The sequence below is a fragment of the Salvelinus namaycush genome, unplaced genomic scaffold (assembly GCF_016432855.1).
Source record: "Salvelinus namaycush isolate Seneca unplaced genomic scaffold, SaNama_1.0 Scaffold20, whole genome shotgun sequence".
Taxonomy (NCBI): domain Eukaryota; kingdom Metazoa; phylum Chordata; class Actinopteri; order Salmoniformes; family Salmonidae; genus Salvelinus; species Salvelinus namaycush.
This window is the reverse complement of record NW_024058786.1, coordinates 15,784-159,962: the sequence shown is the minus strand read 5'-3', so window position 1 is coordinate 159,962 and position 144,179 is coordinate 15,784. Positions and strand designations below refer to the sequence as shown.

General features: G+C 43.5%; 5 protein-coding genes across 9 annotated transcripts in view; 1 reads left to right on the top strand and 4 right to left on the bottom strand.

Moving 5' to 3' along the window:
• The window catches only part of pxk (PX domain containing serine/threonine kinase), a 61,462-nt gene extending 17,004 nt beyond the window's left edge, over positions 1 to 44,458 (bottom strand). The window contains exons 1-10 of the mRNA XM_038983911.1: positions 44,155 to 44,458; positions 38,399 to 38,449; positions 38,126 to 38,173; positions 36,289 to 36,475; positions 31,967 to 32,044; positions 21,873 to 21,946; positions 18,700 to 18,774; positions 6,975 to 7,079; positions 441 to 542; positions 1 to 6 (exon numbers count right to left, since the gene is read on the bottom strand). The exon at positions 1 to 6 is cut by the window's left edge and continues 156 nt beyond it. Of these exons, the coding sequence (XP_038839839.1) occupies positions 1 to 6; positions 441 to 542; positions 6,975 to 7,079; positions 18,700 to 18,774; positions 21,873 to 21,946; positions 31,967 to 32,044; positions 36,289 to 36,475; positions 38,126 to 38,173; positions 38,399 to 38,449; positions 44,155 to 44,256 (828 nt within the window). The 5' untranslated portion in view covers positions 44,257 to 44,458. The remainder of the gene's footprint in view (positions 7 to 440; positions 543 to 6,974; positions 7,080 to 18,699; positions 18,775 to 21,872; positions 21,947 to 31,966; positions 32,045 to 36,288; positions 36,476 to 38,125; positions 38,174 to 38,398; positions 38,450 to 44,154) is intronic.
• A 587-nt stretch (positions 44,459 to 45,045) lies between these two features.
• LOC120037984 (hydroxyacyl-thioester dehydratase type 2, mitochondrial-like) lies at positions 45,046 to 46,300 on the bottom strand. Its single transcript, XM_038983931.1, has 2 exons — positions 45,734 to 46,300; positions 45,046 to 45,692 (listed from the first exon to the last, which is right to left on the bottom strand). Exon 1 carries the CDS (start codon positions 46,282 to 46,284, stop codon positions 45,751 to 45,753), a length of 534 nt encoding a protein of 177 aa, XP_038839859.1. The 5' UTR covers positions 46,285 to 46,300; the 3' UTR covers positions 45,046 to 45,692; positions 45,734 to 45,750.
• A 3-nt stretch (positions 46,301 to 46,303) lies between these two features.
• On the bottom strand, positions 46,304 to 62,272 carry rpp14 (ribonuclease P/MRP 14 subunit). Its single transcript, XM_038983933.1, has 6 exons — positions 62,131 to 62,272; positions 61,710 to 61,831; positions 61,294 to 61,378; positions 54,980 to 55,056; positions 46,520 to 46,598; positions 46,304 to 46,421 (listed from the first exon to the last, which is right to left on the bottom strand). The coding sequence occupies exons 2-6, from the start codon at positions 61,799 to 61,801 to the stop codon at positions 46,365 to 46,367; spliced, it is 390 nt and encodes a 129-aa protein (XP_038839861.1). The 5' UTR covers positions 61,802 to 61,831; positions 62,131 to 62,272; the 3' UTR covers positions 46,304 to 46,364.
• A 5,893-nt stretch (positions 62,273 to 68,165) lies between these two features.
• On the bottom strand, positions 68,166 to 103,451 carry LOC120037971 (monoacylglycerol lipase ABHD6-like). Of its 5 annotated transcripts, none has more exons than XR_005474917.1 (10): positions 103,196 to 103,390; positions 99,729 to 99,861; positions 91,422 to 91,581; positions 88,374 to 88,487; positions 78,118 to 78,250; positions 72,110 to 72,279; positions 71,654 to 71,708; positions 71,142 to 71,242; positions 69,276 to 70,230; positions 68,166 to 69,242 (listed from the first exon to the last, which is right to left on the bottom strand). XR_005474917.1 is itself a non-coding variant. In XM_038983915.1 (9 exons), the coding sequence occupies exons 2-9, from the start codon at positions 99,845 to 99,847 to the stop codon at positions 70,048 to 70,050; spliced, it is 1,035 nt and encodes a 344-aa protein (XP_038839843.1). In that variant the 5' UTR covers positions 99,848 to 99,861; positions 103,329 to 103,451; the 3' UTR covers positions 68,166 to 70,047. The 5 variants fall into 5 exon arrangements, 3 of the variants coding, with proteins under 3 accessions (XP_038839843.1, XP_038839841.1, XP_038839840.1); XR_005474918.1 differs by having other exon boundaries at positions 68,166 to 69,282; positions 69,592 to 70,230; XM_038983915.1 differs by having other exon boundaries at positions 68,166 to 70,230; positions 103,329 to 103,451.
• Positions 103,452 to 118,698: 15,247 nt separating this feature from the next.
• Positions 118,699 to 134,212, top strand: LOC120037977 (deoxyribonuclease gamma-like). Its single transcript, XM_038983921.1, has 8 exons — positions 118,699 to 119,044; positions 122,258 to 122,346; positions 124,135 to 124,227; positions 128,140 to 128,252; positions 128,486 to 128,598; positions 131,411 to 131,568; positions 131,852 to 131,948; positions 133,002 to 134,212. Exons 1-8 carry the CDS (start codon positions 118,880 to 118,882, stop codon positions 133,068 to 133,070), a joined length of 897 nt encoding a protein of 298 aa, XP_038839849.1. The 5' UTR covers positions 118,699 to 118,879; the 3' UTR covers positions 133,071 to 134,212.
• Positions 134,213 to 144,179: the final 9,967 nt, after the last annotated feature.

Sequence of the window (144,179 nt, the reverse complement as noted above, 5' to 3'; positions counted from 1 at the left end):
CAGAACCTGACGGGAAAGAAACAGGACAAGAGTTTAGGATGGTATCACTCTGAACAATGACATGTAGCAAAATCAAGTGACTGGACTGCCATTGAATGAAATAGGAATTAAGGACCGTGGCTTTAACAGTGACATGTAGTGTGACAAATGACATTCAATAGCTGCAGGGGGTGATAATCTGGAGTCTGATCCAGAGGGTGATGCCCCCGATCCTGGGGGTGAGGAACATGGCCTTGAGCTGTGTGTGTGTGTGTGTGTGTGTGTGTGTGTGTGTGTGTGTGTGTGATGTCCCAGGGGTGGTTGAGGAAATAAGACACTGAAAAGACCCCATTTTTACAAAATATTAGTGTTCATTCTTTCTGCGCGTGTTTAATCTCCAGAATCGGTCTTCCATATGTCTTTGATCTGCTGCAGCTCCAGTCCACTGTGTGTGTGTGTACCTCCAGAATCTGTCGTCCGTACGTCCTGATCTGCTGCAGCTCCAGTCCCTGGATCTTCTTCGGGTTGCAGTGCTTCCTCATGAAGGCCTCTTTAGGCTTCACCTACAATCAGAAAGGAAAGCTTCAATTGAAAATGAACGAACATGAGAAGTGTAAAAAAAAAAAAAAAAAAAAAAAAAAAAAAACTTAGCAAAGGTTACATGGTTTTAACCCTTTACACTCCTACCCGTATACAGGTTGAAAATGGCAGATCTGGACACGCATAAACACCTAAATAGGAACGTAGTGGCTGTACAGTAACACGTGAGGTCAGTGGCTGTACAGTAACACGCTATACATGAGGTCAGAGGTCAGTGGCTGTACAGTAACACGCTATACATGAGGTCAGAGGTCAGTGGCTGTAAAGTAACACGCTATACATGAGGTCAGAGGTCAGAGGCTGTACAGTAACACGCTATACATGAGGTCAGAGGTCAGTGGCTATACAGTAACACGCTATACATGAGGTCAGAGGTCAGGCTCTGTATGGGTTTTGACTGACTGACGATCTGAATTTGAGCACTGCGCATCACAAGAAGATCCCCCCCCACATCCCTCCTGCTGATTGACAACACAACATTAGCAAGAAGTTGCCCAGAGTGAAGGACATGCTGTACATTAAAAGAGGACTCCATGTATTTTGAAAGATGAGATGCTGAGGATAATAATAAATACAGCTTTGACATCACATAAACAAGCTAAACACCTGTGAGTCCAAAATGTGCACTTCACACATTTACCCTTTTATAAAATGAATGTAATTTACAGTGTCAACGTTTATGATCACTGTGTTTGATTGTACAGTTAACAAATCAAATGTTATTTGTCACGTTGGTTAAACAACAGGTGTGGACTAACAGTGAAATGCTGACTGACAGGCCCTTAACGCAGAGAGAAACAATATAATAGAAAAGTAAAACCCGTAATAATACAAATACAACGAGTAACAATAACATGGCTGTATACACCGAGTACCAGTACTGAGTCAATGATAACATGGCTGTATACACAGAGTACCAGTACTGAGTCAATGATAACATGGCTGTATACACCGAGTACCAGTACTGAGTCAATGATAACATGGCTGTATACACCGAGTACCAGTACTGAGTCAATGATAACATGGCTGTATACACCGAGTACCAGTACTGAGTCAATGATAACATGGCTAACCAGGCTGCGTATGTATATCCCCTCACATGCAGTCCTGAGACAAAATGAGTGTTAAAAAAGGAATTAACAGTCCATTTAAACATGGCATCTGTGAGTTCATTTGACTCTGGGGAAATAAAAGGGCTTCATTGCCAAAATCGAGGTATCCCTTTAAGATGGGTTCAAGCCTTCAGGGGAGAAATGAGCTCCCATTCTTTAGGTTTACTGTGCCAGCTGCTTCCAGTTGTGTGCCAATGTTTCTATTTCATTGATTATACTACATTTCACCATGAGTTGGAAAATTAAGGTAAATAATATGCTAATATCTTAAGCGTTATATTCATCAGTCAGCTAATATCAGTTTCATCCTATTTCAATTAGATTAGCAGTCAAGTATACTTGATCAGAGAGAGCGGTGGGGAGGAGAGGGAGGGCCGGAGGGGTGTGTCGAGAGAGCGGTGCAGCTAGCTGAAGTGAGTGAGGAGAGCAGCGCCAGCGTCATGACAACTGATGTGAGAACAATGAACTAACGGCACTAGCTAGCTACATAGGCTACTTCTCCATGTGGTAACTCCTCTCTGCACCATGACAGGCGATGTGAAAATAAATAAATATAAACGGATATCTCCGTTCATCCAGGGTTTTTGGTTGGGGGTATGTCCGGATTGTTCTTGTGGGTACAACATCAGCATAGTCAACTTACACAAAGCTCTGACACACACACACTTACCCCACCAGACATGCTACCAGGGGTCTTTTCACAGTCCCCAAATCCAGAATAAAGAAAGCGTACAGTATTTTAGAGCCATTATTGCTCAAATGAAAAGCAAACCTGTTATTTATTTTTTTTACTGATAAAGCAACACCTCACATCTATTTGACCTAGATAGTTTGTATCAATATGTAGGCTACGTGTGCCTTTTTTTAAATACATTGATGTAGCTCTGTCCTTGAGCTGTTCTTGTCTATAAACGTTCTGTATTATATCATGTTTCATGTGGAACCCCAGGAAGATTAGCTGCTGCTTTCACAACAGCTAATGGGGATCCTAATAAAATAACCAAAAATCAACACATTTCCTAAAGCCTGTGACCGATGTACTGTATATTCTTCAACGTTGATGGGTCCTGGAGGATGAATCTTTGAACATAAATTAATATTCTAAAAAAAGTCCTGCAGCATTGAGTCTGCCTCCTCAATTTCATTGTGAAAGCCTAACACTAAAATCGTATTAGCTAGTCGTGTTGGCAATAGAACAAGCTTTTAAATGGCGCCCACCTGACCCAGATTGATATTTATAACGGACTGATTTTGGATTGCGTAAACAACTATAGTAATTGTGTGATGGCGGGGATGCAGGGTTGTGTTCCAAACTAAACAACAACAGTAATTGTGTGATGGCGGGGATACAGGGTTGTGTTCCAAACTAAACAACAACAGTAATTGTGTGATGGCGGGGATACAGGGTTGTGTTCCAAACTAAACAACAACAGTAATTGTGTGATGGCTGGGATACAGGGTTGTGTTCCAAACTAAACAACAACAGTAATTGTGTGATGGCGGGGATACAGGGTTGTGTTCCAAACTAAACAACAACAGTAATTGTGTGATGGCTGGGATACAGGGTTGTGTTCCAAACTAAACAACAACAGTAATTGTGTGATGGCTGGGATACAGGGTTGTGTTCCAAACTAAACAACTACAGTAATTGTGTGATGGCGGGGATACAGGGTTGTGTTCCAAACTAAACAACAACAGTAATTGTGTGATGGCGGGGATACAGGGTTGTGTTCCAAACTAAACAACAACAGTAATTGTGTGATGGCTGGGATACAGGGTTGTGTTCCAAACTAAACAACAACAGTAATTGTGTGATGGCGGGGATACAGGGTTGTGTTCCAAACTAAACAACAACAGTAATTGTGTGATGGCGGGGATACAGGGTTGTGTTCCAAACTAAACAACTACCAGTGTGCTGGCTGGGACTAAACAACTACCAGTGTGCTGGCTGGGATACAGGGTTGTGTTCCAAACTAAACAACTACCAGTGTGCTGGCTGGGACTAAACAACTACCAGTGTGCTGGCTGGGATACAGGGTTGTGTTCCAAACTAAACAACTACCAGTGTGCTGGCTGGGACTAAACAACTACCAGTGTGCTGGCTGGGATACAGGGTTGAGTTCCAAACTAAACAACTACCAGTGTGCTGGCTGGGACTAAACAACTACCAGTGTGCTGGCTGGGATACAGGGTTGAGTTCCAAACTAAACAACTACCAGTGTGCTGGCTGGGACTAAACAACTACCAGTGTGCTGGCTGGGATACAGGGTTGTGTTCCAAACTAAACAACTACCAGTGTGCTGGCTGGGATACAGGGTTGAGTTCCAAACTAAACAACTACCAGTGTGCTGGCTGGGATACAGGGTTGAGTTCCAAACTAAACAACTACCAGTGTGCTGGCTGGGATACAGGGTTGAGTTCCAAACTAAACAACTACCAGTGTGCTGGCTGGGATACAGGGTTGAGTTCCAAACTAAACAACTACCAGTGTGCTGGCTGGGATACAGGGTTGAGTTCCAAACTAAACAACTACAGTAATTGTGTGATGGCGGGGATACAGGGTTGTGTTCCAAACTAAACAACTACCAGTGTGCTGGCTGGGATACAGGGTTGTGTTCCAAACTAAACAACTACCAGTGTGCTGGCTGGGACTAAACAACTACCAGTGTGCTGGCTGGGACTAAACAACTACCAGTGTGCTGGCTGGGATACAGGGTTGTGTTCCAAACTAAACAACTACAGTAATTGTGTGATGGCGGGGATACAGGGTTGTGTTCCAAACTAAACAACAACAGTAATTGTGTGATGGCGGGGATACAGGGTTGTGTTCCAAACTAAACAACAACAGTAATTGTGTGATGGCGGGGATACAGGGTTGTGTTCCAAACTAAACAACTACCAGTGTGCTGGCTGGGACTAAACAACTACCAGTGTGCTGGCTGGGATACAGGGTTGAGTTCCAAACTAAACAACTACCAGTGTGCTGGCTGGGATACAGGGTTGAGTTCCAAACTAAACAACTACAGTAATTGTGTGATGGCGGGGATACAGGGTTGTGTTCCAAACTAAACAACAACAGTAATTGTGTGATGGCGAGGATACAGGGATGTGTTCCAAACTAAACAACAACAGTAATTGTGTGATGGCTGGGATACAGGGATGTGTTCCAAACTAAACAACAACCAGTGTGCTGGCTGGGATACAGGGTTGTGTTCCAAACTAAACAACTACCAGTGTGCTGGCTGGGATACAGGGTTGTGTTCCAAACTAAACAACTACCAGTGTGCTGGCTGGGATACAGGGTTGTGTTCCAAACTAAACAACTACCAGTGTGCTGGCTGGGACTAAACAACTACCAGTGTGCTGGCTGGGACTAAACAACTACCAGTGTGCTGGCTGGGATACAGGGTTGTGTTCCAAACTAAACAACTACCAGTGTGCTGGCTGGGATACAGGGTTGTGTTCCAAACTAAACAACTACCAGTGTGCTGGCTGGGATACAGGGTTGTGTTCCAAACTAAACAACTACCAGTGTGCTGGCTGGGACTAAACAACTACCAGTGTGCTGGCTGGGACTAAACAACTACCAGTGTGCTGGCTGGGATACAGGGTTGTGTTCCAAACTAAACAACTACCAGTGTGCTGGCTGGGATACAGGGTTGTGTTCCAAACTAAACAACTACCAGTGTGCTGGCTGGGATACAGGGTTGAGTTCCAAACTAAACAACTACCAGTGTGCCTGCTCTAGTTCCTCAACGACACAGCTAGGAAAGCTAAAAAAAGCTTCTTACGTTACTGAATGTATCCGGAGTATTTTCAGATTTCGTTATCAACAAACGCAGCGAAAAGTACAGTAAATGTAAAAATGCAGTGTAATGTTTGGATTCAGTCTTGTGTCAGGTGAACTGGTGTGTCCTCACCTTTAGTCTAATCACGTTCCCATAATATCCAAATTGTTCCCGTTCAATTGCTACCATGGTTATGATTTTCATATTTCTTCTGTGTATGACCATGGTGCTGCTGGTGCTGAACCCGAGAGCAGCACCGTGGTCAGATCAACCCGAGAGCAGCACCGTGGTCAGATCAACCCGAGAGCAGCACCGTGGTCAGATCAACCCGAGAGCAGCACCGTGGTCAGGTCAACCCGAGAGCAGCACCGTGGTCAGATCAACCCGAGAGCAGCACCGTGGTCAGATCAACCCGAGAGCAGCACCGTGGTCAGATCAACCCGAGAGCAGCACCGTGGTCAGATCAACCCGAGAGCAGCACCGTGGTCAGATCAACCCGAGAGCAGCACCGTGGTCAGATCAACCCGAGAGCAGCACCGTGGTCAGATCAACCCGAGAGCAGCACCGTGGTCAGATCAACCCGAGAGCAGCACCGTGGTCAGATCAACCCGAGAGCAGCACCGTGGTCAGATCAACCCGAGAGCAGCACCGTGGTCAGATCAACCCGAGAGCAGCACCGTGGTCAGATCAACCCGAGAGCAGCACCGTGGTCAGATCAACCTGAGAGCAGCACCGTGGTCAGATCAACCTGAGAGCAGCACCGTGGTCAGGTCAACCTGAGAGCAGCACCGTGGTCAGGTCAACCTGAGAGCAGCACCGTGGTCAGGTCAACCTGAGAGCAGCACCGTGGTCAGGTCAACCTGAGAGCAGCACCGTGGTCAGGTCAACCTGAGAGCAGCACCGTGGTCAGGTCAACCTGAGAGCAGCACCGTGGTCAGATCAACCTGAGAGCAGGACCGTGGTCAGATCAACCTGAGAGCAGCACCATGGTCAGATCAACCTAAGAGCAGGACCATGGTCAGATCAACCTAAGAGCAGGACCATGGTCATGTTCAGTAAGCACGAAACAGGGAGGTATTAGTTGAATTTGTCCAATAATAAACGCTTTTTTTTGTTTTGTTGTCATGATGTGTCCTAATGAACACAACCCAGTCGAGATGATATGTTTACCTTACATACGAGATCCTTCAGAGTGCCTTTAACCTTACATACGAGATCCTTCAGAGTGCCTTTTACCTTACCTTACATACGAGATCCTTCAGAGTGCCTTTAACCTTACATACGAGATCCCTCAGTGCGTTTTACCTTACATATGAGATCCCGCAGAGTTCCTTAAACCTTACCTTACATATGAGATCCCGCAGAGTTCCTTTAACCTTACCTTACATATGAGATCCCCCAGAGTGCCTTTTACCTTACCTTACATATGAGATCCCGCAGAGTTCCTTTAACCTTACCTTACATATGAGATCCCCCAGAGTGCCTTTTACCTTACCTTACATATGAGATCCCGCAGAGTTCCTTTTTCGTTAAACATCCTGATGACCAGAGCAGACAACTCACTGGTGTTGGCAAACGTCACCGGGTAGATGTACGGATTCTGGAGAGGAAAAACAACATAACTCACTCAGGCATTCTGTCTGCCTCGGTTCGACAACATAAATAACTCAGCCATTCTGTCTGCCTCGGTTCGACAACATAAATAACTCAGCCATTCTGTCTGCCTCGGTTCGACAACATAACTCAGCCATTCTGTCTGCCTCGGTTCGACAACATAAATAACTCAGCCATTCTGTCTGCCTCGGTTCGACAACATAACTCACTCAGCCATTCTGTCTGCCTCGGTTCGACAACATAAATAACTCAGCCATTCTGTCTGCCTCAATTTGGAGAGAGTCTGCATCCCAAATGACTGACACCCTATATACAGTCCCAAATTATTGACACCCTTGATAAAGAGGAGCAAAAATAACTGATAAAATGAATAATTCAAATACTGAGCTATAATGTATGCTCCCCCCCCAAAAAAATTTGGAATATTATTTAATAAACTAAATCTCTGTCTGAGAAATGTTAACAAGTAATCTTTTTTTCCTCTCAAAAAGACAAAATTGGCACCCCTAAAAATTCTTATAAATAAAGTAGTTGAAATTGTAGTATTTGGTCCCATATTCCAGGCACGGAATGACTATAACAAGCTCGTGATTCTAGAAACACGTTGGATGCATTTGCAGTTTCAGATTATCTTATGGAATGGTAATAAATGTAGTGTGTCATTTTGACATTTGTGTTTTTTTGTAAATAAGAATAGAATTTCTTTCCAAAAAACGTCTACGTTAAATGTGGATACTACCATGATTATGAATAATCCTGAATGAGTCGTGAATAATGACGAGTGAGAAAGTTAGGAGGGTCAAAGATCACGCTAACCTCCCATGTTATGGTAAAACTGCAAATTTATCCAACACGTTTCTAGAATCACCAGGAATAATGGAACCAAATACTACCTTCTACTTTATTTATAAGAATCTTTAGCGATGCAAATCATTTGACACCTATTTTTAACAAAATAATATTACTTGAACAAAATCTCCTTCTGAGCAATTATATTAGTATAAAATAATGCAATTACCCCATTTTCTGGGAGCATACAATATAGCTCAGTGTTTCAATTATTACATTTTATACAGTCATTTTGCTCATCTTAGCTCCCGAGTGGCGCAACGGTCTAAGGCACTGTGCATCTTAGTGCAAGAGGCGTCACTACAGCCCCTGGTTCGAATCCAGGCTGTATCACATCCGGCCGTGATTGGGAGTCCCGTAGGGCGGCGCACAATTGGCCCAGCGTCGTCCGGGTTTTGCCGGGGTAGGACCGTCATTGTAAATAAGAATTTGTTCTTAACTGACTTGCCAATTTAAAAACATGTAATTAAAATCTTTATCAAGGTTGTCAATAATTTGGGACCCCACTGTATTGCAGTACATTTAACCAATAAGGTGCCATTGGGAACGAAGGCAGAAACTTGCACATTGAAGTATTAAACCCGAGTTAGCGTATTAATTGGCAATGACTCCTGTTAACTAGGAGAGCGTGAACGGAGCGTATTAATTGGCAATGACTCCTGTTAACTAGGAGAGCGTGAACGGAGGGGAAAATAGATGTTCAGCTGACTAAACTCATGCTTAGCGTGGATAAATGTAACTGTGTTCTGTTGTGCTACAGACAGAGACACCGTCCTACACGCCAACCTATTTTCAACATAGGGCTTTGGCCAAAAGTAGGGCACTATATAGGGAATAGGGTTGCGTTAAGGACGCAGCCGGAGAGAGACGGAACACATTTTGTATCTGCACTGCGTTCAGCTCAGGCAGTCATGCCCTTTTCCCAACACTATTTCTCTTACGTTTACCCAAATGGCTCCCTATTCCCTATATAGTGCACTACTTTTCACCAGGGCCCCATAGGCAATAGGGTGCTATTTAGGATGCTCCCTTAGGCTACAACCTATTGCTCCGGGAACTACAGAGAGAGAGGGCTTGAGAAAGGGTACAGGAGGGGAAAAAGTCAGGAGTATGAGGGGGTCACGTTTCTACATGTAATGTGTATATAGAAGTATGAGAAGGGGAAAGTACATGATTTTCTTCTGGTCAGGTAGTTAGATAGAAATGTAATCTAGCCCACATCAACTACAGTCCCATAGTCTGACCCCACACTAGGTATTAAAACATGTAATGGGAATATTTAAGATTAATACATTCATATTTAATTAGGAGTAAGTAACCATACATTTGACAGTGAACGTTATGGAATGTTGTAGGGGTTGATGGTCACTACATTTGACAGTGAACGTTATGGAATGTTGTAGGGGTTGATGGTCACTACATTTGACAGTGAACGTTATGGAATGTTGTAGGGGTTGATGGTCACTACATTTCACAGTGAACGTTATGGAATGTTGTAGGGGTTGATGTCACTACATTTCACAGTGAACGTTATGGAATGTTGTAGGGGTTGATGGTCACTACATTTCACAGTGAACGTTATGGAATGTTGTAGGGGTTGATGGTCACTACATTTCACAGTGAACGTTATGGAATGTTGTAGGGGTTGATGGTCACTACATTTCACAGTGAACGTTATGGAATGTTGTAGGGGTTGATGGTCACTACATTTCACAGTGAACGTTATGGAATGTTGTAGGGGTTGATGGTCACTACATTTCACAGTGAACGTTATGGAATGTTGTAGGGGTTGATGGTCACTACATTTCACAGTGAACGTTATGGAATGTTGTAGGGGTTGATGGTCACTACATTTCACAGTGAACGTTATGGAATGTTGTAGGGGTTGATGGTCACTACATTTCACAGTGAACGTTATGGAATGTTGTAGGGGTTGATGGTCACTACATTTCACAGTGAACGTTATGGAATGTTGTAGGGGTTGATGGTCACTACATTTCACAGTGAACGTTATGGAATGTTGTAGGGGTTGATGGTCACTACATTTCACAGTGAACGTTATGGAATGTTGTAGGGGTTGATGGTCACTACATTTCACAGTGAACGTTATGGAATGTTGTAGGGGTTGATGGTCACTACATTTCACAGTGAACGTTATGGAATGTTGTAGGGGTTGATGGTCACTACATTTCACAGTGAACGTTATGGAATGTTGTAGGGGTTGATGGTCACTACATTTCACAGTGAACGTTATGGAATGTTGTAGGGGTTGATGGTCACTACATTTCACAGTGAACGTTATGGAATGTTGTAGGGGTTGATGGTCACTACATTTCACAGTGAACGTTATGGAATGTTGTAGGGGTTGATGGTCACTACATTTCACAGTGAACGTTATGGAATGTTGTAGGGGTTGATGGTCACTACATTTCACAGTGAACGTTATGGAATGTTGTAGGGGTTGATGGTCACTACATTTCACAGTGAACGTTATGGAATGTTGTAGGGGTTGATGGTCACTACATTTCACAGTGAACGTTATGGAATGTTGTAGGGGTTGATGGTCACTACATTTCACAGTGAACGTTATGGAATGTTGTAGGGGTTGATGGTCACTACATTTCACAGTGAACGTTATGGAATGTTGTAGGGGTTGATGGTCACTACATTTCACAGTGAACGTTATGGAATGTTGTAGGGGTTGATGGTGACTACATTTCACAGTGAATGTTATGGAATGTTGTAGGGGTTGATGGTGACTACATTTCACAGTGAATGTTATGGAATGTTGTAGGGGTTGATGGTGACTACATTTCACAGTGAATGTTATGGAATGTTGTAGGGGTTGATGGTCACTACATTTCACAGTGAATGTTATGGAATGTTGTAGGGGTTGATGGTCACTACATTTCACAGTGAATGTTATGGAATGTTGTAGGGGTTGATGGTCACTACATTTCACAGTGAATGTTATGGAATGTTGTAGGGGTTGATGGTCACTACATTTCACAGTGAATGTTATGGAATGTTGTAGGGGTTGATGGTCACTACATTTCACAGTGAATGTTATGGAATGTTGTAGGGGTTGATGGTCACTACATTTCACAGTGAATGTTATGGAATGTTGTAGGGGTTGATGGTCACTACATTTCACAGTGAATGTTATGGAATGTTGTAGGGGTTGATGGTCACTACATTTCACAGTGAATGTTATGGAATGTTGTAGGGGTTGATGGTCACTACATTTCACAGTGAATGTTATGGAATGTTGTAGGGGTTGATGGTCACTACATTTCACAGTGAATGTTATGGAATGTTGTAGGGGTTGATGGTCACTACATTTCACAGTGAATGTTATGGAATGTTGTAGGGGTTGATGGTCACTACATTTCACAGTGAATGTTATGGAATGTTGTAGGGGTTGATGGTCACTACATTTCACAGTGAATGTTATGGAATGTTGTAGGGGTTGATGGTCACTACATTTCACAGTGAATGTTATGGAATGTTGTAGGGGTTGATGGTCACTACATTTCACAGTGAATGTTATGGAATGTTGTAGGGGTTGATGGTCACTACATTTCACAGTGAATGTTATGGAATGTTGTAGGGGTTGATGGTCACTACATTTCACAGTGAATGTTATGGAATGTTGTAGGGGTTGATGGTCACTACATTTCACAGTGAATGTTATGGAATGTTGTAGGGGTTGATGGTCACTACATTTCACAGTGAATGTTATGGAATGTTGTAGGGGTTGATGGTCACTACATTTCACAGTGAATGTTATGGAATGTTGTAGGGGTTGATGGTCACTACATTTCACAGTGAATGTTATGGAATGTTGTAGGGGTTGATGGTCACTACATTTCACAGTGAATGTTATGGAATGTTGTAGGGGTTGATGGTCACTACATTTCACAGTGAATGTTATGGAATGTTGTAGGGGTTGATGGTCACTACATTTCACAGTGAATGTTATGGAATGTTGTAGGGGTTGATGGTCACTACATTTCACAGTGAATGTTATGGAATGTTGTAGGGGTTGATGGTCACTACATTTCACAGTGAATGTTATGGAATGTTGTAGGGGTTGATGGTCACTACATTTCACAGTGAATGTTATGGAATGTTGTAGGGGTTGATGGTCACTACATTTCACAGTGAATGTTATGGAATGTTGTAGGGGTTGATGGTCACTACATTTCACAGTGAATGTTATGGAATGTTGTAGGGGTTGATGGTCACTACATTTCACAGTGAATGTTATGGAATGTTGTAGGGGTTGATGGTCACTACATTTCACAGTGAATGTTATGGAATGTTGTAGGGGTTGATGGTCACTACATTTCACAGTGAATGTTATGGAATGTTGTAGGGGTTGATGGTCACTACATTTCACAGTGAATGTTATGGAATGTTGTAGGGGTTGATGGTCACTACATTTCACAGTGAATGTTATGGAATGTTGTAGGGGTTGATGGTCACTACATTTCACAGTGAATGTTATGGAATGTTGTAGGGGTTGATGGTCACTACATTTCACAGTGAATGTTATGGAATGTTGTAGGGGTTGATGGTCACTACATTTCACAGTGAATGTTATGGAATGTTGTAGGGGTTGATGGTCACTACATTTCACAGTGAATGTTATGGAATGTTGTAGGGGTTGATGGTCACTACATTTCACAGTGAATGTTATGGAATGTTGTAGGGGTTGATGGTCACTACATTTCACAGTGAATGTTATGGAATGTTATAGGGGTTGATGGTCACTACATTTCACAGTGAATGTTATGGAATGGTGTAGGGGTTGATGGTCACTACATTTCATAGTGAATGTTATGGAATGTTGTAGGGGTTGATGGTCACTACATTTCACAGTGAATGTTATGGAATGTTGTAGGGGTTGATGGTCACTACATTTCACAGTGAATGTTATGGAATGTTGTAGGGGTTGATGGTCACTACATTTCACAGTGAATGTTATGGAATGTTGTAGGGGTTGATGGTCACTACATTTCACAGTGAATGTTATGGAATGTTGTAGGGGTTGATGGTCACTACATTTCACAGTGAATGTTATGGAATGTTGTAGGGGTTGATGGTCACTACATTTCACAGTGAATGTTATGGAATGTTCTTATGCGTGTTGATAGTGGTTGACGGCAGAGTGGACACTTCATGGTATTGTATTATGCGTTTACAGAAAATGTTTGATTAGGATATAAAAGGGCCTGCTGTTAGAAAGTTAGACTTTTCTCTCTGTGACTACAAATGTATGATCTTACGCCCTACTCGGAGGGGGATACGTTTTGCTGGGGGAGCTCAGGTAATGTAATTATGTGCACGAGCACAAATCCTCACATCTGTAATTTTAGCCCCGTGTTAGTCCTTTTTACATGGCAGGAAGGTTATTATCCCAGCCATAAAAACATACATTTTTTCAGAAAACTCCAAGGTCCTTTGATAATACTTCTCCCGTGTGAATCGTCAGGGGGCAAGTAGGCAGTCAGGGGGCAGGTAGTTGATTCCCGGCAGTCAGGGGGCAGGTAGTTGATTCCCGGCAGTCAGGGGGCAGGTAGTTGATTCCCGGCAGTCAGGGGGCAGGTAGTTGATTCCCGGCAGTCAGGGGGCAGGTAGTTGATTCCCGGCAGTCAGGGGGCAGGTAGGCAGTCAGGGGGCAGGTAGCTGATTCTGGCAGTCAGGGGGCAGGTAGGCAGTCAGGGGGCAGGTAGGCAGTCAGGGGGCAGGTAGGCAGTCAGGGGGCAGGTAGGCAGTCAGGGGGCAGGTAGGCAGTCAGGGGGCAGGTAGGCAGTCAGGGGGCAGGTAGGCAGTCAAGGGGCAGGTAGTTGATTCTGGCAGTCAGGGGGCAGGTAGGCAGTCAGGTGGCAGGTAGTTGATTCTGGCAGTCAGGGGGCAGGTAGGCAGTCAGGGGGCAGGTAGGCAGTCAGGGGGCAGGTAGTTGATTCTGGCAGTCAGGGGGCAGGTAGGCAGTCAGGGGGCAGGTAGTTGATTCTGGCAGTCAGGGGGCAGGTAGGCAGTCAGGGGGCAGGTAGTTGATTCTGGCAGTCAGGGGGCAGGTAGGCAGTCAGGGGGCAGGTAGTTGATTCTGGCAGTCAGGGGGCAGGTAGGCAGTCAAGGGGCAGGTAGGCAGTCAAGGGGCAGGTAGGCAGTCAAGGGGCAGGTAGTTGATTCTGGCAGTCAGGGGGCAGGTAGGCAGACAGGGGGCAGGTAGGCAGTCAGGGGGCAGGTAGGCAGTCAGGGGGCAGGTAGGCAGTCAGGGGGCAGGTAGTTGATTCTGGCAGTCAGGTGGCAGGTAGGCAGTCAGGGGGCAGGTAGTTGATTCTGGCAGTCAGGGGGCAGGTAGGCAGTCAGGGGGCAGGTAGTTGATTCCCGGCAGTCAGGGGGCAGGTAGTTGATTCCCGGCAGTCAGGGGGCAGGTAGTTGATTCCCGGCAGTCAGGGGGCAGGTAGTTGATTCCCGGCAGTCAGGGGGCAGGTAGTTGATTCCCGGCAGTCAGGGGGCAGGTAGTTGATTCCCGGCAGTCAGGGGGCAGGTAGTTGATTCCCGGCAGTCAGGGGGCAGGTAGTTGATTCCCGGCAGTCAGGGGGCAGGTAGTTGATTCCCGGCAGTGAGGGGGCAGGTAGGCAGTCAGGGGGCAGGTAGCTGATTCTGGCAGTCAGGGTGCAGGTAGCTTATTCTGGCAGTCAGGGGGCAGGTAGTTTATTCTGGCAGGTCAGGGGGCAGGTAGTTTATTCTGGCAGGTCAGGGGGCAGGTAGTTTATTTCTGCGGTCAGGGGGCAGGTAGGCAGTCAGGGGGCAGGTAGGCAGTCAGGGGGCAGGTAGGCAGTCAGGGGGCAGGTAGGCAGTCAGGGGGCAGGTAGGCAGTCAGGGGGCAGGTAGGCAGTCAGGGGGCAGGTAGGCAGTCAGGTAGCTTATTCTGGCAGTCAAGGGGCAGGTAGTTGATTCTGGCAGTCAGGGGGCAGGTAGTTGATTCTGGCAGTCAGGGGGCAGGTAGCTTATTCTGGCAGTCAAGGGGCAGGTAGCTTATTCTGGCAGTCAAGGGGCAGGTAGGCAGTCAGGGGGCAGGTAGTTGATTCTGGCAGTCAAGGGGCAGGTAGCTTATTCTGGCAGTCAAGGGGCAGGTAGGCAGTCAGGGGGCAGGTAGCTTATTCTGGCAGTCAAGGGGCAGGTAGGCAGTCAGGGGGCAGGTAGCTTATTCTGGCAGTCAAGGGGCAGGTAGTTGATTCTGGCAGTCAGGGGGCAGGTAGCTGATTCTGGCAGTCAAGGGGCAGGTAGCTTATTCTGGCAGTCAAGGGGCAGGTAGTTGATTCTGGCAGTCAGGGGGCAGGTAGCTTATTCTGGCAGTCAAGGGGCAGGTAGTTGATTCTGGCAGTCAGGGGGCAGGTAGCTGATTCTGGCAGTCAAGGGGCAGGTAGCTTATTCTGGCAGTCAAGGGGCAGGTAGGCAGTCAGGTGGCAGGTAGTTGATTCTGGCAGACAGGGGGCCGGTAGGCAGTCAAGGGGCAGGTAGTTGATTCTGGCAGTCAGGTGGCAGGTAGCTTATTCTGGCAGTCAGGGGGCAGGTAGTTGATTCTGGCAGTCAGGGGGCAGGTAGTTGATTCTGGCAGTCAGGGGGCAGGTAGGCAGTCAGGGGGCAGGTAGTTGATTCTGGCAGTCAGGGGGCAGGTAGGCAGTCAAGGGGCAGGTAGTTGATTCTGGCAGTCAGGGGGCAGGTAGGCAGACAGGGGGCAGGTAGGCAGTCAGGTGGCAGGTAGTTGATTCTGGCAGTCAGGGGGCAGGTAGGCAGTCAGGGGGCAGGTAGGCAGTCAGGGGGCAGGTAGTTGATTCTGGCAGTCAGGGGGCAGGTAGGCAGTCAGGTGGCAGGTAGTTGATTCCCGGCAGTCAGGGGGCAGGTAGTTGATTCCCGGCAGTCAGGGGGCAGGTAGTTGATTCCCGGCAGTCAGGGGGCAGGTAGTTGATTCCCGGCAGTCAGGGGGCAGGTAGTTGATTCCCGGCAGTCAGGGGCAGGTAGTTGATTCCCGGCAGTCAGGGGGCAGGTAGTTGATTCCCGGCAGTCAGGGGGCAGGTAGTTGATTCCCGGCAGTCAGGGGGCAGGTAGTTGATTCCCGGCAGTCAGGGGGCAGGTAGTTGATTCCCGGCAGTCAGGGGGCAGGTAGTTGATTCCCGGCAGTGAGGGGGCAGGTAGTTGATTCCCGGCAGTGAGGGGGCAGGTAGTTGATTCCCGGCAGTGAGGGGGCAGGTAGGCAGTCAGGGGGCAGGTAGCTGATTCTGGCAGTCAGGGGGCAGGTAGGCAGTCAAGGGGCAGGTAGGCAGACAGGGGGCAGGTAGGCAGTCAGGGGGCAGGTAGTTGATTCTGGCAGTCAGGGGGCAGGTAGGCAGACAGGGGGCAGGTAGGCAGACAGGGGGCAGGTAGGCAGACAGGGGGCAGGTAGGCAGTCAGGGGGCAGGTAGTTGATTCTGGCAGTCAGGGGGCAGGATGGCAGACAGGGGGCAGGTAGGCAGTCAGGGGGCAGGTAGCTTATTCTGGCAGTCAAGGGGCAGGTAGCTTATTCTGGCAGTCAAGGGGCAGGTAGTTGATTCTGGCAGACAGGGGGCAGGATGGCAGACAGGGGGCAGGTAGGCAGTCAGGGGGCAGGTAGGCAGTCAGGGGGCAGGTAGCTTATTCTGGCAGTCAAGGGGCAGGTAGGCAGTCAGGTGGCAGGTAGTTGATTCTGGCAGACAGGGGGCAGGTAGGCAGTCAGGGGGCAGGTAGTTGATTCTGGCAGTCAGGGGGCAGGTAGTTGATTCTGGCAGTCAGGGGGCAGGTAGTTGATTCTGGCAGTCAGGGGGCAGGTAGGCAGTCAGGTGGCAGGTAGTTGATTCTGGCAGTCAGGGGGCAGGTAGGCAGTCAGGGGGCAGGTAGGCAGTCAGGGGGCAGGTAGTTGATTCTGGCAGTCAGGGGGCAGGTAGGCAGTCAGGGGGCAGGTAGTTGATTCTGGCAGTCAGGGGGCAGGTAGGCAGTCAAGGGGCAGGTAGTTGATTCTGGCAGACAGGGGGCAGGTAGGCAGTCAGGGGGCAGGTAGTTGATTCTGGCAGTCAGGGGGCAGGTAGGCAGACAGGGGGCAGGTAGTTGATTCTGGCAGACAGGGGGCAGGTAGGCAGTCAGGGGGCAGGTAGTTGATTCTGGCAGTCAGGGGGCAGGTAGTTGATTCTGGCAGTCAGGGGGCAGGTAGTTGATTCTGGCAGTCAGGGGGCAGGTAGGCAGTCAGGTGGCAGGTAGTTGATTCTGGCAGTCAGGGGGCAGGTAGGCAGTCAGGGGGCAGGTAGGCAGTCAGGGGGCAGGTAGTTGATTCTGGCAGTCAGGGGGCAGGTAGGCAGTCAGGGGGCAGGTAGTTGATTCTGGCAGTCAGGGGGCAGGTAGGCAGTCAAGGGGCAGGTAGTTGATTCTGGCAGACAGGGGGCAGGTAGGCAGTCAGGGGGCAGGTAGTTGATTCTGGCAGTCAGGGGGCAGGTAGGCAGACAGGGGGCAGGTAGTTGATTCTGGCAGTCAGGGGGCAGGTAGGCAGTCAGGTGGCAGGTAGTTGATTCTGGCAGTCAGGGGGCAGGTAGGCAGTCAGGTGGCAGGTAGTTGATTCTGGCAGTCAGGGGGCAGGTAGGCAGTCAAGGGGCAGGTAGGCAGACAGGGGGCAGGTAGGCAGACAGGGGGCAGGTAGGCAGACAGGGGGCAGGTAGGCAGACAGGGGGCAGGTAGGCAGTCAGGGGGCAGGTAGGCAGACAGGGGGCAGGTAGGCAGACAGGGGGCAGGTAGTTGATTCTGGCAGTCAGGGGGCAGGATGGCAGACAGGGGGCAGGTAGGCAGTCAGGGGGCAGGTAGCTTATTCTGGCAGTCAAGGGGCAGGTAGCTTATTCTGGCAGTCAAGGGGCAGGTAGTTGATTCTGGCAGACAGGGGGCAGGATGGCAGACAGGGGGCAGGTAGGCAGTCAGGGGGCAGGTAGGCAGTCAGGGGGCAGGTAGCTGATTCTGGCAGTCAAGGGGCAGGTAGCTTATTCTGGCAGTCAAGGGGCAGGTAGGCAGTCAGGTGGCAGGTAGTTGATTCTGGCAGACAGGGGGCAGGTAGGCAGTCAAGGGGCAGGTAGTTGATTCTGGCAGTCAGGGGGCAGGTAGTTGATTCTGGCAGTCAAGGGGCAGGTAGGCAGACAGGGGGCAGGTAGGCAGTCAGGGGGCAGGTAGTTGATTCTGGCAGTCAGGGGGCAGGTAGGCAGACAGGGGGCAGGTAGTTGATTCTGGCAGTCAGGGGGCAGGTAGGCAGTCAGGTGGCAGGTAGTTGATTCTGGCAGTCAGGGGGCAGGTAGGCAGTCAGGTGGCAGGTAGTTGATTCTGGCAGTCAGGGGGCAGGTAGGCAGTCAAGGGGCAGGTAGGCAGACAGGCAGTCAGGGGGCAGGTAGTTGATTCTGGCAGTCAGGGGGCAGGTAGGCAGACAGGGGGCAGGTAGGCAGTCAGGGGGCAGGTAGGCAGTCAAGGGGCAGGTACTTGATTCTGGCAGTCAGGGGGCAGGTAGTTGATTCTGGCAGTCAGGGGGCAGGTAGGCAGACAGGGGGCAGGTAGGCAGACAGGGGGCAGGTAGTGTGCGGTGAGGCCTCTTTTCAGAGAATATTCACACAGACAGCATTGGTAGGAGCTAGATGATACATACCGACAGTGGGTAGAAGAAATCTGCTAACCACAAATCTATTTTCAAAGAGTATACGTACAGTGAGGCTGGGTAGGAGCTTCATGGTCGACTGAAGATCTTTGTCTGACAGGAATTTATCTGGACCAAAGTCAACCTGTACAACAACAAAACCACAAACTTACTAGAAACACATACTTTACCAGCCCAAAACCTTCAGGTCATAGGAACACAATACAGGATAGAATTAGTTTACAACTATAAAATGCAGATACCAAACGACAATTGTCTGGTCGCTAGCAAGTGAAAACCAGTCAGCGCCTGGCTCAAGACTAGTTGTACCTACAGTATAAAACAGCTTTTGATTCTACCTCTCTGTACCTTCACATTGTAAAGCAGATATAAGATGACAATAAAGTTCTAAAATAATTTATTCAAAGTACCAACAGCAACAGTAGACAGCAACAGTAGACAGCAACAGCAACAGCAGACAGCAACAGCAGACAGCAACAGTAGACAGCAACAGTAGACAGCAACAGTAGACAGCAACAGCAGACAGCAACAGTAGACAGCAACAGTAGACAGCAACAGCAAAAGTAGACAGCAACAGTAGACAGCAACAGTAGACAGCAACAGCAAAAGTAGACAGCAACAGTAGACAGCAACAGCAGACAGCAACAGTAGACAGCAACAGCAGACAGCAACAGTAGACAGCAACAGCAAAAGTAGACAGCAACAGTAGACAGCAACAGTAGACAGCAACAGCAAAAGTAGACAGCAACAGTAGACAGCAACAGCAGACAGCAACAGTAGACAGCAACAGCAGACAGCAACAGCAGACAGCAACAGTAGACAGCAACAGCAAAAGTAGACAGCAACAGTAGACAGCAACAGCAACAGTAGACAGCAACAGCAGACAGCAACAGTAGACAGCAACAGTAGACAGCAACAGTAGACAGCAACAGCAGACAGCAACAGTAGACAGCAACAGTAGACAGCAACAGTAGACAGCAACAGTAGACAGCAACAGTAGACAGCAACAGTAGACAGCAACAGTAGACAGCAACAGTAGACAGCAACAGTAGACAGCAACAGCAGACAGCAACAGCAGACAGCAACAGCAGACAGCAACAGTAGACAGCAACAGTAGACAGCAACAGCAGACAGCAACAGCAGACAGCAACAGCAGACAGCAACAGCAGACAGCAACAGTAGACAGCAACAGTAGACAGCAACAGTAGACAGCAACAGTAGACAGCAACAGTAGACAGCAACAGTAGACAGCAACAGTAGACAGCAACAGTAGACAGCAACAGTAGACAGCAACAGTAGACAGCAACAGCAGACAGCAACAGCAGACAGCAACAGTAGACAGCAACAGCAACAGTAGACAGCAACAGCAGACAGCAACAGCAGACAGCAACAGTAGACAGCAACAGTAGACAGCAACAGTAGACAGCAACAGTAGACAGCAACAGTAGACAGCAACAGTAGACAGCAACAGTAGACAGCAACAGTAGACAGCAACAATAGACAGCAACAATAGACAGCAACAATAGACAGCAACAATAGACAGCAACAATAGACAGCAACAATAGACAGCAACAGTAGACAGCAACAGTAGACAGCAACAATAGACAGCAACAATAGACAGCAACAGTAGACAGCAACAATAGACAGCAACAGTAGACAGCAACAGTAGACAGCAACAGTAAACAGCAACAGCAGACAGCAAAAGCAAACAGCAACAGTAGACAGCAACAGCAGACAGCAACAGTAAACAGCAACAGTAAACAGCAAAAGCAAACAGCAAAAGCAAACAGCAAAAGCAAACAGCAAAAGCGGACAGTAGACAGCAACAGTAGACAGCAACAGTAGACAGCAACAGTAGACAGCAACAGTAGACAGCAACAGTAGACAGCAAAAGCAAACAGCAACAGTAGACAGCAACAGCAGACAGCAACAGTAGACAGCAACAGTAGACAGCAAAAGCAAACAGCAACAGTAGACAGCAGACAGCAGACAGCAACAGTAGACAGCAACAGTAGACAGCAACAGTAGACAGCAACAGCAGACAGCAGACAGCAACAGTAGACAGCAACAGTAAACAGCAAAAGCAAACAGCAAAAGCAAACAGCAAAAGCAAACAGCAAAAGCGGACAGTAGACAGCAACAGTAGACAGCAACAGTAGACAGCAACAGTAGACAGCAAAAGCAAACAGCAACAGTAGACAGCAACAGCAGACAGCAACAGTAGACAGCAACAGTAGACAGCAACAGTAGACAGCAACAGTAGACAGCAAAAGCAAACAGCAACAGCAGACAGCAACAGTAGACAGCAACAGTAGACAGCAACAGTAGACAGCAACAGTAGACAGCAACAGCAGACAGCAACAGCAACAGTAGACAGCAACAGCAGACAGCAACAGCAGACAGCAACAGCAGACAGCAACAGTAGACAGCAACAGTAAACAGCAACAGCAGACAGCAACAGTAGACAGCAACAGTGGACAGCAACAGCAACAGTAGACAGCAACAGTAGACAGCAACAGTAGACAGCAACAGTAAACAGCAACAGTAAACAGCAACAGTAGACAGCAAAAGCAAACAGCAACAGTAGACAGCAACAGCAGACAGCAACAGTAGACAGCAACAGCAGACAGCAACAGCAGACAGCAACAGCAGACAGCAACAGTAAACAGCAGACAGCAGACAGCAACAGTAGACAGCAACAGTAGACAGCAACAGCAGACAGCAACAGCAGACAGCAACAGTAGACAGCAACAGTAGACAGCAACAGTAGACAGCAAAAGCAAACAGCAACAGTAGACAGCAACAGTAGACAGCAAACAGCAGACAGCAGACAGCAGACAGCAACAGTAGACAGCAACAGTAAACAGCAACAGCAGACAGCAACAGTAGACAGCAACAGTGGACAGCAACAGCAACAGTAGACAGCAACAGTAGACAGCAACAGTAAACAGCAACAGTAAACAGCAAAAGCAAACAGCAACAGTAGACAGCAACAGCAGACAGCAACAGTAGACAGCAACAGTAGACAGCAACAGCAGACAGCAGACAGCAACAGTAGACAGCAGACAGCAACAGTAGACAGCAACAGCAGACAGCAGACAGCAGACAGCAGACAGCAACAGCAGACAGCAACAGTAGACAGCAACAGTAGACAGCAACAGTAGACAGCAACAGCAGACAGCAACAGCAAACAGCAACAGTAGACAGCAACAGTAAACTTACCCAACTCAACACTTGACGTTCCTTGGGTTGTTCTTTGTTTTTGATTAAGAAATATTTCTTCCGTATCCTCCACCCTGAAAGGTTATAAAAACATGTTCATTTTAATATCACATTTTCCTGATTAACAGTCCACTTACAGCTTAATCGGAGTCACAATGGTAAGTTCACGGTCAACAGAGCTGGTGCGTAACCAATCAATTTAGAGGGGAAAGGGGGATACCTAGTTGTACAACTGAATGCATTCTACTGAAATGTGTCTTCCGCATTGAACCCCCAACCCCTCTGAATCAGAGAGGTGCGGGGAGCTGCCTTAAATCGACATCCACGTCATCGGGCGCCCGGGGATTTAGTCCACTTAATTATGAAATCAATTCACCTCGCTTTATTTACAAAAACACTTCAAGGCTATCTGAGTTATGAAAAGCACTTCAAGGCTATCTGAGTTATGAAAACACTTGAAAGTGTTCTGCCCATACTAATAATAAGCATCAGGTGTGTCATTCCCATAGAGCAGTAACGAGAGATTAACACGTTCCCCTTTTTTCCTCCTGAAGCAGCGGAGAGAACGGTCACAACAGACATGTGACACAGCATTATAATCAGACTGTAATAACATGACACAGCATTATAATCAGGCTGTAATAACATGACACAGCAGGTGTTTTATATTTCCTGCCACTTTCATAAATCACTCCTGATATAAGAAAACTGAGGCTTCGTATAATCTTTAATTCTATAAAATCGCTACAATGTTATTATACAGCTTTAATAGGATAACATAGGATAGCACGACAGACACAGCATTATAATCAGGCTGTAATGACACGACAGGCATAGCATTATAATCCGGCTGTAATGACACAGACATAGCATTATAATCAGGCTGTAATAACATGACACAGCATTATAATCAGACTGTAATAACATGACATGACACGGCATTATAATCAGACTGTAATAACACGACAGACACAGCATTATAATCAGGCTGTAATAACACGACAGACACAGCATTATAATCAGGCTGTAATAACATGACATGACAGATGTTCCAAGATGGCATAGTAGTTCAGACGTCTTTTTTTGTCCTCGTATTGTCGTGTCCTGTATACATATATATTTACACCTTTCTTCGCATATCTTTATATATTTTATTATCCAAGAACTCAACTACAAAAGCTTTCCTGCAACCCGCCTCACCAATTACAAAAAAAAGTATTATTTACCTCAAATCTGAAAATCCACAGTGGTAGCTAGCCAGAGGCTAACCAGAAGCCGGCCGAAACTAGCCAGAAGCTAGCCGGAAGCTACCCAGAAGCTAACTAGAAGCTAGCCAGTAGCTGATCTGAAGCTGCCCAGAAGTTAGCCGGTTGGCTGGCTAGCGTTGGTGTTTCAGCTGCCCACGTTGTGGTCTTCAGCTATTCCTTCAGCTCGATAATCTATCGACACTTTTGTGCAACGCGACTCGGACCGGAGCATACCGGGCCTATTTTTCTCAGTGTCCCCGGATTTCAGCCGCAGGCTCTGGACGTTTGCACCTTGATTTCGCAGCTAGCTAGCTGCAAACCGTGTGACTATTGGCTTACGTCGATCCCGGAGCAAACTTAAATTATTCCGAAGCTAGCCAGCTGAGGAGTTCCATCAGCCATTCCTGTCACCTATCCGGACCCGTTTTTTTTGTTATTGTTGTTGCTGCAGATGCCTTCGGGCCTTCACGACTGACTGCCGACATTATCTGCCCGAGGGAGTTATCCAACTGGCACCTCCGTCGCAACGTTACCTGAATGCTCATCTGGGGCCCGCTAATCGTTAGCTGTCTTATCGGCTGCTATCTGAATAAGTATATCGGACAATTTTTCTTGGGTCACTATATCTATTTTGCCAATTGGATTGATCCCCTCTACTACACGGAACCCCACTAATCTACCGACGGAAACGCACGAGGTGTCTAAAAAAATAAAATAAATAGACTTCCATCCTATGCTATCTTACTACCGATAGCCATCTACCCGGCCAGCTGTCTGGATCGCCGTGACCCCAACCAACCTCTACTCACTGGACCCTTATGATCACTCGATTAAGCATGCCTCTCCTTAATGTAAATATGCCTTGTCCATTGCTGTTCTGTTTAGTGTTTATTGGCTTATTTCACTGTAGAGCCTCTAGCCCTGTTCACTATACCATATCCAACCTTTCAGTTCCACCACCCACATATGCGATGACATCACCTGGTTTCAATGATGTTTCTAGAGACAATATCTCTCTCATCATCACTCAATACCTAGGTTTACCTCCACTGTATTCACATCCTGCCATACCTTTGTCTGTACATTATTCCTTGAAGCTATTTTATCGCCCCCAGAAACTTCCTTTTACTCTCTGTTCTAGACGTTCTAGACGACCAATTCTCATAGCTTTTAGCCGTACCCTTATCCTACTCCTCCTCTGTTCCTCTGGTGATGTAGAGGTGAACCCAGGCCCTGCAGTACCTAGCTCCACTCCTATTCCCCAGGCGCTCTCTTTTGATGACTTCTGTAACCTTAATAGCCTTGGTTTCATGCATGTTAACATTAGAAGCCTCCTCCCTAAGTTTGTTTTGTTCACTGCTTTAGCACACTCTGCCAACCCGGATGTTTTAGCCGTGTCTGAATCCTGGCTTAGGAAGACCACCAAAAATTCTGACATTTTCATCCCTAATTACAACATTTTCAGACAAGATAGAACGGCCAAAGGGGGCGGTGTTGCAATCTACTGCAAAGATTGCCTGCAGAGTTCTGTTTTACTATCCAGGTCTGTTCCCAAACAATTTGAACTTCTACTTTTAAAAATCCACCTCTCTAAAAACAAGTCTCTCACCGTTGCCGCCTGCTATAGACCACCCTCTGCCCCCAGCTGTGCTCTGGACACCATATGTGAACTGATTGCCCCCCATCTATCTTCAGAGCTCGTGCTGCTAGGCGACCTAAATTGGAACATGCTTAACACCCCAGCCATCCTACAATCTAAGCTTGATGCCCTCAATCTCACACAAATTATCAATGAACCTACCAGGTACCACCCCAATTCCGTAAACACGGGTACCCTCATAGATATCATCCTAACCAACTTGCCCTCCAAATACACCTCTGCTGTTTTCAACCAAGATCTCAGCGATCACTGCCTCATTGCCTGCATCCGTAATGGGTCAGCGGTCAAACGACCTCCACTCATCACTGTCAAACGCTCCCTGAAACACTTCAGCGAGCAGGCCTTTCTAATCGACCTGGCCGAGGTATCCTGGAAGGATATTGATCTCATCCCGTCAGTAGAGGATGCCTGGATATTTTTTTTAAATGCCTTCCTCACCATCTTGAATAAGCATGCCCCATTCAAGAAATTTAGAACCAGGAACAGATATAGCCCTTGGTTCTCTCCTGACCTGACTGCCCTTAACCAACAGAAAAACATCCTATGGCGTTCTGCATTAGCATCGAACAGCCCCCGTGATATGCAACTTTTCAGGGAAGCTAGGAACCAATATACACAGGCAGTTAGAAAAGCCAAGGCTAGCTTTTTCAAGCAGAAATTTGCTTCCTGCAACACAAACTCAAAAAAGTTCTGGGACACTGTAAAGTCCATGGAGAATAAGAACACCTCCTCCCAGCTTCCAACTGCACTGAAGATAGGAAACACTGTCACCACCGACAAATCCACTATAATTGAGAATTTCAATAAGCATTTTTCTACGGCTGGTCATGCTTTCCACCTGGCTACCCCTACCCCGGTCAACAGCACTGCACCCCCCACAGCAACTCGCCCAAGCCTTCCCCATTTCTCTTTCTCCCAAATACAGTCAGCTGATGTTCTGAAAGAGCTGCAAAATCTGGACCCTTACAAATCAGCCGGGCTAGATAATCTGGACCCTTTCTTTCTAAAACTATCTGCTGAAATTGTTGCCACCCCTATTACTAGCCTTTTCAACCTCTCTTTCGTGTCGTCTGAGATTCCCAAAGATTGGAAAGCAGCTGCGGTTATCCCCCTCTTCAAAGGGGGGGACACTCTTAACCCAAACAGCTACAGACCCATATCTATCCTACCCTGCCTTTCTAAGGTCTTCGAAAGCCAAGTTAACAAACAGATTACCGACCATTTCGAATCCCACCATACCTTCTCCGCTATGCAATCTGGTTTCAGAGCTGGTCATGGGTGCACCTCAGCCACGCTCAAGGTCATAAACGATATCTTAACCGCCATCGATAGGAAACAATACTGTGCAGCCGTATTCATTGACCTGGCCAAGGCTTTTGACTCTGTCAATCACCACATCCTCATCGGCAGACTCGACAGCCTTGGTTTCTCTAATGATTGCCTCGCCTGGTTCACCAACTACTTCTCTGATCGAGTTCAGTGTGTCAAATCGGAGGGTCTGTTGTCCGGGCCTCTGGCAGTCTCTATGGGTGCCACAGGGTTCAATTCTTGGACCGACTCTCTTCTCTGTATACATCAATGATGTCGCTCTTGCTGCTGGTGAGTCTCTGATCCACCTCTACGCAGACGACACTATTCTGTATACTTCTGTCCCTTCTTTTGACACTGTGTTAACAACCCTCCAGGCGAGCTTCAATGCCATACAACTCTCCTTCCGTGGCCTCCAATTGCTCTTAAATACAAGTAAAACTAAATGCATGCTCTTCAACCGATCGCTGCCTGCACCTGCCCGCCTGTCCAACATCACTACTCTGGACGGCTTTGACTTAGAATATGTGGACAACTACAAATACCTAGGTGTCTGGTTAGACTGTAAACTCTCCTTCCAGACTCACATCAAACATCTCCAATCCAAAGTTAAATCTAGAATTGGCTTCCTATTCCGCAACAAAGCATCCTTCACTCATGCTGCCAAACATACCCTTGTAAAACTGACCATCCTACCAATCCTCGACTTCGGTGATGTCATTTACAAAATAGCCTCCAATACCCTACTCAATAAATTGGATGCAGTCTATCACAGTGCCATCCGTTTTGTCACCAAAGCCCCATATACTACCCACCACTGCGACCTGTACACTCTCGTTGGCTGGCCCTCGCTTCATACTCGTCGCCAAACCCACTGGCTCCAGGTCATCTACAAGACCCTGCTAGGTAAAGTCCCCCCTTATCTCAGCTCGCTGGTCACCATAGCAGCACCTACCTGTAGCACGCGCTCCAGCAGGTATATCTCTCTGGTCACCCCCAAAACCAATTCTTCCTTTGGCCGCCTCTCCTTCCAGTTCTCTACTGCCAATGACTGGAACGAACTACAAAAATCTCTGAAACTGGAAACACATCTCCCTCACTAGCTTTAAGCACCAGCTGTCAGAGCAGCTCACAGATTACTGCACCTGTACATAGCCTATCTATAATTTAGCCCAAACAACTACCTCTTTACCTACTGTATTCATTTATTTATTTTTGCTCCTTTGCACCCCATTATTTCTATCTCTACTTTGCACTTTCTTCCACTGCAAACCAACCATTCCAGTGTTTTTTTTACTTGCTATATTGTATTTACTTCGCCACCATGGCCTTTTTATATTTTTATTTATTTTTATATATATTTTGTTTGCCTTCACCTCCCTTATCTCACCTCACTTGCTCACATTGTATATAGACTTATTTTTTCACTGTATTATTGACTGTATGTTTGTTCTACTCCATGTGTAACTATGTGTTGTTGTATGTATCGAACTGCTTTGCTTTATCTTGGCCAGGTCGCAATTGTAAATGAGAATGTGTTCTCAATTTGCCTACCTGGTTAAATAAAGGTGAAATAAAATAAATAAAATAAAAATTATAATCAGGCTGTAATAACACGACAGACACGGCATTATAATCAGGCTGTAATAACACGACAGACACGGCATTATAATCAGGCTGTAATAACACGACAGACACGGCATAATAATCAGGCTGTAATAACACGACAGACACGGCATTATAATCAGGCTGTAATAACACGACAGACACGGCATAATAATCAGGCTGTAATAACACGACAGACACGGCATTATAATCAGGCTGTAATGACACGACAGACACGGCATTATAATCCGGCTGTAATGACACGACAGACACGGCATTATAATCCGGCTGTAATGACACGACAGACACGGCATTATAATCCGGCTGTAATGACACGACAGACACGGCATTATAATCCGGCTGTAATGACACGACAGACACGGCATTATAATCCGGCTGTAATGACACGACAGACACGGCATTATAATCCGGCTGTAATGACACGACAGACACGGCATTATAATCCGGCTGTAATGACACGACAGACACGGCATTATAATCCGGCTGTAATGACACGACAGACACGGCATTATAATCCGGCTGTAATGACACGACAGACACGGCATTATAATCCGGCTGTAATGACACGACAGACACGGCATTATAATCCGGCTGTAATGACACGACAGACACGGCATTATAATCCGGCTGTAATGACACGACAGACACGGCATTATAATCCGGCTGTAATGACACGACAGACACGGCATTATAATCCGGCTGTAATGACACGACAGACACGGCATTATAATCCGGCTGTAATGACACGACAGACACGGCATTATAATCCGGCTGTAATGACACGACAGACACGGCATTATAATCCGGCTGTAATGACACGACAGACACGGCATTATAATCCGGCTGTAATGACACGACAGACACGGCATTATAATCCGGCTGTAATGACACGACAGACACGGCATTATAATCCGGCTGTAATGACACGACAGACACGGCATTATAATCCGGCTGTAATGACACGACACGGCATTATAATCCGGCTGTAATGACACGACACGGCATTATAATCCGGCTGTAATGACACGACACGGCATTATAATCCGGCTGTAATGACACGACACGGCATTATAATCCGGCTGTAATGACACGACACGGCATTATAATCCGGCTGTAATGACACGACACGGCATTATAATCCGGCTGTAATGACACGACACAGCATTATAATCCGGCTGTAATAACACGACACAGCATTATAATCCGGCTGTAATAACACGACACAGCATTATAATCCGGCTGTAATAACACGACACAGCATTATAATCCGGCTGTAATAACACGACACAGCATTATAATCCGGCTGTAATAACACGACACAGCATTATAATCCGGCTGTAATAACACGACACAGCATTATAATCCGGCTGTAATAACACGACACAGCATTATAATCCGGCTGTAATAACACGACACAGCATTATAATCCGGCTGTAATAACACGACACAGCATTATAATCCGGCTGTAATAACACGACACAGCATTATAATCAGGCTGTAATAACACGACACAGCATTATAATCAGGCTGTAATAACACGACACAGCATTATAATCAGGCTGTAATAACACGACACAGCATTATAATCAGGCTGTAATAACACGACACAGCATTATAATCAGGCTGTAATAACACGACACAGCATTATAATCAGGCTGTAATAACACGACACAGCATTATAATCAGGCTGTAATAACACGACACAGCATTATAATCAGGCTGTAATAACACGACACAGCATTATAATCAGGCTGTAATAACACGACACAGCATTATAATCAGGCTGTAATAACACGACACAGCATTATAATCAGGCTGTAATAACACGACACAGCATTATAATCAGGCTGTAATAACACGACGCAGCATTATAATCAGGCTGTAATAACACGACACAGCATTATAATCAGGCTGTAATAACACGACACAGCATTATAATCAGGCTGTAATAACACGACACAGCATTATAATCAGGCTGTAATAACATGAGACACAGCATTATATTCAGGCTGTAATAACATGAGACACAGCATTATATTCAGGCTGTAATAACATGACAGACACAGCATTATAATCAGGCTGTAATAACACGACACAGCATTATAATCAGGCTGTAATAACACGACACAGCATTATAATCAGGCTGTAATAACATGACACAGCATTATAATCAGGCTGTAATGACATGACACAGCATTATAATCAGGCTGTAATAACATGACACAGCATTATAATCAGGCTGTAATAACATGACACAGCATTATAATCAGGCTGTAATAACATGACACAGCATTATAATCAGGCTGTAATAACATGACACAGCATTATAATCAGGCTGTAATAACATGACACAGCATTATAATCAGGCTGTAATAACATGACACAGCATTATAATCAGGCTGTAATAACATGACAGACACAGCATTATAATCAGACTAATGTCTTTTTCATGTTATTACAGCCGTACTATAATGCTATTATATTGTATCATGTTATTACAGCCATATTATAATGCTATCATGTCTGTATTATTAAGTTATTACAACGTTAATTAGTGCTATTTTTCTTGACTTGGCCAAAGCTTTTGATACGGTAGACTGTTCCATTCTTGTGGGAATTCTAAGGAGTATTGGTGTCTCTGAGGGGTCTTTGGCCTGGTTTGCTAACTACCTCTCTCAAAGAGTGCAGTGTATAAAGTCAGAACATCTGCCGTCTCAGCCACTGCCTGCCACCAAGGGAGTACCCCAAGGCTCAATCCTAGGCCCCACGCTCTTCTCAATTTACATCAACATAGCTCAGGCAGCAGGAATCTCGCTCATCCATTTATATGCAGATAATACAGTCTCATACTCGAGTGGCTAGATGTTCTTTACCATTCTGCCATCAGGTTTGCCACCAATGCTCCTTATAGGACACATCACTGCACTCTATACTCCTCTGTAAACTGGTCATCTCTGTATACCCGTCGCAAGACCCACTGGTTGATGCTTATTTATAAAAACCCTCTTAGGCCTCACTCCCCCCATCTGAGATATCTACTGCAGCCCTCATCCTCCACATACAACATCCATTCTGCCAGTCACATTCTGTTAAAGGTCCCCAAAGCACACACATCCCTGGGTCCCTCCTCTTTTCAGTTAGCTGCAGCTAGCGACTGGAACGAGCTGCAACAAACACTCAAACTGGATGGTTTTATCTCAATCTCTTCATTCAAAGACTTAATCATGGACACACTTACTGACAGTTGTGGCTGCTTTGTGTGATGTAATGTTGTCTCTACCTTCTTGCCCTTTGTGCTGTTGTCTGTGCCCAATAATGTTGCTACCATGCTGTGTTGTCATGTGGTGTTGCTACCATGCTGTGTTGTCATGTGGTGTTGCTACCATGCTGTGTTGTCATGTGGTGTTGCTACCATGCTGTGTTGTCATGTGGTGTTGCTACCATGCTGTGTTGTCATGTGGTGTTGCTACCATGCTGTGTTGTCATGTGGTGTTGCTACCATGCTGTGTTGTCATGTGGTGTTGCTACCATGCTGTGTTGTCATGTGGTGTTGCTACCATGCTGTGTTGTCATGTGGTGTTGCTACCATGCTGTGTTGTCATGTGGTGTTGCTACCATGCTGTGTTGTCATGTGGTGTTGCTACCATGCTGTGTTGTCATGTGGTGTTGCTACCATGCTGTGTTGTCATGTGGTGTTGCTACCATGCTGTGTTGTCATGTGGTGTTGCTACCATGCTGTGTTGTCATGTGGTGTTGCTACCATGCTGTGTTGTCATGTGGTGTTGCTACCATGCTGTGTTGTCATGTGGTGTTGCTACCATGCTGTGTTGTCATGTGGTGTTGCTACCATGCTGTGTTGTCATGTGGTGTTGCTACCATGCTGTGTTGTCATGTGGTGTTGCTACCATGCTGTGTTGTCATGTGGTGTTGCTACCATGCTGTGTTGTCATGTGGTGTTGCTACCATGCTGTGTTGTCATGTGGTGTTGCTACCATGCTGTGTTGTCATGTGGTGTTGCTACCATGCTGTGTTGTCATGTGGTGTTGCTACCATGCTGTGTTGTCTTAGGTCTCTATATGTAGTGTCGCTCGTCGTGATGTGTGTTTTGTCCTATTTTAAATTTGTTTGCAAGTCCCCGTCTCCGCAGGAGGCCTTTTCCTTTTGGCTATCCGTCATTCTAAATAAGGATTTGTTCTTAACTGACTTGCCTAGTTAAATAAAAAGGTTAAATAAAATAAATCATTAAAACTTACCAATGTCTTTCAAAGGCTCCACCACCTCCCACTTAGGATCCGACCTGAAGAACATGGACACCTGCTGTAAGGCAATTTCTGTAGAGGAGGAGAGATGATGCTCAGTGTAACTACCTTCCATAGACACAACAATGACCTAATTTATCAACTCAAAATATACACTACCGTTCAAAGGTTTGGGGTCACTTAGAAATGTCCTTGTTTTTGAAAGAAAGGTAATTTTTTCTCTCCATTAAAATAACATAATTTACCAGAAGTACAGTGTAGACATTGTTAATGTTGTAAATGACTATTGTAGCTGGAAATGGCAGATTTGTTATTGAATATCTACATAGGCGTACAGAGGCCCATTATCATGGCACGTTGTGTCAGCTCAGCCTTTCTTAAGGTATGGGTCGCTGACCTGTTAATGGTGGGTCGCGACGTGTCAGTGTAAATGTATAATTATTTAATTAATTACTGGAATTGATTTGGCCAAGTGCATCTGTGCGCTCTGCTTAGCAGCGGTCTCGGTCTCTGCTTTAGCAGCGGTCTCGGTCTCTGCTTTAGCAGCGGTCTCGGTCTCTGCTTTAGCAGCTGTGTGAGTGGGAGAGGGAGATGCCCGTGTGCTCAGCGGTTTACCGGATCTTTTTTTCTGCAGTTTTCTTGAAGCTCACTCCGCTACACACGATGCAGCGCTGTGGTTCAACAGCAGATGATGCGCTGTCCGCCACTGACTTGTCATTCCCACTCGCCATCACTCACCGCTGTCATCTAATGGACTCATGCTAGCCACAAATTCTGACTGAGCTCAATTGTTTTGAAACGCATATTCAGCGATTAGTTTCTCTCTCTTTCATACAAACTTATAACGAGGAGTGCCCACAATGTGTTTTGTGCTTAGTAATGAGTCTCTCATAACGAACAAATTAATAAAAGGCCACGTCCTGAACAAAACATCTACAGCATGACGGTAAAGCCAGGAAGTTCTTTCAGAACGGGGCAGGATGCTTCAGGAAACAGTGCTTCGACAGTGGAAACATAAGTCAACTAGCAAGGCATTGTTGTCATTTTATAAACAGGTGATGATAAGCAGAAATAAGGAAGTACCAACTACTAACTACTATGAGAGTTAGATGTGAAATTCTCTTTCAAACAATCCCATGGCCTTGTACACAGCTAATAGCTAACATTCGCCAAAGCAAGCTAGCTACTGATAGTGCAGCCCTAAGTAACAGTACAGATGAAGATGAACAATTATCAGGCCTACTGTACATATTACTGTAGAAATTATTGTTGAAAACTAGTCTAGGTTGGAACTGTTGCTGTTAAAATACAATAATAATGGTTATTCTTAACTGGAATAAACGTATTGAAGCAAAATGCTTTTTTGAGGTAAACCCACTCTCACAGTTCTGGGTTGTTCCATCTACAACAGGAAGTGGTCTCCTGCCTGACTGAGAACCCACTCACACAGTTCTGGGTTGATCATCTACAACAGGAAGTGGTCTCCTGTCTGACTGAGAATCCACTCACACAGTTCTGGGTTGATCATCTACAACAGGAAGTGGTCTCCTGCCTGACTGAGAACCCACTCACACAGTTCTGGGTTGTTCCATCTACAACAGGAAGTGGTCTCCTGCCTGACTGAGAACCCACTCACACAGTTCTGGGTTGATCATCTACAACAGGAAGTGGTCTCCTGCCTGACTGAGAACCCACTCTCACAGTTCTGGGTTGTTCATCTACAACAGGAAGTGGTCTCCTGTCTGACTGAGAACCCACTCTCACAGTTCTGGGTTGATCATCTACAACAGGAAGTGGTCTCCTGCCTGACTGAGAATCCACTCTCACAGTTCTGGGTTGTTCATCTACAACAGGAAGTGGTCTCCTGTCTGACTGAGAACCCACTCACACAGTTCTGGGTTGCTCATCTACAACAGGAAGTGGTCTCCTGCCTGACTGAGAAAGCAGTAGATGTTCTGGTCCAGTTTGGCACCACATATCTATGTGAGTCAGGGTTCTCAACTCTGACAAACTTTAAAAAACAAGGTACAGAAACAGTTGTTTCAAGGCTGAGCATCACCTCAGTGTTACAATGTCAAAAACGGAGCCCAGAATAGACATGCTCTCATTAGGACTGTGTGTGTGTGTGTTTTCTGGTCTACATCTGTGTGATGTGATCAATTAGTTTATTCCAGTTCAGAATTTTTTTAAATTATTATTATTTCAACAATAACTTCTACAGTGAGATGTACAGTAGGCCTGATCGCTTCTACAGTGAGATATACAGTAGGCCTGATCGCTTCTACAGTGAGATGTACAGTAGGCCTGATCGCTTCTACAGTGAGATGTACAGTAGGCCTGATCGTTTCTACAGTGAGATGTACAGTAGGCCTGATCGTTTCTACAGTGAGATGTACAGTAGGCCTGATCGTTTCTACAGTGAGATGTACAGTAGGCCTGATCATTTCTACAGTGAGATGTACAGTAGGCCTGATCATTTCTACAGTGAGATGTACAGTAGACCTGATCATTTCTACAGTGAGATGTACAGTAGACCTGATCATTTCTACAGTGAGATGTACAGTAGGCCTGATCATTTCTACAGTGAGATGTACAGTAGGCCTGATCATTTCTACAGTGAGATGTACAGTAGGCCTGATCGTTTCTACAGTGAGATGTACAGTAGGCCTGATCGTTTCTACAGTGAGATGTACAGTAGGCCTGATCGTTTCTACAGTGAGATGTACAGTAGGCCTGATCGTTTCTACAGTGAGATGTACAGTAGGCCTGATCGTTTCTACAGTGAGATGTACAGTAGGCCTGATCATTTCTACAGTGAGATGTACAGTAGGCCTGATCATTTCTACAGTGAGATATACAGTAGGCCTGATCATTTCTACAGTGAGATGTAGAGTAGGCCTGATCATTTCTACAGTAAGATATACAGTAGGCCTGATCATTTCTACAGTAAGATATACAGTAGGTCTGATCATTTCTACAGTAAGATATACAGTAGGTCTGATCATTTCTACAGTAAGATGTACAGTAGGCCTGATCATTTTTCATCTGTACGGTTACTTAGTGGTGCACTATCAAAAAGCCTGTGTGTGTGTTCTGTTACTCATCTGTGTGATGTCATCAATCTGTTTATTCCAGTTCAGAATGAACATTATTTATTGTATTTTAACAGCAACAGTCCCAACCTAGACAGATATGTAAGTGTTTTTAAATGGGGGAAAACAGACACGAATAGATATTTAATTTCATTGTTATTTGTTTTTGTCTATATTGCATTTATTTTAGGCATACGGGCAATGAAATGTACAGATATTTATGTATAGTTGCATATTTTCCTCAGTTTGGGTCCCAGGAAAACAGAATATCTCATTTGAGTCCGAGGCTGAAAAAGTTTTAGAACCCCTGTGTTAACTAATCCAAGTTGATCATTTTAAAAGGCTAATTGATCATTAGAAAACCATTTTGCAATTATGTTAGCACAGCTGAAAACTGTTGTTCTGATTAAAGAAGCAATACATTTAGCCTTCTTTAGACTAGTTGAGTATCTGGAGCATCAGCATTTGTGGGTTCGATTACAGGCTCAAAATGGCCAGAAACAAAGTACTTTCTTCTGAAACTCGTCAGTCTATTCTTGTTCTGAGAAATTAAGGCTATTCCATGCGAGAAATTGCCAAGAAACTGAAGATCATATACAACACTGTGTACTACTCCCTTCACAGAACAGCACAAACTGGCTCTAACCAGAATAGAAAGAGGAGTGGGAGGCTCCGGTGCACAACTGAGCAAGAGGACAAGTACATTAGAGTGTCTAGTTTGAGAAACAGATGACTCACAAGTCCTCAACTGGCAGCTTCATTAAATAGTACGCACAAAACACCAGTCTCAACGTCAACAGTGAAGAGGCGACTCCGGGATGCTGGCCTTCTAGGCAGAGTTCCTCTGTCCAGTGTCTGTGTTCTTTTGCCCATCTTACTCTTTTCTTTTCATTGGCCAGTCTGAGATATGGCTTTTTCTTTGCAACTCTGCTTAGAAGGCCAGCATCCTGGAGTCGCCTCTTCAATGTTGACATTGAGACGAATGTTTGCGGGTACTATTAATATGAATTACCATATTCTAAAATGTGATTTCTGTTATTCTGAGCACCGTGGGTGGACGCCCTAATCAGGTTACGCACCCAATGGATATGGGTCCGGTACATTTCTCAAATGTCCGGTCAATTTAAATACTGCCGGCCTGATGTTCAACACCAAATTTTCCTAACTGAAACCCTGTATCACACCCATGTTAGACACGCCCCTCAACCCTAAGAGTTCACACACCTGTGTAGTTGGCAGAGTAGTTGTTGGTGTCGAGGAACTTCTTGACCAGTTGGCAGGTGGCTAGGATGTGATGCTGGGTAATAAAGTCTAGGTAGACCTGTAGTCCTCTCTGTCTCTCTGCTATGAACTCTCTGTCCATGTTACCTAGCAACTTCTTAGGTGGTAGAGGCAGGCTGACGCCAGAGACCTGCGGGATGAGGTTGGATAGAGGGATGGGGGGGTAGCAAGAGGGAGAGAAAGAAAGATGGGGAGAGAGCGAATGAGTGGGAGAGAGAGAGAGAGCGAGAGAGAATGAGTGGGAGAGAGAGAGCGAGAGAGAATGAGATAGAGAGATAAAGAGAGAAAGAACGAGTTGACACATAGGAATGTAGGGTTCACAGAATGAATAATGGTCAGGAAATGAGCTTGTAAAACCTCAGCAGAAACCTCAGCTTCCTTTTAACGACGGCTTCTCAAAAATGTGTAATGACCACCAAAGAATAGTCAGTATGAACACATCACGTTCATAAAAACAGTGTGCATCCCAAATGGCAGCCCATTCCCATAGGGTGCTGGTCCAAAGTAGTGAGCTATGTAGGGAATAGGGTGCTGGTCCAATGTAGTGAGCTATGTAGGGAATAGGGTGCTGGTCCAATGTAGTGAGCTATGTAGGGAATAGGGTGCTTGGTTCAATGTAGTGAGCTATGTAGGGAATAGGGTGCTTGGTCCAATGTAGTGAGCTATGTAGGGAATAGGGTGCTGGTCCAAAGTAGTGAGCTATGTAGTGAATAGGGTGCTGGTCCAATGTAGTGAGCTATGTAGGGAATAGGGTGCTTGGTTCAATGTAGTGAGCTATGTAGTGAATAGGGTGCTGGTCCAATGTAGTGAGCTATGTAGGGAATAGGGTGCTTGGTCCAATGTAGTGAGCTATGTAGGGAATAGGGTGCTGGTCCAAAGTAGTGAGCTATGTAGGGAATAGGGTGCTTGGTTCAATGTAGTGAGCTATGTAGTGAATAGGGTGCTTGGTTCAATGTAGTGAGCTATGTAGTGAATAGGGTGCTGGTCCAATGTAGTGAGCTATGTAGGGAATAGGGTGCTGGTCCAATGTAGTGAGCTATGTAGGGAATAGGGTGCTTGGTCCAATGTAGTGAGCTATGTAGGGAATAGGGTGCTTGGTCCAATGTAGTGAGCTATGTAGGGAATAGGGTGCTTGGTCCAATGTAGTGAGCTATGTAGGGAATAGGGTGCTGGTCCAATGTAGTGAGCTATGTAGGGAATAGGGTGCTTGGTCCAATGTAGTGAGCTATGTAGGGAATAGGGTGCTTGGTCCAATGTAGTGAGCTATGTAGGGAATAGGGTGCTTGGTCCAATGTAGTGAGCTATGTAGGGAATAGGGTGCTGGTCCAATGTAGTGAGCTATGTAGGGAATAGGGTGCTTGGTCCAATGTAGTGAGCTATGTAGGGAATAGGGTGCTTGGTCCAATGTAGTGAGCTATGTAGGGAATAGGGTGCTTGGTCCAATGTAGTGAGCTATGTAGGGAACAGGGTGCTTGGTCCAATGTAGTGAGCTATGTAGGGAATAGGGTGCTTGGTCCAATGTAGTGAGCTATGTAGGGAATAGGGTGCTTGGTCCAATGTAGTGAGCTATGTAGGGAATAGGGTGCTTGGTCCAAAGTAGTGAGCTATGTAGGGAATAGGGTGCTTGGTCCAATGTAGTGAGCTATGTAGGGAATAGGGTGCTTGGTCCAAAGTAGTGAGCTATGTAGTGAATAGGGTGCCATTTGGGACACAGATAGATGTGGTGCGGGAAAAGGCACTTGTGACCTCTTTGTACCGGTGAAAGTCAAGCCGCACTTACCAACAAACTGCTATTCAGCATATCAAAGTCGCTGTATCGCTTTATGACCTGCAACAATAAGAAACAGGTTGCATTGTGGGGAAAAAACAACCAAAGGCTTCTTTCTTGAGGTCTGAGAGAGCTCAGTTAAAAAACAACATAAAAATAGATTTCTAATCTTATTTACAGTACAACATGAAAATGTGTTATGTTGAAGAACAAAAAAGTCTAATTGAGGCAGATAGTTGAGGTAAGGTTTAGGTTTAAGTAGGCTAAACATAGATTCTTATTTACCTGCCAACTGTTTTCTGTACACACACCCCTCTGTACTCGGATTATGTATTCCTGGACAGGAAATGAAAAAGGGACAGGAAATGATTACTTGTGATGTGACTTATCATAGCTATTCATCTCATATGTAGAGCCTAGATTATATATACAGTTTAAATTGGAAGTATACATACACCTTAGCCAAATACATTTAAAAACTCAGTTTTTCACAATTCCTGACATTTAATCCTAGTAAGAATTCCCTGTTTTAGGTAGTGAAATGTCAAAATAATAGTAGAGAGAATGATTTATTTCAGCTTTTATTTCTTTCATCACATTCCCAGTGGGTCAGAAGTTTGCATACACTCAATTAGTAATTGGTAGCATTGCCTTTAAATTGTTTAACTTGGGTCAAATGTTTTGGGTAGCCTTCCACAAGCTTCCCACAAAGTTGGGTGAATTCTGGCCCATTCCTCCTGACAGAGCTGGTGTAACTGAGTCAGGTTTGTAGGCCTCCTTGCTTGCACACACTTTTCCAGTTCTGCCCAAAACAATTCTAAGGGATTGAGGTCAGGGCTTTGTTATGGCCACTCCAATACCTTGACTTGGTTGTCCTTAAGGCATTTTGCCACAACTTTGGAAGTATGCTTGGGGTCATTGTCTATTTGGAAGACCCATTTGCGACCAAGCTTTAACTTCCTGACTGATGTCTTGAGATGTTGCTTCAATATATCCAAATAATTTTCCTCCTCATGATGCCATCTATTTTGTTAAGTGCACCAGTCCCTTCTGCAGCAAAGCACCCCCACAACATGATGCTGCCACCCCTGTGCTTCACGGTTGGGATGGTGTTCTTCGGCTTGCAAGCGTCCCCCTTTTTCCTCCAAACATAACGATGGTCATTATGGCCAAACAGCTCTATTTTTGTTTCATCAGACCAGAGGACATTTCTCCAAAAAGTACAATCTTTGTCTCCATGTGCAGTTGCAAACCGTAGTCTGGCTTTTTTATGGAGGTTTTGGAACAGTGGCTTCTTCCTTGCTGAGCGGCCTTTCAGGTTATGTCGATATAGGACTCGTTTTACTGTGGATATAGATACTTTTGTATCCGTTTCCTCCAGCATCTTCACAAGGTCCGTTGCTGTTGTTCTGGGATTGATTTGCACTTTTCGCCCTGAAGTACGTTCATCCTGAGCGGTATGACGGCTGCGTGGTCCCATGGCGTTTATACTTGCGTACTATTGTTTGTACAGATGAACGTGGTACCTTAAGGCGTTTGGAAATTGCTCCCAAGGATGAACCAGACTTGTGGAGGTCAGCAATTTATTTTCTGAGGTCTTGGCTGATTTCTTTTGATTTTCCCATGATGTCAAGCAAAGAGGCACTGAGTTTGAAGGTCGGCCTTCACATACATCCACAGGTACACCTCCAATTGACTCAAATTATGTCAATTAGCCTATCAGAAGCTTCTAAAGCCATGACATTATTTTGTGGAATTTTCCAAGCTGTTTAAAGGCACAGTCAACGTAGTGTATGTAAACCTCTGACCCACTGGAATTGTGAAACAGTGAATTATAAGGGAAATAATCTGACTGTAAACAATTGTTGGAAAAATTACTTCTGTCATGCACAAAGTAGATGTCCTAATCGACTTGCCAAAACTATAGTTTGTTAAAACATTTGTGGAGTGGTTGAAAAACGAGTTTAATGACTCCAACCTAAGTGTATGTAAACTTCCGACTTCAACTGTATATACATATATACACAGAGCTCCAACAGTACTGGGACTGTGTTACACGTGTTGTGTTTTGGCGCTGTACGCCAGCTCAAATCTCATACCCCCAAGACATGCTAACCTCTGACCATTACAATAACAGGGGAGGTTAGCATTTTATATCATACCCCCAAGGACATGCTAACCTCTCACCATTACAATAACAGGGGAGGTTAGCATTTTATATCATATCCCCAAGACATGCTAACCTCTCACCATAACAATAACAAGGGAGGTTAGTATTTTATATCATACCCCCAAGACATGCTAACCTCTCACCATTACAATAACAGGGGAGGTTAGCATTTTATATCATATCCCCAAGACATGCTAACCTCTCACCATAACAATAACAAGGGAGGTTAGTATTTTATATCATACCCCCAAGACATGCTAACCTCTCACCATTACAATAACAGGGGAGGTTAGCATTTTATATCATACCCCCAAGACATGCTAACCTCTCACCATTACAATAACAGGGGAGGTTAGCATTTTATATCATACCCCCAAGACATGCTAACCTCTCACCATTACAATAACAGGGGAGGTTAGCATTTTATATCATATCCCCAAGACATGCTAACCTCTCACCATTACCAATAACAGGGGAGGTTAGCATTTTATATCATACCCCCAAGACATGCTAACCTCTCACCATTACAATAACAGGGGAGGTTAGCATTTTATATCATATCCCCAAGACATGCTAACCCCTCACCATTACAATAACAGAGGAGGTTAGCATGTTATATCATATCCCCAAGACATGCTAACCTCTCATCATTACAATAACAGGGGAGGTTAGCATTTTATACCATACCACCAATACATTCTAACCTCTCACCATTACAATAACAGGGGAGGTTAGCATTTTATATCATACCCCAAGACATGCTAACCTCTCACCATTACAATAACAGGGGAGGTTAGCATTTTATATCATACCCCAAGACATGCTAACCTCTCACCATTACAATAACAGAGGAGGTTAGCATTTTATATCATATCCCATGTAGACATTTTACAAAACATATTCTATTCTCATTAACAATAAAAGTGAATCCAAAATGACACAATAGATAATTTACCATTCATTTATATTGTGCACAAAATAATCTAAAACAAAACCAAAACAAACAGCAAATTCATCCATAAAGTTTATAGAGTCACAAGCTTGATCTAGTCAGTCCTTCACTAAAAGCTTGATCTAGTCAGTCCTTCACTAAAAGCTTGATCTAGTCAGTCCTTCACTAAAAGCTTGATCTAGTCAGTCCTTCACTAAATTCTCCTCCTGGAGACAAAGGCTGACTGAACTGATGACCTACTTTTCTAGAAGATTATTATTAGAAATTATTATTGATAAGGCCTACTTTCTCCTAGCCTGGATCCATCATGGAATTATTATTGATAAGGCCTACTTTCTCCTAGCCTGGATCCATCATGAAATTATTATTGATAAGGCCTACTTTCTCCTAGCCTGGATCCATCATGAAATTATTATGAATATTTTTCACTTCATCAAACTTCATTACGAAACGGATTGTGTTAGGATCCAGGCTAACTTCCCCTGCCTTATGTGAGGCATGGTTTACTAAGATCAACTTGCTGTCGTCTCCTTGTCATGCCCGTCTCATGTGCTTCCTCCGTGATGAAGTTACTCCCACACTCAAAAACACAGAAGACAGGGATAAAAGGAGACGACATAGAACAAGAAATACAAGAAGGGGTAAAGCCCCCTCGGGAACATGGCAAGACTGTTCTAGTAGTTCTAATTCTATAGGAGAGGACACAGTGGTCAGCAATCCTTCATCCTTCTCGACAACGTTTTCACTCCCGTCACAATGTTCTATGATAACATGTATGTTTCACTGTATATTTAGTTAACCAGGGATATATTCATCGAGCAGTAGGCGTGCTGATCTAAGATCAGTGTTGCCTTTCAGATCATAACGAAGAAGATTACATGGAGAGGGGAGACCTGATCCTAGATCAGCACTTCTACTCTGATACCTAGTATTCAAATAGCGTTTCCCCCAAATCATTCACAACAGCTGAACACTAACACTATAGGCCTGAGAGGGTAGTACTGTGGACACGGCTCAAAATGGCACCCTATTCCCTATGTAGTGCACTACTTTTGACCAGATCCCCGGACAAAAGTAGGGTACTATATAGGGTACAGGGTGTCATTTGGGACACAACTAAGGTCTGACAGGGTGACATGGTAGTACAGTAGCTGGAATAACACAAGCCAAGGGTCCAAAAGGTCTGGTTTAAACCTCACCAGGATAATCCACTGCAGGCCACTTAAACACCACTGAGCCTAAGCTATATGCCACTCACATAAACATTATTGTTCAATGTGCTATAAAGGTGATACATTCAGGCTGGCAGCAAACTGTGGTACATCCCAGTTGTAAACAACTACACCCGAGTGTGTAATGAAGTCTCTATTGACCTTCAATTCACATCAGATACGTCAGGCCATAGAGGGCACCTATCTGCCTGTTTAAAAAAAATATAAAAAAAGAACGTAAAAATACTATTCTGTAATAATACCAGCCACCTAGCAGTTTCATGAAGTTGGCTTTAGCTAGGCCCAGATAGGTTTCCAATAAACTAAGTTAGAGTAGCTAGCTTGTCTAACTATATTAGCTGGCATGCCTGCTGGCAAGGTTGGTAGACTTTAGAAAAGCAAGCAATAACTAGGATGTACTGAATAAGACTCACATTCCTTTCAATCTTTTATCCAGATTTTAACAGAGAAGCATAGTTTTTTTGTACCCAGATTTTAGCAGAGACGCAGAGAAACAGTTTATTCTACCCAGATTTTAGCAGAGATGAAGATAACGTTTATTTTATCCAGATTTTAGTTTTTTTTTTTTTTTTTAAATACACCAGTCAGGACAGAGACAGCTCAAGAGCAGAGGAGGCTGGTGGGAGGGGCTATAGGACAGGCTCATATTAAATAGAACGGTGTCAAACGTGGTTTCCATATGTTTGACACGTTCCATTACAACCATTGCAATGCGGCCGTCCTCCTATAGCTCCTCCCACCAGCCTCCTCTGCTCATTTGGTACACTAAGATAAGCAGAAAAAGATTAAACAATGATTATGGCTCTAGGTTGGTCTTTGAAAAATGCTAAATAAAAATGCTATCCACAAGTTAATCTGATTGTGGAAAAGTAGATAAAGGGCCTCATTAGCAATAAACCCTAAGTACCCAGCCATTCTCACGTACTTCGTGGCCAAAAAGATATTTGGGGTGCACGACGGCCCTGATTCAAATCCATATTATCTAGTTAGCCATGTAGGCTACCTTAAGTTATCATTTCATCCTGACTTTACCCAACACAATTGTATCATCAATATGTGGCATTTTGTCTACCAGTAACGTTAGTTACACAGTTTGGCAGTGTTTATTGTGAAAGACTTAACAATGACTGTATATAGGAAGGCTCTCAACCAGCTCTGGGAATGACACACGAACATTCCCCAACCAACCATCAACGGTCACAGACTATTTTAGCAAAAGGCCCCATAAGCGATACATTGCATTTTAGTTAGGGTCTAGCTAACAGCTGTCATTGTTAAGACAGGAACAAAATAGTTGTTTAGTGAGTTAAACGTTTGCTCGTTTTACTCTGTTTGGTTGTTAAAACGGTAACCGATTTCCGTAATGAATACACCCCTGAGTTAAACTAACTACAGTAGCTAGCTAAATAGTTAGCAGCTGGGTTAACTATCCAGCTGACTGTCAAAATGTCAACACGCGAGTCAATGGCAGCCGTTTTACAACGAACTGGTTGATAAACACTTTCCAACACGTCATTACACAAGCAGTAAACAACCGTTAACGTTTGAGACCAGCAACGACACTGGTTTATAGAAGCGGTCTGACACCATAAATAACTGTTTGTTAACCTTCACCGTGATAAATTAGCTAGCTAACGTTAGCTAACTACTTCCTCGGCTTGTCCCTGCCTGGTCGAACCAGACTCACCGTGTGCGATTGTAGATTTTGGCTGGCCTCGATCAGAGCTGTAAGGGCCACCGTATCATCCAATAGCACCCTTCCCGGGGACTGCTTCTCCAAAAACGCCATCCCGGCGCCCGATCAGTAACGAACCCAACGATAAAACACCTTCGGGTGTGAAACCAACGCAGATGGACGTGAAGTCAAGCTAGCCGACTAGCTAGCTGAGTATTTAGTCAGAAATGAGGACAGGAAGGGTTGACACTTGACAGAATAGATTCCGATCCTACGCTTGCTTACAACTGCACTGGGGTCAGACAGATTTCCTGTTTAGATTAAAACAAGACTGAGCCAACGCGAGATGTGAATAGGAAAAACCTACCTCAATACAAGGATGAGAAGATTGAAAAACTGCAAAAATACGAGCAGTTGTTCGATCTTCTCAGTGTAACAGTTGGGATAACAGGACCATTTGGAGTAAAACACATTTCTCAACCCATATACTATCTTGCATCGACTCAGCTGTTTTATCTGTCTGACCCCAGTGCAACTGTAAACTAGTGTAGGAATCTATTCTGGCAAGGTTGACACAGGCTGGCTGTGTCATCAGACCAAGTTCAGTACTGTTAATGGTGCTCGTAACTAATACATAGCTGCCTGCAGGTACCCGCCCCCAGTCCAGGGGTGGAGACAGCCAGATGGTCGGTTTGTTTTATTTCACAAGACAGGTTTGGCCATACATTTGGTAATCTGATTAGGAAAGACATTTCGAGTAAGTACAACAATTGGGTTTGAAACATCTATGAAGTATATGTCCATGTGTGATTATTAACTATGATTGTGTTTATATTTATCACTAAAGAAACAATGTTTATATTTATCACTAAAGAAACAATACAACATGCATAGTAGGCAGCCTTGAAAATGCTTAGATTCAATTTATTTGTAACTCAAATATGCCTACATACATTGATCTAGGTCTTTATTATGTCACTTATTTACAAAACAGCTAAGAAGGATCTTTGATCAAACAAAAGTAGCCTCAAATTCAATAAATCATCATTTAACCAAAGAACATTGTGCACAATTATTTGTAATACAAGAGCACCAGACCATATAACAGTTATTTGAAAAATTATGAGCAAAACAAGGATCATTCCAGTGCCACTGATTTAGCAGGCATTTGTCAGAAGATGCTTTGGAGGTAGTCCCACAACAGACACTACCTCTGAGCTGTTCCTAGAGGGATGTGAGACTCAAGCCATACAAACTTAAAAAGGATCTCCAAAAGCCAGTTAAACAAAAGTACAGGTTTACCACAACATATTTTAAATCCCTGCCGCCACAACCAAAATCTCACGTTAGCTCAAGTCTGTCATGTCAAGAGAGACTACAATATATCCACCAACTAGCTTCAAATGAAGTCCGTTTGTGCAAAACATTTCCACTCCTTCTCTGTTTGGCATGACAAGGAGTAGAATGTTAGCACAAACAGACTGGATTTGAAGGCTACAAAATATTCCCTCCAACTGTTATCATCATCATCGCGCCCTTGGTTGCTGATCCTCTGGCATCATGACCATCATCGCGCCCTTGGTTGCTGATCCTCTGGCATCATGATCATCATCGCGCCCTTGGTTGCTGATCTTCTGGCATCATGATCATGACCTCCCCCTCCATGACCACTTTATCTTTGGCAGAGCAGGTCACTGCGATGAAGGCGAACGACATCTTGATCTTCTTCACCTCGGCTTCAGCCAGCACCTCCTCCCCGATGTACAGCGGCGCCGGGAACCTGATCTCCTGGTACAGGAAGATACAGCCGCTCCCCGGCAACTTGGTCCCCAGAATGGCCGAGATCAGTCCGTTTATCAGCACGCCGTGGACGATGGGCTTCTCGAACGACGTGGTCTTGGCATAGGTCGGGTCCAGGTGAATGGGGTTGACGTCCCCGGTGAGCTCGGCGAAGACCGCCACGTCCCTGGCGCTGAAGGTCTTGGTGAGAGAGGCCCGCTCCCCGACATGGAGGTGACGTGACTGGGGTAATGTAACCAACGGCAGGGGGCCCCTGGCCCTTTGAATGCAGTTAAGGGCTGCATAGTTGAAATTAGAGCACAAATGTTGTTTACTAAAGACATTTCTGAAAATGAAGTTCATTCTAGGTATTGTTTTGTCTTCAGTGTTATGGGTCACTGTGTTGACTCAAGAACCAACACCTCTGCTCAGTGCACCTCTGCTCAGTCCAGCTCCAGCTCACGACTATTCCCAGACAGAGTTAACAGGAAAGGTGACACCTAGGAGAGGGGGGGGGGGAGAGTTTAGTTTTGATACAGATGTTTACATTACACAGCAGGGTTGGTCAATTCGAATTAATAGGCAGTCAGTAGTTTACCTGAGTAACTCTGAAAAAGCACAGTTCCTCCTGATAGGATCCCAACAGTGTCAGGGCACTCCACAACTTCACCAGCCCACTGAAAGAAACAAACAGACCCAGTCACATCCACTAAAGAAGGAATCTCAACCCTGTTCCTGGAGAGCTACCCTCATGTAGGTTAACTCCAACCCTGTTCCTGGAGAGAGACCCTCCTGTAGGTAAACTCCAACCCTGTTCCTGGAGAGCTACCCTCCTATAGGTTAACTCCAACCCTGTTCCTGAAGAGCTACCCTCCTATAGGTTAACTCCAACCCTGTTCCTGAAGAGCTACCCTCCTATAGGTTAACTCCAACCCTGTTCCTGGAGAGCTACCCTCATGTAGGTTAACTCCAACCCTGTTGCTGAAGCTACCCTCCTATAGGTTAACTCCAACCCTGTTCCTGGAGAGCTACCCTCATGTAGGTTAACTCCAACCCTGTTCCTGAAGCTACCCTCCTATAGGTTAACTCCAACCCTGTTCCTGGAGAGCTACCCTCCTATAGGTTAACTCCAACCATGCTCCCGAAGAGCTATCCTCCTATAGGTTAACTCCAACCCTGTTCCCGAAGAGCTATCCTCCTATAGGTTAACTCCAACCCTGTTCCTGGAGAGCTACCCTCCTATAGGTTAACTCCAACCCTGTTCCTGGAGAGCTAATCTCCTATAGGTTAACTCCAACCCTGTTCCTGGAGAGCTGCCCTCCTATAGGTTAACTCCAACCCTGTTCCTGAAGAGCTAATCTCCTATAGGTTAACTCCAACCCTGTTCCTGGAGAGCTACCCTCCTATAGGTTAACTCCAACCCTGTTCCTGAAGAGCTACCCTCCTATAGGTTAACTCCAACCCTGTTCCTGGAGATACCCTCCTATAGGTTAACGCCAACCCTGTTCCTGGAGAGCTACCCTCCTATAGGTTAACTCCAACCCTGTTCCTGGAGAGCTACCCTCCTATAGGTTAACTCCAACCCTGTTCCTGGAGAGCTACCCTCCTATAGGTTAACTCCAACCCTGTTCCTGGAGAGATACCCTCCTATAGGTTAACTCCAACCCTGTTCCTGGAGAGCTACCCTCCTATAGGTTAACTCCAACCCTGTTCCTGAAGAGCTACCCTCCTATAGGTTAACTCCAACCCTGTTCCTGAAGAGCTACCCTCCTATAGGTTAACTCCAACCCTGTTCCTGGAGAGCTACCCTCCTATAGGTTAACTCCAACCCTGTTCCTGGAGAGCTGCCCTCCTATAGGTTAACCCCAACCCTGTTCCTGAAGAGCTACCCTCCTATAGGTTAACTCCAACCCCGTTCCTGGAGATACCCTCCTATAGGTTAACGCCAACCCTGTTCCTGGAGAGCTACCCTCCTATAGGTTAACTCCAACCCTGTTCCTGGAGAGCTACCCTCCTATAGGTTAACTCCAACCCTGTTCCTGGAGAGCTACCCTCCTATAGGTTAACTCCAACCCTGTTCCTGAAGAGCTACCCTCCTATAGGTTAACTCCAACCCTGTTCCTGAAGAGCTACCCTCCTATAGGTTAACTCCAACCCTGTTCCTGGAGAGCTACCCTCCTATAGGTTAACTCCAACCCTGTTCCTGGAGAGCTGCCCTCCTATAGGTTAACTCCAACCCTGTTCCTGGAGAGCTACCCTCCTATAGGTTAACTCCAACCCCGTTCCTGGAGATACCCTCCTATAGGTTAACGCCAACCCTGTTCCTGGAGAGCTACCCTCCTATAGGTTAACTCCAACCCTGTTCCTGGAGAGCTACCCTCCTATAGGTTAACTCCAACCCTGTTCCTGGAGAGCTACCCTCCTATAGGTTAACTCCAACCCTGTTCCTGGAGAGATACCCTCCTATAGGTTAACTCCAACCCTGTTCCTGGAGAGCTACCCTCCTATAGGTTAACTCCAACCCTGTTCCTGAAGAGCTACCCTCCTATAGGTTAACTCCAACCCTGTTCCTGAAGAGCTACCCTCCTATAGGTTAACTCCAACCCTGTTCCTGGAGATACCCTCCTATAGGTTAACGCCAACCCTGTTCCTGGAGAGCTACCCTCCTATAGGTTAACTCCAACCCTGTTCCTGGAGAGCTACCCTCCTATAGGTTAACTCCAACCCTGTTCCTGGAGAGCTACCCTCCTATAGGTTAACTCCAACCCTGTTCCTGGAGAGATACCCTCCTATAGGTTAACTCCAACCCTGTTCCCGAAGCTACTCTCCTATAGGTTAACTCCAACCCTGTTCCTGGAGAGATACCCTCCTATAGGTTAACTCCAACCCTGTTCCTGGAGCGCTACCCTCCTATAGGTTAACTCCAACCCTGTTCCTGGAGCGCTACCCTCCTATAGGTTAACTCCAACCCTGTTCCTGGAGCGCTACCCTCCTATAGGTTAACTCCAACCCTGTTCCTGAAGCTACCCTCCTATAGGTTAACCCCAACCCTGTTCCTGAAGTGCTACCCTCCTATAGGTTAACTCCAACCCTGTTCCTGGAGAGCTACCCTCCTATAGGTTAACTCCAACCCTGTTCCTGGAGAGCTACCCTCCTATAGGTTAACTCCAACCCTGTTCCTGGAGAGCTACCCTCATGTAGGTTAACTCCAACCCTGTTCCTGAAGCTACCCTCCTATAGGTTAACTCCAACCCTGTTCCTGGAGATCTACCCTCCTATAGGTTAACTCCAACCCTGTTCCTGGAGAGCTACCCTCCTATAGGTTAACTCCAACCATGCTCCCGAAGAGCTATCATCCTATAGGTTAACTCCAACCCTGTTCCCGAAGAGCTATCCTCCTATAGGTTAACTCCAACCCTGTTCCTGGAGAGCTACCCTCCTATAGGTTAACTCCAACCCTGTTCCTGGAGAGCTAATCTCCTATAGGTTAACTCCAACCCTGTTCCTGGAGAGCTACCCTCCTATAGGTTAACTCCAACCCTGTTCCTGAAGAGCTACCCTCCTATAGGTTAACTCCAACCCTGTTCCTGAAGAGCTACCCTCCTATAGGTTAACTCCAACCCTGTTCCTGGAGAGCTACCCTCCTATAGGTTAACTCCAACCCTGTTCCTGGAGAGCTGCCCTCCTATAGGTTAACTCCAACCCTGTTCCTGAAGAGCTAATCTCCTATAGGTTAACTCCAACCCTGTTCCTGGAGAGCTACCCTCCTATAGGTTAACTCCAACCCTGTTCCTGAAGAGCTACCCTCCTATAGGTTAACTCCAACACTGTTCCTGGAGAGCTGCCCTCCTATAGGTTAACTCCAACCCTGTTCCTGAAGAGCTAATCTCCTATAGGTTAACTCCAACCCTGTTCCTGGAGAGCTACCCTCCTATAGGTTAACTCCAACCCTGTTCCTGAAGAGCTACCCTCCTATAGGTTAACTCCAACCCTGTTCCTGAAGAGCTACCCTCCTATAGGTTAACTCCAACCCTGTTCCTGGAGAGCTACCCTCCTATAGGTTAACTCCAACCCTGTTCCTGGAGAGCTGCCCTCCTATAGGTTAACCCCAACCCTGTTCCTGAAGAGCTACCCTCCTATAGGTTAACTCCAACCCCGTTCCTGGAGATACCCTCCTATAGGTTAACGCCAACCCTGTTCCTGGAGAGCTACCCTCCTATAGGTTAACTCCAACCCTGTTCCTGGAGAGCTACCCTCCTATAGGTTAACTCCAACCCTGTTCCTGGAGAGATACCCTCCTATAGGTTAACTCCAACCCTGTTCCTGGAGAGCTACCCTCCTATAGGTTAACTCCAACCCTGTTCCTGAAGAGCTACCCTCCTATAGGTTAACTCCAACCCTGTTCCTGAAGAGCTACCCTCCTATAGGTTAACTCCAACCCTGTTCCTGGAGAGCTACCCTCCTATAGGTTAACTCCAACCCTGTTCCTGGAGAGCTGCCCTCCTATAGGTTAAACCCAACCCTGTTCCTGAAGAGCTACCCTCCTATAGGTTAACTCCAACCCCGTTCCTGGAGATACCCTCCTATAGGTTAACGCCAACCCTGTTCCTGGAGAGCTACCCTCCTATAGGTTAACTCCAACCCTGTTCCTGGAGAGCTACCCTCCTATAGGTTAACTCCAACCCTGTTCCTGAAGAGCTACCCTCCTATAGGTTAACTCCAACCCTGTTCCTGGAGAGCTACCCTCCTATAGGTTAACTCCAACCCTGTTCCTGGAGAGCTGCCCTCCTATAGGTTAACTCCAACCCTGTTCCTGAAGAGCTAATCTCCTATAGGTTAACTCCAACCCTGTTCCTGGAGAGCTACCCTCCTATAGGTTAACTCCAACCCTGTTCCTGAAGAGCTACCCTCCTATAGGTTAACTCCAACCCTGTTCCTGGAGAGCTGCCCTCCTATAGGTTAACTCCAACCCTGTTCCTGGAGAGCTACCCTCCTATAGGTTAACTCCAACCCTGTTCCTGGAGAGCTGCCCTCCTATAGGTTAACTCCAACCCTGTTCCTGAAGAGCTAATCTCCTATAGGTTAACTCCAACCCTGTTCCTGGAGAGCTACCCTCCTATAGGTTAACTCCAACCCTGTTCCTGAAGAGCTACCCTCCTATAGGTTAACTCCAACACTGTTCCTGGAGAGCTGCCCTCCTATAGGTTAACTCCAACCCTGTTCCTGAAGAGCTAATCTCCTATAGGTTAACTCCAACCCTGTTCCTGGAGAGCTACCCTCTTATAGGTTAACTCCAACCCTGTTCCTGAAGAGCTACCCTCCTATAGGTTAACTCCAACCCTGTTCCTGAAGAGCTACCCTCCTATAGGTTAACTCCAACCCTGTTCCTGGAGAGCTACCCTCCTATAGGTTAACTCCAACCCTGTTCCTGGAGAGCTGCCCTCCTATAGGTTAACCCCAACCCTGTTCCTGAAGAGCTACCCTCCTATAGGTTAACTCCAACCCCGTTCCTGGAGATACCCTCCTATAGGTTAACGCCAACCCTGTTCCTGGAGAGCTACCCTCCTATAGGTTAACTCCAACCCTGTTCCTGGAGAGCTACCCTCCTATAGGTTAACTCCAACCCTGTTCCTGAAGAGCTACCCTCCTATAGGTTAACTCCAACCCTGTTCCTGGAGAGCTACCCTCCTATAGGTTAACTCCAACCCTGTTCCTGAAGAGCTACCCTCCTATAGGTTAACTCCAACCCTGTTCCTGAAGAGCTACCCTCCTATAGGTTAACTCCAACCCTGTTCCTGGAGAGCTACCCTCCTATAGGTTAACTCCAACCCTGTTCCTGGAGAGCTGCCCTCCTATAGGTTAACCCCAACCCTGTTCCTGAAGAGCTACCCTCCTATAGGTTAACTCCAACCCCGTTCCTGGAGATACCCTCCTATAGGTTAACGCCAACCCTGTTCCTGGAGAGCTACCCTCCTATAGGTTAACTCCAACCCTGTTCCTGGAGAGCTACCCTCCTATAGGTTAACTCCAACCCTGTTCCTGGAGAGATACCCTCCTATAGGTTAACTCCAACCCTGTTCCTGGAGAGCTACCCTCCTATAGGTTAACTCCAACCCTGTTCCTGAAGAGCTACCCTCCTATAGGTTAACTCCAACCCTGTTCCTGAAGAGCTACCCTCCTATAGGTTAACTCCAACCCTGTTCCTGGAGAGCTACCCTCCTATAGGTTAACTCCAACCCTGTTCCTGGAGAGCTGCCCTCCTATAGGTTAACCCCAACCCTGTTCCTGAAGAGCTACCCTCCTATAGGTTAACTCCAACCCCGTTCCTGGAGATACCCTCCTATAGGTTAACGCCAACCCTGTTCCTGGAGAGCTACCCTCCTATAGGTTAACTCCAACCCTGTTCCTGGAGAGCTACCCTCCTATAGGTTAACTCCAACCCTGTTCCTGGAGAGCTACCCTCCTATAGGTTAACTCCAACCCTGTTCCTGAAGAGCTACCCTCCTATAGGTTAACTCCAACCCTGTTCCTGGAGAGCTGCCCTCCTATAGGTTAACTCCAACCCTGTTCCTGGAGAGCTACCCTCCTATAGGTTAACTCCAACCCTGTTCCTGGAGAGCTGCCCTCCTATAGGTTAACTCCAACCCTGTTCCTGAAGAGCTAATCTCCTATAGGTTAACTCCAACCCTGTTCCTGGAGAGCTACCCTCCTATAGGTTAACTCCAACCCTGTTCCTGAAGAGCTACCCTCCTATAGGTTAACTCCAACACTGTTCCTGGAGAGCTGCCCTCCTATAGGTTAACTCCAACCCTGTTCCTGAAGAGCTAATCTCCTATAGGTTAACTCCAACCCTGTTCCTGGAGAGCTACCCTCTTATAGGTTAACTCCAACCCTGTTCCTGAAGAGCTACCCTCCTATAGGTTAACTCCAACCCTGTTCCTGAAGAGCTACCCTCCTATAGGTTAACTCCAACCCTGTTCCTGGAGAGCTACCCTCATGTAGGTTAACTCCAACCCTGTTCCTGAAGCTACCCTCCTATAGGTTAACTCCAACCCTGTTCCTGGAGAGCTACCCTCATGTAGGTTAACTCCAACCCTGTTCCTGAAGCTACCCTCCTATAGGTTAACTCCAACCCTGTTCCTGGAGATCTACCCTCCTATAGGTTAACTCCAACCCTGTTCCTGGAGAGCTACCCTCCTATAGGTTAACTCCAACCCTGTTCCTGAAGAGCTACCCTCCTATAGGTTAACTCCAACCCTGTTCCTGGAGAGCTACCCTCCTATAGGTTAACTCCAACCCTGTTCCTGGAGAGCTACCCTCCTATAGGTTAACTCCAACCCTGTTCCTGAAGAGCTACCCTCCTATAGGTTAACTCCAACCCTGTTCCTGGAGCGCTACCCTCCTATAGGTTAACTCCAACCCTGTTCCTGAAGAGCTACCCTCCTATAGGTTAACTCCAACCCTGTTCCTGGAGCGCTACCCTCCTATAGGTTAACTCCAACCCTGTTCCTGAAGAGCTGCCCTCCTATAGGTTAACGCCAACCCTGTTCCTGGAGAGCTACCCTCCTATAGGTTAACTCCAACCCTGTTCCTGAAGAGCTAATCTCCTATAGGTTAACTCCAACCCTGTTCCTGAAGAGCTACCCTCCTATAGGTTAACTCCAACCCTGTTCCTGGAGAGCTACCCTCCTATAGGTTAACTCCAACCCTGTTCCTGGAGAGCTACCCTCCTATAGGTTAACTCCAACCCTGTTCCTGAAGAGCTACCCTCCTATAGGTTAACTCCAACCCTGTTCCTGGAGAGCTACCCTCCTATAGGTTAACTCCAACCCTGTTCCTGGAGAGCTACCCTCCTATAGGTTAACTCCAACCCTGTTCCTGAAGAGCTACCCTCCTATAGGTTAACTCCAACCCTGTTCCTGGAGCGCTACCCTCCTATAGGTTAACTCCAACCCTGTTCCTGAAGAGCTACCCTCCTATAGGTTAACTCCAACCCTGTTCCTGGAGCGCTACCCTCCTATAGGTTAACTCCAACCCTGTTCCTGAAGAGCTGCCCTCCTATAGGTTAACGCCAACCCTGTTCCTGGAGAGCTACCCTCCTATAGGTTAACTCCAACCCTGTTCCTGGAGAGCTACCCTCCTATAGGTTAACTCCAACCCTGTTCCTTGAGAGCTACCCTCCTATAGGTTAACTCCAACCCTGTTCCTGGAGCGCTACCCTCCTATAGGTTAACTCCAACTCTGTTCCTGAAGAGAGACCCTCCTGTAGGTTTTAACTCCTACCCTGTTCCTGAAGAGCTACCCTCCTATAGGTTAACTCCAACCCTGTTCCCGAAGCTACTCTCCTATAGGTTAACTCCAACCCTGTTCCTGGAGAGACCCCCTCCTGTAGGTTTTAACTCCTACCCTGTTCCTGAAGAGCTACCCTCCTATAGGTTAACTCCAACCCTGTTCCCGAAGCTACTCTCCTATAGGTTAACTCCAACCCTGTTCCTGGAGCGCTACCCTCCTATAGGTTGACTCCAACCCTGTTCCTGGAGCGCTACCCTCCTATAGGTTAACTCCAACCCTGTTCCTGAAGAGCTACCCTCCTATAGGTTAACTCCAACCCTGTTCCCGGAGAGCTACCCTCCTATAGGTTAACCCCAACCCTGTTCCTGAAGCTACCCTCCTATAGGTTAACCCCAACCCTGTTCCTGAAGTGCTACCCTCCTATAGGTTAACTCCAACCCTGTTCCTGGAGAGCTACCCTCCTATAGGTTAACTCCAACCCTGTTCCTGGAGAGCTACCCTCCTATAGGTTATTATGATTTATTTGTTGTATTTGACCCTCTTTTTCTCCCCAATTTCGATCTTGTCTCATCGCTGCAACTACGCGACGGGCTCGAGGGAGGCGAAGGTGGAGTCATACATCCTCCTTAACACCCGCCTGCTTAACCCGGAAGCCAGCCGCACCAACGCGTCAGAGGAAACACTGTTCAACTGACTACCGGGGTCAGCCTGCAGAATTTTGCCCAAGACTTGCATGCGGGGGTAAATTGTATGGCCAGTTAGTTACCTGTTGTACACACGGAGCACGCCTGTTAGTGTGCTCTCATCAAACTTCAACAGATCAAAAGGGAAGGCACCTCCAACCTAAAACAGAGGACAGAAGTTGACCAAAAATGTTAAGCGATGTTTTCAGCTCAGACTAAAGGAATTCCAAAATGAGCTTGAATAGAAATAACCCCACCCCCCCCCCCCCCCCAGGCTAATCAACTCGAAATAACCCCACCCCCGGACTAATCAACTAGAAATAACCCCACCCCCGGACTAATCAACTAGAAATAACCCCACCCCCAGACTAATCAACTAGAAATAACCCCACCCCCAGACAAATCAACTAGAAATAACCCCACCCCCGGACTAATCAACTAGAAATAACCTCACCCCCGGGCTAATCAACTAGAAATAACCCCACCCCCGGACTAATCGACTAGAAATAACCCCACCCCCAGACTAATCAACTAGAAATAACCCCACCCCCAGACTAATCAACTAGAAATAACCCCACCCCCAGACTAATCAACTAGAAATAACCCCACCCCCAGACTAATCAACTAGAAATAACCCCACCCCCAGACTAATCAACTAGAAATAACCCCACCCCCAGACTAATCGACTAGAAATAACCCCACCCCCAGACTAATCAACTAGAAATAACCCCACCCCCAGACTAATCAACTAGAAATAACCCCACCCCCAGACTAATCAACTAGAAATAACCCCACCCCCAGACTAATCAACTAGAAATAACCCCACCCCCAGACTAATCAACTAGAAATAACCCCACCCCCCGGGCTAATCAACTAGAAATAACCCCACCCCCAGGCCAATTGCAAACAAGGATTAAGTGTCTAGTGTGAGAGACTGGAATGGGAAATACTTTTACATTAACACCTCTTAAATCAATGGAAACGGAAGATAGCAATAAGTACAAAGTGCTGCTAATAGCAATGTAATATGAAGAATAACCACAATTCCCTTGACGTGAGGAATACAGAGTTATGAGATGCACTCTATACATTATATCTATCAACATTTTGTATATTACAGCTATATCAACAACATTCCGTACATTTACAACCCTCTATACGTTAGAGGTCGACCGCTTAATCGGAATGGCCGATTAATTAGCGGCGATTTCAAGTTTTCATAACAATCGGAAATCGGTCATTTTGTACGCCGATTTTGCCATAAAAAATAAATAAAAATGTACACCTTTATTTAACTAGGCAAGTCAGTTAAGAACACATTCTTATTTTCAATGACTGCCTAGGAACAGTGGGTTAACTGCCTTGTTCAGGGGCAGAACGACAGATTTTTACCATGTCAGCTCAGGGATTCAATCTTGCAACCTTACGGTTAACTAGTCCAACGCTCTAACCACCTGATTACATTGCACTCCACGAGGAGCCTGCCTGTTACGTGAATGCAGTAAGAAGCCAAGGTAAGTTGCTAGCTAGCATTAAACTTATCTTATAAAAAACAATCAATCAATCATAATCACTAGTGATAATGACACATGGTTGATGATATTACTAGTTTATCTAGCGTGTCCTGCGTTGCATATAATCGATGCGGTGCGCATTCGTGAAAAAGGACTGTCGTTGCTCCAACGTGTACCTAACCATAAACATCAATGCCTTTCTTAAAATCAACACACAGAAGTATATATTTTTAAACTTGCATATTTAGCTAAAAGAAATCCAGGTTAGCACATTTGTGGCCTGCTGGAGGTCATTTTGCAGGGCTCTGGCAGTGCTCCTCCTTGCACAAAGGCGGAGGTAGCGGTCCTGCTGCTGGGTTGTTGCCCTCCTACGGCCTCCTCCACGTCTCCTGATGTACTGGCCTGTCTCCTGGTAGCGCCTCCATGCTCTGGACACTACGCTGACAGACACAGCAAACCTTCTTGCCACAGCTCGCATTGATGTGCCATCCTGGATGAGGTGCACTACCTGAGCCACTTGTGTGGGTTGTAGACTCCGTCTCATGCTACCACTAGAGTGAAAGCATCGCCAGCATTCAAAAGTGACCAAAACATCAGCCAGGAAGCATAGGAACTGAGAAGTGGTCTGTGGTCACCACCTGCAGAACCACTCCTTTATTGGGGGTGTCTTGCTAATTGCCTATAATTTCCACCTTTTGTCTATTCCATTTACACCACAGCATGTGAAATTTATTGTCAATCAGTGTTGCTTCCTAAGTGGACCGTTTGATTTCACAGAAGCGTGATTGACTTGGAGTTACATTGTGTTGTTTAAGTGTTCCCTTTATTTTTTTGAGCAGTGTATATATGACAGCGAGTGACTGTGACTGGCACCCGTTGTCGCTCTCTCCTCCCTGCTGCAGCGACCACCACAGAACATCAACAGTGTTTATCGCGCTGTCCGTGTTGCTGAACCTGCTAAATAATTTCTGGCCTTAAAGTTCCGTTACCGAAATCCCTAATGTGTTTAGGAAAAACCTTCCCTATTCCCTCAACCTTTGCTCTCTTTACGTGACACATGTAAGCATGGAATGCATGTGACCAATATGGCCTGACCTATAGCCTATCATAAACTGGTTATAACAAACTCTAAACACCATAATACACGTGACAACTAAATAGATGCAGATGATGTGACAAACAAACTCGAAACGGGGGAACGTTTGATTGCTCAAGCGGTAAAGGGGAAGTCAGATGTTTGTAATAAAAGTGACTAGTTGTGGAACATACTGGAGATGAAGAAAAATGTAAAGGAAGAAGCACTGTCTGCCAAACAGGTGTTAGATTACAACAATGTTTCTATTTGGCACAATGTAAACACTAAATACCAGAGAGTCCATAGTAAGTTTTTTAGGGCGGGGGCGGGGGGGGGGGGGGGGGGGGGAGGGGGGGGGGGGGGGTTTACAGCAAAGACTAAACACAGTCGCATGCATGCAATTGCCGACATGGAACGGTGTATTTATTGTTTACAATAATTATTCAAGGGTCGCTTTGTTATTTTAAAACAAACGCTTGATTGCATTTCAAATCATGAATGACTCGTATGCTGTGTATTATGACACGAACGAATGGTTGACTGATACAGTAGCCTATATAAGTATTGAAATATAGGCCTAATTTACAGTATAAAGATTAAAACAGGATGTGCTCTTCGGGCCTACAGTTCGATGGTGGTTATACAAGGCTGCTATACTAAAGCCCACTAATGATAAAGACATGACTTATTATCATGATCATAATAATAACGAGATCAAGAAAAAGTTTAGAAATATTAATTTTTCAGACAATTTGGAACAGTGTAAACACTAAATAAATTATAATACCAGAGGCTGGTCTAACAGGGAAAAAAAACGTGCAAAACCTTTATTACAGCAAAAGATTAAAAACAGACACATTTGTTAAATTGTTAATCAGATTGTTGTTTTTCCTTGAGGCTTGGTGCTTACGGAATTAGTAGGATATTAAACAAACAGGATCAGTCTTATTTCTGTAGCTAGATATATGTGAATAATTTATAAAGCCTGGCACATTTAACAGTTAGGCGACAGCGATCGCTATCCAACACAGGATTAAGTGCATTTTTGAGAAAATATTTATATATATTTGTTTGTGTTGCACCATTGTTCTTACAGTGCCTTTGGAAAGTATTCAGACTTTTCCCACATGTTGTTACGTTACAGCCTTGTTCTAACATTGATTAAATTAAAAGGATCCTCAGCAATCTATATACAATACCTATAATGACAAAACAGGTTTGACATTTTTTAATTTACATAAGTATTCAGACCCTTTGCGATGAGACTCGAAATTGAGCTCAAGTGCATCCTGTTTCCATTGATCATCCTTGAGATGTTTCTACAACTTGATTGGTGTCCATCTGTGGTCAATTCAATTGATTGGACATGATTTGGAAAGGCACACATCTGTCTATATAAGGTCCCACAGTTGACAATGAATGTCAGAGCAAAAACCAAGACATGAGGTCGAAGGAATTGTCCGTAGAGCTCCGAGACAGGATTGTGTCAAGGCACAGATCTGGTAAAGGGTACCAAAAAAATGTATCCAGCATTGAAGGTCCCCAAGAGCACAGTGGCCTCCATCATTCTTAAATGGAAGAAGTTTGGAACCACCAAGACTCTTCCTAGAGCTGGCCGCCCAGCCAAACTGTGCAATTGGGGGTGAAGGGCCTTGGTCAGGGAGGTGACCAAGAACTTGATGGTCACTCTGACAGAGCTCCAGAGTTCCTCTGTGGAGATGGGAGAACCTTTCAGAAGGACAACCATCTCTGCAGCACTCCACCAATCATGCCTTTGTGGTAGAGTGGCCAGACGGAAGCCACTCCTCAGTAAAAGGCACATGAAAGGCCGCTTGGGGTGAGAAATAAGATTCTCTGGTCTGATGAAACCAAGATTTTACTCCTTGGCCTGAATGCCAAGCATCACACCTGGAGGAAACCTGGCACCATTCCTACGGTGAAGCGTGGTGGTGGCAGCATCATGCTGTGGGGATGCTTTTCAGCTGCAGGGAATGGGAGACTAGTCAGGATTGGGGTAAAGATGAACGGAGCAAATTAGAGAGATCCTTGATGAAAACCTGCTCCAGAGCGCTCAGGACCTCAGACTGGGGTGAAGGTTCACCTTCCAACTGGACAACGACCCTAAGCACATAGCCAAGACAACGCAGGAGTGGCTTCGGGACAAGTCTCTTAATGTCCTTGAGTGGCCCAGCCAGAGCCCGGACTTGAACCTGATCAAACATCTCTGGAGAGTCTTGAAAATAGCTGTGCAGCAACACTCCCCATCCAACCTGACAGAGCTTGAGAGGATCTGCAGAGAAGAATGGGAGAAACTCCCTAAATACAGGTGTGCCAAGCTTGTAGCGTCATACCCACGAAGAATCGATGCTGAAATCGCTGCCAAAGGTGCTTCAACAAAGTACTGAGTAAAGGGTCTAAATACTTATGCAAATGTGATATTTCTAAAAACCTGTTTTTTCTTTGTCATTATGGGGTATTGTGTGAAGATTGAGGAAAAAATAAACGACAACATTTTAGAATAAGGCTGTAACGTAACAAAATGTGGAAAAAGTCAAGGGGTCTGAATACTTTCCGAAGGCACTGTAATGTAATAACCATATAGGCAACAATTTCAGTAGCAAGTGTTAGTGATGAACTGTGCCATCCCCATGGCCTCCACAATGGATCAGTCCACTCACACTGGTGTCCTATACACCATGATTTATATTTTAGCTATATGCTTGACGAAAGAAATATCGGTCGACCAACAGCCTAACGCCCAAACAATCCACCAGTCGACTAAATGGGATCAGCCCTAAAAGAAATGTATAAATTATTTGGATTGAACAGTGTAAAACAATCAGAATGGTGAAAGCCTCATTGAAATCACTTATAATGTATGCATTGCCAGTGTAACGGATGTGAAATGGCTAGCTAGTTAGCGGGTACGCGCTAATAGCGTTTCAATCAGTTACGTCACTTGCTCTGAAACCTAGAAGTAGTGTTGCCCCTTGCTCTGCAAGGGCCGCGGCTTTTGTGGAGCGATGGGTAACGACGCTTCGTGGGTGTCAGTTGTTGATGTGTGCAGAGGGTCCCTGGTTCGCGCCCGAGGTCGGGGCGAGGGGACGTACTAAAGTTATACTGTTACATTGATGCTGTTGACCCGGATCACTGGTTGCTGCGGAAAAGGAGGAGGTTGAAAGGGGGGTGAGTGTAACGGATGTGAAATGGCTAGCTAGTTAGCGGGTACGCGCTAATAGCGTTTCAATCAGTTACGTCACTTGCTCTGAAACCTAGAAGTAGTGTTGCCCCTTGCTCTGCAAGGGCCGCGGCTTTTGTGGAGCGATGGGTAACGACGCTTCGTGGGTGTCAGTTGTTGATGTGTGCAGAGGGTCCCTGGTTCGCGCCCGTGTCGGGGCGAGGGGAAGGTTTAAAGTTATACTGTTACACCAGCCTAGGGTCACAAACTACACAAAGGGTATTTATAACTTTTACATTTAAGTCAATTTAGCAGACACTCTTATCCAGAGCGACTTACATGACCGATTAGGTTTAAGTGCCTTGCTCAAGGGCATATCGGCAGATGTTTTCACTTAGTTTGTCTCCGGGATTCGAACCAGTGACCTTTCTGTTACTGGCCCAACTCTCTTAACCGCTTGGCAACCTGCCCTAGTTATTCAAATACATACAAAAATACAATCAAAACTTTAAAAACAAAAAAAGTAAAATATTGTGATATGAAATTTTGGCCATATTGCCCAGCTCTAATCCATATGGATTTGTTCTGTTTCATTTCAGTTTGGATCCAGCCAGTCTAGCTTCACTTTACCTCTCCATACAGGTCCCTGAGGCCAGAGACGATGAGCTGCTTCAGTTGGGCTGCACTGAGTGTGGCGCTTTCATTCTCCAACACTCTGAAAGGGTTCAAGAGGTCCTGAATTAACAAGTGTTTTCTATGAAGCGTTCAAATCAAATCTTTGTGAATCCATGGAATCCTTACTGCAGGATAAAAATGCACACACAGCACAGAGTAGTTTGAAAGTGAGTTGTGAACACCGATGCACTGTCACCTCACAGTTGTTTGTCTAGTGTGTACTCTACTCAGGGAAAGGAGTTGTTCCTGACCACGTGACCAGATCAGGTAAAACTATAGGGCTTCGGGGGAAAGAGGCAGGAAGTACATTGAAAAATAATCATTTTGCATCAAATGGAAAGAAACTTTGATCAAGTGGTGGTGACACTTACAGGGAGATCCTCATATAGTGGTAAACGGATGTGTTTTTGTACACAAGTCGCTCATAAGTCGCAGGTTCGTCCTTTATGTCTGCGCGCCGCATTCTATTTGGCTACTACAAGCGTCGCGTGTCCTTCAAAACATAAAAACAGCAGCAGTACCGTTAAAACTACTATGGTCTGACAATGTAACGTTAAGTCAGTATTTTAGCCTATAGTATGTCAAGGGTGATATACAAGTTGGCGATTCAATGCATTGCAATGTGTAGGTAATAATGATTGAACGTTATGTACAGTTCGCTGTTGCAGAAACCTGGATCTGATGAGGCTAACGTTAGCTAGCAGCTCAGCTAACTAGCCAGCTACTGAGGATTGAAATGGGCCTAGCTAAATATCTGATGACAGAATCGTTTACTGTACTTTATACACTCACCAACTGCGTCAACGTGTTGCTGCTGAATCCACTTGAACTTTTTTATAAATGTCTGTAATAACAAACTTGCCTGTTGATAAGTGCTTGACCCAACGTGACTGACAAAACGTGCTTGCCCTGAAGCTACGCATGCGCAGAACATGTACATTTTGTAAACAGTGGTAGAATTCCAATTGAACTCCTCCCTCTTAAAACCCATTGGATAAGAAGGTCAGAGGGGCGGGACCTCGGGCTTTCAATTCAAGGGGCTTTATTGGCATGGGAAAAATATGTTAACATTGCCAAAGCAAGTGAAGTAGATAATATACAAAAGTGAATTATACATCCAAGCTTTCTCATCCAATGGATTTTGAGAAGGAGGCGAGGAGAGAGTGTATATAGGACACGAGGTGATCCAATTGAGTTTTTCCCAACGACAACAGAAGCGCCGAGTACTCTTGCTAAAATAAAGTGTCGCCACCTAGCGAAACAATGAGGCATTAACACAAAACAAAGCTTCTTGGTCGCGTACACAGTTTAGCATATGTTATAGCGGGTGCAGCGAAATGCTTATGTTACTAGCTTCTATCAATGCAGTACAATGTCAAACAAATACACACATGATAAAAATGCTAATAAAAAAAGGAATTAAGAAATGTCGGAATTGGCGTTGTTGAATACTCCTTTCTGATTTTTATATAATATATGTTATATGTTATATATTCTAGCGTGTATTATTTCCCTATAACGCACAGTGTATTTGCACGGTAGAATTTAATGGCAATAGTTAATTTGACATGTTTTGTTTGAGATGTTTTTGAAAGCAAAAGTCAAACAGAAAACAATAATGGCATTGTTGAATTCGATTTTCATAATAGCAAGCTAGGTCTGATGGTTTGGTTTGCTAAACATATATAGGAAGTCTGTTTGTTTGGTTACCACGGCAACGACTGTAGCACTCTAAGTAAACTTCCTGGCTATTTCAGTGGATGTTGGAACAGAGATTTCTACCAGCAAATGAACACATTTCTAGTGACAAATGCGTTAAATTACAGCCATGGTACGAAGGGATAATCAACGAGGGGCTCGATGACCTGGTGAGCGATGAACATAAATGTCTACGGTCTCTATGTTTCAGTCATGACGCAAGTGGGACTATGCTGTCAAACCCTACGACATGTTTCTAGTTTGACCAGCTGGGGGGGCTGAAAGCACATGTAGTCCTGCTTTGTGGCATTTCGCGACTAAGGATCTATGTGATACTGATCCTTGTTGTCCTTGTTCGATAGAGCCATTGGACGTCTTTCCGCGATGTTCCTATCATTGCTTAATATATAAGCTGACACAACACAATCCTTTGGGCAAAACTGAAAGTACTGATCACACCACAATGTTTTATTTTTTAATTGAACCTTTATTTAACTAGGTAAGTCAGTTTAAGAACAAATTGTTATTTACAATGACGGCCTACCAAAAGGCCTCCCGCGGGAACGGGGCCTGGGATACAAATATAAATAAATACAATATAAATATAGGACAATTCACACATCACAACAAGAGAGACAACACTTCATAAAGAGAGACCTAAAGCCAACAACATAGCAAGGCAGCAACACATGACAACACAACATGTTAGCAGCACAAAACATGGTTTGAAGTGATTCCTCTCATCAACACGAATTTGAAGATGGACCTTTTTTTTATTAGCTACATGGTGACATTCAACCATTCATGTTGTTTCAACCGGAATATAGCGGAGATGATTCCAAACAAAGTCATGGATTTAGCTAGAAGCTCACAGCTGATTCCAGCATCAAGAGGTCAGATGACAAATACAGTTGCAAGGGTACTAATTTATTTTTCCTGCAAGCTAGCTTGCCAACTTTTGTTATCTACTGAAACCCATATTGTGTATTGCTGGCTGACATACTATCACAGATATTTCACCGGATGTAAAAATGTCAAGCATCCGGTTGGCGTTTCCACTCAATACCAAATATGGTAGTCTTTGATGTTTTTGCAAGTTTTGCCACTTATTTTTAAAAAATCTTTATTTAACTATGCAAGTCAGTTAAGAACAAATTCTTATTTACAATGATGACCTACCCCGGCCAAACACTACCCCGGACGACGCTGGTTCAGTTGTGCTCCGCCCTATGGGAATCCCAATCACGGCCGGTTGTGATACAGTTTGAAATCGACCCAGGGTCTGTAGTGATGCCTCAAGCACTGATATACAGTGCCTTAGACCGCTGAGGCCACTCGGGAGCCCCTTGTACTCCTTCTGTGAATCAACTTTTTTTCACGATAAGAATCATATGTCATCAATAAATACCTTGTTTACTGTAAAATGTTCTGTGATTTTGTTTACTCTGTACCAGCTGACTACTCAATCCACTGTCTCATCAGCCCAGTCAGGGAAGTTATAAACTTGATCTCGACTATAAAAAGCATCTTGACATTATCTCACATTTTTTTAAGACTAACATTTAGTTTTCAACAGTGGAGATTTGTATAAACCTTACTGTCTGTCTCTCTGACATTTGCAACATTGTTTCAATATTCAAATTCCATCTCCAACTGTCCCATAGTAATGAACGTGTCGGGGGAGAGTCGGGACGAGAGAGGCAGGCAGTGTTTCTCAGCCAGTCGAAATCATGAATCAGCTGGCATCATTTTTTATGGAAAGGTGAAACGAAACAAAGTTTAGGGACTGAAAATTCTAAAATTTGGACTCATCAGACCAAAGGACATATTTCCACCGGTCTAATGTCCATTGTTCGTGTTTCTTGGCCCAAGCAAGTCACTTCTTATTATTATTGGTGTCCTTTAGTAGTGGTTTCTTTGCAGCAATTCGACCATGAAGGCCTGATTCACAGTCTCCTCAGAACAGTTGATGTTGAGATGTGTCTGTTACTTGAACTCTGTGAAGCATTTATTTGGGCTGCAATCTGAGGTGCAGTTAACTCTAATGAACGTATCCTCTGCAGCAGATGTAACTCTGGGTCTTCCTTTCCTGTGACGGTCCTCATGAGAGCCAGTATCATCATAGCACTTGATGGTTTTTGCGACAGTACTTGAAGAAACTTTCAAAGTTCTTGAAATGACTGACCTTCATGTCTTGAAGTTATGATGGACTGTCGTTTTTCTTTGCTTATTTGAGCTGTTCTTGTCATAATATGGACTTGGTATTGTACCAAATAGGGCTATGTTTCAAATTCCTGTCCCAGAAACAGTGTCTCCTGTCATGCCGAACTAGCAGCATGCCGGTGTAACAGTCCTCCTTTTCCGCAGCAACCAGTGATCCGGGTCAACAGCATCAATGTAACAGTATAACTTTAGACCGTCCCCTCGCCCCGACACGGGCGTGAACCAGGGACCCTCTGCACACATCAACAACAGACGCCCACGAAGCATCGTTACCCATCACTCCACAAAGGCCGCAGCCCTTGCAGAGCAAGGGGAACCACTACTTCTAGGTTTCAGAGCAAGTGACGTAACCGACTGAAAGGCTGCTAGCGCGCACCACCGCTAACTAGCTAGCCATTTCACATCCGTTACACCGGATAGGGCCTAAAAAAAAATCTGCCATGTTCATGAAAAAGTGCTTTTTAAAAATGTATTTAACAAGGCAAGTCAGTTAATTAAGAACAAATTCTTATTTACAATGATTTTTACCTTGTCAGCTCGGTGATTCGATCTTGCAATCTTTCGGTTCCTGGCCCAACACTCTAACCACTAGGCTACCTGCCGCCCCTACTGTATACCACCCCTAACTTGTCACAGCACAACTGATTGGCTCAAACGCAGGAAATAAATAAATTCCACAAATGAACTTTTAGCAAGGCACACCTGTTAATTGAAATGCATTCCAGGTGACTACCTCATGAAGCTGGTTGAGAAAATGCCAAGAGTGGGCAAAGCTGTCATCAAGGAAAAGGGTGGCTACTTTGAAGAATCTCAAATCTAAAATATATTTTGATTTGTTTAAGACTTTTTGGGTTACTACATGATTCCATATGTGTCATTTCATAGTTTTGATGTCTTCACTATTATTTTACAATGTAGAAAATAGTAAAAAGAAATCAATAAAGAAAAACCTTTGAATGAGTAGGTGTGTCCAAACTTTTGGCCGGTACTGTATATATATTATTTTCGTTTTATTCAGATTTTTCAGGGGGTGCAGCACCCTCAGCACCCCTCCTTTCCCTGGCTACGTAACTATGGCTGTCAAACTATACATTTTTAAAATTGAGTTTATCGCAGGATTTGCTGTGAATAACGATGGATAATCGCAAATTCATAACTTTCTCAAATTGAGCTGTAATTTACAATTTGTTATACTAAAACAATTACAAGAACATTGCCGTTTAGAATTTAGATTTTGTCCAAATAAATTGATAAACTTTCTTTATCCTCAAAGTCAACTTGTTTACAAATCAAATTTTATTTGTCACATTCGCCGAATACAACAGGTGTGAAATGCTGACTTACAAGCCCTTAATCAACATTGCAGTTCAAGAAATAAAGTTAAGAAAATATTTACTAATAAACTAAAGTAAAAAATAAAAAGTAACGCAATAAAATAACATAACAATAACGAGGCCATATACAGGGGATACCAGTACCGAGTCAGGTTTGTTGAGGTAATTTGTACATATAGGTGGGGGAAAAGTGACTACGCATAGATAATAAACAGCGAGTAGCAGCAGTGTAAAAACAAAGGGTGGGGGCTCAATGTAAATTATAAATTGTTCAGCAGTCTTATAGCTTGGGGGTAGAAGCTGTTGAGGAGCCTTTTGGACCTAGACTTGGCACTCCGGTACCGCTTGCCATGCGGTAGCAGAGAGAACAGTCTATGACTTGGGTGACTGGAGTCTTTGACAATTTTAAGGGCCTTCCTCTGACACCGCCTAGTATATAGGTCCTGGATGGCAGGAAGCTTGGCCCCAGTGATGTATTCGGCCGAACGCATTACCCTCTGTAGCACCTTACGGTCGGATGCCGAGCAGTTACCATACCAGGTGGTGATGCAACCGGTCAGGATGCTTTTGATGGTGCAGCTGTAGAACTTTTTGAGGATCTGGGGACCCATGCCATATCTCTTCAGTCTCCTGAGGGGGGGAAAGGTGTTATCGTGCCCTCTTCACAACTGTCTTGGTGTGTTTGGACCATGATAGTTAGTTGGTGATGTGGAAACCAAGGAACTTGAAACTCTCGACCCCGCTCCACTACAGCCCCGTCGATGAGAATGGGGGGCCTGTTTGGCCATCCTTTTCCTGTAGTCTACGATCAGCTCCTTTGTCTTGATCACGTTGAGGGAGATGTCGTTGTCCTGTCATCACACTGCCAGGTCTCTGACCTCCTCCCTGTAGGCCGTCTTATCATTGTTGGTGATCAGGCCTACCACTGTGGTGTCATCAGCAAACTTAATGAGGGTGTTGGAGTCGTGCTTGGCCACGCAACTGTGGGTGAACAGGGAGTACAGGAGAGGACTAAGCACGCACCCGAGGGGCCCCAGTGGTAAGGATCAGCGTGGCAGAAGTGTTGTTGCCTACCTTCACCACCCGGGGTCGGCCCATCAGGAAGTCTAGTACCCAGTTGCACAGGGCGGGGTTCAGGTGTTGAATGCTGAGCTGTTGTAGATGAACAGCATTCTTACATAGTTATTCCTCTTATCCAGGTGGTGTAGGGCAGTGTAATGGAGATTGCTTCATTCGTGGTTCTGTTGGGGCGGTATGCAAATGTAGTGGGTCTAGGATGTCGGGTAAAGTGGCTTCCAAAGCACTTCATGATGACAGTGTAATCAGATGAAAAGAATTGAGCTCGTTCAATCTCATCCAAACCCTGGCCTTCCTAAAGCTGTTGCTTGAAACCTGAAACAAACCCCCAAACCTTTCCTCAAAGCTTTTCCCCCAACCCTTGGGTCAATATCACTAAGCTTTTCTCACCCCATATCAATGCCCAGCCCCAAAACCACTGTAGTTCCAGCCTTTATCAAGCCTCAGCCTCACCCCATGTCAAGGCCCAGCCCCAAAACAAAACAAAGTCCAATGTGATTGGTCCATGAATTTCATGTCAGCATGAGAAAAGAGTTTTATTTTGTGCTTTACGTGAACAAGCAAAAACATTGAGTAGATGGACAATGCATTAACATGTACAAGGATAACAAAAGTGTCACAAATATATTATTTTTTTGTCTCAGTGTAACTTAATGACATGACATCAGCTAAAACGAAACAAAGCAAACTTGAAACAATGCAGGCATTGGCTGTTGTGTCTCATTGCATCGATACTCTATCGTCATGCATCGATACTATCAGGTTATATCACATATAACAGGGTATAGCAGCGCTTGAATAAAAAGTACTAAGTTAATAATAATAATAATATTACAAAAACGTACATCATTGTAGCTCCATTGTTTTAAATAACATTTATTTGATCGTAAAACACAATGACAAATGTTTTCTTCAATATGTTCCTAATGTACAAGGTGTAATATGTTGTCTGTGGTTAATAATAAGACCGTGTACCAACCTTCAACAAGACAAATCAAACTAACAACAACAACAACAACTAGTAGTAGTTTGATTTGAGTTTGCGTCTTCCTTTACTTCCTGTGTTTTCAGTTGGGAACAGTCTCAGACACTACCAACCACAGTCCTTCAGCTGACTCAGAGGTAACACAAACTCAAATTAAGTATAAAATCATGTTTTGGCAAAATCATGTAAGTAAGTTAGTAACACATTGGCAATTAAACAAAGAATATAACATTTTAAATTAAGGTCCTTATAAATCACTAAATAAATGCAATGTCACAATATTGTATCCCAGTATTTTACACAGTCTTCCTTCGCCTTATAATCAAATTCAAGCATGAAACAGCAGCCAGCTGGTTGATGGGCTCATTCCCTGAGGACTAGATTAGAAAAATATTACAAGATTATTTACAGATTATTAGATTTTTTACAGATAAACGCTCACTGTAGGCTGGTTTCCTGGACACAGATTAAACCTAAAACCTAGTACCTTACTGAAACCCTGAATGAAACCCCCTGACTGAAACCTGAAACCTAGTCCCTGACTGAAACCCTGACTGAAACCTAGTCCCTCCTGACTGAAACCCTGACTGAAACCCTGAATGAAACCCCCTGACTGAAACCTGAAACCTAGTCCCTCCTGACTGAAACCCTGACTGAAACCTAGTCCCTCCTGACTGAAACCCTGACTGAAACCTAGTCCCTCCTGACTGAAACCCTGACTGAAACCTAGTCCCTCCTGACTGAAACCCTGACTGAAACCTAGTCCCTCCTGACTGAAACCCTGACTGAAACCTAGTCCCTCCTGACTGAAACCCTGACTGAAACCTAGTCCCTCCTGACTGAAACCCTGACTGAAACCTAGTCCCTCCTGACTGAAACCTAGTCCCTGACTGAAACCTAGTCCCTCCTGACTGAAACATAGTCCCTGACTGAAACCTAGTCCCTCCTGACTGAAACCCTGACTGAAACCTAGTCCCTCCTGACTGAAACCCTGACTGAAACCTAGTCCCTCCTGACTGAAACCCTGACAAACCCTGACTGAAACCTAGTCCCTGACTGAAACCTGCTCCCTGACTGAAACCTGCTCCCCGACTGAAACCTAGTCCCTGACTGAAACCTAGTCCCTGACTGAAACCTGAAACCCTGACTGAAACCTAGTCCCTGACTGAAACCTGAAACCCTGACTGAAACCCTGACTGAAATCTTGTCCAGAATGAAACCTGAACCCTAGTCGCTGACTGGAACCTAGTCCTTGACTGAAACCTCGTCCCTGACTGAAACACATGTTCAATGGAGATCAAACCCCCATTGAAAGTGCTTCTTTGTCTAGGACTAGGTTTAACCTTGTCCGGGAAACGGGCACTATAAAGTCTGAGCTCCAGGTAGTCAGTCTCAGGAGAGTTTCTTGCTGTTGCCAGAGCCAGTGTTGTGTTGGTTATTGATAAAGTCCATGATGAGCTGAGCTGTCTTGCGAGGTCGCTCCATCACCACAGAGTGACCACAGTTGTCCAGCAGGTCCACCTGACAGCCAGAGACGGCCTCCTTCAGCATAGATGATCCAGACACATCCACCACCTGATAGAGGAAGAGAGGAGAGGAGGGAGGGAGTACAATTAAGAGGAACACTCTTGGACCCTTTTCTATCTAGAACCTAAACGGGTTCTTTGGCTGTCCCTATAGGAGAACACTTTGAAGAACCCTTTTTGGTTCCAGGTAGAACCTTTTTGTGTTCCATGTAGAACTTTAAAGGTGGCCTAGTGGTTAGAGCGTTGGGCCAGTAACCGAAAAGTTCCTGGATCGAATCCCCGAGCTGACAAGGTAAAAATCTGTCGTTCTGCCCCTGAACAAGGCAGTTAACCCACTGTTCCCCGGTAGGCCGTCATTGAAAATAAGAATTTGTTCTTAACTGACTTGTCTTGTTAAATAAAGGTTAGATATATTTTTTAAAAGGCTTCTACTTGGAACCAAAAATGGTTCTCCTATGGGGACAGCCAAATAACCCTTTTTTCTATTCTGTTTTATAATTTTAATCATTACAATTATAAAGACAAACAGAAAATAACCTAAAATAGTCACATTATATACAAAACAAAATCCCTTTTTTCTAAGAGTGTACAAGAGTTTATCAGTAGTGTACAAGAGTTTACAAGTAGTGTACAAGAGTTTACAAGTAGTGTACAAGAGTTTAGAAGTAGTGTACAAGAGTTTACAAGAGTTTACAAGTAGTGTACAAGAGTTTACAAGAGTTTACAAGTAGTGTACAAGTAGTGTACAAGAGTTTACAAGTAGTGTACACGAGTTTACAAGTAGTGTACAAGAGTTTACAAGAGTTTACAAGTAGTGTACAAGTAGTGTACAAGAGTTTACAAGTAGTGTATGCACATCCAGTTACTTGCAACTTGCATTACTTGTAATAAAAGAAAGGTACACTGTTGATTGCGTCCACATTGTGCAATGTTACGACCCAACGGTCTTGGAATGCTTACCTGGTCATGCTTCCCCCAGATGACCTGTGTTGGGACTGTGATCAGATGCATGTTCTCATGTAAAGAGTGTCTGGACTTCTCTCCTACGATCTCCATGAACACTGAGGAAAGATAGGAGAATACCTATTCACTGAGGAAAGATAGGAGAATACCTATTCACTGAGGAAAGATAGAATACCTATTTACTGAGGAAAGATAGGAGAATACCTATTCACTGAGGAAAGATAGGAGAATACCTATTCACTGAGGAAAGATAGGAGAATACCTATTCACTGAGGAAAGATAGGAGGATACCTATTCACTGAGCAAAGATAGAAGAATACCTATTCACTGAGGAAAGATAGGAGGATACCTATTCACTGAGCAAAGATAGAAGAATACCTATTCACTTACACATACATATACAATATGCACCACAAAACATTCCACCAGGTGTTATTGACAAGTCTGACAGGATCATTAAATTATTCAATGAATGTTTTTGAAGCAGACATTCAAACCAAGTCCCTCACACTCTCTATAGAAGTCGTTGTTTGGAACTCGAACATCCACCAATCCCTGAAGAATCTGTCAAAAGAAGAATACCGGTTACTGTAAGAAACCATGCAGTAGATTGTCGTTCAAAAAAAATGCCAACAAGTTGAAGAGAAGCTTTTGACTAGTTCTAGTAGTAGTCCTCCAGATTTGTTGTTGTTGTTATTGACTAAATCCTGAAGATGTTGACCAGCCGCCAACAACAACAAAACTAAGACCTGGATTCAATCCGATCAGCAGTAGATCCGCGTGATAGCGCGAATGACATTAAAAGGTTATTTTCGATTGAGCCTGAACGTATGCACCGTTTACCATGAACGTGGTCATCCGCGAACGCGGAAAACAATGCTTTGAAAAGGTCCAATTGCCCGACAAAGTGCGATCAGATTGAATCACGGCCTAAGTAATCCCAACTGAACTGTATCCATGACTACCTGTTGAGGGATCTTGAAGCGTACGAAAGAGCAGAGTTTGAGCATATCCTCCATCTCCTCTGGGGTAGAGGGGATCAGAGGAATGCCCTGGGGATCCAGGCTACCACTCAGTTCCTGGTCCTTCTCCAGTTCCCTCAGACGCTCCACAAACGGACTCTCGTTAGGAAGACCTGAAAAAAGACCACAAATAGAAGATCTAAACTGAACAAAAATATAAACGCAACATCAAATCAGATTGTATTTGTCACATGAGCCGAATACAACAGGTGTAATAGACCTTACAGTGAAATGCTTACTTACAGGCCCTTAACCAACAATGCAGTATTAGGAAAAATAAGTGTTAAAGTATTTACTAAAATAAACTGAAGTTAAAAAAAAAAATTTTTAAATAGAAAATAGAAAAATAACAAATAATTAAAGAGCAGCAGTAAAATAACAATAGCGAGGGTATATTCAGGGGGTACCGGTACAGAGTCAATGTGTAGGGGCACCGGTTAGTCGAGGTAATATGTACATGAAGGTAGGGGTAAAGTGACTATGCATGGATAACAAACAGCGAGTAGCAGCATAGAAGGGGGCGCAATGCAAATAGTCTGGGTAGCCATTTGATTAGCTGTTCAGGAGTCTTATGGCTTGGGGGTAGAAGCTGTTAAGAAGCCTTTTGGACCTAGACTTGGCGCTCCGGTACCGCTTGCCGTGCGGTAGCAGAGAGAACTGTCTATGACTAGGGTGGCTGGAGTCTTAGCAATTTTTAGGGCCTTCCTCTGACACCGTCTGGTATAGAGGTCCTGGATGGCAGGAAGCTTGGCCCCAGTGATGTACTGGGCCGTACGCACTACCCTCTGTAGTGCTTGCGGTTGGAGGCCAAGCAGTTGCCGTACCAGGCGGTGATGCAAACAGTCAGGATGCTCTCGATGGTGCACCTGTAGAACCTTCTGAGGATCTGAGGACCCATGCCAAATCTTTTCAGTCTCCTGAGGAGGAATAGGCTTTGTCGTGAACCTTTCACGACTGTCTTGGTAGGTTTGGACCATGATAGTTCATTAGTGATGTGGACACCAAGGAACTTGAAGCTCTCAACCTGCTCCACTACAGCCCTGTCGATGAGAATTGGGGCGTGCTCGGTCCTCCTTTTCCTGTAGTCCACAATCATCTCCTTTGTCTTGATCACTTTGAGGGAGAGGTTGTTATCCTGGCACCACACTGTGTTGTTACCTTCCCTCACCACCTGGGGGCGGCCCATCAGGAAGTCCAGGATCCAGTTGTAGAGGGAGGTGTTTAGACCCAGGATCCTTAGCTTAGAGATGAGCTTTGAGGGCACTATGTTAGGGGGAGGGATGAGCTCTACAGCAGAGTACAAAAGCCGAAGAACATGCTCACATCCAGGTACTTATCACAGATGCTGGAGTTATAGACAAAACTCATGGAAAACAGAAAGGAAAAAGCCGCACACTGCTGTTCATGCCCCCAGGTGATATTTATTAACGTTTCTACCCGTTAGGTCTTTATCAGGCATCCATATCCCAGGTGGGGGGTGGAAGGTCCTATATACAGGGGCAGTACTCAGTGACATCACTTCCTGAAACGGGTAGGTACATTTTTTTTAAATGTATAACATAGTTTCACAATATTAACATTCAATGTATGAAAATATATGATCATACACAGGGAATGTGATCAATATTTACTCTACTCTGAGTCTCACAACTCAATCGCTGGTTTTCTGCCCCTCCCAAAAGATAGAATTTGTAGATAATTGGCCCTCTTTCTGGGACTCACCCACAAACAGGACCAAGCCTGGCCTGTTGAGGAGTGACGGACTCCATCCTAGCTGGAGGGGTGCTCTCATCTTATCTACCAACATAGACAGGGCTCTAACTCCTCTAGCTCCACAATGAGAGAGGGTGCAGGCCAGACAGCAGGCTGTTAGCCAGCCTGCCAGATTAGTGGAGTCTGCCACTAGCACAGTCAGTGTAGTCAGCTCAGCTATCCCCATTGAGACCGTGTCTGTGCCTCGACCTAGGTTGGGCAAAACTAAACATGGCGGTGTTCGCTTTAACAATCTCACTGGAATAAAGACCTCCTCCATTCCTGTCATTATTGAAAGAGATTGTGATACCTCACATCTCAAAATAGGGCTACTTAATGTTAGATCCCTCACTTCCAAAGCAGTTATAGTCAATGAACTAATCACTGATCATAATCTTGATGTGATTGGCCTGACAAACATGACTTAAGCCTGATGAATTTACTGTGTTAAATGAGGCCTCGCCTCCTGGTTACACTAGTGACCATATCCCCCACACATCCCGCAAAGGAGGAGGTGTTGCTAACATTTACGATAGCAAATTTCAATTTACCCGTTTTGGTCTTTTGTGCTTCTAGTCATTAGATCTATGCAGCCTACTCAATCACTTTTTATAGCTACTGTTTACAGGCCTCCTGGGCCGTATACAGCGTTCCTCACTCAGTTCCTATCGGGACTTGTAGTCATGGCAGATACTATTCTAATTTTTGGTGACTTTAATATTCACATGGAAAAGTCCACAGACCCACTCCAAAAGGCTTTCGGCCCCATCATAAACTGAGTGGGTTTTGTCCAACATGTCTCCGGACCTACTCACTGCCACAGTCATACTCTGGACTTAGTTTTGTCCCGTGGAATAAATATTGTGGATCTTAATGTTTTTCCTCATAATCCTGGACTATCGGACCACCATTTTATTACGTTGGCAACAAATAATCTGCTCAGACCCCAACCAAGGATCATCAAAAGTTGTGCTATAAATTCTCAGACAACCCAAAGATTCCTAGATGCCCTTCCAGACTCCCTCCACCTACCTAATGACGTCAGAGTACAACAATCGGTTAACCATCTAACTGAGGAACTAAATTTAACCTTCCGTAATACCCTAGATGCAGTCGCACCCCTAAAAAACAAAAAACATTTGTCATAATAAACTAGCTCCCTGGTTTACAGAAAATACCCGAGCTCTGAAGCAAGCTTCCAGAAAATTGGAACGGAAATGGCGCCACACCAAACTGGAAGTCTTCCAACTAGCTTGGAAAGACAGTACCGTACAATATCGAAGAGCCCTCACTGCTGCTCGATCATCCGATTTTTCAACTTAATTGAGGAGAATAAGAACAACCCAAAATGTATTTTTGATACCGTTGCAAAGCTAACTAAAAAGCAGCATTCCCCAAGAGAGGATGGCTTTCACTTCAGCAGTGATAAATTCATGAACTTCTTCGACGAAAAGATCATGATCATTAGAAACCAAATTACAGACTCCTCTTTAAATCTGCGTATTTCTCCAAAACTCAGTTGTCTGTACAGAAGTGCCAGGACCTCGGATCAATGGAGACACTCAAGTTTTTTAATCCTGTTTCTCTTCACCCATTCATGGAAATATTCATGGCCTCTAAACCTTCAAGCTGCATACTGGACCCTATTCCAACTAAACTACTGAAAGAGCTGCTTCCTGTGCTCGGCCCTCCTTTGATAAACATAATAAATGTCTCTCTATCCTCCGGATGTGTACCAAACTCACTAAAAGTGGCAGTAATAAAGCCTCTCTTGAAAAAGCCAAACCATGACCCAGAAAATATAAAAAACAAAAAAAATCGGCCTATATCGAATCTCCCATTCCCCTCAAAATTTTAGAAAAAGCTGTTGCGCAGTAACTCACTGCCTTACTGAAGACAAACAATGTATACGAAACGCTTCAGTCTGGTTTTAGTCCCCATCATAGCACTGAGACTGCACTCGTGAAGGTGGTAAATGACCTTTTAACGGCGTCAGACCGAGGCTCTGCATCTGTCCTCGTGCTCCTAGACCTTTGTGCTGCTTTTCACACCATCGATCACTACATTCTTTTGGAGAGATCGGAAATACAAATTGGTTTACATGGACAAGTTCCGGCCTGGTTTAGATCTTATCTGTCAGAAAGATATCCTTTTGTCTCTGTGGATGGATTATCCTCTGACAAATCAATTGTAAGTTTCGGTGTTCCTCAAGGTTCCGTTTTAGGACCACTATTGTTTTCACTATATATTTTACCTCTTGGTGATGTCATTCAGTAACATAATGTTAACTTTCACTGCTATGCGGATGACACACTGTTGTACATTTCAATTAAACATGGTCAAGCCCCAAAATTGCCCTCCCTGAAAGCCTGTGTTTCAGACATAATGAAGTGGATGGCGGCAAATACTTTTACTTTTAAACTCGGACAAAACAGAGATGCTAGTTCTTAGTCCCAAGAAACAAAGAGATCTTCTGTTGGATCTGACAATTAATCTTGATGGTTGTGCAGTCGTCTCAAATAAAACTGTGAAGGACCTCGGCGTTACTCTGGACCCTGATCTCTCTTTTGACGAACATATCAAGACCACTAAGTAACATTGCAAAAATCTGAAACTTTCTGTCCAAAAATGAGGCAGAAAAATGTATCCATGCTTTTGTCACTTCTAGGTTAGACTACTGCAATGCTCTACTTTCCGACTACCCGGATAAAGCAATAAATAAACTTCAGTTAGTGCTAAACACGGCTGCTAGAATCTTAACTAGAACCCAAAATTTTGATCATATTACTCCAGTGTTAGCCTCCCTACACTGGCTTCCTGTTAAGACAAAGGCTGATTTCAAGGTTTTACTGCTAACCTACAAAGCATTACATGGGCTTGCTCCTACCTATCTCTCCGATTTGGTCCTGCCGCACATACCTACACGTACGCTATGGTCACAAGACGCAGGCCTCCTTACTGTCCCTAGAATTTCTAAGCAAACAGCTGGATGCAGGGCTTTCTCCTATAGAGCTCCATTTTTATGGAATGGTCTGCCTATCAATGTGAGAGAAGGCAGACTTTATTGAAGACTCATCTGTTCAGTAGGTTCTATAATTGAGTGTAGTCTGGCCCAGGAGTGTGAAGGTGAACGGAAAGGCTCTGGAGCAATGAACCGCCCTTGCTGTTTCTCTGACCCTATTAGGGGGGCTGAGTCACTGGCTTACTGGTGCTCTTCCATGCCATCCCTAGGAGGGGTGCGTCACTTGAGTGGGTTGAGTCACTGATGTGATCTTCCTGTCCAGGATGGCGCCCCCCTTGGGTTTGTGCCGTGGGGGAGATCTTCATGTGCTATACTCAACCTTGCAAACCCACAGTTTCATCCGCTGTCCGGGTGGCTGGTCTCAGACAATCCCGCAGGTGAAGAAGGCGGATGTGGAGGTCCTGGGTTGGTGTGGTTACACGTGGTCTGCGGTTGTGAAGCCAGTTAGACGCACTGCCAAATTCTCTAAAACGAAGTTGGAGGTGGCTTATGGTAGAGAAATTAACATTAAATTATCTGGCAACAGCTCTGGTGGACATCTCTGCAGTCAGCATGCCAATTGCATGCTCCCTCAAAATTTGAGACATCTGTGGCATTGTGTTGTGTGACAAAACAGCACATTTAGAGTGGCCTTTTATTGTCCCCAACACAAGGTGCATCTGTGTAATGATCATGCTGTTTAATCAGCTTCTTGATATGCCACACCTGTCAGGTGGATGGATTATCTTGGCAAACGATAAATGCTCACTAACAAGGATGTAAACAAATTTGTTCACAACATTTGAGAGAAATCATATTTTTGTACGTATGGAACATTTCTGTGATCTTTTATTTCAGCTCATGAAACATGTTGCGTTTATATTTTTTTATTCAGTGTAAATAAACATCTAAGAAAATGATCCCGAAGGTCTATTGGCATAAGGAGTTCTATAATTCATATTTGGTGCAAGAATTATAACATTACGAATATTTCAACCAGCCCCACAAACCCACCCTTGTTGGAAAGACTTAACACAATTAATCATAGAATAGGATATATATATATATTTTTAAACGTGTTGTTATATGATTGCCAACTCGGCACTTGGTGTCACCTTGCGAGAAAGTATGTCACTATGTACCTTTTATGCAGCAACAGCCATTTTGAAAAGTTACTTTTGAACGTAGACATTTGTACCTGCCGGACAGATGAGGGTGACACTGCAAAGATCGTTGGGGTAACGGGCAGCGTATACTCCGGCAACGTTTCCTCCCATGGATGTGCCCACTAGGTGGAAGGGCCTCTTGGTCAGACGGACACTCTCCACGAACTGGACAGACACAGAGACATGTTGTAATCCAGCATAAAAACATAACAATAGCAGTTCACAGTAGTTATCCAGCCGCTAATGAAGAAATCACTGTTTAAATACAACAGTCAGTATCTGAGAGCTCTATGCCATTTCATTATATACAGTATATATATTTGGGGTGGCAGGCTAGCCTTAGTGGTTAGAGAACGAATCCCCAAGTTGACAAGGTAAAAATCTGTCATTCTTCCCCTGAACAAGGCAGTTAACCTACTGTTCCTAGGCCGTCATTGAAAATAAGATTTTGTTCTTAACTGACTTGCCTAGTTAAATAAAGGTAAAATTAAAAATTAAAAAATAAATATATATATATATATATATATATATATATATATACACACACAGTATAAGATAACATGATCCCCTTTTCCCCAATTTAAAAAAAAAAATCTTTATTTATCAGTATATTTGAATTCAACCATATGATTTATTTTTTTCCGGGGGATAATATTGAAAATGTAACCAAGCTTTTATGGATTTTTTGTCTATTAACAAATAATGCAGAAACGAAGTAAAGTGACAAGACTTTATTTGTATACATGTAAATATTTAGTTAAATAAAAGTGTGTTGGTCTTTTCTAAGATTTTACATGAGATCCAACTCGTATTTACATATAGTTTGAATAAATGAGGCTTTCAGCGATTGATTCAAAGCTTCAATGCTCTTTATGTTCAGCCCTCCATTGTCATGCGTATTATAGATGCATTTCCATTTGACCTTTTCTGGTAAACTGAAAGATCTAAAGATGAAAAGCTTTAAACTGCAGAAATGGGGATGGAAGTGACAAGAAGAGACAGACGAACTGTGAGACAATGAAAGAGACAATGAACGTGTTAATCAACATCACTAACAAAGACAAAGCTTTATCTTTCACTGCAATAGTATTTTGTCAATTTTAGTTAGTTTCAACTAAAAATTCTCCATTCTTTCTGGAATGTACAGTGCATTCTTAAGTATTTAGACCCCTTGACTTTTTCCACATTTTGTTACGTTACAGCCTGCATTCTAAAATGTATTAAATCATTTCCCCCCCTCATCAATCTACATAAAATACCCCACAATGAAAAAGCAAAAACAGGTTTTTAGAAATTCTTGCAAATGTATAAAATAAATTTAAAAAAGGAAATATCACATTTACATTCAGACCCTTTACTCAGTACTTTGTTGAAGCACCTTTGGCAGCGATTTCAGCCTTGAATCTTCTTGGATATGACGCTACAAGCTTGGCACACCTGTATTTGGGGAGTTTCTCCCATTCTTTTCTGCAGATCCTCTCAAGCTCTGTCAGGTTGGATGGGGAGCGTCGCTGCACAGCTATTATCAGGTCTCTCCAGAGATGTTAGATTGGGTTCAAGTCCGGGCCCTGGATGGGCCACTCAAGGACATTCAGAGACTTGTCACGAAGCCACTCCTGCGTTCTCTTGGCTGTGTGGTTAGGGTCGTTGTCCTGTTGGAAGGTGAACCTTCGCCCTAGTCTAAGGTCCTAAGCGCTCTGGAGCAGGTTTTCATCAAGGATCTCTCCGTACTTTGCTCCATTCATCTTTCCTCGATTCTGACTAGCTTCCCAGTCCCTGCCGCTGAATAACATCCCCACAGCATGATGCTGCCACCACCATGCTTCACCTTAGGGATGGTGCCAGATTTCCTCCAGACGTGATGAATGGAATAGAGGCCAGAGAGTTCAATCTTGGCTTCATCAGACCAGAGAATCTTGTTTCTCATGGTCTGAGTCCTTTGGCAAACTCCAAGGGGGCTATCATGTGCCTTTTACTGAGAAGTGGCTTCCGTCTGGCCACTCTACCATAAATGCCTGATTGGTGGAGTGCTGCAGAGATGGTTTGGTACCCTTCCCCAGATCTGACCTCATGGCTTGGTATTTGCTCTGACATGCACTGTCAACTGTGGGACCTTATAAAGACAAATGTGTGCCTTGCCAAATCATGTCCAATCAATTGAATTTACCACAGGTGGACTCCAATCAAGTTGTAGAAACATCTCAAGGACGATCAATGGAAACAGGATGCACCTGAGCTCAATTTCAAGTCTCCTAGCAAAAGGGTCTGAATACTTATGTAAATAAGTTTTTTTTTAAAAGACCTGTTTTCACTTTGTCATTATGTGTTATTGTGTGTATATTGATGTGGGAAAAATATAATTGAATAAATAGAATAAGTGTGTAATGTAACAAAATGTGGGAAAAGTTAAGGGGTCTGAATACTTTCCGAATGCACTGTAGATGCCAATCATGTCCACTGGGCCATTGCTCCACTTAATTGGTACTCAACAGGGCAAAAGATAGTTGGACTTTCTTAGGGAACCCACTCTCAAAATGGGGCATTTCTCATCATTTTCGCCAGGCATAAATGGGACCCATGTTGTCCAAAAAGTTATACTTTTGATTTATCTGTCAATACATTCCCCCCCCCCAAGAGTCTTCATGATCATCCAGGTGCTTTTTGGCAAACTTGAGTCAACCTTTTGGACGAGATGGGTCTCATTATGTCTGGTGAAAACCAAACACTGCATTCCACAGTAAGAACCTCATACCAACGCTCAAGCATGGATGTGGTAGAGTGATGGTTTGGGAATGCTCTGCTGCCTCAGGGCCTGGACGACTTGTCTTAATAGAAGGAACCATGAATTCTGCTGTGTATCAGAGAATTCTACAGGACAATGTCAGACCATCCGTCTGTAAGCTGAATCGCAGCTGGGTCATGCAGCGAGACAACGATCCAAAACACATAATCAAGTCTACATGAAAATGGTTAAAAAAAAATCAAGTTTTAGACCTAATCCTAGGCCTAGTCAAAGTTCAGACCTAATCCAATTTGAGATGTTGTGGTAGGGCCTGAACCGAGCAGTTCATGCTTGAAAACCCACAAATGGCCCCGTTTCTGCACGGAAGAGTGGGCCAAAATTCCTCCACAGCGATGTGAGAGACTGATCATCAACAACAGGAAGTGTTTGGTTGGAGTCATTGCAGCTAAAGGTGGCACAACCAGTTAGTGAGTATAAGGGGGGCAATTACTTTTTCACACTTGGGAATTGGTGCTTTTATATCTTTGTTAAATGAAGTAAAACAAATTTTTTGTTATTTGTAAACTCAGGTTTCCTTTATCTAATATTAGGTTTTGGTTGAAGATCTGATTGGCCAAAAAAATGGCGCCGAAGACCATGCCTGACGTTTTACATTATTTTACCAATTGTGCTGTTTTGTCAATTTTTTTGCGTTTTGTGTAACTTATTTTTTTACTTATTGTGTACATAATGTTGCTGCTACCGTCTCTTATGACAGAAAAAAAAACTTCTGGACATCAAAAAAGCAATTACTCAACACGGACTGGAAGAAAATGTTTCCTTTAACGAGTCCAACGAGAAGGATATCCTACTTTCACTGGAACGGGCCCAGATCCACGCCTTCTGCGTGAAGAAAAGACGCCGGAAAAGGGGACGCAGATCGGGGATTCTTCTGAGAAGCCGGAGGCGAGCGAGTAAACTCCCAATGCCTTCCACTCTCCTTGCTAACGTGCAATTCGTTAGAAAATACAATTGATGACCTATTAAGAGTATCCTAAAATCTGTAACATCTTATGTTTCACCGAGACGTGGCTGAACGAAGAAACGGACAATATAGAGCTGGAGGGATTTTCAATGTACCGGTAGAACAGAGACACTACCTCTGGTAAGACGAGGGGTGGGCGTGTGTGTCTTTTTGTCAATAACAGCTGGTGCGGGATGTCTAATATTAAAGAAGTCTCGAGGTATTGCTCGCCTGAGGTAGAGTACCTTATTATAAGCTGTCGACCACACCATCTGCCAAGAGAGTTCTCATCTGTATTATTCGTAGCTGTCTATTTACCACCACAAAGCGAATCTGGCACTAAGACCGCTCTCAACCAACTCTATAAGGCCATAAGCAAAGAAGAAAATGCTCACCCAGAAGCGGCGCTCCTAGTGGCCGGGGACTTTAATGCAGGCAAACTTAAATCAGTTTTACCAAATTTTTACCAGCATGTCACATGTGCTTTACTCCACGAACAGAGATGCATACAAAGCTCTCCCCGCCCTCCTTACAAGCAAAAACTAAGGCAGGAAGTACCAGTGACTCGCTCAATACGGAAGTGGTCAGATGCTACACTACAGGACTGTTTTGCAGACTGGAATATGTTCCGGGATTCATCCAATTGCATTGAGGAATACACCACCTCAGTCATCGGCTTCATCAACAATTGCATCGATGATGTCGTCCCCATAGTGACTGTACGTTCATATCCCAACCAGAAATCATGGATTACAGGCAACATCCGCATCGAGCTAAAGGCTAGAGCCGCCGCTTTCAGGGAGTGGGAGACTAATCCGGACACTTATAAGAAATCCCGCTATGCCCTCAGATGAACCATCAAACAAGCAAAGCATCAATATAGGATTAAGATTGAATCCTACTACACCGGCTCTGACGCTCGTCGGATGTGGCAGGGCTTTAAAACTATTATGGACTACAAAGGGAAACCCAGACGCAAGCTGCCCAGTGACGTGAGCCTACCAGACGAGCTAAATACCTTTTAGGCTCGCTTTGAGGCACTGAAGCATGCACAAGAGCACAAGCTGTTCTGGATGACTGTGTGATAGCGCTCTTTGGTAGCCGATGTGAACAAAACCTTTAACCTTTACTGCTCCAGCGTTCCGCCAGCGGAACTCCTCCCACATTCCACTGAAAAGGCAGAGCGCGAAATTCAAAATATATTTTTTAGAAATATTTAACTTTCACACATTAACAAGTCCAATACAGCAAATGAAAGGTACACATCTTGTGAATCCAGCCAACATGTCCGATTTTTAAAATGTTTTACAGCGAAAACAGCACGTATATTTATGTTAGCTCACCACCAAATACAAAAAAGGACAGACATTTTTCACAGCACAGGTAGCATGCACAAAGCCAACCTAACTAACCAAGAACCAACCAAACTAACCAACAAACAACTTCATCAGATGACAGTCTTATAACATGTTACACAATAAATCTATGTTTTGTTCGAAAAATGTGCATATTTGAGGTATAAATCAGTTTTACATTGCAGCTACCATCACAGCTACCGTCAAAAATAGCACCGAAGCAGCCAGAGTAATTATAGAGACCAACGTGGAATACCTAAATACTCATCATAAAACATTTCTGAAAAATGCATCGTGTACAGCAAATGAAAGACAAGCATCTTGTGAATCCAGCCAATATTTCAGATTTTTTAAGTGTTTTACAGCAAAAACACAATATAGCATTATATTAGCTTACTACAATAGACTACCACACTACCGCATTCATTCATCAAGGCACGTTAGCGATAGCAATAGGCACGTTAGCGTTAGCGAATAAACCAGCAAAATATATTAATTTTCACTAACCTTCATAAACCTTCCTCAGATGACAGTCCTATAACATCAGGTTATACATACACTTATGTTTTGTTCGAAAATGTGCATATTTAGAGCTGAAATCAGTGGTTATCCATTATGCTAACGTAGCTTATTTTTCCCAGAATGTGCAGATATTTCTATTAGACTCTCACCTATTCTGACCAAATAGCTATTCATAAACATTACAAAAAAATACATGTTGTATAGGAAATGATAGATACACTAGTTCTTAATGCAATCGCAGTGTTAGAATTCTAAAAATATCTTCATTACGACATAAGGCTTATGTTATAGCGAGAGAGTGGCCAAAACCTGGGCGCAAAACTACTAGTACACAGTTCGACAGATATATGAAATAGCATCACAAAATGGGTCCTACTTTTGGTGATCTTCCATCAGAATGTTGGACAAGGGGTCCTTTGTCCAGAACAGTCGTTGTTTGGATTTAGAACATTGTTTTTCCCTCTTGAATTAGCAAGCACACTGGCCAAGTGGCGCGAAGCTCTCCATTCTGAACAAAGGGCACACAACGCAACACGCCTAACGTCCCGAATAAATTTCAAAAATCTAATAAAACTATATTGAAAAAACATACTTTACGATGATATTGTCACATGTATCAAATAAAATCAAAGCCGGAGATAGTAGTCGCCTATAACGACAGCTTTTCAAAAGGCAATCCCACTGTCCTCCTCGCGCCTTCCTGAAAACATGAAATCGGTGACACGTCATTCCAAGAGGACGTATTCCATCTCAGACCAAGATAAACACCTCATTTCTTCTCTCACTGCATCTTGACATCCAGGGGAAGGTGTATGACGTGCATGTATACTAATAGGTATCATGCCCATTTATAGGCAGGACTTAGAAGAGAGCCTCGATTTCAGACTTTCCACTTCCTGGTCAGGAAGTTTGTGCCAAATGAGTTCTGTTTCACTCACAGATATAATTCAAACGGTTTTAGAAACTAGAGAGTGTTTTCTATCCAATAGTAATAATAATATGCATATTGTAAGAGCAAGAATTGAGTACGAGGCCGTTTAAATTGGGCACGTTTTTCCCCCAAAGTGACAACAGCGCCCTCTGTCCTCATCTTAAACAGGTCAACATTCACAAAGCCGCTGGGCCAGACAGATTACCAGGACGTGTACTCAAAGCATGCGCGGACCAACTGTCAAGTGTCTTCACTGACATTTTCAACCTCTCCCTGACCGAGTCTGTAATACCCACATGTTTTAAGCAGACCACCATAGTCCCCTGTGCCCAAGGAAGCGAAGGTAACCTGCCTAAATGATTACCGCCCCGTAGCACTCAAGTCGGTAGCCATGGTTCTTTGAAAGGCTGGTCATGGCTCACATCAACAGCATCATCCCGGACACCCTAGACCCACTCCAATTCGCATACCGGCCCAACAGATCAACAGATGACAATTTCAATCACACTCCACACTGCCCTTTCTCACCTGGACAAAAGGAACACCTATGTGAGAATGCTGTTCATCGATTACAGCTCAGTGTTCAACACCATAGTGCCCATGAAGCTCATTACTAAGCTAAGGACTCTGGGACTAAGCACCTCCCTCTGCAACTGGATCCTGGACTTCCTGACGGGCTGCCCCCAGGTGGTAAGGGTAGGCAACAACACATCTGCCACGCTGATCCTTAACACAGGGTCCTCTCAGGGGTGTGTACTTAGTCCCCTCCTGTATTCTGGGCCCCCAGATCCTCAAAAGGTTCTACAGCTGCACCATCGACAGCACCCTGACCGGTTGCATCACCGCCTGGTATGGCACCTGCTCGGCATCTGACCGTAAGGCGCTACAGAGGGTACCCGCAAAACACCAGTCTCAACGTCAATAGTGAAGAGGCGACTCCGGGATGCTGATCTTCTAGGCAGAGTTCCTCTGCCCTGTGTCTGTGTTCTTTTGCCCATCTTAATCTTTTATTTATATTGGCCAGTCTGAGATATGGCTTTTTCTTTGCAACTCTGCCTAGAAGGCCAGCATCCCGGAGTCGCCTCTTCACTGTTGACGTTGAGACTGGTGTTTTGCGGGTACTATTTAAGGAAGCTGCCAGTTGAGGACTTGTGAGGCGTCTGTTTCTCAAACTAGACACTCTAATGTACTTGTCCTCTTGCTCAGTTGTGCATTGGGGCCTCCCACTCCTCTTTCTATTCTGGTTAGAGCCAGTTTGCCCTGTTCTGTGAAGGGAGTAGTACACAGCGTTGTACGAAATCTTCAGTTTCTTGGCAATTTCTCACATTTCTCAGAACAAGAATATACGGGCGAGTTTCAGAAGAAAGGTCTTTGTTCTGGCCATTTCGAGTCTGTAATCGAACCCACAAATACTGATGATCCAGATACTCATTTAGTCTAAAGGCCAGTTTTATTGCTTCTTTAAATCAGGACAACAGTTTTCAGCTGTGCTAACATAATGGCAAAAGGGTTTTCGAATGATCAATTAGCCTTTTAAAATGATAAACTTGGATTAGCTAACACAACGTGCCATTGGAACACAGGTTGCTGATAATGGGCCTCCTGTATGCCAATGTAGATATTCAATTTTTATTTTATTTTATCTGCCGTTTCCAGTACCAATAGTCATTTACAACATTAACAATGTCTACACTGTATTTCTGATCAATTTGATGTTATTTTAATGGCCAATTTTTTTTTGCTTTTCTTTCAAAAACAAGGACATTTCTAAGTGACCCCAAGCTTTTGAACGGTCGTGTATGTGGTTGTCTCACCTAGCTATCTGTCACGTTCTGACCTTAGTTCCTTTGTTATGTCTTTATTTTAGTTTGGTCAGGGCGTGAGTTGGGGTGGGCATTCTATGTAGTTTTTCTATGTTTTGTTCTGTTGTTAGATTTCTATGTGTTGGGCCTAGTATGGTTCTCAATCAGAGGCAGGTGTCAGTCGTTGTCTCTGATTGGGAGCCATATTTAGGTAGCCTGTTTTTCATTGTGTGTTGTGGGTGATTGAAGATTAATGTTTTTATTTTATTTTTTAATTTAACCAGGTAGGCTAGTTGAGAACAAGTTCTCATTTACAACTGCGACCTGGCCAAGATAAAGCAAAGCAGTGCGACACAAATAACAACACAGAGTTACACATGGAATAAACAAGCGTACAGTCAATAACACAATAGAGAAAAAGAACGTCTATTTACAGTGTGTGCAAATGGCGTGAGGAGGTAAGGCAATAAATAGGCCATACGAGCAGAGTAATTACAATTTAGCAAATTAACACTGGAGTGATTGATGTGCAGATGATGATGTGCAAGTAGAAATACTGGTGTGCAAAAGAGCAGAAAAGTCAATGAAAACAATATGGGGATGAGGTAGGTAGATTGGATGGGCTATTCACAGATGGACTGTGTACAGCTGCAGAGATCGGTAAGCTGCTCAGATAGCTTTTGTTTAAAGTTAGTGAGGGAGATATGAGTCTCCAGCTTCAGGGATTTTTGCAGTTCGTTCCAGTCATTGGCAGCAGAGAACTGGAAGGAAAGGCGGCCAAAGTAGGTGTTGGCTTTGGGGGTGACCAGTGAGATATACCTGCTGGAGCGCGTGATATGGGTAGGTGTTGTTATCGTGACCAGTGAGCTGAGATAAGGCGGAGCTTTACCTAGCATAGACTTATAGATGACCTTGAGCCAGTGGGTAATATGTAGCGAGGGCCAGCTAACGAGAGCGTACAGGTCGCAGTGGTGGGTAGTATATGGGGCTTTGGTGACAAAACGGATGGCACTGTGATAGACTGCATCCAGTTTGCTGAGTAGAGTGTTGGAGGCTATTTTGTAAATGACATCGCTGAAGTCGAGGATCGGTAGGATAGTCAGTTTTACGAGGGTATGTTTGGCGGCGTTAGTGAAGGAGGCTTTGTTGCGAAATAGGAAGCCGATTCTAGATTTAATTTTGGATTGGAGATGTTTAATATGAGTCTGGACTGAGAGTTTACAGTCTAACCAGACACCTAGGTATTTATAGTTGTCCACATATTCTAAGTCGGAACCGTCCAGAGTAGTGATGCTGGACGGGTGGGCAGGTGCGGGCAGCGATCGGTTGAAGAGCATGCATTTAGTTTTACTAGCGTTTAAGAGCAGTTGGAGGCCATGGAAGGAGAGTTGTATGGCATTGAAGCTCGTCTGGAGGTTTGTTAACACAGTGTCCAAAGAAGGGCCAGAAGTATACAGAATGGTGTCGTCTGCGTAGAGGTGGATCAGAGAATCACCAGCAGCAAGAGCGACATCATTGATGTATACAGAGAAGAGAGTCGCCCCGAGAATTGAACCCTGTGGCACCCCCATAGAGACTGCCAGAGGTCCGGACAACAGGCCCTCCGATTTGACACACTGAACTCTGTCTGAGAAGTACTTGGTGAACCAGGCGAGGCAGTCATTTGAGAAATCAAGGCTGTTGAGTCTGCCGATAAGAATACGGTTATTGACAGAGTCGAAAGCCTTGGCCAGGTCGTACCTTAGCCTTGGCCCGGTACTTACTATGATTGAGATATGTGGTTGTCTCACCTAGCTAAAGAGTTTCTGCTAAATTACTAAACTGTAAATGTAAAATGTGATCTTGTTACAGTAACAGTATACAGTGTTTACAGTGGTGAAACGTGATGGAGAGCTTACAGAAGGAAAATTAATGTAATCAATCAATCAGTACCTGTCGTATCCTCTTGACCTGTCCCTCTATGGAATAGTCTCTGGCATCGGTGCGGCTGGTGCCCTCGTGTCCGGGCATGTCAACGCACAGCAGGTGCTGGTGCTTGGGCAGGAACTACAGGTAAAGACATTACAGCACAGTTAACACCTCAACCACACTGTCTATCTACTACAGATAGACTCCATACAGCACAGTTAACACCCCAACCACCCTGTCTATCTACTACAGATAAAGACATACAGCACAGTTAACACCCCAACCACACTGTCTATCTACTACAGATAAAGACATTACAGCACAGTTAACACCCCAACCACACTGTCTATCTACTACAGATAGACATTACAGCACAGTTAACACCCCAACCACACTGTCTATCTACTACAGATAGACATTACAGCACAGTTAACACCCCAACCACACTGTCTATCTACTACAGATAGACATTACAGCACAGTTAACACCCCAACCACACTGTCTATCTACTACAGATAAAGACATTACAGCACAGTTAACACCTCAACCACACTGTCTATCTACTACAGATAAAGACATTACAGCACAGTTAACACCTCAACCACACTGTCTATCTACTGCAAATAGACTCCATACAGCACAGTTAACACCTCAACCACACTGTCTATCTACTACAGATAGACATTACAGCACAGTTAACACCCCAACCACACTGTCTATCTACTACAGATAAAGACATTACAGCACAGTTAACACCTCAACCTTTGATGACCAGCTGTTACCTATGTTACTGTATGGTCTGATGTACTATGGTACTGTTTACTATGGTACTGTATGGTCTGATGTACTATGGTACTGTTTACTATGGTACTGTTTACTATGGTACTGTATGGTCTGATGTACTATGGTACTGTTTACTATGGTACTGTATGGTCTGATGTACTATGGTACTGTTTACTATGGTACTGTATGGTCTGATGTACTATGGTACTGTTTACTATGGTACTGTATGGTCTGATGTACTATGGTACTGTATGGTCCGATGTACTATGGTACTGTATGGTCTGATGTACTATGGTACTGTTTACTATGGTACTGTATGGTCTGATGTACTATGTTATTGTATGGTCTGATGTACTATGGTACTGTTTACTATGGTACTGTATGGTCTGATGTACTATGTTATTGTATGGTCTGATGTACTATGTTATTGTATGGTCTGATGTACTATGGTACTGTATGGTCTGATGTACTATGGTACTGTATGGTCTGATGTACTATGGTACTGTTTACTATGGTACTGTATGGTCTGATGTACTATGGTACTGTATGGTCCGATGTACTATGGTACTGTATGGTCTGATGTACTATGGTACTGTTTACTATGGTACTGTATGGTCTGATGTACTATGTTATTGTATGGTCTGATGTACTATGGTACTGTTTACTATGGTACTGTATGGTCTGATGTACTATGTTATTGTATGGTCTGATGTACTATGTTATTGTATGGTCTGATGTACTATGGTACTGTATGGTCTGATGTACTATGGTACTGTATGGTCTGATGTACTATGGTACTGTTTACTATGGTACTGTATGGTCTGATGTACTATGGTACTGTATGGTCTGATGTACTATGGTACTGTTTACTATGGTACTGTATGGTCTGATGTACTATGTTATTGTATGGTCTGATGTACTATGTTACTGTATGGTCTGATGTACTATGGTACTGTATGGTCTGATGTACTATGGTACTGTTTACTATGGTACTGTATGGTCTGATGTACTATGGTACTGTTTACTATGGTACTGTATGGTCTGATGTACTATGTTATTGTATGGTCTGATGTACTATGGTACTGTATGGTCTGATGTACTATGGTACTGTATGGTCTGATGTACTATGGTACTGTTTACTATGTTACTGTATGGTCCGATGTACTATGGTACTGTATGACCTGATGTACTATGGTACTGTATGACCTGATGTACTATGGTACTGTTTACTATGGTACTGTATGGTCTGATGTACTATGGTACTGTATGGCCTGATGTACTATGGTACTGTTTACTATGGTACTGTATGGTCTGATGTACTATGGTACTGTATGGTCTGATGTACTATGGTACTGTTTACTATGGTACTGTATGGTCTGATGTACTATGGTACTGTATGGCCTGATGTACTATGGTACTGTTTGGTCTGATGTACTATGTTACTGTATGGTCTGATGTACTATGGTACTGTATGGTCTGATGTACTATGGTACTGTTTACTATGGTACTGTATGGTCTGATGTACTATGGTACTGTTTACTATGGTACTGTATATGGTACTGTATGGTCTGATGTACTATGGTACTGTTTACTATGGTACTGTATGGTCTGATGTACTATGGTACTGTTTACTATGGTACTGTATATGGTACTGTATGGTCTGATGTACTATGGTACTGTATGGTCTGATGTACTATGGTACTGTATGGTCTGATGTACTATGGTACTGTTTACTATGTTACTGTATGGTCTGATGTACTATGGTACTGTATGGTCTGATGTACTATGGTACTGTTTACTATGGTACTGTATGGTCTGATGTACTATGTTACTGTATGGTCTGATGTACTATGGTACTGTATGGTCTGATGTACTATGGTACTGTTTACTATGGTACTGTATGGTCTGATGTACTATGGTACTGTGTACTATGGTACTGTATGGTCTGATGTACTATGGTACTGTTTACTATGGTACTGTATGGTCTGATGTACTATGGTACTGTTTACTATGGTACTGTATGGTCTGATGTACTATGGTACTGTATGGTCTGATGTACTATGGTACTGTTTACTATGTTACTGTATGGTCTGATGTACTATGATCACTGTATGGTCTGATTTCAGGTAGACATTATATGTGATATTTAGCAGACACTCAAAGCGACTTAAAGTGAGTGTATTTTTAGTAAATGTGATTCCTGCAAAATGTGTGTATGGCTGTCCTATGGCTGCCCTATGGCTGCCCTATGGCTGCCCTATGGCTGCCCTATGGCTGCCCATACTGTACCTTAGCCACAGGCAGCCACATGTCCTTGTTAGCAGAAAAGCCGTGGAGCATGAGAATAGAGGGGCGGCCTGGACCAGGCTTCCCTCTGTAGGAGTAACAGAACCGGTAGCCTCTGTTCTCAGAGTAGACAACCTGCAGGCCCAGCCGCCGACGCCAGTACCTGATACGGGGCCGGGGGGAGACAGTCATGGGTCAGTTATACTAGTTAGGAGAAAGATAGAACATAGAGTCAGTTAATGACAAATAGAAAGACAGTAACAGGAAAAACAAATAGAACGAAAGACAGTAACAGTAAAAACAAATAGAACGACAGTAACAGTAAAAACAAATAGAAAGACAGTAACAGGAAAAACAAATAGAACGACAGTAACAGGAAAAACAAATAGAACGACAGTAACAGGAAAAACAAATAGAACGACAGTAACAGTAAAAACAAATAGAACGACAGTAACAGGAAAAACAAATAGAACGACAGTAACAGTAAAAACAAATAGAACGACAGTAACAGTAAAAACAAATAGAACGAAAGACAGTAACAGTAAAAACAAATAGAACGACAGTAACAGTAAAAACAAATAGATCGACAGTAACAGGAAAAACAAATAGAACGACAGTAACAGGAAAAACAAATAGAACGACAGTAACAGTAAAAACAAATAGATCGACAGTAACAGGAAAAACAAATAGAACGACAGTAACAGGAAAAACAAATAGAACGACAGTAACAGTAAAAACAAATAGAACGAACGACAGTAACAGTAAAAACAAATAGAACGACAGTAACAGTAAAAACAAATAGATCGACAGTAACAGGAAAAACAAATAGAACGACAGTAACAGGAAAAACAAATAGAACGACAGTAACAGGAAAAACAAATAGAACGACAGTAACAGGAAAAACAAATAGAACGAAAGACAGTAACAGTAAAAACAAATAGAACGACAGTAACAGTAAAAACAAATAGATCGACAGTAACAGGAAAAACAAATAGAACGACAGTAACAGGAAAAACAAATAGAACGACAGTAACAGTAAAAACAAATAGATCGACAGTAACAGGAAAAACAAATAGAACGACAGTAACAGTAAAAACAAATAGAACGAACGACAGTAACAGTAAAAACAAATAGAACGAACGACAGTAACAGTAAAAACAAATAGAACGACAGTAACAGTAAAAACAAATAGATCGACAGTAACAGGAAAAACAAATAGAACGACAGTAACAGGAAAAACAAATAGAACGACAGTAACAGGAAAAACAAATAGAACGACAGTAACAGGAAAAACAAATAGAACGACAGTAACAGGAAAAACAAATAGAACGACAGTAACAGTAAAAACAAATAGAACGACAGTAACAGGAAAAACAAATAGATCGACAGTAACAGGAAAAACAAATAGAACGACAGTAACAGGAAAAACAAATAGAACGACAGTAACAGGAAAAACAAATAGAACGACAGTAACAGGAAAAACAAATAGAACGACAGTAACAGTAAAAACAAATAGAACGACAGTAACAGGAAAACAAATAGAACGACAGTAACAGGAAAAACAAATAGATCGACAGTAACAGGAAAAACAAATAGATCGACAGTAACAGGAAAAACAAATAGATCGACAGTAACAGGAAAAACAAATAGATCGACAGTAACAGGAAAAACAAATAGATCGACAGTAACAGGAAAAACAAATAGAACGACAGTAACAGTAAAAACAAATAGAACGACAGTAACAGTAAAAACAAATAGAACGACAGTAACAGGAAAACAAATAGAACGACAGTAACAGGAAAAACAAATAGATCGACAGTAACAGGAAAAACAAATAGAACGACAGTAACAGTAAAAACAAATAGAACGACAGTAACAGTAAAAACAAATAGAACGACAGTAACAGGAAAAACAAATAGAACGACAGTAACAGGAAAAACAAATAGAACGACAGTAACAGGAAAAACAAATAGAACGACAGTAACAGTAAAAACAAATAGAACGACAGTAACAGGAAAACAAATAGAACGACAGTAACAGTAAAAACAAATAGATCGACAGTAACAGGAAAAACAAATAGAACGACAGTAACAGGAAAAACAAATAGAACGACAGTAACAGTAAAAACAAATAGATCGACAGTAACAGGAAAAACAAATAGAACGACAGTAACAGGAAAAACAAATAGAACGACAGTAACAGTAAAAACAAATAGAACGAACGACAGTAACAGTAAAAACAAATAGAACGACAGTAACAGTAAAAACAAATAGATCGACAGTAACAGGAAAAACAAATAGAACGACAGTAACAGGAAAAACAAATAGAACGACAGTAACAGGAAAAACAAATAGAACGACAGTAACAGGAAAAACAAATAGAACGACAGTAACAGGAAAAACAAATAGAACGACAGTAACAGGAAAACAAATAGAACGACAGTAACAGTAAAAACAAATAGAACGACAGTAACAGTAAAAACAAATAGAACGACAGTAACAGGAAAAACAAATAGAACGACAGTAACAGGAAAAACAAATAGATCGACAGTAACAGGAAAAACAAATAGAACGAAAGACAGTAACAGTAAAAACAAATAGAACGACAGTAACAGTAAAAACAAATAGGGTTGGGGGGGGGGGGGGGTTCCAGTGTCGTTTCTGCAAGAAAAATGACCATTTGAAAAGAGCCTGAAAGAAGAAGGGCTCTGCTGATAAGCATGAGTCAGCAGGTCAGTGAGAGGTCTACGCCCCAGACATCACACTCAGAGAGTGGACAAGAAGTGAACTTGATTGACAAAGGAGAAGAAGAGTGCCTAGGAGCTGTGTCTTGGCTGTGGACAGCAGCAGAGGACAAAACTGAATTAGGGCGTCTTCAATGTGAAAGCAGACTGAGTATGTGAAACCATCGCGTAATAGTCCAGGGTAATGGAGTGAAACCGTCATGTAATGGTCCAGGGTAATGGAGTGAAACCATCATGTAATGGTCCAGGGTAATGGAGTGAAACCATCATGTAATGGTCCAGGGTAATGGAGTGAAACGTCATGTAATGGTCCAGGGTAATGGAGTGAAACGTCATGTAATGGTCCAGGGTAATGGAGTGAAACCATCATGTAATGGTCCAGGGTAATGGAGTGAAACGTCATGTAATGGTCCAGGGTAATGGAGTGAAACCATCATGTAATGGTCCAGGGTAATGGAGTGAAACCATCATGTAATGGTCCAGGGTAATGGAGTGAAACCATCGCGTAACGGTCCAGGGTAATGGAGTGAAACGTCATGTAATGGTCCAGGGTAATGGAGTGAAACCGTCATGTAACGGTCCAGGGTAATGGCGTGAAACCATCATGGAACGGTCCAGGGTAATGGAGTGAAACCATCATGTAACGGTCCAGGGTAATGGAGTGAAACCGTCATGTAACGGTCCAGGGTAATGGCGTGAAACCATCATGGAACGGTCCAGGGTAATGGAGTGAAACCATCATGTAACGGTCCAGGGTAATGGAGTAAAACCATCATGTAACGGTCCAGGGTAATGGAGTGAAACCATCATGGAACGGTCCAGGGTAATGGAGTGAAACCATAAGATTAAATCTGATCATATGTGATCTACTCAAAGCTACTCTGACTTTGAAAGGCTTTGCAGATTAAACATTGGCAATAAATAGTCCCCAGCCCCCCCCCCCCCCCCCCCAAACCCTGCTACCTCTTTCTTTCTCTCTCTCCTTACAGAGGAGGAGGACACAACAGAAAGACAGTTGAGTTTGACCGCTGCCCACTAAGCTACTGCAATATGAAAATAGCTCTGGTGACTCTGCTTCCCCCGGGATAGACTGACTTAAGGAAAATGTGTGTGTGTGTGTGCGTGGTTTATGTGTGAACAATGTTCATCTAAGATCGTACTATTGACCTTGGATGAGTGATTCAACACAACACTCCCAGCCAGAGCCAAGTCCCCAAAGCAGCCTTAGTGACAGGATCATGACAGACAGGACAGCTAGTGGGGCCTCTCTGTTCTATCTAGTCAGTCCACAGGTCAGGTTGCAGAAGGTGAACAGATGCCCTAACTTAATTTGACCCATTTTTACAAAACAGGAAAATAATCCTGCAGCAACAGGATTATTTTTGTAGGAGTTGATACATTTTTCGTGAGGTCAAATCAAGTCAGAAATGTATAAGTGGAAATGACAAACTTTATGATTATTATTTTTTATTTAACCTTTATTTAACTAGGCATGTCAGTTAAGAACAAATTCTTATCTACAGTGACGGCCTACCGAGGAATAGTGGGTTAACTGCCTTGTTCAGGGGCAGAACGACAGATCGGGGATTCGATCCAGCAACCTTTCGGTTACTGGCCCAAAGCACTATTTCCTGCCACCTTTTAAAACCTCGAACACAGTACAATCTTGCATTTCTACAACAACAGGGAGGATCGAATTAAGATACGGCACGGCATCTGTACTCCTTTGAATTGCCTTCAGATAATAGTGTGTTGCTCCATGCTCTGGGTGGCCTTTACTCCACTAGATTAGAAATAAGGCAAAGGTCGAGTATTGTCAAGGGTAGAAATAGGAAACAAATCACTATGGGAACTCCTCAATGTAAAAATCCCCAAATTCGATGTAACGAACACATAAAATTCCACCCATGTCAAAATGACTTCACTTTGAAGAAATCTGTCCACCCCGCCCCAATTCCACCCCTGGGTACAGAACTATAACAACAACTAAAATAGGAAGAATAGACAACGGCCGTTGTGTACAGAATCAGAATGGTAGGGATGGATCTAAACTTACATCATGGGTAGCTGGAAAAAAGGGGGAGGGTCATACAGTTTTTCAATTTCAGTTAAGGGGACGGTTTAGTATTTCGTTAATCTAGTCCAAAGGGGAGGGTTATGTCATTTGTAATTGATGAAATATAAATATTTCTCAGTGTTTTAGATTTTTTTTATTTTTTTTACCTTTGGTAGGCTACTAATGGTAGGTAGGCTAGGTAATGGTTTGGTAGGCTACTAATGACCATGAGCAGCATCAGAGCTTGGAGAAGCCTAATTACCGTGACTAAATGTGGAATTTGACTACCTTCATGACTAGTGACTGCCGGTGTAGTGACTGCCGGTGTGGCGGCTGCCCTAGGCTGCATTACACACCGTAATGGACATTCCAACCCCGAGCCCCGGCCTGCTCTGCTCGTGCTAATCAAAAACGTTGTTGTGTGCTGTCTAACTAACCAATGGCTGTGCTGTGTAGGCCTACAGTGGCGGTTCAGGAGGAGAGTCAAATGCTTCTTCGTTATTTTTTTATTTTTATTAGGCCTCCTCTATAAAATGCACTCTAGCCTATATGTTCTGTTCAGTTTGAGCAGAAGAGCGCGAAGGTGAGAAGGAGGACCGGAGGTCAACTTTGATAGCTTGCTACTACTATCATAGAATATTATTCAAAACAATATGGATCTTGCCCGTGATGTATTTATCAGAGTTATTGACCTCACAATAAGCCAGATTCTACTAACGTACACTGTGATGCTGAAACTTGAAGCAGCAGTCACGGGCACAATCAATCAGAAATGGACAGCTCATGGTGCTGAAAGACACATTCCAGTAGGCATAACCAATTTCAAAGTCTTCATTTTAATTACTAACAACAAGATGGCTTTGTGTTGGAGCCTTTTTTCTTCCTATTTAAGAAATAAGAGCTAGGCCTGTTAGACAGACGAAATTAGGCTACAGGCTGCTATATCAATAGATTTTATAGGTTAATTCCTCCACCCACCATGCACTCTTTAAATAGCCTACCTCCGTGTCAGTGAAGGGCTGTTAAGTTAAAACCAGGACTTGAACGGAGTGGGTATGACAGGGTGTTCCATAGGCCTTCCTTTAGTAAAGACAGGCCTACCACTCGTTAGCTTAAGATTTAGAAGGAAATCAAACTGATTATATAAAGTGATCTATAACAGCGGTTTGGTCCGCGACGCTTTATGATACAAACAAACTGTTTGGGAAAGAGGTGACTCCAAAGCATATAGAGATATAATTGTTTCGTTTCTTTGACATTCAGGAGGTACAACCGTCTATAGTCGAGGAGACAAAAAATGTACATCTATTACTATCACTATTAATTGATTAAGCTATTCACTTTCTGTACAATAGAAGGTGTTTAAACCCAGACAGCCTTTATGGAAACACTTGTGACCTTCTCTCGTTGGGTTAAACCACAGAAGAAGAGTAGCCAGCAGTACTCTGTCTGGGGTGGAAAGGTAAAACTAACTTCTAAACGTATCATGCTCAGATTCCTAATGATGTCTCAGATTTAATTATTTGCAAACAGGGACAGTTTCATGGCAAATATAAGACACACTGTTTTGGCATTGGAGAAATATGATCAAATGAACACGTAGTCCTCTCTCGGTCCATTCTTAGCCTGTAATTTGTGTCGTGTTAAAAAAATAACCAGCTAATATGTAAAATGACGTAGAATTGCTCGACAGAAATACAATTTTTTTCCCTGACCTGCAAATACGATGATAAACTCAGCAAAAAAAAGAAACGTCCCTTTTTCAGGACCCTGTGTTTCAAAGATAATTCGTAAAAATCCAAATAACTTCACAGACCTTCATTGTAAAGGGTTTAAAACACTGTTTCCCATGCTTGTTCAATGAACCATAAACAATTAATGAACATGCACCTGTGAAACAGTCATTAAGACACTAACAGCTTACAGACGGTAGGCAATTAACATTATGAAAACTTAGGACACTAGAGAGGCCTTTCTACTGACTCTGAAAAACACCAAAAGAAAGATGCCCAGGGTCCCTGCTCATCTGCGTGAACGTGCCTTAGGCATGCTGCAAGGAGGCATGAGGACTGCAGATGTGGCCAGGGCAATAAATTGCAATGTCCGTACTGTGAGACGCCGAAGACAGCGCCACAGAGAGACAGGACGGACAGCTGATCGTCCTCACAGTGGCAGACCGCGTGTAACAACACCTGCACTGGATTGGTACATCCGAACATCACACCTGCGGGACAGGTACAGGATGGCAACAACAACTGCCCGAGTTACACCAGCAAAGCACAATCCCTCCATCAGTGCTCAGACTGTCCGCAATAGGCTGAGAGAGGCTGGACTGAGGGCTTGTAGGCCTGTTGTAAAGCAGGTCCTCACCAGACATCACCGGCAACAACGTCGCCTATGGGCACAAACCCACCATCGCTGGACTGACAAGACTGGAAAAAAGTGCTCTCACTAACGAGTCGCGGTTTTGTCTCACCAGGGGTGATGGTCGGATTCGCGTTTATCGTCAAAGGAATGAGCGTTACACCGAGGCCTGTACTCTGGAGCGGGATCGATTTGGAGGTGGAGGGTCCGTCATGGTCTGGGGCGGTGTGTCACAGCATCATCGGACTGAGCTTGTTGTCATTGCAGGCAATCTCAACGCTGTGCGTTACAGGAAAGACATCCTCCTCCCTCATGTGGTACCCTTCCTGCAGGCTCATCCTGACATGACCCTTCAGCATGACAATGCCACCAGCCATACTGCTCGTTCTGTGCGTGATTTCCTGCAAGACAGGAATGTCAGTGTTCTGCCATGGCCAGCGAAGAGACCGGATCTCAATCCCATTGAGCACGTCTAGGACCTGTTGGATTGGAGGGTGAGGCCTAAGGCCATTCCCCCCAGAAATGTCTGGGAACTTGCAGGTGCCTTGATGGAAGAGTGGGGCAACATCTCACAGCAAGAACTGGCAAATCTGGTGCAGTCCATGAGGAGATGCACTGCAGTAATTAATGCAGCTGGTGGCCACACCATATACTGACTGTTACTTTTGATTTTGACCCCCCCTTTGTTCAGGGACACATTATTCCATTTATGTTAGTCACATGTCTGTGGAACTTGTTCAGTTTATGTCTCAGTTGTTGAATCTTGTTATGTTCATACAAATATTTACACATGTTAAGTTTGCTGAAAATAAACGCAGTTGACAGAGAGAGGACGCTTCTTTTTTTTTGTTGCATGCAATGCTTTTACAATAAATTATATATCTTTCCACCCCTACTCTTGTCCACGGTGGTCTGTAAACCCACAACCTTCTGGCCCGCAGTCCTGTGTGCTATCAAAATTCCTGCGTTGCCATGTAATGCTTACAGGACAAAGAACAGTTTCTAAAATGGCATATCTCTGCTATCCCCTTTATGTTATATTTTGGGTATAGGGGTCACTTGTTTATTTTTTTTCGAGGGTTTAGGTAATATATATTTTTGCTAAAGGGCCGGCCAACCATTTTCACTTCCTTAGTGCAGTTCTTACCAGTTGTAGACATGGATGATAGCAGCAGGCCACATGTAGAATGAGGCAAAGAAGGCCAGGATAGGGATGACTAGAGTTCCTCCCGCCAGGACAAACATGTTCACCACGTCTACATCCATAGCGCTGTAGTTACCTGTAACAACACAGTTATTAACACCTGTAACATGAGTCTGTTAAACATATTAACACCTGTAACATGAGTCTGTTAAACATATTAACACCTGTAACATGAGTCTGTTAAACATACTAACACCTGTAACATGAGTCTGTTAAACATACTAACACCTGTAACATGAGCCTGTTAAACATATTAACACCTGTAACGTGAGTCTGTTAAACATATTAACACCTGTAACGTGAGTCTGTTAAACATATTAACACCTGTAACATGAGTCTGTTAAACATATTAACACCTGTAACATGAGTCTGTTAAACATATTAACACCTGTAACATGAGTCTGTTAAACATATTAACACCTGTAACATGAGCCTGTTAAACATATTAACACCTGTAACATGAGTCTGTTAAACATATTAACACCTGTAACATGAGTCTGTTAAACATATTAACACCTGTAACATGAGTCTGTTAAACATATTAACACCTGTAACATGAGTCTGTTAAACATATTAACACCTGTAACATGAGTCTGTTAAACATATTAACACCTGTAACATGAGTCTGTTAAACATATTAACACCTGTAACATGAGTCTGTTAAACATATTAACACCTGTAACATGAGTCTGTTAAACATATTAACACCTGTAACATGAGTCTGTTAAACATATTAACACCTGTAACATGAGTCTGTTAAACATATTAACACCTGTAACATGAGTCTGTTAAACATATTAACACCTGTAACGTGAGTCTGTTAAACATATTAACACCTGTAACATGAGTCTGTTAAACATATTAACACCTGTAACATGAGTCTGTTAAACATATTAACACCTGTAACATGAGCCTGTTAAACATATTAACGCACAAGTCATCCATTCTTGTGTATAAATCAGAATCCTTAGCTAGTCATTGTTGTTAAATCTGGTTGTTTTAGTCAGTCTACTTGGCTGAGGCCATATGGTTGTTTTAGTCAGTCTACTTGGCTGAGGCCATATGGTTGTTTTAGTCAGTCTACTTGGCTGAGGTCATATGGTTGTTTTAGTCAGTCTACTTGGCTGAAGCCATATGGTTGTTTTAGTCAGACTACTTGGCTGAAGCCATATGGTTGTTTTAGTCAGTCTACTTGGCTGAAGCCATATGGTTGTTTTAGTCAGTCTACTTGGCTGAGGCCATATGGTTGTTTTAGTCAGTCTACTTGGCTGAAGCCATATGGTTGTTTTAGTCAGTCTACTTGGCTGAGGCCATATGGTTGTTTTAGTCAGTCTACTTGGCTGAAGTCATATGGTTGTTTTAGTCAGTCTACTTGGCTGAGGCCATATGGTTGTTTTAGTCAGTCTACTTGGCTGAGGCCATATGGTTGTTTTAGTCAGTCTACTTGGCTGAGGTCATATGGTTGTTTTAGTCAGTCTACTTGGCTGAAGTCATATGGTTGTTTTAGTCAGTCTACTTGGCTGAGGCCATATGGTTGTTTTAGTCAGTCTACTTGGCTGAGGCCATATGGTTGTTTTAGTCAGTCTACTTGGCTGAAGCCATATGGTTGTTTTAGTCAGTCTACTTGGCTGAGGCCATATGGTTGTTTTAGTCAGTCTACTTGGCTGAGGTCATATGGTTGTTTTAGTCAGTCTACTTGGCTGAAGCCATATGGTTGTTTTAGTCAGTCTACTTGGCTGAAGCCATATGGTTGTTTTAGTCAGTCTACTTGGCTGAAGCCATATGGTTGTTTTAGTCAGTCTACTTGGCTGAGGCCATATGGTTGTTTTAGTCAGTCTACTTGGCTGAAGCCATATGGTTGTTTTAGTCAGGCTACTTGGCTGAGACCATATGGTTGTTTTAGTCAGTCTACTTGGCTGAAGCCATATGGTTGTTTTAGTCAGTCTACTTGGCTGAAGCCATATGGTTGTTTTAGTCAGTCTACTTGGCTGAGGTCATATGGTTGTTTTAGTCAGTCTACTTGGCTGAAGCCATATGGTTGTTTTATTCAGTCTACTTGGCTGAAGTCATATGGTTGTTTTAGTCAGTCTACTTGGCTGAAGCCATATGGTTGTTTTAGTCAGTCTACTTGTTATTATTTTTTATTTAGGCCCAGGCATTTTTACTGAGCGACTAATCACTAGAAAATACAATGACAAATGCAGATTATTTTGATTGTACAGATGTGGCATAAATGTCAGGAGAGAAGTTTTGCTCCTCTCTAAAGCGAACCAATATATAGGTCAAGTGATTTACCCGACCTTCATCTAAATGTGTCTGGAGTAAATGCAGGCAGTAGTAGCCAGCCAAGCATTAGGCTATTTATTAACATTACGACGTGCTCTGAGATGCACTCTGAATGATAGAGGAGTGTTGTTAGTGAAGGAACACAAGCCACATCATAAAGCACATCCTTCCTAACTTCCTACCGGCCTTAGAAGCCCTTAGAAACATCTGTTCCAAAGCCCCCAATGTGCCTCTGTTCGTTCCTGTCTTCAACTGTGTGTGTGATACCCCTAAACCTGGATTCCTGCTCCATCTCCTGATTAGCATTCTGACCGATGATTAGCATTCTGACCATGGTAGCAGCAACAGTCCTGGGACCTAGCTTACAGTCCATGGTGGCAGCAACAGTCCTGAACCTAAATTACAGTCCACCCTAGTCATTTTCCACACACACACAATTGTAAACACACTGGTGCTGTAGCGGTGGGTCTTCAGGTGAACTGAGATAATTAGCACAGAGATCCCACAGCAGCACACAGTGCAGTAGTGCATCTCATACAGGACTCCCAAATGGCACCCTATTCCTAAAAGTAGTGCACTATGTAAGGGAATAGGGTGCCATTTGAGTTTAGTTATGTAAAAGGGTCAGCTCTGAGCAGACCACTAAGAGCTAAATGACATCAATTGGAAACTGCAGTCATTCACCATTGAGAAACTGTGCAGTGTATTCATCCAATCCCCTAGGGGTGTCGACTGTCTATTGTTCTGTAGAGAAACTGTCGACTCATGTTTCAGGACACACTATGAAATTATTACGTACGCACAGACTCACAATTTCCCAATAAAAACTATTGAAACAAAATAATTATGTTACTTCCTGTTTTTTTTTTTTACACATCAGACACACGCATATAACAATCAGATCAGGTGCCGGAAAATAGCCAATAGCCAGAAAAACACACCGCGATCGTCATAATAGATCTCACTAATATCCTCACTAATATGGTTATCAGTACGCTAATCGGCCATCTTTCAAATGTAAACTTTCAGGTGAATAGGCTTGTCTTTCCTGGCCGGACATAGAATCTGGCTACACAGTATCAAATGCATGCAATTAATGGCTACAATCAGTTCTGTTACCGTACTGTAGGCTAGACTTCGGTTGTTACAATGAAACACTCCTCTCGCTCTCTCCCTCTCTTCTCTTCCTGCCGCCGAACCTGCTCAATCAAAGTCTTTCTATGAAAATACCCGAGTAATCTTCACCGAAAGCCTTACATTTCTATCAGCTGACTCTTCACCTAGAGATGTCATGAAGCAATGTTCACTGAGATATGTAACGTTTCATCCATCTTAAAGGGAAGGACGATAAAAGGGGGGAAAAAATACATAAAATGACTGCCGACAACAAGTCAAGGAAAACGAAGCTCGACCAATTTTTTTTTTTGATAGCTCTACTAATAGAGAGGGAGACAGATCCACATTTATGTCAGTGTTTGACCGAAGAGGGTCGTCAGAAACGCGAGAGAACAGCCAAAGCCAGTGACATTAATGCACTGTCTCAAACACAGATACAATTTAAGTACGGGGGAAATGTATTTGTGAATGTTTATTTAAATTATGTAGTATACCAGACACCTACTTATATTTTATTATTCATGTTCAAGTGATAATTGATATCTTTCCTACCATTTAAACCCAAACAATGTATTTCATTGTGTGTTGATGCATTTACAGTTGAAGTCGGAAGTTTACATACACTTAGGTCGGAGTCAGCAAAACTCATTTTTCAACCTCTTCACAAATTTCTTGTTAACAAACTATAGTTTTGGCAAGTCGGTTAGGACACCTACTTTGTGCATGACACAAGTAATTTTTCCAACAATTGGTTACAGACAGATTATTTCACTTATAATTCACTATATCACAATTCCAGTGGGTCAGAAGTTTACATACACTAAGTTGACTGTGCCTTTAAACAGCTTGGAAAATTCCCAAAAATTATGTCTTGGCTTTAGAAGCTTCTGATAGGCTAATTGACATAATTTGAGTCAATTGGAGGTGTACCTGTGGATGTATTTCAAGGCCTACCTTCAAACTCAGTGCCTCTTTGCTTGACATCATGGGAAAATCAAAATAAATCACCAGATACCATCACATCAACACTGTGCTAAACTGTTCATGCCAGATACCATCACGTCAACACTGTGCTAAACTGTTCATGCCAGATACCATCACGTCAACACTGTGCTAAACTGTTCATGCCAGATACCATCACATCAACACTGTGCTAAACTGTTCATGCCAGATACCATCACATCAACACTGTGCTAAACTGTTCATGCCAGATACCATCACATCAACACTGTGCTAAACTGTTCATGCCAGATACCATCACATTAACACTGTGCTAAACTGTTCATGCCAGATACCATCACATCAACACTGTGCTAAACTGTTCATGCCAGATACCATCACATCAACACTGTGCTAAACTGTTCATGCCAGATACCATCACATCAACACTGTGCTAAACTGTTCATGCCAGATACCATCACATCAACACTGTGCTAAACTGTTCATGCCAGATACCATCACATCAACACTGTGCTAAACTGTTCATGCCAGATACCATCACGTCAACACTGTGCTAAACTGTTCATGCCAGATACCATCACGTCAACACTGTGCTAAACTGTTCATGCCAGATACCATCACATCAACACTGTGCTAAACTGTTCATGCCAGATACCATCACGTCAACACTGTGCTAAACTGTTCATGCCAGATACCATCACGTCAACACTGTGCTAAACTGTTCATGCCAGATACCATCACGTCAACACTGTGCTAAACTGTTCATGCCAGATACCATCACATCAACACTGTGCTAAACTGTTCATGCCAGATACCATCACATCAACACTGTGCTAAACTGTTCATGCCAGATACCATCACATCAACACTGTGCTAAACTGTTCATGCCAGATACCATCACGTCAACACTGTGCTAAACTGTTCATGCCAGATACCATCACGTCAACACTGTGCTAAACTGTTCATGCCAGATACCATCACGTCAACACTGTGCTAAACTGTTCATGCCAGATACCATCACGTCAACACTGTGCTAAACTGTTCATGCCAGATACCATCACGTCAACACTGTGCTAAACTGTTCATGCCAGATACCATCACGTCAACACTGTGCTAAACTGTTCATGCCAGATACCATCACGTCAACACTGTGCTAAACTGTTCATGCCAGATACCATCACATCAACACTGTGCTAAACTGTTCATGCCAGATACCATCACATCAACACTGTGCTAAACTGTTCATGCCAGATACCATCACGTCAACACTGTGCTAAACTGTTCATGCCAGATACCATCACGTCAACACTGTGCTAAACTGTTCATGCCAGATACCATCACATCAACACTGTGCTAAACTGTTCATGCCAGATACCATCACGTCAACACTGTGCTAAACTGTTCATGCCACATACCATCACGTCAACACTGTGCTAAACTGTTCATGCCAGATACCATCGCGTCAACACTGTGCTAAACTGTTCATGCCAGATACCATCACATCAACACTGTGCTAAACTGTTCATGCCAGATACCATCACATCAACACTGTGCTAAACTGTTCATGCCAGATACCATCGCATCAACACTGTGCTAAACTGTTCATGCCAGATACCATCACATCAACACTGTGCTAAACTGTTCATGCCAGATACCATCACGTCAACACTGTGCTAAACTGTTCATGCCAGATACCATCACGTCAACACTGTGCTAAACTGTTCATGCCAGATACCATCACGTCAACACTGTGCTAAACTGTTCATGCCAGATACCATCACGTCAACACTGTGCTAAACTGTTCATGCCAGATACCATCACGTCAACACTGTGCTAAACTGTTCATGCCAGATACCATCACGTCAACACTGTGCTAAACTGTTCATGCCAGATACCATCACATCAACACTGTGCTAAACTGTTCATGCCAGATACCATCACATCAACACTGTGCTAAACTGTTCATGCCAGATACCATCACGTCAACACTGTGCTAAACTGTTCATGCCAGATACCATCACATCAACACTGTGCTAAACTGTTCATGCCAGATACCATCACATCAACACTGTGCTAAACTGTTCATGCCAGATACCATCACATCAACACTGTGCTAAACTGTTCATGCCACATACCATCACGTCAACACTGTGCTAAACTGTTCATGCCAGATACCATCGCATCAACACTGTGCTAAACTGTTCATGCCAGATACCATCACATCAACACTGTGCTAAACTGTTCATGCCAGATACCATCACATCAACACTGTGCTAAACTGTTCATGCCAGATACCATCGCATCAACACTGTGCTAAACTGTTCATGCCAGATACCATCACGTCAACACTGTGCTAAACTGTTCATGCCAGATACCATCACATCAACACTGTGCTAAACTGTTCATGCCAGATACCATCACATCAACACTGTGCTAAACTGTTCATGCCAGATACCATCACGTCAACACTGTGCTAAACTGTTCATGCCAGATACCATCACGTCAACACTGTGCTAAACTGTTCATGCCAGATACCATCACGTCAACACTGTGCTAAACTGTTCATGCCAGATACCATCACATCAACACTGTGCTAAACTGTTCATGCCAGATACCATCACATCAACACTGAGCTAAACTGTTCATGCCAGATACCATCACGTCAACACTGTGCTAAACTGTTCATGCCAGATACCATCACGTCAACACTGTGCTAAACTGTTCATGCCAGATACCATCACATCAACACTGTGCTAAACTGTTCATGCCAGATACCATCACATCAACACTGTGCTAAACTGTTCATGCCAGATACCATCACATCAACACTGTGCTAAACTGTTCATGCCAGATACCATCACGTCAACACTGTGCTAAACTGTTCATGCCAGATACCATCACATCAACACTGTGCTAAACTGTTCATGCCAGATACCATCACGTCAACACTGTGCTAAACTGTTCATGCCTGAAAAATAATCGGGTCAATACTGTCCAGATACCAGATACTTACAAATGGTTGGTTACACAAATAGCATGAGGGAAGACTTGTGTGAAATGGGGCTTTGTTCACAAATCAATACTGTCAAGACAATCAATACTGTCAATACTGTCTCAATACAATCAATACAGTCAATACTGTCAATACAATCAATACAAGCAATACTGTCAATACAATCAATACTGTCAATACTGTTACTACAATCAATACTGTCAATACAATCAATACTGTCAATACTGTCAATACAATCAATACTGTCAATACAATCAATACTGTCAATACTTTCAATACAATCAATACTGTCAATACTGTCAATACAATCAATACTGTCAATAATGTCAATACTGTCAATACAATCAATAATGTCAATACTGTCAATACTGTCAATACTGTTACTACAATCAATACTGTCAATAATGTCAATACTGGCAATACTGGCAATACAATCAACACTGTCAATACTGTCAATACAATCCCTACTGTCAATACTATCAATACTGTCAATACAATCAATACTGTCAATACAATCAATACTGTCAATACAATCCCTACTGTCAATACATTCAATACTGTCAATACAATCAATACTGTCAATAATGTCAATACTGTCAATAATGTCAATACAATCAATACTGTCAATACAATCAATACTGTCACTACAATCAATACTGTCAATACTCTCAATACAATCCCAGAAGAAAATTGCTCAAAATAGACCACGTTAGCTGATGTATCTTAAGAAACAAGGTTCAGGAAGTCAATAATTTGCTAGTTACAGATGACATTCATATTCTGACTGTCTCTGAAACTCAGATAATACCTTTGATGATACAGTGGCAGCAATACATGGTTATAACATCTACCGAAAAGACAGAAATGCCAATAGTGGAGGTGTTGCTGTTTATATTCAGAACCACATTCCTGTAAAGCTTAGAGAGGATCTCATGTTAAATACTGTTGAAGTAATATGGCTACAGGTTCATCTGCCTCACCTCAAGCCCATTCTGGTGGGAAGCTGCTATAGACCACCAAGTGCTAACAGTCAGTATCTGGATAACATGTGTGAAATGCTTGATAATATATGTGATATCAACAGAGAGGTATATTTTCTGGTTGATTTAAATATTGACTGGCTTTCATCAAGCTGCCCACTCAACAAAAAGCTTCAAACTGTAACCAATCACTGCAACCTGATTCAGATTATCAGTCAACAAACAACACAGGAATGAAATCACCAACATGTATAGATCACATCTTTACTAATGCTGCAGAAATGTGCTTAAAAGCAGTATCCAAATCCATCGGATGTGGTGATCACAATATAATAGCCTTATCTAGGAAAACCAAAGTTCCAAAGGCTGGTCCTAATATAGTGTATAAGAGGTCATACAATAAGTTATGTAGTAATTCTCATGTTGATAATGTAAATAATATTTGTTGTTCTGTGGTGTGTAATGAGGAGCAAACAGACGCCGCACTGGACACATTTATGAAATAGTTTATTCCAGTTACTAATAAGCATGCACCCATTAAGAAAATGACTGTAAGCTTCTGAGGTTATCGCTGATCCTAAGGGACGATACGTCATAGTAACCGGTAAACTGTTTTCTACCCCTCTTGTTTTGGCTAGTGTTTATGCTCCCAATTGGGATGACACAAGTTTCATTTCTTCCTTTTTGTCTGCTATACCCAATTTAGATTCTCATTTGTTGATTTTAGGGGGGGATTTCAACTGCAAAATGTCCCCAGTTCTTGACAAGTCCTCACGAACAACTACAGGCCCATCTAAATGTGCCCTACTTATTCAAGCCTTTCTTCAGAAATATGCCATGTTTGAGGCCTGGCGTTTCCTACATCCTACAGATAGACAGTATTCCTTTTATTCTCATGTTCATCAAACATACTCCCGGATTGATTACTTCTTTTTGGACAAAAAACTTCTGCCTAACCTTCGGCAGTGTACTTACAAGAGTATTGTTATTTCTGACCATTCACCATTAGTGCTTGAACTAGAGTTTCCCCAGCGACCTCCTATGTGTTATCAATGGCGTCTTAACCCCATTTTACTCTCAGATAAGGAGTTTGTCAATTTCATTTCTTCTGAAATCACCTTATTCCTAGAAACTAATTCAACACCAGGTATGTCCTGCTCTACCATATGGGAGTCTCTCAAAGCATACCTACGTGGCCAAATTATTTCTTATACAGCCAACCAAAACAGAGTTCGCTCTCAGCGACTTCGGGACCTGAGCGAATCCATAGCCACATTGGATGAGAAGTATGCCACGGTTCCTTCCTCTGATCTGCATAAAGAGCGCCAACTACTCCAATCTGAATTTGATGAGCTTTCTACCAGGCAAGCTGAACAGTTACTCTTGCGAGCTCGGTACAGAGTGTATGAACAAGGCGACAAGGCCAGTAAACTCCTTGCACATCAGATCCGTAAATCTGAGGCCTCACGTTTAATCCCACAAATAAGGACCCCGTCTGGTGCCACCACAGTTATACATAAAGAGATCAATGATCAATTCAAACAATTTTATTCTGCGCTATACACCTCTGAATCCCCTCAAGACCCTTTGCTGATTGATTCCTTCTTTAATGGCCTGAATATGCCTTCAATTGATACAGACACCCATGACTGTCTAGAAGAAGAATTTACACCTGAGGAGATTGCAACAGCAGTGTCCGCAATGAAAAGTGGTAAATCACCGGGTCCGGATGGTTTTCCAACCGAATTTTACAGGACGTTTTCTGGTCTGCTTTGCCCATTCTTGTCTCGACTATTTGCAGAGTGCCTTAATACCTCAAAGCTACCGCCTAGTCTTTATCAGGCTTCAATTTCATTACTATTAAAGAAAAACAAAGACCCCCTGGAATGTGGATCCTATCGCCCAATCTCGCTTTTAAACTGTGATTACAAAATCCTAGCCAAGCTTTTAGCCATCCGTATGGAAGGCTCGCTGCATCAAGTAATACACTCTGACCAGACTGGCTTTGTGAGAAATAGGCATTTGTTTTTCAATATTAGGCGCCTTATGAATATACTGTACTCCCCTGCGTCGGAGGACCCAGAGGTGGTGGTCTCACTTGATGCAGAAAAAGCGTTTGACCGCGTTGAGTGGGATTACCTAACAGCTACCCTTTATAGATTTGGCTTTGGCCCCAAATTCATTGCGTGGATAAAGATTCTTTATTTTTCCCCCATGGCTTCGGTACGGACTAACAACTTGTCCTCTGACTATTTTCCCTTGCACCGCGGATCCAGACAGGGCTGTCCACTCTCCCCCTTGTTGTTTGCTTTGGCAATCGAACCTCTCGCCATTGCACTACGCTCTAATGATGCCATTCAAGGAATAATCCGGACGGGCTCAGAGCAGAAAGTCTCGCTATATGCGGATGACCTCCTTTTGTTTATCTCTAACCCTGATACCTCATTGCCACGCGCCTTATCTGTTCTTAAAAGGTTTGGATCAATCTCAGGGTACAAGCTGAATCTAGGCAAGAGTGAGCTTTTTCCTGTAAACAAGGCTGCTTTAAAGTGCTCTTTTACAAGTTCTCAGTTTAGGATTGTCCGGGATCAATTCACCTACTTGGGAGTTAAAGTGACAAGGAAATATTCAAATCTGTTTCAGGAAAACTTGGTTGCTCTAGCAGACAGTTTGAAACAATCTTTTACTTTTTGGAATGCGCTACCTCTTTCTCTTATCGGAAGGATTAATGTCATTAAAATGAGTGTGTTGCCCAAATTTCTATATTTATTTCAATGTTTACCCATTTTTATTCCAAAATCTTTTTTTATTTCACTGGATCAAACATTCATGCATTTTATTTGGGATGGCAAGGTACCACGGATTGGTAGAAAACATTTACAGAAGCCTAAGTCATTGAGGGGTTTAGCTCTACCAAATTTTCAGACATACTATTGGGCTGCAAATTTCAGAGCCCTTCTGTACTGGCTGCAGACTGATCCTACTGGCCCTAGACCAATCTGGGTCCAGATGGAGTCTGAATCGTGTAAACCTGCTGCACTTTCTTCTGTGTTGTGCTCGTCTCTCCCAGTGTCCCTAGGCAAAAGGTGTGTCAACCCAATTGTAAAGCAGTCTCTTAAAATTTGGAATCAGTTCCGTTTAGCCTTTGGCCTCCGAGGCTTTTCTCTATCAGGCCCAATCAATCAGAACATTTTATTTCCTCCATCTTTGAATGATGGGGCTTTTGGCATCTGGCACTCACTAGGCCTCTCCTCACTAGCCCAATTATTCTTTGATGATACATTTGCCTCTTTTGCTCAGCTACAGGAAAGGTTCAACCTCCCCCAATCCCACTTTTTCCGCTATCTCCAGACTAGGAACTTTGTCAGAGCTAACACACCTGAATTTCCCCATAGGCCTGTGAATACAGCTATAGAGAGCATCCTGGAGCTGAACAAGCTTCCTAGGGGCGCAATTTCAGATGTATATGCAATCATTCATGACTTACAGAACCCTTCTTTCGTGCCTTTAAAGACTCGATGGGAAAAGGATTTGGGGGAGGAACTTGGGGAAGACACCTGGGAATCTGTGCTGCGCAGGGTGCATTCGTCCTCTTTTAGCACTAGACACAGCCTCATTCAATTCAAGGTGGTTCACCGTATCCACTGGTCTGGGGCCAGACTTGGAAGAATATTCTCTGATTTTGATCCTACCTGTGTCAGATGTAAAATTGAACCAGCCACACTGTTGCATATGTTCTGGGGCTGTCATAAACTGTCAGGTTTCTGGGAATTAATATTTAAATGTTTCTCTGATATATATAACACTGTTATAGATCCCTCTCCCCTTACAGCCCTTTTTGGAGTACTGCCCATAGGCACCCCCCTGTCAAGAATCCAGTCGGACACTGTTGCTTATACAACTCTTTTAGCTAGACGGCTAATACTACAGAACTGGAAGATGGCAGCTCCCCCATCTTATAAATATTGGGTGAGAGATGTGTTGTGCTCTCTGAAACTAGAAAAAATTAAATTCAATTCACGTGGGAACCCCAAACTGTTTAATGAGGCTTGGGCTCCATTCCGGTCTTACTTTAAACAGTCCATCCTCTGATGGCATTCCTATTAAAACCAAAATAAGTCTGTATTTGACCCCCCTGTGACTTAGAGGTTGGATGAGCATTTCTCTGTGTTTTTTTCTGGGGTGGGGGTGGGGGGCATTAAGGTTGATGTGCTTATTGATTGTGACCTGCGGATGCCTTGTTCATCTTGCCCGGGCAGAGACTAAGGTGTGAGCTTGTTTTTCCCAGTTATTTTTATTTTTTAATTCTGTTCACGCCTACATAAAATTATTATTATTCATTTTTTATTTTAAAGCATTGTAAACTTTTTATTTTTGGTCCAGTGGATGGTTGGTCTGTGGCCTTGACTGTCTGTGAGTGGTTGCATTTCTCCACCCCATCCCTTGACTGTTTACAGGAACAATGGTGAGGTGTTTGCTCTGTCCCTATACTATAGATTGCCCTTTAACCTTTTGTAGCCTTCTGCCTGGTGTGTTTAACTTGTCTAAAGTATGGTATCTTTAAAGTTATTTTTTTTTAATGTATTATTTGTATTTTTTTCTAGTTGAGTATATTATTTATATTGCTTTGTCTTGTCTGTGTGTGTGTAAAACTTAATAAACAGAGTTTTCAAAAAAAAAAAAAAATGACTGTAAAACCAGTTAAATCCCCGTGGATTTATGAGGAATTGAAACATTGTGTGGTTGAGAGGGATGAGGCAAAAGGAATGGCAAATAAGTCTGGCAACCCAACCGATTGGAAAACGTACTGCAAATTGACAAATCATGTGAATAAACTGAATAAAAAGAAGAAACTACACTATGAAACAAAGATAAATTACATAAAGAAGGATAGTAAAAATCTTTGGAGCATGTTAAAATACATTTTGGGAAAAAAGGCAAACTCAGCTCCATCATTCGTTGAATCAGATGGCTCATTCATCACAAAACCCACTGATATTGCCAACTACTTTAACCTGTTTGGGCTGCAGGGGCAGTATTGAGTAGCCAGATAAAAGGTGCCCATTTCAAACGGCCTCGTACTCAATTCTTGCTCGTACAATATGCATATTATTATTACTATTGTATAGAAAACACTCTCTAGTTTCTAAAACCGTTTGAATTATATCTGTGAGTCAAACAGAACTCATTTGGCACAAACTTCCTGACCAGGAAGTGGAAAGTCTGAAATCGAGGCTCTGTTCTGCTTCCTGCCTATAAATGGGCATGATACGTATTAGTATACATGCACTTCATAGACCTTCCCCTGGATGTCAAGAGGCAGTGAGAGAAGAAATTGAGTGTTTATCTTGGTCTGAAGTGGAATACAAGCTCTTTGTATGACGTGTCCACCCATTTCCTGTTTTCTGGAGAGCGCGAGGAGGTACCTGGATTTGCCTTCTGTTTAGCTGCCGTTATAGGCGACTACTATCTCCGGCTTTGATTTTATTTGATACATGTGACCATATCATCGTAAAGTATGTTTTTTCAATATAGTTTAATCAGATTATTTTCGGGAGTTTTGCCGTGTTCTGTTCTCTGACTTTGTTGACGATGGAGAGATTCGCGCCACTTGGCTAGTGCGCTTGCTAATTCAAGAGGGAAAGAGTCCGTTCTAAATCCAAACAACGATTGTTCCCGACAAAGGACCCCTTGTCCAACATTCTGATGAAAGATCAGCAAAAGTAGGAAACATTTTATGATGCTATTTCATATATCTGTCGTAGGATGTGAACTAGTCGTCGGCGCCCAACTTTTGGGTACTCTAGCTATACCGAAGCTGGATGTCGTAATGAAGTTGTTTTTTTGAATTCTAACACTGCGATTTCATTAAGAACTAATGGATCTATCATTTCCTATACAACATGTATTTTTTTGTTATCTTTATGAATAGCTATTTGGTCAGAATATGTGTGTCAGAAAAAGTGTCAGAAAAAAATCCGGGCGTTATGGGAAAAAGTAGCTAAGTTAGCACAATGTATAACCATTGATTTCAGCTCTAAATATGCACATTTTCGAACAAAACATAAGTGTATGTATAACCTGATGTTATAGGACTGTCATCTGATGAAGAATATCAAGGTTAGTCAAAAATTATATATCTTTTACTGGTTTGTCACGATCGCTAACTTTTACTGCTGGGAAATGGCTTGTGTTTCTTGCTATTGTGGTAAGCTAATATAACGCTATATTGTGTTTTCGCTGTAAAACACTTAATAAATCGGAAATATTGGCTGGAATCACAAGATGCCTGTCTTTCATTTGCTGTACACTATGTATTTTTCAGAAATGTTTTATGATGAGTATTTAGGTATTTGGCGTTGGTGTCTGTAATTATTCTGTCTGCTTTCGGTGCAATTTCTGATTGTAGCTGCAATGTAAACTATGATTTATACCTGAAATATGCACATTTTTCGAACAAAACATAGATTTATTGAATAACATGTTATAAGACTGTCATCTGATGAAGTTGTTTGTTGGTTAGTTTGGTTGGTTCTTGGTTAGTTAGGTTGGCTTTGTGCATGCTACCTGTGCTGTGAAAAATGTCTGTCCTTTTTTGTATTTGGTGGTGAGCTAACATAAATATACGTGGTGTTTTCGCTGTAAAACATTTTAAAAATCGGACATGTTGGCTGGATTCACAAGATGTGTACCTTTCATATGCTGTATTGGACTTGTTAATGTGTGAAAGTTAAATATTTAAAAAAAAAATCTTTTGAATTTCGCGCCCTGCACTTGAGCTGGCTGTTGTCATAAGTGTACCGACGTCGGGCTTGCAGCCAGAAGAAGTTTTAATGATTTTTTTATTGGCAAGATTACCAAATTTAGGCATGACATGACCGCAATAAACGCTGACACTACACATTCAAGTATATCTGACCAAATTATGAAAGACAAGAATTGTAATTTTGAATTCCGTAAAGTGAGTGTGGAAGAGGTGAAAAAATTATTGTTGTCTATCAACAATGACAAGCCACCGGGGTCTGACAACTTGGATGGAAAATTACTGAGGATTATAGCGGGCAATATTGCCTCTCCTATTTGCCATATCTTCAATTTCATCCTACTTGAAAGTGTGTGTCCTCAGGCCTGGAGGGAAGCAAAAGTCATTCCGCTACCTAAGAATAGTAAAGACCCCTTTACTGGCTCAAATAGCCGACCAATCAGCCTGTTACCAACACTTAGTAAACTTTTGGAAAAAATTGCGCTGCTCTACCTTCTTAACAGCACTATCAACAAGGCAGGTCCTGCAGGCCCTAGTTTTATCTCACCTGGACTACTGTTCAGTCGTGTGGTCAGGTGCCACAAAAAAGGACTTAGGAAAATTACAATTGTCTCATAACAGGGCAGCACGGCTGGCCCTTGGATGTACAAAGAACATTGTAACATTAATAATATGCATGTCAATCTCTCCTGGCTGAAAGTGGAGGAGAGATTGACTTCATCACTACTTGTATTTATGAGAGGTATTGACATGTTGAATGCACCAAGCTGTCTATTTAAACTACTAGCACACAGCTCAGACACCCATGTGTCAGGATTTGGCCAGGATTGTTCAGGTTTTGGTCACTAGATGCCCCCATTGTGCTTTTTTGACCCTTTTGTTTTTTCCCTTGTTCCAGTTATTATTTGCACCTGTGCCTCATTTCCATTGAAAGTATTTAAACCCTTAGTGTTCCTCAGTTCTTTGCTCTGTGTTTGTATGTTAGCACCCAGCCCCAGCAATGCTGTGAACATTTGTTTCTCTAGTTGGATTTTCTTGAGGTACTCTGGTTTTGTTCTTGTTTATTTTTGCTTATTCTTTTGAGGTTTGTTTTTTCCCTGCTGTTCTTACCACTTTGTGGATTTTCCTTGTGTCTTGGAGGATATACCTTTTTTCTCTTGGAATTATCCACGTTGTGGATTTATATTTTTTGCCTGAAGATCTTTTCCTTTTTACTTTATTAAATCACCGTCTCTAGTACTGCTGTGTCTGCCTCATCTTCTGGGTTCTGCCGACTATTAGTGGCTCAGTTCACTAAGTGACTGTTTCTCACACCGGAGACCCGAGTTCGTAACCGGGTCCTGACACCATGCATACCCCACAAGACATGTCACAAGAGGTCTCTTCACAGTCCCCAAGTCCAGAACAGACTATGGGAGGTGCACAGTACTACATAAAGCCATGACTACATGGAACTCTATTCCACATCAAGTAACTGACGCAAGCAGTAATGGAGATCCATAATAAACCCCAGGAAGAGTAGCTGCTGCCTTGGCAGGAACTAATGGGGATCCATATTAAACCCCAGGAAGAGTAGCTGCTGCCTTGGCAGGAACTAATGGGGATCCATAATAAACCCCAGGAAGAGTAGCTGCTGCCTTGGCAGGAACTAATGGGGATCCATAATAAACCCCAGGAAGAGTAGCTGCTGCCTTGGCAGGAACTAATGGGGATCCATAATAAACCCCAGGAAGAGTAGCTGCTGCCTTGGCAGGAACTAATGGGGATCCATAATAAACCCCAGGAAGAGTAGCTGCTGCCTTGGCAGGAACTAATGGGGATCCATAATAAACACCAGGAATAGTAGCTGCTGCCTTGGCAGGAACTAATGGGGATCCATAATAAACCCCAGGAAGAGTAGCTGCTGCCTTGGCAGGAACTAATGGGGATCCATAATAAACCCCAGGAAGAGTAGCTGCTGCCTTGGCAGGAACTAATGGGGATCCATAATAAACCCCAGGAAGAGTAGCTGCTGCCTTGGCAGGAACTAATGGGGATCCATAATAAACCCCAGGAAGAGTAGTTGCTGCCTTGGCAGGAACTAATGGGGATCCATAATAAACCCCAGGAAGAGTAGCTGCTGCCTTGGCAGGAACTAATGGGATTCCATAATAAACCCCAGGAAGAGTAGCTGCTGCCTTGACAGGAACTAATGGGATTCCATAATAAACCCCAGGAAGAGTAGCTGCTGCCTTGGCAGGAACTAATGGGATTCCATAATAAACCCCAGGAAGATTAGCTGCTGCCTTGACAGGAACTAATGGGGATCCATAATAAACCCCAGGAAGAGTAGCTGCTGCCTTGACAGGAACTAATGGGGATCCATAATAAACCCCAGGAAGAGTAGCTGCTGCTTTGGCAGGAACTAATGGGGATCCATAATAAACACCAGGAATAGTAGCTGCTGCCTTGGCAGGAACTAATGGGGATCCATAATAAACCCCAGGAAGAGTAGCTGCTGCCTTGGCAGGAACTAATGGGGATCCATAATAAACCCCAGGAAGAGTAGCTGCTGCCTTGGCAGGAACTAATGGGGATCCATAATAAACCCCAGGAAGAGTAGCTGCTGCCTTGGCAGGAACTAATGGGGATCCATAATAAACACCAGGAATAGTAGCTGCTGCCTTGACAGGAACTAATGGGATTCCATAATAAACCCCAGGAAGAGTAGCTGCTGCCTTGGCAGGAACTAATGGGGATCCATAATAAACCCCAGGAAGAGTAGCTGCTGCCTTGGCAGGAACTAATGGGGATCCATAATAAACCCCAGGAAGAGTAGCTGCTGCCTTGGCAGGAACTAATGGGGATCCATAATAAACCCCAGGAAGAGTAGCTGCTGCCTTGGCAGGAACTAATGGGGATCCATAATAAACCCCAGGAAGAGTAGCTGCTGCCTTGGCAGGAACTAATGGGATTCCATAATAAACCCCAGGAAGAGTAGCTGCTGCCTTGACAGGAACTAATGGGATTCCATAATAAACCCCAGGAAGAGAATCTGCTGCCTTGGCAGGAACTAATGGGGATCCATAATAAACCCCAGGAAGAGTAGCTGCTGCCTTGACAGGAACTAATGGGGATCCATAATAAACCCCAGGAAGAGTAGCTGCTGTCTCGGAAGGAGCTAATGGGGATCCATAATAAACCCCAGGAAGAGTAGCTGCTGCCTTGGCAGGAACTAGTGGAGATCCATAATAAACCCCAGGAAGAGTAGCTGCTGCCTTGGCAGGAACTAATGGGGATCCATAATAAACCCCAGGAAGAGTAGCTGCTGCCTTGACAGGAACTAATGGGGATCCATAATAAACCCCAGGAAGAGTAGCTGCTGCCTTGACAGGAACTAATGGGGATCCATAATAAACCCCAGGAAGAGTAGCTGCTGTCTTGGCAGGAACTAATGAGAATCGATAATAAATATAATCTCAATTCAAAAAGCAACACCACACGACATAACGCGTCGCCTGTATTTGAGCTAGATAGCTTCCTGCCTCTATGCTGATAGACCTCTCACCACATCCTAGAGAGAGACAGAGAGACAGCGAGAGAGCGAGAGAGTGCGAGAAAGAGAGAGAGAGAGAGAGAGAGAAAGAGAGAAAGAGAGAAAGAGAGAGAGAGAGAGAGAGAGAGACAGAGAGAGAGAGAGAGAGAGACAGAGAGAGAGACAGAGAGACAGAGAGAGAGAGAGAGAGAGAGAGAGAGAGAGAGAGAGAGAGAGAGAGAGAGAGAGAGAGAGAGAGAGAGAGAGAGAGAGAGAGACAGAGAGGGAGAGAGAGAGAGAGAGACTCTAGCCAATGTTACAGAAGATATGTGTGACGTCTTTTTTTAATCATACATCTAAAAGGAAGTGTTGAGTTTCAGATAGCTTAAACACAAACAGCTGCTACTACTACTCCTGGCTCTCTGTACCCTCAGCCAGTCTGTTGTTGACCTCTCAGTGAGCATGTCGGGTGGTGTTAGTGTTTGGAGGGTAGTGAGCTGGATGGTGCTGGGCATGGTTCTGGGGCTCAGTGGTCGGGGCTCAGCCCTGAAGATCTGCACCTTCAACATCCAGTCCTTTGGCGAGAAGAAAATAGAGAAGCCAGAGGTGGTTGATGTCATATTGGCTGTAAGTAGTCTACATTTATTTAGTTTAAACCAAAATTACGTGCCAAATAGCACCCTAATACCTATGGGCCCTGGTCAAAAGTAGTGCACTATGTAGTAAATAGGGGGGGGCCAGTTGGGACAAAGCCTAAGAAAGTAGTCAGAAGCAGTGAGTATTGAAGTACGATGATTTGAGCTTCATTGCTCTGTAAATAATATCAAGCCGCTCTACTTACATTTCATCATAGCAATGCTACCGCTAACATTGGTTAGCGCAGCACTCGGTCCTTCTGTCAAGGTCCTTCGTGAAACAGACAACAGATCAGTTAGTAACATTTAAGAGAAGGGGGGGGGGGGGGGGGGGGGAACACAACTATTCCATTGAGGACTTAAACGTTTAGAGGAGACCCAAAGCCTGCTAAATACTGCTTGTATTTTTTTATTTGACATTACAGACGTTCTCCAATAGACCTATTACCGATGACTGTCTCCATGTTGTTCAGGACACTACATGTGCTCATTTTACTGATGTCTTTATACATCCATGTAACACTTCATGTATGTACAGTTGAAGTCGGAAGTTTACATACACCTTAGCCAAATACATTTCAACTCAGTTTTTCACAATTCCCGACATTTAATCCTAGTAAAAAATCCCCTGTCTTAGATCAGTTAGGATCACCACTTTATTGTAAGAATGTGAAATGTCAGAATAATAGTAGAGAGAATGATTTATTTCAGCTTTTATTTCTTTCATCACATTCCCAGTGGGTCAGAAGTTTACATACACTCAATTAGTACTTGGTAGCATTGCCTTTAAATTGTTTAACTTGGGTCAAATGTTTCGGGTAGCCTTCCACAAGCTTCCCACAATAAGTTGGGTGAATTGTGACCCATTCCTCCTGACAGAGCTGGTGTAACTGAGTCAGGTTTGTAAGCCTCCTTGCTCGCACACGCTTTTTCAGTTCTGCCCACACATTTTCTAGAGGATTGAGGTCAGGGCTTTGTGATGGCCACTCCAATACCTTGACTTTGTTGTCCTTAAGCCATTTTGCCACAACTTTGGAAGTATGCTTGGGGTCATTGTCCATTTGGAAGACCCTTTTGCGACCGAGCTTTAACTTCCTGACTGATGTCTTGAGATGTTGCTTCATTATATCCACATAATTTTCCTTTCTCATGATGCCATCTATTTTGTGAAGTGCCCCACAACATGATGCTGCCACCCCCGTGCTTCACGGTTGGGATGGTGTTCTTCAGCTTGCAAGCCTCCCCCTTTTTCCTCCAAACATAACGATGGTCATTATGGCCAAACAGTTCTATTTTTGTTTCATCAGACCAGAAAACATTTCTCCAAAAAGTACGATCTTTGTCCCCATGTGCAGTTGCAAACCGTAGTCTGGATTTTTTATGGCGATTTTGGAGCAGTGGCTTCTTCCTTGCTGAGCGGCCTTTCAGGTTATGTCGATATAGGACTCATTTTACTCGTCTCTTCAGACCCACTGGAATTGTGATACAGTGAATTATAAGTGAAATAATCTGTCTGTTAACAATTGTTGGAAAAATGACTTGTATCATGCACAAAGTAGATGTCCTTAACTGACTTGCCAAAACTATAGTGTGTTTAACAAGAAATATGTGGAGTGGTTGAAAAACGAGTTTTAATGACTCCATCCTAAGTGTATTTAAACTTCCGACTTCAACTGTATGTAGATGTTGAATCCTTTATAATTTGTGTAGAAACTAGATGTGGTTGTTCCATTTACAGTCTGCAGTTACGGTCTCTTTTGTGGTGTTCCTGCTAACGGTGAGTTTCGCAGTCGGTTCTGCAAACAGTGGTTGACATTTTGAACCTTGGACTTTGTACCGTACATGTTAACTAGTTAGACTAGTTAACCGCAGTGTGTCACATTCATTACCTCACAACTATGACTTTAGCGTAATAAACCTATACAGGACCCCTCGGAAACGAGATGGTGCATGTCAAGGGCATCAATCCTGTCATTACAATTTACATTAATAGATAATGATGTGCATGTACTGTATGGATAATGCTGTCTGTGTAATGTATAGATAATGCTGTCCGTGTAATGTATAGATAACGCTGTCAGTGCAATGTATAGATAATGCCGTCCGTGTAATGTATAGATAACGCTGTCCGTGTAATGTATAGATAATGATGTGCATGTACTGTATAGATAACGCTGTCCGTGTAATGTAAAGATAATGCCGTCCGTGTAATGTATAGATAATGCTGTCCGTGTAATGTATAGATAATGCCGTGTATGTAATGTATAGATAATGCTGTCCATGTAATGTATAGATAATGATGTGCATGTACTGTATAGATAATGCTGTCCGTGTACTGTATGGATAATGCCGTGCATGTAATGTATGGACATCAGTAACACTCAGGAAGTGTATTTGATTATTTTATAGTTCCAGTTACTGGTGTGTTTTGTTGACAAAAGCAAAAGACCCCTGAACTGTAGTGTGTAGAAATGCATGGAAAGCAGAGGTGAGGAAGGTGATTGTACAGATGTTACAACATCCTTCAGAATATGGAAGTAAAGAAGGTGTCCCGACCTCAACAGGACAACCTATTGGTGCAATAAACAAACAAAAGACACCTGAACTGGGTATAAATGTGTTCCATAGAAAGCAGAAGTAAGCAGGGGGATCTGGTGTGACAACATTCTTTAGAAAACAGAACAGAGACTGAGTGAGGTCAGGTTAGCGTGAGAATTGAATCTGTGAGAATACCTATATTATATAACTAATGAAGTACACTCTGTGGTGGACGTTCTCCTCTATGGGAAATTAAACTTCCTGTATATTAAGTACACTACTGTTCAAAAGTTTGGGGTCACTTCGAAATGTCCTTGTTTTTGAAAGAAAAGCCATTTTTTTGTCCATTTAAAATAACATCAAATTGATCAGAAATACAGTGTAGACATTGTTAATGTTGTAAATGACTTTTGTAGCTGGAAACGGCTGATTTTTAATGGAATATCTACATAAGCGTTACAGAGGCCCATTATCAGCAGCCATCACTCCTGTGTTCCAATGGCACGCTGTGTTAGCTAATCCAAGTTTAATTTCCCATAGAGGAGAACATCCACCACATAGTGAAACCCTGGCCATCTGAGGAAGTACATGATGTTCAGTTGAGGTTTCTCATACACATGTACCAGCATCTCTATCCAGTGTACTAAAAGCTGTCTCTATATTGCAGCTGATCGCTCGCTGTGACATCATGCTGGTGATGGAGATCAAAGATCTCAGTGGGAAGGCTTTCCCTCAGCTCATGACCAAACTCAACCGGTAAGGATGACCTGGGCCTGAAAGACACAGTTAAAATAACAATGGCTGGTGTGATGGCCAAGACCTGAAAGACATACTCCCCTGTTACAATAACACTAGTGTGTACTAGTCTGGGTATTATAAAAAAGTGTTGGGGAAGCTACTCTGAAAATGTAGTTTACCAAACTACCAATTACAGTGCATTCGGAATGTATTCAGACCCCTTGACTTTTTCTACATTTTGTCACGTTACAGCCTTATTATAAAATGGATTAAATTGTTTTTCTTCCTCATCAATCTACATAAAATACCCCATAATGACAAAACAAAAAACAGGTTTTTAGACATATCATATTTACATAAATATTCAGACCCTTTAATCAGTACTTTGTTGAAGCACCTTTGGCATTGATTACAGCCTCAAGTCGTCTTGGGTATGACACTACAAGTTTAGCACACCTGTATTTGGGAAGTTTCTCCCATTTTTCTCTGCACTCCTGCGTTGTCTTGGCTGTGTGCTTAGGGTCGTTGTCCTGCTAGAAGATTTACCTTCGCCCCCAGTCTGAGGTTCTGAGCAGATCTCTCTGTACTTTGCTTCGTTCATCTTTCCCTTGATCCTGACTAGTCTCCCAGTCCCTGCCGCTGAAAAACATCCCCACAGCATGATGCTGCCACCACCATGCTTCACCGTAGGGACATGACATGACACTTGGCATTCAGGCCAAAGAATTCAATCTTGGTTTCACCAGACCAGAGAATCTGGTTTCTTATGGTCTGAGAGTCCTTTAGGTGCCTTTTGGCAAACTCCAAGCAGTCTATCATGTGCCTTTTACTAAGGACTGGCTTCTGTCTGGCCACTCTACCATAAAGGCCTGATTGGTGGAGTGCTGCAGAGATGGTTGTCCTTCTGGAAGGTTCTCCCATCTCCACAGAGGAACATCGGGTTCTTGGTCACCTCCCTGACCAAGGCCCTTCTTCCCCGATTGCTCAGTTTGGCCGGGGCGGCCAGCTCTAGGAAGAATCTTGGTGGTTTCTAAAAACCTGTTTTCGCTTTGTCATTACAAGGTATTGTGTGTAGATTGATGAGAGAAAAAATCATATTTAATCCAGTTTAGAATAAGGTTGTAACGTAACAAAAATGTGGAAAATATCAAGAAGTCTGAATAGTTTCTGAATGCACTGTACTTAACACTGGAATACTTTAAGATACCCTTAAGAAAAATATAGTTTGCTTTAACTGAAGTTACTTTGAAAAAGTAGTTCATTACATCCAAACTACTTTGTGAAAAAATTATCATATCTAAATCTAAAGTGGCATAGATGACAAACAGCAAGAACAGATCACTTTGGAATCAGATGTGATCACGCTGGAATCAGATGTTAACAGAATGTGTAAATTAGCCTATTAAACACAAAAAAAAGTGTTTCAAGTGAGAATAAGACAGGTCTGATGCTGAAAAAGAAAGGACGTTTTTTACCTACTTCACTCATATTTTATATTATTTTGGCCCCCCAAAAAGTTGTGTGTAGTTAGCTACGGCACTACAGGACAAAAAGGTAATTAACTAGTGAAAACACGACCTGGATTTACACACAGTTCAACTACCACCAAGCTACTGCAGAATATAGTTACATTTCTAGTTGAATTACATTTAGTTCACTACTCCCCAACACTGTCAATAAAGTACATTAAGTTGTTCATCCATTCATTCATTTGTTTGATGGTTCATTCATTGGTTCATTCATGTATTAATTCATCTATTTACCCATCCATCCAACCATCCCCCCTGCTCCCTCTGTCCTCTGCAGTGACTACAGCTCCAGGAAGAATGAGTATAACTATGTAATCAGTGACAGACTGGGACGTAAGTCTTACAAGGAGCAGTACGCCTTTATCTACAGGTAAGACTTACAGGGAGTAGTACCCTTTATCTACAGGCAAGTCTTAGGAGCAGTACCCTTTATCTACAGGTAAGTCTTACAGGGAGTAGTACCCTTTATCGACAGGTAAGTCTTACAGGGAGTAGTACCCTTTATCTACAGGCAAGTCTTACAGGGAGTAGTACCCTTTATCTACAGGCAAGTCTTACAGGGAGTAGTACCCTTTATCTACAGGCAAGTCTTACAGGGAGTAGTACCCTTTATCTACAGGCAAGTCTTACAGAGATTAGTACCCTTTATCTACAGGCAAGTCTTACAGGGAGTAGTACCCTTTATCTACAGGCAAGTCTTACAATTTTGCCTGTGCTTACAGCTGTATTATGTCAATTTTTATCCTAAAAAAACTTTAGTCCTTGCCGATGACAAGCATACTGATAACATGATGCAGCATCACCATGCTTGAACATATGAAGAGTGGTATATTGTGATGTGTTGTATTTGCCCCAAACATAACGCTTTGTATTCAGGACAAAACGTTAATTTCTTTGCCACATTTTTTGCAGTATTACTTTAGTGCCTTGTTGCAAACAGGATGCATGTTTTGGAATATTTTTATTCTGTACCGGCTTCCTCCTTTTCACTCAGTCAATTAGGTTAGTATTGTGGAGTAACTACAATGTTGTTGATCCATCCTCAGTTTTCTCCTATCACAGCCATTAAACTCTGTAACTGTTTTAAAGTCACCATTGGCCTCATGGTGAAATCCCTGAGCTGTTTCCTTCTTCTCTGACTGGGTGTATTGACACACCATCCAAAGCCTAATTAACTTCACCATGCTTAAATGGATATTCAGTTTCTCCCTTTTTTTGATCAGTCTACCCAATAGACTGATCAAAAAAGGCATTGAAAAAGAAAAAAAAAGAGGCATTGAAAAAGCTCCCTGGGCTTTGTGTTTGAAATTCACTACTCGATTGAGAGACCTTACAGATAATTCTATGTGTTGGGGTACAGAGTTGAGGTAGTCATTCAAAAATCATGTTAACCACTATTATTGAACACGAAATGAGTCCATGCAACTTATTATGCTATTTTTTAAGCACATTTTTACTTCTGAATTTATTGAGGTTTGTCATGACAAAGGGGTTTAATACTTATTGACTCAAGACATTTCAGTTTTTAATTTTGTATTAATTTCTAAAAAAAAATCTACAAACAACATTCATTCCACTTTGACATGATGGGCTATTGTGTGTAGATCAGTGACACAAAATCTAAATGTCATCCATTTTAAATAAAGTCTGTAACAACAAAATCTGGGAAAATTAAAGGGGTGTGAATACTTTGATAAAGTACTTTGATAAAGTTTAAGAATATGACGTTATGATAGCCTGAATGTGAAAATCGGTTTGGTGTCTCTAGCTTGAACGGTTCAAGAGTTACTGGTGGTGAGTTATTTTATAGAAATGTATGCACATTTATATAAGTATAGTTGATAAAAGTTTTTAAGATGTTGAAGTTAGGATAGCCTGAACATGTGAAAGTCGGTTTGGTGTCTCTAGCTTGAACGGTTCAAGAGTTACTATTGGCAAGTGATTTTATGCTAATTAATGTAAATGTAGATAGTTATAGTTGATAAAATAATTTAGGATAGCCTGCATGTTTTAAAGTTATTGTAGTTTAATTGGCCAAGATGCATGTCCATTTTGAATAGCTACCTCTGTATTCCTATGGTTCTCATTCAAACCCATGTAAATTTATGCAAATGCGAGCAATCTAATTTGGGTCAGTTTGAACATCTCAACATTGTTTTGGAGTTCGTAGCTAAAATGGTGAAAGAGGAGCTACTGTAGGCACAGATAGAACAATGAGACAGATATTTCACTGGATGTATAAATGTGAAGCATCCGGATGGCGTTTCCACTCACTACCAAATATGGTAGTGAGAGGAAACCAACTGGCGGGCAGTGGAACAAGATGGATTTTGGCCGACATTCTGCACATTTTCTCATTAATTAAACATTTGATCACAATACAGTTTTCTGTTTGCAAAACTAGAATCTGTTGTGGACTAAGTTTTTTGTAGACTTTTACCCTTTACAAAAGTTGTTAAAAATCACGCTGTTTAAAAGGAGCGCAAAGGCGAATTGAGTTATTGCACACGCGCACTTCACAGAGTAGGCGTTCCCTAACGGAAATATGCAGATATGTACTACAACGTGCCAATAGGATATCGCTAGCCAGTGCTTGGCTCTGCCCCCTCTTTGCTTGATCTACTCATTTGTTCACATTGGAAACTTTAAGCTGTGGTCTATCTTGGTTTAGTTGTAAAAATATTTGCTGTAAGTCTAGAATAATTTTATTGTATTACCATTCAAGTCTATGGGTCTTTTTTTGCTATTGAAATGCATGGAGAGCTCATTTAAATGTAGCTGTCGTTCCAAAAGTATTAATGCTTACCATTGGAGCGGCAGGTAGGCTAGCGCGTTGGGCCAGAAACCGAAAGGTTGCTGGATCGAATCCCCGAGCTGACAAGGTAAAAATCGGTGGTTCTGCCCCTAAGCAAGACAGTTTACCCACTGTTCCCCGGTAGGCCGTCATTGTAAATAAAAATTTGTTCTTAACTAGTTAAATAACTAATTTTAAAAACAGTATGACCAAATGTTGCTATGGTGACCAGGGAAGAATCACCAACAAAATCACGTGACTCGTGTAGGCGGTGGAAATGATTATGATTTCAATATTTGGTCAATCTAATTTAAAACTTTAGTTACAAAAATGGAATAGTCATGAAGAAAATGTGCTGTTCTTGCTCCTCTAAGTGTTTTTCATGGTAATTAAAGAAGTGGAAGTGATAAGGTTTTCATAGTTATACTGACGTATTTTGGGTTGGTTTGTAGGTGTGGAGTTATTATTGTGGATTATAACGTTAATGGGCGAGTTGTAATGGTAGTGGTAGTTGTGGTGACTGTGGCAGTAGTCGTAGTAGTAGTAGTAGTTACTGCAGTAGCAGTAGTATGAGTAGTTAACTGTGGTAAATTCTAGCATAAAGCTTTATTGAAGTTGAGTCAGTCTGTACGCCCTGGACTAGCAATGGACCAGAGCTAGCGCGGATCCTGGACTAGAGCTAGTTAGTGTAGACCAGACCTAGCTAGCTACTATCTATGTCCTGGACACGAGCTAGTTTGTGCAGACGAGAGCTGGCCCAGAGCTAGTTAGTGCAGACTCGACCACAGCTAGTGTGGACCAGAGTTAGACTAGAGCTAATGCGGAACAGAGCTAGCTAACTACTATCTACGCCCTGTACAAAAGCTAGTTAGTGCAGACACTAGCTACACCCTGGACCGGAGCTGGCCCAGAGCTAGTTAGTGCGGACCAGAACTAGACCACAACTAGTGCGGACCAGAGCTAGTGTGGACCAGAGCTAGCTAGCTACTATACGCCCTGGACAAGAGCTAGTTAGTGCAGACCAGAGCTAGATCATTGCTCTTGGGTCTCATACCCAACTCTGTTGCTCGGCAACATTGGCTCAAAACATTGCCAGTGTATCATCAGCTATAAGCAACTCAACACGTTACATGTATCAGTTCCTGCTCTATGATATGGACACTTTGTCAAAATCTTAAGGATTTAGCTTTCTTTTAGACCTGTTATAAACAGACTGTAAAAAAATAACTTTTTACAGTAATTTACTGTAAATTCCAAATAAATTTGGTCAGTTTTACAGCAATGTACTGTTAACCCAAAGTTTATTTGTAATTTACATTAACATACTGTACTTCTTTCTTTTTTTTTTTACAGTAATTTACCGTAATAACAGCAGGATTATTATATATTTCTTTTTTACAGTGCATGTATGGGCCTGAGAACTGTCACAGACCATAAGTAAAGCACTGAACTAATACTAAAGGAAGTGTGATGACATGTCTTTCTCAGACAGAGGCTGGTGTCAGTAAAGGAAGTGTACCAGTACCCAGACACCCAACCTGGAGATGAGGATGCCTTCTCCAGGGAACCTTTCATCGTCTGGTTCTCTTCCCCTAAAACAGGTCTGGCTGAACTAACCAATATATTATTACCGTTAGACTAGATGTTATTAGGGCACTACACTTCACTGCAGCGCTACACTTCAATTACAATTCTTGCTCGCAGTTTTAACACGAAGAAGAAATACCGAATTGGCAAGTTGCTTTAACAGTTAGAAGGCAGTTGGTTAAACTGGCATATTGTATCAGAGCTGTAAAAGTTGCTTGGGACAACAAGTATCCCTCTTTCCCTGCAGCCGTCCAGGACTTTGTGATCATCCCGATCCACACCACTCCAGAGACGTCCGTCAGGGAGATAAATGAACTGTACGATGTGTTCCAAGATGTCAAACAACGATGGACCTCAAAGGTAGAGTACGCACACACACACACACACACACACACACACACACACACACACACACACACACACACACACACACACACACACACACACACACACACACACACACACACACACACACACCTAGTTTGGTTTGGATTGACCTATTTCCTCTACATACATACATATATACACACATACATATATACATACATATATACATATATACACACATACATATATACATACATATATACACACATACATATATACACACATACATATATACACACATACATATATACATACATATATACATACATATATACATACATACATTCATTCATACATATATATATACACATACATACATATATATACACATACATATATATATATATACATACACATATATATACATATATATATATATATACACTGCTCAAAAAAATAAAGGGAACACTTAAACAACACAATGTAACTCCAAGTCAATCACACTTCTGTGAAATCAAACTGTCCACTTAGGAAGCAACACTGATTGACAATAAATGTCACATGCTGTTGTGCAAATGGAATAGACAAAAGGTGGAAATTATAGGCAATTAGCAAGACACCCCCAATAAAGGAGTGATTCTGCAGGTGGTGACCACAGACCACTTCTCAGTTCCTATGCTTCCTGGCTGATGTTTTGGTCACTTTTGAATGCTGGCGGTGCTCTCACTCTAGTGGTAGCATGAGACGGAGTCTACAACCCACACAAGTGGCTCAGGTAGTGCAGCTCATCCAGGATGGCACATCAATGCGAGCTGTGGCAAGAAGGTTTGCTGTGTCTGTCAGCGTAGTGTCCAGAGCATGGAGGCGCTACCAGGAGACAGGCCAGTACATCAGGAGACGTGGAGGAGGCCGTAGGAGGGCAACAACCCAGCAGCAGGACCGCTACCTCCGCCTTTGTGCAAGGAGGAGCACTACCAGAGCCCTGCAAAATGACCTCCAGCAGGCCACAAATGTGCATGTGTCAGCATATGGTCTCACAAGGGCTCTGAGGATCTCATCTCGGTACCTAATGGCAGTCAGGCTACCTCTGGCGAGCACATGGAGGCCTGTGCGGCCCCACAAAGAAATGCCACCCCACACCATGACTGACCCACCGCCAAACCAGTCATGCTGGAGGATGGTGCAGGCAGCAGAACGTTCTCCACGGCGTCTCCAGACTCTGTCACGTCTGTCACATGTGCTCATGTGCTCAGTGTGAACCTGCTCTCATCTGTGAAGAGCACAGGGCGCCAAAGGCGAATTTGCCAATATTGGTGTTCTCTGGCAAATGCCAAACGTCCTGCACGGTGTTGGGCTGTAAGCACAACCCCCACCTGTGGACGTCGGGCCCTCATACCACCCTCATGGAGTCTGTTTCTGACCGTTTGAGCAGACACATGCACATTTGTGGCCTGCTGGAGGTCATTTTGCAGGGCTCTGGTAGTGCTCCTCCTTGCACAAAGGCGGAGGTAGCGGTCCTGCTGCTGGGTTGTTGCCCTCCTACGGCCTCCTCCACGTCTCCTGATGTACTGGCCTGTCTCCTGGTAGCGCCTCCATGCTCTGGACACTACGCTGACAGACACAGCAAACCTTCTTGCCACTGCTCGCATTGATGTGCCATCCTGGATGAGCTGCACTACCTGAGCCACTTGTGTGGGTTGTAGACTCCGTCTCATGCTACCACTAGAGTGAGAGCACCGCCAGCATTCAAAAGTGACCAAAACATCAGCCAGGAAGTATAGGAACTGAGAAGTGGTCTGTGGTCACCACCTGCAGAATCACTCCTTTTTTGGGGGTGTCTTGCTAATTGCCTATAATTTCCACCTTTTGTCTATTCCATTTGCACAACAGCATGTGAAATTTATTGTCAATCAGTGTTGCTTCCTAAGTGAACAGTTTGATTTCACAGAAGTGTGATTGACTTGGAGTTACATTGTGTTGTTTAAGTGTTCCCTTTATTTTTTTGAGCAGTGTATATATATATATATATATAGTTGTAGTCTATCAGTAGTTGTATCATTTCCTAGTGGTTTATCAGCAGTTGAATAATTTCCTATCAATTAAATGTATTTATAAAGCCAATTTTACATCAGCCGATGTCACAAAGTGCTGTACAGAAACCCAGCCTAAAACCCCAAACAACAAGCAATGCAGATGTAGAAGTACGGTGGCTAGGAAAAACTCCCTAGAAAGGCACAAACCACCTTCCTAGTGGTTTATTAGTAGTTGTATAATTTCTGTTTTCACCCGGTAAAAAAAAGTGCAGAGGTAAAGTTAATAACAACATACAGTATCTCCCAGAAATAGCTACAAGCTCATATAACTCCACTAGTAAACCACAACAGTCACAACCAACAGTAGAGCTCAATGTTCTCCATTGTGTGATATTTGTGACAATGACATATTTGTGACAATGAGATATTTGTGACAATGAGATATTTGTAATAGTGTTTATTTGTAATAAATGTTTAGACAACTATGGGTCTTAGCAGATATTATAGAATTTGTAACAATGAGATATTTGTAACAATGAGATATTTGTAATAGTGTTTATTTGTAATAAATGTTTAGATTACTATGGGTCTTAGCAGATATAATTTCTATAAATGGTGAACAAAAAAGGCCCTTAAATGACACCTTACAAAACCAAATTTGTGTGCAATGTAAACTATAATCGGTACAAGATTAAAACAGATTATTCTGGTGCAAAAAAAAATCCCCATTGAGCATGTTTTTTGTTGTTGTCCAATGTACTTTGCACACCTGTGGTAGTTTCCATGCTCAATCTCACATCTCCTTTCTTCAGAATGTAATCATCATGGGCGACTTCAATGCGGACTGCGGCTACGTACCCAAGAAGCAGTGGAGCAGCATCCGCCTGCGGTCTGACAGCAGCTTCCTGTGGCTGACGGGTGACACCATCGACACCACCGTCAAGGAGTCCACAGACTGTGCCTATGACAGGTCAGAGGGCGTTGCCATAGAAACATACATCAGGGGTCGTACAATCATGTGCACGTCCTATGGCTTCCCTTTGAGTGTAACAAATGTGGTTAAGCTTTAAGCTCAGCGGGTTAAAACAGACTTGTAATGTGACCTAGGATCCAACCCGATCAGTATATTGAGCAGGTGCTGGATGTCAACATAACTGTTCATCAGCCAGAAGGTCATCTTTAGGATTTCTCTTTCTGCTGTATGGTTCTTCTGCTCCTGTCTGACCCATCCTTGTTCCTCTGTCTGTCTATAGGGTTGTCCTCCACGGGGACAAGATGATCCAGGCAGTCAACCCAACCTCTCTGGATGTGTTTGACTTCAGACAGGCCTACGGACTAACCGAGCTACAGGTATAGCACCCTCTCCTCTCTCTCTCTCTCTCTCTCTCTCTCTCGACAGATCTGAAATGCATCTAATGTAGACTGTACCAACTAGAGATCCAAAATGTCAATGTAAAACAGTATCAGTGTTAAAGCCTCTGGTGTCAGAGTTAAAGCCTCTGATGGTGTCAGTGTTAAAGCCTCTGGTGTCAGAGTTAAAGCCTCTGATGGTGTCAGTGTTAAAGCCTCTGGTGTCAGAGTTAAAGCCTCTGATGGTGTCAGTGTTAAAGCCTCTGATGGTGTCGGTGTCAGTGTTAAAGCCTCTAATGGTGTCAGTGTTAAAGCCTCTGGTGGTGTCAGTGTTAAAGCCTCTGATGGTGTCAGTGTTAAAGCCTCTGATGGTGTCAGTGTTAAAGCCTCTGATGGTGTCAGTGTTAAAGCCTCTGATGGTGTCAGTGTTAAAGCCTCTGATGGTGTCAGTGTTAAAGCCTCTGATGGTGTCAGTGTTAAAGCCTCTGATGGTGTCAGTGTTAAAGCCTCTGATGGTGTCAGTGTTAAAGCCTCTGATGATGTCAGTGTTAAATCCTCTGATGGTGTCAGTGTTAAAGCCTCTGATGGTGTCAGTGTTAAAGCCTCTGATGGTGTCAGTGTTAAAGCCTCTGATGGTATCAGTGTTAAATCCTCTGATGGTGTCAGTGTTAAAGCCTCTGATGGTATCAGTGTTAAAGCCTCTGATGGTGTCAGTGTTAAAGCCTCTGATGGTGTCAGTGTTAAAGCCTCTGATGGTGTCAGTGTTAAAGCCTCTGATGGTGTCAGTGTTAAAGCCTCTGATGGTGTCAGTGTTAAAGCCTCCGATGGTGTAAGAGTTAAAGCCTCCGATGGTGTCAGTGTTAAAGCCTCCGATGGTGTCAGAGTTAAAGCCTCTGATGGTGTCAGAGTTAAAGCCTCTGATGGTGTCAGTGTTAAAGCCTCTGATGGTGTCAGAGTTAAAGCCTCTCAAAGCCTCTGATGGTGTCAGTGTTAAAGCCTTTAAACAGTGTAAGTGTGTTAAAGCCTCTGATGGTGTGTGTTTGTGTGTTCCAGGCCCTGGCGGTGAGCGACCACTACCCAGTGTGCATCACTGTGAAGGCCGCTCCGAGGAATAAGGGTTAACGTCTTGTCCTCGTATAACGGTACCTTCCTGAGGACGTCTCGGTGTCACCCTGGTGGTCTGTGTGCTCCAGAGCCATCAGACCATAAGATAAATTAATCACACCATCATGGTCAATGAGCTGCACTGTGTGCTTCAAGGTTATTATAGGTTTTGTGTTATATATTTTTATATATATATATATATATATATATATATATATATATATATATATATATATATATATATATATATATATTATATTTGTTTTTATTTCTATTAGTCTTTTTTTATTGTTGACTTAATCTTAATCTTTATTGTTGACTTAATTTATTCCATCTGATTTTTCTAAAAACATTTCTATTTGGTTTTGATATGATTTAGTTTCAGTGTTAGCCTGGGTGGCTAATAGCTAGGAGGCAGGTATGTGTTGTAGGTTGGATTTCTAGAAGTCTCAGACCTAGATTACAGATTATTACAGATTAGATTATTACAGACCTACACCCAGAGCAACAGACCCAGAGCCAGAGCAACAGACCCAAAGCAACAGACCCAGAGCAACAGACTCAGACCTAGACCAACAGACCCAGAGCAACAGACCCAGAGCAACAGACTCAGACCTAGACCAACAGACCCAGAGCAACAGACCTAGAGCAACAGACCCAGACCCAGAGCAACAGACCCAGAGCAACAGACTCAGACCTAGACCAACAGACCCAGAGCAACAGACCTAGAGCAACAGACCCAGACCCAGAGCAACAGACCCAAAGCAACAGACCCAGAGCAACAGACTCAGACCTAGACCAACAGACCCAGAGCAACAGACCAAGAGCAACAGACCTAGACCAACAGACCTAGACCAACAGACCTAGACCCAGCGCAACAGACCTAGAGCAACAGACCTAGAGCAACAGACCCAGAGCAACAGACCCAGAGCAACAGGCCTAGACCAACAGACCCAGACCAACAGACCCAGAGCAACAGGCCTAGACCAACAGACCCAGACCAACAGACCCAGAGCAACAGACCTAGACCCAGAGCAACATACCTAGACCCAGAGCAACATACCTAGACCCAGAGCAACAGACCTAGAGCAACAGACCTAGACCCAGAGCAACAGACCCAGAGCAACAGACCCAGAGCAACAGACCCAGAGCAACAGACCCTAGACCCAGAGCAACAGACCCAGAGCAACAGACCCAGAGCAACAGACCCAGAGCAACAGACCCAGAGCAACAGACCCTAGACCCAGAGCAACAGACCCAGAGCAACAGACCCAGAGCAACAGACCCAGAGCAACAGACCTAGACCCAGAGCAACAGACCTAGAACAGCAGCACTATGTCTGGGGAGGATGTCAGATTTGATAGTGAATCTAGGCCTATTGAAACATTACCATCTTCTGGCAGCATTTACCTGACAGATTCAGAAGCTTGAAAAACCCATTAGAAAAAAATCTGAACATAATTTATGTTTTTTATTTTATTTAGTTTAGTTTTGGAATCAAATATAGTTTCATTACAGTTTTAGTTTTTAAATCGAGTTTCTTAATTATATATATATATATATTTTTTTTTTTAATAAATCGTTTTTTAATGATTCGTTTTAGTTTACTATAACGTTGGCGTACCTTGCTCCAGCCAGCACTCAGAGGTTAATGTGTGTGTTTCCTTGTTGCTAGGCGACCAGCTGTGCCTGTGACCAGCTCATTTGAAGCATCTTGCTTTTCTTCTTCTCCTGCTTTGTTTACCACATGGCACATCCTATTACCTAGTAGTATCACATGGCACATCCTATTACCTAGTAGTATCACATGGCACATCCTATTACCTAGTAGTATCACATGGCACATCCTATTACCTAGTAGTATCACATGGCACATCCTATTACCTAGTAGTATCACATGGCACATCCTATTACCTAGTAGTATCACATGGCACATCCTATTACCTAGTAGTATCACATGGCACATCCTATTACCTAGTAGTATCACATGGCACATCCTATTACCTAGTAGTATCACATGGCACATCCTATTACCTAGTAGTATCACATGGCACATCCTATTACCTAGTAGTGCACTATATAGGGAATAGGGCCCTGGTCTAAAGTAGTGCACTATTTAGGGAATAGGATACCAGAGTCATGTTAAAAACACCTGACGACATACAAATGGCTTATCCAAATGTAAATGATTATTTCCTCAGTTGAACCAGTTTGTAATATGTCATGTAGCAGTGTTCTTTTAAGGAACATTATTTATAGCTAACATATGTCTGTATTTCCTATATCAGAGAATATATTTGGTATTTCCTATATCAGAGAATATATTTGGTATTTCCTATATCATAGAATATATTTGGTATATCCTATATCAGAGAATATATTTGGGTATTTCCTATATCAGAGAATATATTTGGTATTTCCTATATCAGAGAATGTATTTGGTATATCCATATTAATGCATACTGTATTTGAAAGTATTTCTTTGCCATGTGTTGCTTTGTGATAAACATGCTCAAACATAAAACTAGTATTGTGTGTTGTTTTCATTTGTAATCTTTTCAAACTTTTTTATTTTATTTTTTACAAATGTTATTCTATTCTACAATTGAAATCCCAAGTTTCAAGAACATGGTGAAAAAAATTGTTTTTGAAAGGACAAAAAAAGATTCACTTCATTTCACCTTTTTGTTTTTGTCAGGGCAGGCTAACGCGTTTCGTCAGTTAGGCCTTCATCGGATCATCAAGAGATGCGCAAAATACATTTTTTTATTTTTTATTGCTGGTGCTCATGTGATAATTACAATTGCCCAAACTTGTGTGAGGGCGGTGCATAGTGGTTTTCAAAACATTAGTCAACAAGTAATTGTTACAGTATATAATATCCAAATGCACAGATCAACAAAATAAACTTGACAAATAGCATTTAGGTATCATGATTGCATGTAGGAAATTTGAGATATTTTGGTGCAATTAATTACTTCCTAGTGCACAATTAAGCCAACAAAAATAGATGTTTTGACGTATGAAAAATAAATGTTTTGACGTATGAAAAATAGATTTTGAGGTATGAAAAATAGATATTTTGAGGTATGAAAAATAGATGTTTTGAGGTATGAAAAATAGATGTTTTGAGGTATGAAAAATAGAACGTCTCCAAAAATCGTCTGAATGAGAACCTTGTTTAGACATTGTGGATGGATGGTATTTAATCTATCAATCCAAAACATCTCTCATTGTGTGAGCATTTTATGCAGGTTGCCAAGTCCGATGGATGGGGCCTGTTCCAGGATCACAAAGCTTAAAAGAGGTCGGAGGGCCGCGTTTGGCTTCTAAAGTAGTGTTTTGCCATAGAATATTTGATATTGCCAGTGTGGATCGCTGTTTTGCGTTCAGATATATATATATATTTTGTTCAGCCCACATAGGCTTTTTCACATGGGTACGTAAGCATATAAAATCAAATAAAAGTGTATTGGTCGCATACACAGCTTAGCAGATGTTATAGCGGGGACAGTGAAATGCTTATACACAACGTTGGTAGGTGTGTGAAGTATTTACTGTGTTGTTTACATTGAACACATCTTCCACACTTATAGGTCCCCGTGTAGGGATAGCAAGTTTGAATGTTTAGTTTTTGTAGGTAGAATTTTTCGAGCGCCAACAGAAGGTCATTAGGGCGATTCACTGAGTCGTCAAGTGACTTTAGGAATTTGGCAATCGATTGTAGGCCTTCAGCATGGGGGAACACAGGTGTACAGACTGGCCACATCCATCATAATGAGCAGTACATCTGAATCCATTGGATAGCTATTTAAGCTGTTCAAAATATACTTTTTTTTTAAACGATGGCAACTTGAAAAGCATATCTTTCAGAAAAAATTAATTAATTTGGAAAGGGGCTCTGTGACTGATCCTATACCATTGACTGAGTAGACGGGTAGAGGCTGAGTAGACTGGTAGTAGGACTAGTAGAGGCTGAGTAGACTGGTAGAGGCTGAGTAGACTGGAAGAGACTGAGTAGACTGGTAGAGGCTGAGTAGACTGGTAGTAGGACTGGTAGAGGCTGAGTAGACTGGTAGAGGCTGAGTAGACTGGTAGTAGGACTGGTAGAGGCTGAGTAGACTGGTAGAGGCTGAGTAGACTGGTAGAGATAAAGTAGGACTGGTAAAGACTGAGTAGACAGGTAGAGGCTGAGTAGACTGGTAGTAGGACTGGTAGAGGCTGAGTAGACTGAAAGTAGGACTGGTAAAGACTGAGTAGACAGGTAGAGGCTGAATAGACTGGTAGTAGGACTGGTAGAGGCTGAGTAGACTGGTAGTAGGACTGGTAGAGGCTGAGTAGACTGGTAGAGGCTGAGTAGACTGATTGTAGGACTGGTAGAGGCTGAGTAGACTGGTAGAGGCTGAGTAGACTGGTAGAGGCTGAGTAGACTGATAGTGGCTGAGTAGACTGGAAGAGACTGAGTAGACTGGTAGAGGCTGAGTAGACTGGTAGTAGGACTGGTAGAGGCTGAGTAGACTGGTAGAGGCTGAGTAGACTGGTAGTAGGACTGGTAGAGGCTGAGTAGACTGGTAGAGGCTGAATAGACTGGTAGTAGGACTGGTAGAGGCTGAGTAGACTGAAAGTAGGACTGGTAAAGACTGAGTAGACAGGTAGAGGCTGAATAGACTGGTAGTAGGACTGGTAGAGGCTGAGTAGACTGGTAGTAGGACTGGTAGAGGCTGAGTAGACTGGTAGAGGCTGAGTAGACTGATTGTAGGACTGGTAGAGGCTGAGTAGACTGGTAGAGGCTGAGTAGACTGATTGTAGGACTGGTAGAGGCTGAGTAGACTGGTAGAGGCTGAGTAGACTGATAGTAGGACTGGTAGAGGCTGAGTAGACTGAAAATAGGACTGGTAGAGACTAAGTAGACTGGTAGAGGCTGAGTAGACTGGTAGAGGCTGAGTAGACTGAAAATAGGACTGGTAGAGACTGAGTAGACAGGTAGAGGCTGAATAGACTGGTAGTAGGACTAGTAGAGGCTGAGTAGACTGGTAGTAGGACTGGTAGAGGCTGAGTAGACTGGTAGAGGCTGAGTAGACTGATTGTAGGACTGGTAGAGGCTGAGTAGACTGGTAGAGGCTGAGTAGACTGATTGTAGGACTGGTAGAGGCTGAGTAGACTGGTAGAGGCTGAGTAGACTGATAGTAGGACTGGTAGAGGCTGAGTAGACTGAAAATAGGACTGGTAGAGACTAAGTAGACTGGTAGAGGCTGAGTAGACTGGTAGAGGCTGAGTAGACTGAAAATAGGACTGGTAGAGACTAAGTAGACTGGTAGAGGCTAAGTAGACTGGTAGTAGGACTGGTAGATACTGAGTAGACTGGTAGAGGCTGAGTAGACTGAAAATAGGACTGGTAGAGACAGAGTAGACTGGTAGAGGCTGAGTAGACTGGTAGTAGGACTGGTAGAGACTGAGTAGACTGGTAGAGGCTGAGTAGAATGGTAGAGGCTGAGTAGACTGAAAATAGGACTGGTAGAGACTGAGTAGACTGAAAATAGGACTGGTAGAGACTGAGTAGACTGGTAGTAGCACTGGTAGATACTGAGTAGACTGGTAGAGGCTGAGTAGACTGGTAGTAGGACTGGTAGAGGCTGAGTAGACTGGTAGAGGCTGAGTAGACTGGTAGAGATAAAGTAGGACTGGTAAAGACTGAGTAGACAGGTAGAGGCTGAGTAGACTGGTAGTAGGACTGGTAGAGGCTGAGTAGACTGAAAGTAGGACTGGTAAAGACTGAGTAGACAGGTAGAGGCTGAATAGACTGGTAGTAGGACTGGTAGAGGCTGAGTAGACTGGTAGTAGGACTGGTAGAGGCTGAGTAGACTGGTAGAGGCTGAGTAGACTGATTGTAGGACTGGTAGAGGCTGAGTAGACTGGTAGAGGCTGAGTAGACTGGTAGAGGCTGAGTAGACTGATAGTGGCTGAGTAGACTGGAAGAGACTGAGTAGACTGGTAGAGGCTGAGTAGACTGGTAGTAGGACTGGTAGAGGCTGAGTAGACTGGTAGAGGCTGAGTAGACTGGTAGTAGGACTGGTAGAGGCTGAGTAGACTGGTAGAGGCTGAATAGACTGGTAGTAGGACTGGTAGAGGCTGAGTAGACTGAAAGTAGGACTGGTAAAGACTGAGTAGACAGGTAGAGGCTGAATAGACTGGTAGTAGGACTGGTAGAGGCTGAGTAGACTGGTAGTAGGACTGGTAGAGGCTGAGTAGACTGGTAGAGGCTGAGTAGACTGATTGTAGGACTGGTAGAGGCTGAGTAGACTGGTAGAGGCTGAGTAGACTGATTGTAGGACTGGTAGAGGCTGAGTAGACTGATAGTAGGACTGGTAGAGGCTGAGTAGACTGAAAATAGGACTGGTAGAGACTAAGTAGACTGGTAGAGGCTGAGTAGACTGGTAGAGGCTGAGTAGACTGAAAATAGGACTGGTAGAGACTGAGTAGACAGGTAGAGGCTGAATAGACTGGTAGTAGGACTAGTAGAGGCTGAGTAGACTGGTAGTAGGACTGGTAGAGGCTGAGTAGACTGGTAGAGGCTGAGTAGACTGATTGTAGGACTGGTAGAGGCTGAGTAGACTGGTAGAGGCTGAGTAGACTGATTGTAGGACTGGTAGAGGCTGAGTAGACTGGTAGAGGCTGAGTAGACTGATAGTAGGACTGGTAGAGGCTGAGTAGACTGAAAATAGGACTGGTAGAGACTAAGTAGACTGGTAGAGGCTGAGTAGACTGAAAATAGGACTGGTAGAGACTAAGTAGACTGGTAGAGGCTAAGTAGACTGGTAGTAGGACTGGTAGATACTGAGTAGACTGGTAGAGGCTGAGTAGACTGAAAATAGGACTGGTAGAGACAGAGTAGACTGGTAGAGGCTGAGTAGACTGGTAGTAGGACTGGTAGAGACTGAGTAGACTGGTAGAGGCTGAGTAGAATGGTAGAGGCTGAGTAGACTGAAAATAGGACTGGTAGAGACTGAGTAGACTGAAAATAGGACTGGTAGAGACTGAGTAGACTGGTAGTAGCACTGGTAGATACTGAGTAGACTGGTAGAGGCTGAGTAGACTGGTAGTAGGACTGGTAGAGGCTGAGTAGACTGGTAGAGACTGAGTAGACTGAAAATAGGACTGGTAGAGACTGAGTAGACTGAAAGTAGGACTGGTAGAGTCTGAGTAGACTGGTAGAGGCTGAGTAGACTGATAATAGGACTGGTAGAGACTGAGTAGACTGGTAGAGGCTGAGTCAACTGGTAGTAGGACTGGTAGAGGCTGAGTAGACTGGTAGAGGCTGAGTAGACTGGTAGTAGGACTGGTAGAGGCTGAGTAGACTGGTAGAGGCTGAATAGACTGGTAGTAGGACTGGTAGAGGCTGAGTAGACTGAAAGTAGGACTGGTAAAGACTGAGTAGACAGGTAGAGGCTGAATAGACTGGTAGTAGGACTGGTAGAGGCTGAGTAGACTGGTAGTAGGACTGGTAGAGGCTGAGTAGACTGGTAGAGGCTGAGTAGACTGATTGTAGGACTGGTAGAGGCTGAGTAGACTGGTAGAGGCTGAGTAGACTGATTGTAGGACTGGTAGAGGCTGAGTAGACTGGTAGAGGCTGAGTAGACTGATAGTAGGACTGGTAGAGGCTGAGTAGACTGAAAATAGGACTGGTAGAGACTAAGTAGACTGGTAGAGGCTGAGTAGACTGGTAGAGGCTGAGTAGACTGAAAATAGGACTGGTAGAGACTGAGTAGACAGGTAGAGGCTGAATAGACTGGTAGTAGGACTAGTAGAGGCTGAGTAGACTGGTAGTAGGACTGGTAGAGGCTGAGTAGACTGGTAGAGGCTGAGTAGACTGATTGTAGGACTGGTAGAGGCTGAGTAGACTGATTGTAGGACTGGTAGAGGCTGAGTAGACTGGTAGAGGCTGAGTAGACTGATAGTAGGACTGGTAGAGGCTGAGTAGACTGAAAATAGGACTGGTAGAGACTAAGTAGACTGGTAGAGGCTGAGTAGACTGGTAGAGGCTGAGTAGACTGAAAATAGGACTGGTAGAGACTAAGTAGACTGGTAGAGGCTAAGTAGACTGGTAGTAGGACTGGTAGATACTGAGTAGACTGGTAGAGGCTGAGTAGACTAAAAATAGGACTGGTAGAGACAGAGTAGACTGGTAGAGGCTGAGTAGACTGGTAGTAGGACTGGTAGAGACTGAGTAGACTGGTAGAGGCTGAGTAGAATGGTAGAGGCTGAGTAGACTGAAAATAGGACTGGTAAAGACTGAGTAGACTGAAAATAGGACTGGTAGAGACTGAGTAGACTGGTAGTAGCACTGGTAGATACTGAGTAGACTGGTAGAGGCTGAGTAGACTGGTAGTAGGACTGGTAGAGGCTGAGTAGACTGGTAGAGACTGAGTAGACTGAAAATAGGACTGGTAGAGACTGAGTAGACTGAAAATAGGACTGGTAGAGTCTGAGTAGACTGAAACTAGGACTGGTAGAGTCTGAGTAGACTGGTAGAGGCTGAGTAGACTGATAATAGGACTGGTAGAGACTGAGTAGACTGGTAGAGGCTGAGTCAACTGGTAGTAGGACTGGTAGAGGCTGAGTAGACTGGTAGAGGCTGAGTAGACTGGTAGTAGGACTGGTAGAGGCTGAGTAGACTGGTAGAGGCTGAATCGACTGGTAGTAGGACTGGTAGAGGCTGAGTAGACTGAAAGTAGGACTGGTAAAGACTGAGTAGACAGGTAGAGGCTGAATAGACTGGTAGTAGGACTGGTAGAGGCTGAGTAGACTGGTAGTAGGACTGGTAGAGGCTGAGTAGACTGGTAGAGGCTGAGTAGACTGATTGTAGGACTGGTAGAGGCTGAGTAGACTGGTAGAGGCTGAGTAGACTGATTGTAGGACTGGTAGAGGCTGAGTAGACTGGTAGAGGCTGAGTAGACTGATAGTAGGACTGGTAGAGGCTGAGTAGACTGAAAATAGGACTGGTAGAGACTAAGTAGACTGGTAGAGGCTGAGTAGACTGGTAGAGGCTGAGTAGACTGAAAATAGGACTGGTAGAGACTGAGTAGACAGGTAGAGGCTGAATAGACTGGTAGTAGGACTAGTAGAGGCTGAGTAGACTGGTAGTAGGACTGGTAGAGGCTGAGTAGACTGGTAGAGGCTGAGTAGACTGATTGTAGGACTGGTAGAGGCTGAGTAGACTGGTAGAGGCTGAGTAGACTGATTGTAGGACTGGTAGAGGCTGAGTAGACTGGTAGAGGCTGAGTAGACTGATAGTAGGACTGGTAGAGGCTGAGTAGACTGAAAATAGGACTGGTAGAGACTAAGTAGACTGGTAGAGGCTGAGTAGACTGGTAGAGGCTGAGTAGACTGAAAATAGGACTGGTAGAGGCTGAGTAGACTGAAAATAGGACTGGTAGAGACTAAGTAGACTGGTAGAGGCTAAGTAGACTGGTAGTAGGACTGGTAGATACTGAGTAGACTGGTAGAGGCTGAGTAGACTGAAAATAGGACTGGTAGAGACAGAGTAGACTGGTAGAGGCTGAGTAGACTGGTAGTAGGACTGGTAGAGACTGAGTAGACTGGTAGAGGCTGAGTAGAATGGTAGAGGCTGAGTAGACTGAAAATAGGACTGGTAGAGACTGAGTAGACTGAAAATAGGACTGGTAGAGACTGAGTAGACTGGTAGTAGCACTGGTAGATACTGAGTAGACTGGTAGAGGCTGAGTAGACTGGTAGTAGGACTGGTAGAGGCTGAGTAGACTGGTAGAGACTGAGTAGACTGAAAATAGGACTGGTAGAGACTGAGTAGACTGAAAATAGGACTGGTAGAGTCTGAGTAGACTGAAACTAGGACTGGTAGAGTCTGAGTAGACTGGTAGAGGCTGAGTAGACTGATAGAGGCTGAGTAGACTGATAGTAGCTCTGGTAGAGCTGAGTAGAAGCTGAGTAGACTGGTAGTAGGACTGATAGAGACTGAGTAGACTGGTAGAGAGTGAGTAGACTGGTAGTAGCACTGGTAGAGGCTGAGTAGACTGGTAGAGGCTGAGTAGACTGGTAGTAGGACTGGTAGAGGCTGAGTAGACTGATAGAGGCTGAATAGACTGACAGTAGGACTGGTAGAGGCTGAGTAGACTGATAGAGGCTGAGTAGACTGATAGTAGGACTGGTAGAGGCTGAGTAGACTGATAGTAGGACTGGTAGAGGCTGAGTAGACTGATATAGGCTGAATAGACTGACAGTGGGACTGGTAGAGGCTGAGTGGACTGATAGAGGCTGAGTAGACTGGTAGAGGCTGAGTAGACTGATAGTAGGACTGGTAGAGACTGAGTAGACTGGTAGAGGCTGAGTAGACTGGTAGTAGGACTGGCAGAGGCTGAGTAGACTGGTAGAGGCTGAGTAGACTGATAGTAGGACTGGTAGAGGCTGGTAGAGGTTGAGTAGACTGGTAGTAGGCTGGTAGAGGCTGAGTAGACTGGTAGTAGGACTGGTAGAGGCTGAGTAGACTGATAGTAGGACTGGTAGAGACTGAGTAGACTGGTAGAGGCTGAGTAGACTGATTGTAGGACTGGTAGAGGCTGAGTAGACTGGTAGTAGGACTGGTAGAGGCTGAGTAGACTGATAGTAGGACTGGTAGAGGCTGAGTAGACTGATAGTAGGACTGGTAGAGGCTGAGTAGACTGATAGTAGGACTGGTAGAGGCTGAGTAGACTGGTAGTAGGCTGGTAGATGCTGAGTAGACTGGTAGTAGGACTGGTAGAGGCTGAGTAGACTGATAGTAGGACTGGTAGAGGCTGAGTAGACTGGTAGTAGGACTGGTAGAGGCTGAGTAGACTGGTAGTAGGCTGGTAGATGCTGAGTAGACTGGTAGTAGGACTGGTAGAGGCTGAGTAGACTGATAGTAGGACTGGTAGAGGCTGAGTAGACTGATAGTAGGACTGGTAGAGGCTGAGTACACTGATAGTAGGACTGGTAGAAGGCGTATATTTTTGTTGCCTGGTTCTCTGTGTTTTTGATTAGATATATTTCTCAATGACTTTCTTAGATTTTTGCAATCATTATCAAACCATTTTTCATTATCTGTTATTTCTGGTTTGCTCTTATGCTTCTTTA

Bases quoted from the DNA above. Each gene is read 5' to 3' on its own strand.
- LOC120037984 (XM_038983931.1), bottom strand. From the start codon at position 46,284: ATGAACTTCATTTTCAGAAATGTCTTTAGTAAACAACATTTGTGCTCT.
- rpp14 (XM_038983933.1), bottom strand. From the start codon at position 61,801: ATGCGGCGCGCAGACATAAAGGACGAACCTGCGACTTATGAGCGACTT. The intron at 61,379-61,709 runs GTAAGTGTCACC...GAACCCTTTCAG, and splicing joins CACTATATGAGGATCTCCCT to AGTGTTGGAGAATGAAAGCG. The intron at 55,057-61,293 runs GTAAAGTGAAGC...CCTCTGTTTTAG, and splicing joins TCAGGGACCTGTATGGAGAG to GTTGGAGGTGCCTTCCCTTT.
- LOC120037971 (XM_038983915.1), bottom strand. From the start codon at position 99,847: ATGGATGTAGACGTGGTGAACATGTTTGTCCTGGCGGGAGGAACTCTA. The intron at 78,251-88,373 runs GTACTGATTGAT...GTGTCTGTCCAG, and splicing joins AGGTCAAGAGGATACGACAG to TTCGTGGAGAGTGTCCGTCT. The intron at 71,243-71,653 runs GTGAGGGACTTG...ATCTTTCCTCAG, and splicing joins CAACGACTTCTATAGAGAGT to TGTTCATGGAGATCGTAGGA.
- LOC120037977 (XM_038983921.1), top strand. From the start codon at position 118,880: ATGTCGGGTGGTGTTAGTGTTTGGAGGGTAGTGAGCTGGATGGTGCTG. The intron at 128,599-131,410 runs GTAGAGTACGCA...TCCTTTCTTCAG, and splicing joins AACAACGATGGACCTCAAAG to AATGTAATCATCATGGGCGA. The intron at 131,569-131,851 runs GTCAGAGGGCGT...GTCTGTCTATAG, and splicing joins ACAGACTGTGCCTATGACAG to GGTTGTCCTCCACGGGGACA.